Source organism: Esox lucius, chromosome 21, assembly GCF_011004845.1.
Source record: "Esox lucius isolate fEsoLuc1 chromosome 21, fEsoLuc1.pri, whole genome shotgun sequence".
NCBI lineage: Eukaryota > Metazoa > Chordata > Actinopteri > Esociformes > Esocidae > Esox > Esox lucius.
This window is the reverse complement of record NC_047589.1, coordinates 31,221,902-31,366,080: the sequence shown is the minus strand read 5'-3', so window position 1 is coordinate 31,366,080 and position 144,179 is coordinate 31,221,902. Positions and strand designations below refer to the sequence as shown.

The following is a 144,179-nucleotide window of genomic DNA, read 5'->3' as shown; positions in this document are numbered from 1 at the left end:
TCTTTATAAAGGTGGTACTGTATGAACCTCTAATCCATGGTCCTCTTTATAAAGGTGGTACTGTATGAACCTCTAATCCATGGTCCTCTTTATAAAGGTGGTTCTGTATGAACCTCTAATCCATGGTCCTCCTTACAAAGGTGGTACTGTATGAACCTCTAATCCATGGTCCTCTTTATAAAGGTGGTACTGTATTAACCTGTAATCCATGGTCCTCTTTATAAAGGTGGTACTGTATGAATCTCTAACCCATGACATAGTACCATCGACTTGTGACTTTCATTTTCACCAACCTAAACTCACAACATGACATGACACATTCCAAAAAGACATTGATGTCACAGCTTTACACCCTAGCTGCGACATTGGATGATGTTAGACGACAACAGAAAGCGGAGATTTATCCACTTTAGCCTTAGATTTCATTACTTAAACACTCTGTCCCCTCAGGCCAACGTGGCTTTGTAAATTGATTACATGTTATGCTGTTTCCATGGAAACCCCACATCACCACCAAGGACCCAATTATGGTTTTCAAGACGCCCATTTCGAAAAATAACTATTTCTTTCTCGTCCACTCTATTATATCCATTTTTCTCTGTCCGCTGCTGGAGAGAACGTTTATTATAGATCAAATGTGAGGACTGATGTTATCAGGTTCTTCTTAGAACCCCCACTCACATACTCTCTCACTCTTGTTTTCTTTTGTTCTTTCTCGCCATCTCTTACTCTCTTTCCCACTCTCGCTGTTTTTCAATTTTCACTCACTGGCATCAGTGCTCCATTCTCCCAACAAGTATTAGATGTATTTAATAAGATGTTCTCTATAAAGGCTGTGATATATAATTGCATGTTCTCTAAACAGGCCATGAAACATAATGACATGTTCTCTGTAAAGACCATGTTATATAATTATATGTTGTCCATACAGCCCATAATGTGATTACATGTTCTCCGAGAAAGCCTTGATATGTAACTAAATGTTCCCTGTGAAGGCCATTATATGTAATTACATGTTCTCAGTGAAGGCCTTGATATGTAATTACATGTTCTCAGTGAAGGCCTTGATATGTAACTGCATGTTCTCTGTAAAGGCCATGGTATGTAGTTACATGTTCTCAATGAAGGCCTTGATATGTAACTGCATGTTCTCTATTGAGGCCATGTTATGTATTTATATGTTCCCTGTAAATGATATGTAATTTCATGTTCTCTGTGAAGGCCTTCATATGTGATTACAGGTTCTTTAAAAAGGCTATGATATGCTGTGTTGTTTCCTTTGTCCACTGAAGACTGGTGAGGCTGAGACCCAGACGTGATGTACATTATGTATTCAGAAAGCGCAGTAATTATGGACAACGCTGGTTACGTCCAGGGACACACAGTCGTTGTGGATGCAGCAACCAATTCATATTGTGGTGTCATGACATAATGAAGGCCATGGTGTTTCAACAAATTATTATATTTGTTGAGGATGGTATCAGAGATATCCCTTATGTCTGGATATGTCTATGAAACCAATGCAGATCTGGTTTTTTTAGGAAATATTTTGAGAAATGTTGAATGGTTCAGTAGCTGCTGTATATCCCACGTGTTATAAAATATTGCTATGATCAAGTGAATGTCAGGATAACCAAATATCACTGGGTGGTGTGTGGGATTACAACAACCCTAAAGGATAACCAAATATCACTGGGTGGTGTGTGGGATTACAACAACCCTAAAGGACAACCAAATATCACTGGGTGGTGTGTGGGATTACAACAACCCTAAAGACCCGCTGGTAAACAGGGATTAATGTTAAACACTGTGTGTTTGTGTGCGTTTGTGTTTTAGTGTGTTTGTGTGTATCACTGCACTGGGTACCTGCCCAAATACAGTAGCATGTAAACCTGTGATGGATCAGGTCTGTCTGAGGAAAATAGGAAAGCAGTTTATTCAGTTATATTTCTTAGACAGAGGAAGAGGAGGAGATAACGAGAACAGAGGGAGAGAGGAAGACAAAAATAGAGGGAGGAACATAGATTGAACAAGAGAGACAAAAAGATCGCTTCCATTAAGAATCAAAATGTTTGTCTTGGCCTCTGTGTGGCGGAAAAACAGCCTCTTTATCTTCTGGGTGTTAAAACAACAACCAAGCATTACGGCTGAGGAGGAGCAGATGGGAGCCATGCACAACATCAAACGCATTAAAATGCCCCCTAAATCCCTGCTGCAAGATTACAGCAGCTAAAGACCTTAAAACGCTCTCTGCAATGATCATGGAAAGGACAAGGAAATGAAGGGGAACAGAATTATCTTTGTTTTGGGTGAGTTTAGGTGCTGATTGGATGGAGGCTTTCAAGGAGGCTGAACGGAGTGTGGAGAGGAGGGGAGGAGGGGAGAAGGAGGGGAGAAGAGGGGAGGAGAAGAGGAGACAGGAGGGCAGGGGAGGAAAGGAAAGAAGAGGGATTAAGCAATGATGTGAGAGGGGAAAGAGAGATGTCCCACTTAATCCTCTACCAACCTGAGCATCAGAGAATATATTAGAAGTGAATATAAGCTGTGTACCCCCACACAACTAAGACATTAAACCCTGAACTCTAATGGGGGAAGTGACACGCAGCCAGTGGGGAATGTCATTTTGTATTTATTGGTACAGTACTGCTGATGCAATATCAGTTCGGTATCAAAACGAGAACTTTGCAAATGAAATGGACCAAGTTAATTGTAAAAATGTACATTCATTCATTCATTCATTCATTGATTTTGCAGTGGTATTTTGTATGGGAAGGCTTTTCTTTTAACAGTATTTTATTGTAGCTAGATGGAACATTTCCAAGCAAGTTGACTGCAAAATAATGTTTAGACCTGGTAAAGATTTTTGGTGTTTAACATTATTAAGATTTGTAAATAAACAGCTTCAACTTCACAATAATGTAAAGGTAAAACAAGCTGCTTTTTTGTGGCCTCATGTGTCATTAGAAAAATAGAGCTTCAATTACTGAATGCTGAAGAGGGGGAGTTTTAAATGTGGTCATCGTAATATTGTTTCATCTCCAGTACACATACAGGTGTTTGTATCCACATCATTATTATTAATGGTTTACTTTCACACAACAACAATCACTGATGTGATTTAGTGAGATCGCGTTAGAGCCTCTTACAAACCAATGACGCTGCAGAAACAGAGCTGCACTGCCGCCTGAAAACTGATTTTACATTTTAAAAAACTGTACAGTAAAAATACAGTTTTCAACAAGAAGAGAGTAAAGCAGAACATTCATCCACACTTATAAAACCAAGCTTACGAGTTCACCAGGCTTTATCACTGTAAGGGAATAGAAAACGCAGGTAGGAAAACACCAAATTCGTTTTGATCTGCTGTGTGTCTCGTTGTTGACATTTCCAGCTGTCTGTTCTGATGTTGTCTGTGTCAGATTAACACTTGCTAACTCACTAAAACTGGGTCAGTGGACAATAAACACAACTGTCTTTGTAAAACCCAATTGTCAACATTTTGTCACACAGAAAATTCTGCAATTCAATATAACCAAACTCAAATCTATCAATTCAAGTACTTGACACCCTAACAAGCTGTTAGTCAACAAGCAATGAAAATGGTGGCATGACTAGAAAGAGCCACAGTAAGATCACCTGTGTAGAGGAACAATGGAGGACATCATCAGAAAGGCAGGTGGAGGAAGGATGAGAGGAGGTGGATGAGGGAGAGGATGAGGAACGCGAACAATGATCTCCAACAGGATTTGTGACATTGTTTCAGTACTGCATCAAATATCCAGATCTTCACAAATCAAAATAGGTAACTCAGTGAAAACTTATCTGACCACTGTGCTGACAGCCTGTTTTCTGTACATACACATGCAAGCCATTGATTAAAACCAAGATTTCTCACACAAAATAAAAATATTGAAATGCATATCAACTGTCATTTAACTTAAACTTTGACCTTAGAAGCCACATATACATGAAGTATATTTAGATACATTTCAAAGAATAGTAATAAATAGTAATACATGTTTCAAGTCATATTTTTGGGAATTTTGAGAAAAGTGTGAAAAACTGTAAAAGATAGTAAGGTAGAGAGGGATGAATCAATATAGAGAAAGAGAGAATGTGTAGAGCAGATGGAGAGGAGGGTTATATCCACATCACATGAGTCAGTAGCCATGGTCAGGAGAGGAGAGTCAGAGGAGGAGGACAGGGGAGGAGAGTCAGAGGAGGAGGGCAGGGGAGGAGGGCAGGGGAGGAAGACAGGGGAGGGGGAAAAAGGACAGAGAGCAAGAGAGCAGAAACGACAGGAGGGAGAGGAAGAGGGAAACAGAGAGTTCAGGCACATCATTACAGAACACTACACACTGTGTGTCTGTGTGTGTCTGTGTGTGTCTGTGTGTGTCTGTGTGCCTGTGTGTGTGTCTGTGTGTGTCTGTGTGTGTGTGTGAAATTGTGTGTGACTGTGTGTGACTGTGTCAGTGTGCGTGTGTATGTGACTGTGTGTGTTCATCTGTGTATGTGACTGTGTATGTGTGTGTGTGTGTGTGTGTGTGTTTGTGTGTGTGTGTGTTTGTGTGTGTGTGTGTGTGTGTCTATCTGTGTGTGTGCGTGTCTGTGTGACTGTGTGTATGTGTGTGTGTGTCTGTGTCTATCTGTGTGTGTTTGTCTGTGTCTATCTGTGTGTGTGTGTGTGTGTGTGCGTGTGTGTGCGTGTCTATCTGTATGTGTGTGTGTGTGTGTGTGTGTGTCTATCTGTGTGTATGTGTGTTTGTGTGTGACTGTGTGTGTGTCTGTCTGTCTGTGTGACTGTGTGTGTGTGTGTGTGTGCGTGTGTGTCTGTCTGTCTGTGTGACTGTGTGTGTGTGTGTGTGTGCGTGTGTGTGCGAGTGTGTGCGTGTCTATCTGTGTGTGTGTGTGTCTATCTGTGTGTGTGTGTGTGCGTGTGTGTGCGTGTCTATCTGTATGTGTGTGTGTGTGTGTGTGTGTGTCTATCTGTGTGTATGTGTGTTTGTGTGTGACTGTGTGTGTGTCTGTCTGTCTGTGTGACTGTGTGTGTGTGTGTGTGTGCGTGTGTGTGCGAGTGTGTGCGTGTCTATCTGTGTGTGTGTGTGTCTATCTGTGTGTGTGTGTGTGTGTGTGTGCGTGTGTGTGTGTGTGTCTATCTGTGTGTGTGTGTGTGTGTGTGACTGTGTGTGTGTGTCTATCTGTGTGTGTGTGTGTGTGTGTGTCTGGGCTATTCTCTGGGTGGATTGTCTCCTAACTGTACAGTGTTACCGAGTCATTCTTCTGTTCACCTGAGAAACCTTCCCTCCCAAGGTCTGAAAAGGCCAAAGACTGTTAAAATGTGCCCTGAGACCTGAGGCTGTTCTAGAAACCATTACCAGCTCTGCTGCCATGCCTGTTAGGAGGTGTTTTTATGTTTGGGTAGGCTAGAAGAGGAGGGAAAACATTTACTAAATTAGGATACAAGCATGTTTCTAATGTCCTCATTAGGAAGATTTGTAATACAGTAACCACAGTCTCCATTCACACACACACACACACACACACACACGTAAACCTACACAAACACTCACAAGCATGCACGCATGCACGTGCACACACACACTGATCCCTGGTGCATCCCCATGGCAGGACAGGGGTTGGGAGAAGGGGCAAGAGGAGGTGGAGGGGGAGTGGTAGGACGGGCAAGAGGAGGCGGTGGGGAGTGGTAGGACGGGCAAGAGGAGGTGGAGGGGGTGTGGGAGGATGGGCAAGAGGAGGTGGAGGGGGAGTGGGAGGACGGGCAAGAGGGAGTGGAGGAGGAGTGGGAGGAGGGGCAAGAGGAGGTGGAGGAGGAGTGGGAAGAGTGGCAAGAGGATGTGGAGGGGGAGGGGGAGTGGGAGGAGGGGCAAGAGGAGGGGGAGTGGGAGGAGGGGCAAGAGGAGGTTGAGGAGGAGTGGGAGGAGGGGCAAGAGGAGGTTAAGGAAGAGTGGGAGGAGGGGCAAGAGAAGGTGGAGGGGGAGTGAGAGGAGGGGCAAGAGGAGGTTGAGGAGGAGTGAGAGGAGGGGCAAGAGGAGATAGGAGGTAGAAAGGGGGAGGAAGAGAAGAAGATGAATAAGAAAGAGAGAAGAAATTAAGCCTGTGGGAGGGGTGGAGCAGGTAATAGAGGAGAGGAGAGGAGGTTTGAGCCAAGTGAGCCAACTATGTCACACTGGCTGCCAGAGGAAATGGTTTTCCTGAGACCAAAGGCTGCCAGAGGTTTGTCATCCATACACACGTATTCTGTAAAACAACAGCCAACAACCTAATTAAGACCTTCAGTTTGTCAGTCTACACCTGCTCCTTTCTGAGCTTCTCTCAAACATCTGGTCAAACTGTCACTCCAAACCTCTGGTCAAACTGTCACTCCAAACCTCTGGTCAAACTGTCACTCCAAACATCTGGTCAAACTGTCACTCCAAATCTCTGGTCAAACTGTCACTCCAAACCTCTGGTCAAACTGTCACTCCAAACCTCTGGTCAAACTGTCACTCCAAACATCTGGTCAAACTGTCACCCCAAACCTCTGGTCAAACTGTCACTCCAAACCTCTGGTCAAACTGTCACTCCAAACATCAGGTCAAACTGTCACTCCAAACCTCTGGTCAAACTGTCACTCCAAACATCTGGTCAAACTGTCACCCCAAACCTCTGGTCAAACTGTCAATCCAAACCTCTAGACGCTTATCTTAAACAAGGTCTCTACCAACAGTGAGATGAACATGGCATTGTATAAATAGTATTCATAGCTTGATAAGTTTAGCTCCTTAATCGAGGCTCATGACTAGATGGAAATTGACTATCACATAAGAATGTGCTGTTTACCAGAGTCCTGAGGCAGTGAGGAGATGACTCGTCAGTTTCATTAGGCACTTCCTCTCTGCTATACTGTTTCTCCATGATTTGGATTTTGCTCACATAGAAAGGGCTTATCTTGGCGTAAATGAAAAGCCACGACTCTTCATGGTGTGACTTGCATATTTTCAAGGTCTAGAAAACATCCTGAGAAATACCCATAAATTAGTAGGTGTGTCCAAACGTCTGACTGGTTCTGTATATTAAATGCTTGGGGCACCTTTCCCTTTGCTGATATTTGGCAGAATTGCAGCACACCTACTTCTCCATGCACCATAATACCACAGAATGGACAGGGAAGGGAACAGCCTGACCCTGCTCATCCGTGAAGATCCTCACATGTTATAATGTTCTGAGTACTAATGTTCTGTGTTGTCCCTTATGACATAATATCACGTGAGTACTGCCCATTCAGTATCTGCCCAGTGGATCAGTACCTTTTGCGACAACATTATGATGAGTCGTTGATCTAATATGTTACATTACAAAGGGTTATGAATATGGTGCTGGGCGGAGTTAGGATGGGGAAGGCCTTCCTCTGTGTCACAAACCGAATCACTATTTAATTAGTCTCCAGTGATTCTATGTGATTTCTATGACAGGAAGACCTCTTAGCTGGGGGACCAGTTAAAACCATCCACAATGATGCCATCACCTATTTATAATTCTATAAAAATTAAAACAGCCTAACAGAGCTTTGCTTCCCTTGAGTTTTATATAATGTGTACTGAAAATGTCTTCACGCACAGATTGAGCAGAATATGTTGTGTGTATAGGGAAGCTGTCTATACTAATGGAAATCTTTTATCACAGAAAGCCAAAGTACATCACTAATTTCTATAAATCTCTCTAGAGTGTTATCAAAACAAGATCCCGTAGGATTTTTTTTATAACTCAGTAAATGAAAGATTATAATGTTTAATAAGCTTCTAGCTTATTGCTTTCACCGCCCTGAACTAAAGAGTCTGTATCTATTTTTAGCTCTGTTGATTTCAACATCCCTATTTACATTTGTAAATATCATCTCTCCCACTTCAATATCTCTCCTTCCTCCCTCAACTCCAATTTTATTCTTCATCTCTCCTTCCTCCCCCTCTCCTCTCTCATTCCATTCTTCATCTCTCCTCCCTCCCCCTCTCCTCTCTCATTCCATTCTTCATCTCTCCTTCCTCCCCCTCTCCTCTCTCATTCCATTCTTCATCTCTCCTTCCTCCCCCTCTCCTCTCTCATTCCATTCTTCATCTCTCCTCCCTCACCCTCTCTGTTCTTTTCCACTCCTTTCCTCGATCACTCACCTTCCATCCATCTCTTCTCTGAACACTTCTCCCTCTCTCTCCCCTCTTTCTCCTCTTTCTCCTCTGTTCTTCTCTCTTCCTCTGTCTGCCCTCCCCCTCTCGTTCATAGCTGTTTGTGAGCTCATTAAAATGGTCTTTTATCTCAGTATTCGACACATTCCCCATTGACACACTTTCCATGGTGTTTGATACATATCATTGGCCTTGTTTTTTCCTGCCTCTGTCATTTCCTGCCTCTGTCTTTGATCTCCAGTGACACTCAGACAGAACCAGTCAACTAGAGAAATAGTGGGTCAAGTCCCCTGAGACTTCCACCAGCCGTCACTGTAAATAGGACACGGGAGGAACTATGTCTGAACAGGTTTCCAGAGAAGTAAAATGGTCCATCCTTTATTTAAAAACTGATGTCAAGAGTCTTTTGGTTTTAGGGAATGCAGATTCTAAATATAATTTAACCTACACCCATGAGCCATAACATTATGACCACTGACAGGTGAAGTGAATAACACTGATACACCCATCAGCCATAACATTATGACCACTGACAGGTGAAGTGAATAACACTGATACACCCATCAGCCATAACATTATGACCACTGACAGGTGAAGTGAATAACACTGATACACCCATCTGCCATAACATTATGACCACTGACAGGTGAAGTGAATAACACTGATACACCCATCAGCCATAACATTATGACCACTGACAGGTGAAGTGAATAACACTGATACACCCATCAGCCATAACATTATGACCACTGACAGGTGAAGTGAATAACACTGATACACCCATCAGCCATAACATTATGACCACTGACAGGTGAAGTGAATAACACTGATACACCCATCAGCCATAACATTATGACCACTGACAGGTGAAGTGAATAACACTGATACACCCATCAGCCATAACATTATGACCACTGACAGGTGAAGTGAATAACACTGATACACCCATCAGCCATAACATTATGACCACTGACAGGTGAAGTGAATAACACTGATACACCCATCAGCCATAACATTATGACCACTGACAGGTGAAGTGAATAACACTGATACACCCATCAGCCATAACATTATGACCACTGACAGGTGAAGTGAATAACACTGATACACCCATCAGCCATAACATTATGACCACTGACAGGTGAAGTGAATAACACTGATACACCCATCAGCCATAACATTATGACCACTGACAGGTGAAGTGAATAACACTGATACACCCATCAGCCATAACATTATGACCACTGACAGGTGAAGTGAATAACACTGATACACCCATCAGCCATAACATTATGACCACTGACAGGTGAAGTGAATAACACTGATACACCCATCAGCCATAACATTATGACCACTGACAGGTGAAGTGAATAACACTGATACACCCATCAGCCATAACATTATGACCACTGACAGGTGAAGTGAATAACACTGATTATCTCATTCTCATGGCACCTGTCAGTGGCTGGGATATATTAGGCAGCAAGTGAACATTCTGTCCTCAAACTTGATGTTAGAAGCTGGAGAAATGGGCCAGCGTAAGGATCTAAGCGACTTTAACAATGGACACATAGTGATGGCTAGACGACTGGGTCAGAGCATCTCCAAAACAACTGCCCTTGTGGGGTGTTCCCAGTCTGCAGTGGTCAATCAAAAGTGGTCCAAGGAAGGAAAAGCGGTGAACCGGTGACATGATGAATCATGTTTTCTTCTACATCACGTGGATGGACGGGTGCTTGCGTGTTGCTTACCTGGAGAACACATGGCACCAGGATGCATAATGGGAAGGAGGCAAGCTGGTGGAGGCAGTGTGATGCTTTGGGCAATGTTCTGCTGGGAAACCTTGGGTCCTGCCATTCATGTGGTTGTTACTTTAACATGTACCACCTACCTAAGCATTGTTGCAGACCATGTGCACCCTTTCATGGCAACGGTATTCCCTGATGGCATTGGCCTCTTTTAGCAGGATAATACACCCTACCACAAAACAAAAATGGTTCAGGAATGGTTTGAAGCACACAACCACAAGTTCAAGGTGTTGACTTGGCCTCCAAATTGTCCTGATCTCAATCCAATCGAGCATCTGTGTGATGTGCTGGACAAACAGGTCTGATCCATGGAGGCCCCACCTCGCAACTTACAGGGCTTTAATGATCTGCTGCAAACGTCTTGGTGCCAAATACCACAGCACATCTTCAGAGGTCTAGTGGAGTCCATGCCTTGACGGGTCAGGGCTGTTTTGGCAGCAAAAGGGGGACCTACACAACATTAGGCAGGTGATCATAATGTTATGGCTGATTGGTGTATCAGTGGGTCTAAAAACTGATGGTTCTGAGGAATGCAGATGTAGGAAATTCCAAATATTTATGAATCTATTCGTAGGTCTTCAGGATGTCAAGTTGCATGACTAACTGTCCCACTTCCTGAATGGGTCTCCTACTGACAACGCTCCCTTAGGGGCTATATCCTACTGTGTCCGAATATTCCCAAAAACAGATAATCAGAGACTGCTATTGAATCCCTCTGACTGCTAGTTGCCAGACAATCAGGTAATTTACAGGGATTAGATGTGATGAATCTTTCCAGTACCTGTTTGTCTGGTTACGGTCCATCGGTTTGCCCTCCTCTGTCCAAGGAAATCTGATTTACATTCAGCTGGAGGAGGCAGACATTGATTTACCCCATCAGTCCTGCCTTCTCTCCCTGGAACTGCATGCTCAGTCGATACCCTGGTGGGTGGTCAAAATACTTGTCGGGGGAGGGAAATGATTATCCTGGGTTAAGAAAACACTTCTGGCCACAAATGTCTGAAACAAGATAAAAAGGATAGAGAGATTATACTGTATTAATGTATACATGTTCAAATATCTGTGCAGCCCTGTCCTCTTTCTCTGGGGAATCCTTTTGCTACATCCAGAATTTAGAAATCCGGATGTAGCAAAATCATTCACCATCTCTGCAGCAGACTAAATCTGTATTTGAGATACTGAGTTCTGAGGTTCTGTACCTCAGATCAGGAGTATAGATTTAGGTTTAGGTTGGAGGTTAAGTATCGGACGTGATAGATGGTTCTGTATCTTATTTGGTCAGAGGTTTTATGTCTGAGGTATCGTAAGATATTACGTTATATGTGAGGTGGTCAGAGATTATGTACCTGAGATGGTCAGAGGTTATTTACCTGAGGTGGTCTGAGGTTCTGTATCTGAGGTGGTCTGAGGTTCTATATCTGAGGTGATCTGAGGTTCTATATCTGAGATGGTCTGAGGTTCTGTATCTAAGGTGGTCTGAGGTTCTATATCTGAGATGGTCTGAGGTTCTGTATCTAAGGTGGTCTGAGGTTCTATATCTGAGATGGTCTGAGGTTCTGTATCTAAGGTGGTCTGAGGTTCTATATCTGAGATGGTCTGAGGTTCGGTATCTAAGGTGGTCTGAGGTTCTATATCTGAGGTGGTCTGAGGTTCTATATCTAAGGTGGTCCGAGGTTCTGTATCTGAGGTGGTCTGAGGTTCTGTATCTGAGGTGGTCTGAGGTTCTGTATCTAAGGTGGTCTGAGGTTCTGTATCTGAGGTGGTCTGAGGTTCTGTATCTGAGGTGGTCTGAGGTTCTGTATCTGAGGTGGTCTGAGGTTCTGTATCTGAGGTGATCTGAGGTTCTGTATCTAAGGTGGTCTGAGGTTCTGTATCTAAGGTATAGTGAGGTTACTTCACCAGGGTCACAAGGTCAAACTACTACATGAGGAATAGGGTACACCTCCTAAATCTTTTTATTAATCGATTATGAGGGTGCGTGAGAGCGAGGACACCAAATTTAACTCACCTGCTCCCCATTCACACCTGAGACCTTGTAACACTAACGAGTCACATGACACTGGGGAGGGAAAATGGTTATTTGGACCCAATTTGGACATTTTCACTTAGTGTACTCCCTTTTGTTAGCAGTGGTTTAGACATTAATGGCTGTGTGTTGTGTTATTTTGTGGGGACAGCAAATTGACACTGTTATACAAGCTGTACACTCACTACTTTACATTGTAGCAAAGTGTCATTTCTTCAGGGTTGTCACATGAAAAGATATTCTCAAATATTTCCCAGAATTTGAGGGGTGTACTCACTTTTGTGAGCTACTGTATACACTTGTAAATTAAACATAGACCTGAGGGCGTAATCGGCATAGTCAGTTAACTAAATATTATCAAGTGTAAAAGCCAACAGAGTTAGAGTTTTATTTACAGCGCTGGACAGCAGCAGCATGTTGTTCCTCTGCATCATTTATGAGCACCTCTGAGGCTGCTGATAAAAGGACTGATGGAATGTTGAGCAGGTTGACGCTAAGCGATACGAGCTCCTAACCCCTCCTTATAAAGCACCAGAAAGAGGTGTTCCTCTGGCTCGATTAGGCCTGCTGTTGGAACGGTATCAGCTGGCACAATCAAACCCTTTCTTCCTCCAGCTCTCCCTCACTCCTGCTCCATCCATCCCTCCCTCCATCTCTCCCTATGTCATTCTCTTCCCCCTCTCTCCCTTTTCTCTGTCCAATTCTCACTCACTCCTCTCTGTCCCCGTCTGAGTCGTTCAACTTTGATGATGTCAACAGGCAGCAGTAACTGTCACTGGAACTGGACCAGGACCCTGACAGCATGGGAACAGTGCCGGTCCGTGGGGTTATGGGGCCCTAGGCAAGATCATGAAAATTGGCCCCACTCGAGTAAAAAACTGTCATTACAATTTTATGACGGAAGAGAAAGCATATGAGACGACAATTTCAATATTTAAGTTTATAAATGTGTATTAAGTGTAGCACTAGCCAACATATGAAAGAATATTTACACAATGAAACTCAAATAAATAAAATAAAATGTATGAATTGTACATAATAGCCTACATATGAAAAAATATTTACATGAAACTCAAATAAATAAAATAAAATCCATAAATTATACATAAAAAAAATTATATAAATTATATACACCACTGTTCAATAGTTTTAGATCAGTTAGGATTTTTTATGTTTTTAAAATAACTATTTTCTGCTCACCAAGGCTGCATTAAAAAACAAACAAAAAAAACTTATTATGATAATTTAAAATGACTTTTCTATTTTAATATATTTTAAAATGTAATTTATTCCTCGGATGAATTTTCTGCATCATTACTCCAGTCTTCAGTTTCACATTATTCTTCAGAAATCATTCTAATATGCTGATGAAATTTTTTTTCACAATAAATTACATTTTAAAATAGATTAAAATAGAAAAGTCATTTTAAATTATCATAATATTGTCACAATATTACAGTTTTTTTTTATTGTTTTTTAATCAAATGCAGCCTTGGTGAGCAGAAGAGACTTCTTTTAAAAACATAAAAAATCTTACAGATCTAAAACTTTTGACCAGTAGCGAATTAGGCTATAAATTGTTCAATATTTAAGTGTATTTACATGAATTTAAACAAACAAGAGTGCAAGTGAGCTTGAAAAATTAAACAAAACATATTTACATGAAAAACAAATAAAATAAATAAATTGTACATAAAAAATTAATCAAATAAAAAATCTATAAATTCTATAATAAAATATAAGGATACAGATTTATATTTTTACTCTGCGTGACTTCTTTGCTGCAAAGTCGTCAATCACCTCATCATATGACACAGTCTCACATGTTTCGTGGTTAAAATTCAAAATAGCAAGTCCTGATAAGCGCTCCTGGGCCATTGTGGATCTCAGGTATGTTTTGATTAGTTTGAGCTTTGAAAAGCTTCTTTCTGCACTGGCTACAGTAACAGGTAAGATCAATGCAATCCGAAGAGCTGTCCAGAGATTGGGGTAGATTTCGGTCAAATGCTGAGTGTGAATAAATGACAGGAGGCTAAGCAGGGTCATTTTGCTTGACGGCAGTTGTGGAAAGTTTGTCAACTCAAGAGCAAGTTCCCTTCCACTGATGTCTGCATCTTTGTTTGTCAAAAGAGTTTTACTAAGTGTCTCACATTGTGCTCCCAATTCACTTAGTGTCAGACTCTTGAAGTTAAGGAGCACGCTGAACTTGTCTCTCACTTCACTGAAACTGACAAACCTCTCTTCAACAGAAGATTTGACAGCGTTTGGATGCTGTCAGCTCCAGACAGATGGCGTTTGGATGCCATTTCTATAAAATTCTGATTTCAATACAATTAACTAAAAAGCATAGCTGAGTTGCTGACATGACTTCGACTCTGACGAGACTTTGTGACATTATGACAGACAAGAGGCAATCCAAATGTGTGAAGTTGATTTTACCACAGAGATTATAATATTTGGTATTTTATTTTTGACAGCACATTTTTGTCATGCAAAATGCCTAATATATAGGCCTAAGCAACTAAGCATTACTAAAGTTTAGAGCACCACAAATACAAATTTAATTGTCTCGTTTCTAAAAAGTGAGCATTTTGGAGAGAAGTGTGATGGAGTCTATGTGTGCAACTACTGTGATAATTACGGTACTCGAGGTCTCCCACTATATCACGGGCGGCATTATGCAAATTAGTGTGTGACGCGCTACTGTGTATATTTCTTATGTTTTCGTATTTTATTCATTCTATTCTTATGTATTTATCATCTTTTTCTGAAATTTGCATTGTATGAACTATAGCCTACAGAGCTATCCTTTTAATGTATGTAGTGGGTCTGGGTATTTTGTAGCTACCGTCTTTGTGAACTGTATCATGTTTAGTAAGGTCCACGCAATGATTCGTCAAAAAGTGCTCACCCGAGCTTTTAGTAACATTATTAATAAAATATTTATTATGAACGTCATAAGATTGGGGCCCCCCTTGAAAGGTGGGGCCCTAGGCGACCGCCTATATTGCCTAATGGACAGGCCGGCTCTGCATGGGAAACAAGAAGGGACAGAGACATACAGGTGGTGTGCTGTCCCTGTCAAATGGAATATCACAGAACATTTCAAATCACCTGTGTCCGTCTTTGTCACAAAGAACCTGTCATCTTCTGTGTTTTGGGCCAGACGTCATAATTGGCACCTTTAGAGGCAGGTTTCATGTAGAACTACGTTGAGTACAGCTATGACTCAACCATCTAATTAAAATGCATTTGTTACAGGCATCATAAACACTGTTAGGAGGAGATAGGAGAGATCTGTGGGCAGGCGAAGGGATCAACAGGAAGGTATGAGTGAGGAGGCGGCGGTCTAGCCTGAAGGTTTTCATGCATTATAGAACCGACCACTAACGTGGGGATATTTTATGCTCTGGGGACCTTTGGGCAGTGAACAGTTAAACGGAGGGGGCTGAGGCTAATCCACACCAGGACTGACCATGTCTCACTTAATCACCCGAGAAGAAGTCATCACACAGACAGCATGATACTATTCCTGAGCCAGATGCTTTCATTGACATTGTTTTTACGTCACACGGATTAAGAGACCCAGGACTGATGCTCTGTGTTTGGAAAGCATTGCTGGAAACAATTGCTACCATGTAATTATGGACTGAATGTCCGTTTCAGTCATCAAATTAAATTCAGAAATGGATGTTGGGGTGTGTGATGAAATAGTGCAGCACCCAAATCAGTTTTTATGATTCAGCAGTCAACAACCAGATAACAACCAGATACTTTCAAAGACCTACCCAGTAAGCCTCTTGGGGCTGGTGTTACAAACCTGTGTCTATACTGATCAAACAGAGATTGCTCCTATGCTCTCCTCCGCCTCTCCTTGTTAATCTAGTGAGGTTTGGTCATACATATTAATACATATCAACACATATCAATACATATTAATACATATCAATACATATCAATACATATCAATACATATTAATACATATCAATACATATCAATACATATCAACACATATCAACACATATTAATACATATCAACACATATCAATACATATCAACACATATCAATACATATCAATACATATTAATACATATCAACACATATCAACACATATCAATACATATCAATACATATCAACACATATCAATACATATTAATACATATCAATACATATCAACACATATCAATACATATCAATACATATTAATACATATCAACACATATCAATACATATTAATACATATCAACAAATATCAATACATATCAATACATATCAACAAATATCAATACATATCAATACATATCAACACATATCAATATATATCAATACATATCAACACACATCAACATATATCAATACATATCAATACATATCAACACATATCAATACATATCAACACATATCATTACATATCAACACATATTAATACATATCAACAAATATCAATACATAACAATACATATCAACACCTATCAACACATATCAATACATATCAAGACATATCAATACATATTAATACATATCAACACATATCAATACATATCAACACATATCAATACATATCAACACATATCAATACATATCAATACATATCAATAAATATCAATACATATCAACACATATCAATACATATTAATACATATCAACACATATCAATACGTATCAACACATATCAATATATATCAATACATATCAACACATATCAATACATATCAACACATATCAATACATATTAATACATATTAATACATATCAACACATATCAATACATATCAACACATATCAATAAATATCAATACATATCAACACATATCAATACATATTAATACATATCAACACATATCAATACGTATCAACACATATCAATATATATCAATACATATCAACACATATCAATACATATCAACACATATCAACACATATCAATATATATATCAATACATATCAACACATATCAATACATATCAACACATATCAATAAATATCATACTGGCAACACATTTGCTTGTCAAAGGTCAACATTGTTGACCTACTCTCTGGAAGAGAGCACTTTAATTCACAGCTTTGATAAAGCATATTCTCCCAGACTCAACTCAAAGGCTCTGCTGAAGAAACTAGAACGAAGAAAACATCTCTAATTGTGATCCCTCGCATCTTAGCAATACATTCAGTCAATGTGTGTGTGTGTGTGTGTGTGAGATGTCAGTGTGATTTCTATGATGTAATGGGGTGGTCACCATGGTGACCCAGGGAGGCTCGGTGGTCAGTACAGCCCATAGGATTGCATTGTCATGATACCATCTGTCAGGTGAACTGTCACACACACATAAACCCACACACACACACACACTAACCCACACACACCCAATAAGCACACATAAATAGGAGTATGGACAGGCACTGCACAAATTATAGGCAATTAAGACCATGACACACACATGTACACACACACACACACAGGTCACAGTTTGAGATGTATTGATATTATGCTGAACCTTATTAGCTTTCTTTATATTAGCTATAATTCATTCCTAGGCCACCGCCTGAACTCATCTCTCTGGAGGCAGGCATGGAAACTGCTGGGCCTCTCTACTACATTAAACATTGATTTAGCTTGTTGGTTCTATCAGACAGACAAGCCCCTGAGCTAGCTAGCTAGTTCTATCAGACAAACAAATTACTGAGTTAGCTAGCTAGACAGAAATCCCAACTCTCCCGAAGTTCCGGGAGGCTTGCAAATTATATATAATTTTTTTTTCAGAGTGAGCACGAGAGAGTTGACGGCTGAATGTCAAATCGCATACTGCATACTACAGATGATGGTGATGTACATACAGTTTAGAATATGTAGTAGGCTGTTATGGCAGTATTTAGGACCAATTGGGACATTGTACCACATCATGAAATTATATGTTGGGGCGGGGAGAGGGGTCTGTGTCGGTATGGGGGTTGTAGTAGCCAGTGAAGCTACCTCCCTGAAATGGGTTTTTGCAGGTTGGGATGTCTGGCTAGATGTATCAGATGGACAGGGTACTGAGTTAGCTAGCTAGTTCTATCAGACAGACAAAGCACTGAGTTAGCTAGCTAGTTCTATCAGACAGACAAAGCACTGAGTTAGCTAGCTAGTTCTATCAGACAGACAAAGCACTGAGTTAGCTAGCTAGTTCTATCAGACAGACAGGGTACTGAGTTAGCTAGTTGTATCAGACTGACAGGGTACTGAGCAGTCACTGATATTTAGTAAGCTAGCTAGCCTCATTATCCAAAAGACTGGTCCTTGAGTAAACTAGATAGAATAATCAGAAAGACAGGTACCGTAATTAGTTAGCTAGCTTAATCAGACAGACAAGTCCCTGAGGTATTTAGCTAATTAGCAGTATCAGACAAACACGCTCCTGATTTACCTCGCTAGCTATATCAGAAAGGCTTGGTGAGTTAGCTTAATGACATAATCCATTAGGGTCCAGAGTAACTACCTTAATAAATCAGGCAGACCCTTTATTAAACTAGCTACCGATATCAGACAGACAGGCCACTTAGTTGGCCAGCAACCTACAAGGCAGACAGGTGTAATTCTCACTCTGACACTAATAAAGCAGAGGTTTCTGATGATTTCTGACACTGTACCCAATTATCAGGTCTACAGCAAGGGGGATCATATTTGAAAGAGAGAGGAGGTGAGGAAGAGAGTGGAGAGAAGGGTAGTGGAAATAAGACATTAGAAGACACATTGAGGAAGAAAGTGGGAGTGGCAGAGGTAATTAGGAAGAAAAAGAGGGGGAGGCCAAGAAAATGAAGAGAAAGAGGACAGAGGCAGAGAAAGGCTTTGGGTTGTTAGTTCTGTCTGGAGAGAACTGCAGGATTCATCTTTGGTGCTGTTCTACTCACCTATTGCAGCCTGCAGCAGGAACATTTCCACATATAGCTTATCCTGTCGAAGGTTGCCCTGCTTTCCTGCTTCCAGCTGTGATTAAAACTGAAGGACGGTGATTAAAACTGAAGGACGTGATTCCAGCTGTACGACAGTGATTCCAGCTGGACGACTATGATTACAGCTGTAGGATGGTCATTCCAGCTGTGTGACTGTGAGTGTGATTCCAGCTGTACGACGGTGGGTCCAACTGTAGGACTGTAATTAAAGCTGTAGGATGGTGATTCCAGCTGTACGACTGTGATTCCAGCTGTAGGACTGTGAGTTTAGAGAGTTCATATGTTGGGTGGGATCACATACTGTAAATGTGCCCAGGAGCAGTGAGCAGAGAACTGAGGACACCCACTGGAGGGCGCCAGTGTTAGGAGTCAGGTAGTAAAGCAAGTGACTGAGGACACATCCCTGGGGGCCCCAGTGTTAAGAGTCAGGTAGTAAAGCAGAGGACTGAGGACACACCCCTGGGGGGCCCAGTGTTGAGAGTCAATGAGGATAAGGTGTTATTGCTAATCCTCACAGCCTTTGTTCTGCCTGTCAGTCCAATATCCCATTACACAGTATGGTGTCTAGACCCAGCGCTTTGAGCTTGGTAATGAGATTTGAGGGAACAACAGTATTGAATGCTGAATTGTAGTCAACAGAGTTCTCACACAGGTTTTCTTTTTCACTCCATTTGTTGTGGCCGTGTGAATATCAAGGGAAATGGCATCCTCTGTGTATATGTTGTGTCAGTAGCCAAATTGTTAAAGGTCCAGAGATATAAGCAGAGAGCTTTTGACATGCTATACTGGGTACCTGGTCAATGGTGGTCTCCTAGAACCGAGTGGGAACTACACTGTGGTACAGGGATAGAACCAACGGTGTTCTCCTAGAACCGAGTGGAAACTACACTGTGGGACAGGGATAGAACCAACGGTGTTCTCCAATAACCGAGTGGGAACTACAGTGTGGGACAGGGACAGAACCAACGCTGTTCTCCTAGAACCGAGTGAGAACTACAGTGTGGGACAGGGAGAGAACCAACGCTGTTCTCCTAGAACCGAGTGGGAACTACACTGTGGGACAGGGACAGAACCAACGCTGTTCTCCTAGAACCGAGTGGGAACTACACTGTGGGACAGAGACAGCTTCAGGATGTCGGTAAAGACACCTCAGGGTGGTTCTCTCACACATTGAAGACAAGCAGGGATGCCATCTGGACTGGCAGCTTGGTGTTTAGTCTAGAGTTTCCCACACCTCCGCCTCATAAGGAGACCTTGTTTTGTCGTCTGGAGCAAGAGTTTTATTGGATGACTCAGTGTTGCCAACCTTGAAGCAAGTATAAAATGTTTTTAGCTCTTCTGGGAGAGAGATATCTGTAGGCCCCGAGGGGCTAGTTTTGACTTTGTGGTCCGTGATGGTGTGTAGTCCTTGGCTCTCGCATTCAAACTTGAGTCTGCATTTCCTGTTTGTCTGTTTAATGGTTTTAATTACCTAGTATTTACTTGATGGTCATGCCACCAGTTTTTTTAGGTTGCATAACGATGACATCACATGCTGAAGCCGGGTCTCTATTTCTATATTTTTCCAGTGTGTTTGGTTAGGATGCTGTGAGTATTGTATATAATGCTAACCCTGAACATAACAATAACCCCTAACCCTAAAAATAACAATAACCCTTAACCCAGACCTAAACCCTGAACATAACAATAACCCCTAACCCAGATCTAAACACCTGAACATAACAATTACCCCAAACCCAGACCTAAACCCTGAAGATAACCATGACCCCTAACCCAGACCTAAACCCTGAACAAAACAATGACCCCTAACCTCAATCATAAGTGTTTCCTAAGCTGGAAGCCTGTGAAAGGTTAGTGAAACAGAAACACACACACAATCCAATAGGAACTGATTTGGTAGAGCATCTACCAGATGAAGACTGACCATATGGAAACTGTGGTAAATGCCAGCCGGACAGGTTCTTCTTTTGCCCAGTGGTCCAGTCTAAATGAAAGTTTTCATGTTGACACTTAATCACATAATAAGGACCTTCAAAGAAACACATTTTCCAGAGGTTTTTGGAAAGTTTGTCCCAGTCCACACCTGCTCTGAAAGGTGAACTACACTCACCTAAAGGATTATTAGGAACACCATACTAATACTGTGTTTGACCCTCTTTCGCCTTCAGAACTGACTTAATTCTACGTGGCATTGATTCAACAAGGTGCTGAAAGCATTCTTTAGAAATGTTGGCCCATATTGATAGGATAGCATCTTGCAGTTGTTGGAGATTTGTGGGATGCACATCCAGGGCACGAAGCTCCCGTTCCACCACATCCCAAAGATGCTCAATTGGGTTGAGATCTGGTGACTGTGGGGGCCATTTCAGTACAGTGAACTCATTGTCATGTTCAAGAAACTAATTTGAAATGATTCGAGCTTTGTGACATGGTGCATTATCCTACTGGATGTAGCCATCAGAGGTAGGGTACATGGTGGTCATAAAGGGATGCTCAGGTAGGCTGTGGCATTTAAACGATGCCCAATTGGCACTGAGGGGCCTAAAGTGTGCCAAGAAAACATCTCCCACACCATTACACCACCACCACCAGCCTGCACAGTGGTAACAAGGCATGATGGATCCATGTTCTCATTCTGTTTACGCCAAATTCTGACTCTACCATCTGAATGTCTCAACAGAAATCAAGACTCATCAGACCAGGCAACATTCTTCCAGTCTTCAACTGTCCAATTTTGGTGAGCTCGTGCAAATTGTAGCCTCTTTTTCCTATTTGTAGTGGAGATGGGTGGTACCCAGTGGGGTCTTCAGCTGTACTCCACCTCAAGGTTGTACGTGTTGTGGCTTCACAAATGCTTTGCTGCATACCTCGGTTGTAACGAGTGGTTATTTCAGTCAAAGTTGCTCTATCAGCTTGAATCAGTCGGCCCATTCTCCACTGACCTCTAGCATCAACAAGGCATTTTCGCCCACAGGACTGCCGCATACTGGATGTTTTTCCATTTTCACACCATTCTTTGTAAACCTTAGAAATGGTTGTGCGTGAAAATCCCAGTAACTGAGCAGATTGTGAAATACTCAGACCGGCCCGCCTGGCACCAACAACAATGCCACGCTCAAAATGGCTTAAATCACCTTTCTTTCCCATTCTGACATTCAGTTTGGTGTTCAGGAGATTGTCTTGACCAGGACCACACCCCTAAATGCATTGAAGCAACTGCCATGTGATTGGTTGATTAGATAATTGCATTAATAAGATATTGAACAGGTGTTCCTAATAATCCTTTAGGTGAGTGTATATTATAGGCTATAATAAGTGGGCCGATACCTCTAACACTGTACATTCACAAAGAGACAAGCCAGTGAAGCAAACCAGGGCATGACTAATTATGCAAATCCATTTTCCTGCTCATTGTGTTACAATAACACACACATAGACATGGACATGCTCACCCCTACCAATGCTGCCAAAGAGCAGTGGAGGGTTTTCCATGCTTGAGAGCATTCATTTGTCTGCTTGACTTGCTTGATGCTCTACACAAGTCAACACATGCAACCAGGCCAAGAAATCACGTCCGCAAACACAAGCCTATCCACAGGCAGAAATAATCAGTTATAAAGCTTTAGTGGACAGTTTGTTTTTAAAGAGGTTGAAGTGGATGAAGCACGTGTTTAAAGGGGAGGTGGTAGAGGTTTAAAGGAGAGGTAGTAAGAGTTTTTACAGACAATGTAAATAGCAATGTAAATGTGGTGAATGATTCAGCAATTGTGGTTTTCATCTAGTTAAATACACTGCTGAAGCATAAAATACTCAAAACTATCTAAAAATGTATCGCCTAAATTCTGTGTATCTTGTTGCAGAATTACTGCAATATATCTATTGAGAGTGGGATTGGAGCAGGCTCAATTGGGTTGGAACGTGGAGTGGTATCAACAGAAGCCATTGAAGTCTCCAGTCCCATTCAATGAGCTACAGAAAAAATATCCAAACTGTCCAACCAAAAGAGGTCTATTGTGTTCTAAGCATAAGTTACATATGTGTTTCCATAGGGCCCCCGAACACTAGGAGAAAGGGGGTCCCAAATCAAATTTTGCTTGGGGCCCCTAAAAGGCTAGTGCCAGCATTGGTGTTGATGGTAGACTAAATGAAATAATAAAAAGTACAGCCCATAAATACAAATTAGCCATTCTGTAAGTCTTCAACATTATCTTTAGCTTTGACATGTTCCCCAATATTTATGCACTAAAGCGAAGACAAATTTAACTCCAATTTTCATAACCTAGTATTCTCATGCTATTTGGATTTCAAAAAAGCTTTTGACTCAATTTGGCATGAGGGTCTTGTAACATTTGTCGTGGTGTAGCGTTGGAGGAACCAGGCGCAGGCAGAGATCACGTTCGTTGGTTTATTAAAACAACAAACAACAAATCGAACACGAACGGAAAACAATAACTACTCTACTGAATGAAAATAAAGTGCGCAACAATGCGACTTAACAACTAACATACAAACAGTAGCACAAACAACACTCACCAGCATAATAACAGCAACAATGATCCACAATGTGGGGAGCAGAGGGGAAACATATATACACATACAAATGATACAAATTGGGACCTGGTGTGGAAGATTGGAAACATGTGACAGTCCGGGATGTGTTTGTGAGGTATGGGAACTGAGGAACTATGGCACGGTGGCGCTGCTGCTCACCGCACCATGACAGGTCTGGTCTTCAAAATTAATGGAGAGCATTGATTGGGGAAAACATACCACAACCATGTTATATACAATAAAGGTGCAGTTTAAAGTGAAAACAATCAAATAGAAAGAAGGGAAAGTAGAGAGAGAAAGAGACAGAGAGACCACAACAACACGTTTTTATTTTTTTAAATCAGTTCAATACTCCTCTATCCTGGACCATACTCCTCCATCCTGGAATATACTCCTCCATCCTGGAACATACTCCTCCATCCTGGACCGTTCTCCTCCATCCTGGAACATACTCCTCCATCCTGGACCATTCTCCTCCATTCTGGACCATTCTCCTCCATCCTGGAACATGCTGCTCCATTCTGGACCATTCTCATCCATTCTGGACCATTCTCCTCAATCCTTGAACATGCTGCTCTATAAATTGTCATTTATTTACCTACTGTATATTCTAAAATATACACAGTATAATAAGAATAATATCTATTATTATATCAATCAATATAATATGAAAGAATAGTATATATATAAAGCTAATATATACAGTCAAATAGCATTATATATTTGCAAGATTCCTTCCAGTTCTGTAGAGTAGGCCTATTTTAAGATTAAACAGAATTAATTATGTAAATGTCTCTCTTCTGCTGAAACACACAGAGAGGTTTTATTATTTTATCTACAAATCTGTTTATGTATCATTATCTTATATAGAGTGGACTAACAGCCGAACTACAGGCTGGTATAGAGGACTGACAGCAGAACTACAGGCTGGTATAGAGGACTGACAGCAGAACTACAGACTGGTATAGAGGACTGACAGCAGAACTACAGGCTGGTATAGAGGACTGACAGCAGAACTACAGGCTGGTATAGAGGACTGACAGCAGAACTACAGGCTGGTATAGAGGACTGACAGCAGAACTACAGGCTGGTATAGAGGACTGACAGCAGAACTACAGGCTGGTATAGATGACTGACAGCAGAACTACAGGCTGGTATAGAGGACTGACAGCAGAACTACAGGCTGGTATAGAGGACTGACAGCAGAACTACAGGCTGGTATAGAGGACTGACAGCAGAACTACAGGCTGGTATGGAGGACCTGGCGATCTGGAGGTCCAAATAGAACAATGGAACTTACTAACACACTGGTTACTCAAACTAGCAAAAAAACAAAAAAATAACAGACATTGTTATTCATTGTTTTATATTATTCATTGAAAAGGTGTGTATTTAATTATTACATATTATGTATTTCATTATTTATATATTTTTCATTATGGGGTTTATGTCAGCATTTCTGTTTGGACCACAGGAAGACCAGCTGCTGCATGGCCAAATACAGATCCTGAATAAACAGTAAATACTAAAACCTGTGTGCAGAACTGCAGGAACAGGGCTGTTGTCTGTTTACTGTCACCCAGATGACTTGACAACACGGTTGATTCCACTCAATAAACTCCATGTTTTCTCTGAACTGACCTAGCTTTATTGATTGCATGTTAAAGCTTTATACCCTCAACAGCACTGAAAACTCAACCAGGCTGTACAAACACACGCATATAAAGGCCAAGGGAGGGAGGCTGGGAAGGAAGGACGTTGGGAGGGAAAATAGAAGAGAATTAGAAGTAGCACATCTTGGATCCAAAAGGACACAGGTTAAGACAGGATAAATGACAGAGGACAAGCCAGACTGACCCAAATCCCTTGCCACATAGATACTGGGGATTGAGACAGAGGTGGGTCACTGGTTCTGTCCAAAGATACCTCTAGACAGGGCAGACCAGGCAGGAAATAGCCTCAGCTGCGTTGGCTAACAAAGCCCCAGACCGCCTAAGGCACCAACTAACTAGATATTGAATGTTATAGAGACCCATCTGGTGTGTAGAACAATACTTAAATGATTTACTGTGGTTTAGATGTAATCATCATGAAACTCCTTACACAATGAATGAGTTTAAGACTAACCTAACCTGCTTACCAGTCCATATGATTTCTTTATAACAGACTACATTAAAGTACTGTTTCTTCCAAAACAGTTTCCTAATTTTCCTGAAACTTTCATATTATACATTTGGTATTCCGTGAGCTTCTGGAAGGTGAGCATGTTTCTGTGCCGGTCCCCTATGTAATACTGCCTCTGCACTGACAGGGACGACTGACTGGGATGAGTGAAAGGAATGACTGGCTGGGATGACTGACGGGGATGACTGACAGGGATGACTAAAGAGGATGACTGGCTGGGATGACTGGCTGGGATGACTGACGGGGATGACTGGCTGGGATGACTGAAGGGGATGACTGAAGGGGATGACTGACGAGGATGATTGAAAGGGATTACTGATGGGGATGAGTGGCTGGGATGGCTGACGGCGATGGCTGACGAGGATGACTGGCTGGGATGACTGACGAGGATGATTGAAAGGGATTACTGATGGGGATGAGTGGATGGGATGGCTGACGGCGATGGCTGACGAGGATGACTGGCTGGGATGACTAAGCCAAGATGTAGTTAAGGACAGGGCTCAGTGACGTCAGGAACATCACAGGGGTGTGTGTCTATCTGACATCTGCTGGGTGAGAACAGAACAGGTTTGGCAACACACACATGCACACACACACACACACACACTGGTGTGCAGATATTATCAATTTACTGTGGCTACCTTTTTTGTTGATCCAGTCATCTTGTCTTTCCAGTCCCTCATAAATCATGGACAGAGGACAGTGCCTGATACAAACAAATTACAAATGGCCAATGTGTTTCTGATGATAGTAGAAATCGTCCAATGAGCCTTGTCTTCCCAACGTGGGTGGCGCCGTGTCTTCCCACCGTGGAACATGCACATTGTGTGAACTTCATTAGGGTGGAGGTTTGGCTGCTGTCTGTCTTTATGTGGAGAGATTTCACCCCCTGCCTTCACTCTTGTGTCGAGAGCTACGCTGTCTTTTAGTTGTGGTTTAGTTCAGCTCTGAGGGGAGAGTGTCAGTTTCACAAAGCTTTTAATTTACAGACTTGACAAACTATTCCAGCACATGCAGAAGAATCCCAGGGAATTACACCCTATTATCACACCATTCCCCTCCACCCATCCACACCCTATTATTACACCATTCCCCTCCACCCATTTACACCCTATTATCACACCATTCCCATCCACCCATCCACACCCTATTATCACATTATTCCCCTCCACCCATTTACACCCTATTATCACACCATTCCCCTCCACCCATTTACACCCTATTATCACACCATTCCCCTCCACCCATTTACACCCTATTATCACACCATTCCCCTCCACACATCCACACCCTATTATCACACCATTCCCCTCCACCCATTTACACCCTATTATCACACCATTCCCCTCCACACATCCACACCCTATTATCACACCATTCCCCTCCACACATCCACACCCTATTATCACACCATTCCCCTCCACCCATTTACACCCTATTATCACACCATTCCCCTCCACACATCCACACCCTATTATCACACCATTCCCCTCCACCCATCCACACCCTATTATCACACCATTCCCCTCCACCCATTTACACCCTATTATCACACCATTCCCCTCCACCCATCCACACCCTATTATCACACCATTCCCCTCCACACATCCACACCCTATTATCACACCATTCCCCTCCACCCATCCACACCCTATTATCACATTACTATAGCAATACAACTAAACTTCCCCTGTGGAGTTCAGACATAAATGTTTTTGGCATGGAAACCTTATGTTTACATGGTCAAGCCAAGTGCAAAATAACAAAATGTCAAATCAACAATTGGAAATTCAAACATTATGCACACAGATGTTTGAAAGGGAAGCAGACATTTCAGATTACATTTTATTCTCTGTTAACTACTTAGATGTACACTCAAATAGGGTCTCCTATTTCAGTTCCCTTTTTTCTACCAGCTAGATGTGTATAGGACTGACACCTTCCCATCTCATATTTGTTTACACCTGGTCATACTAGTTTATACCTGGTCATACTAGTATATACCTGGTCATACTGGTTCACACCTGGTCATACTGGTTCACACCTGGTCATACTGGTTCACACCTGGTCATGCTGGTTTATACCTGGTCATACTGATTTAAAACTAGTCATACCAGTACAGTTTATAACTGGCCATACTGTTTTACACCTAATCATACTGTTTTATATCTGGTCATACTAGTTTATATCTGGTCATAATGGTTTAAACCTGTTCCTACTGGTTTATACATACATACATACGGGAGCAACGGGCTGAGGGCGAGCTAGAGAGGCTCCTTGGGAGTCACAGTGTTGGGAGGGAATCTGAGGGGTTTAAGTTCTGGCCCGGATTTGTCATGGAGTGCAGCAGAGGGCAGTGCAGTTGGACAGCACCATCCAGGTTTGGGAGATTAGAAATCAGATATAGTTTGCCTTGTTGTGCTCTGGTAACTCTTTTTGGCATCTTGGGCGCCTGTGAGTTCAATCAAGGCCCAACGTGCATTCCCTTCAACCCAAAGAAATGCTGGAATAGACTTCCTGGTTGAGCAAATAGGTTGATAAGAACCAGAATGGCACTGGATGGATCACCAGACTGGGCCAGCACCAGAGAGGATTCTGGGAAATCACCAGACTGGGCCAGCACCAGAGAGGATTCTGGGGCAACACCAGAGAGGATTCTTGGATGTTACCCGGCTGGGCTGGCATCATATAGAATTCTGGGACATCATCCGGATGGGCTTGCATCCCAGAGGATTCTGGGACATCACCAGGCTGGGCTGACATCTAGCTGACGTGGTCCCTGTCAACATAATCTGGGGCACAGAGAGCAAGAGGAGATGAAGAGACGGAGGGAAAGAGGAAGAGGGGTAGTGCAGGAGAGGAGGAGGGGAACAGTGAAAGAATCATGAAACAGAAGGGACATGACAGGTTCACTGCTCTTCTCTGGTGCTCCTGATCCAAATCTAAATTAAACATTGGTGGTTATGTTACCTCTGTGATTATGTTACCTCTGTGGTTATGTTACCTCGGTGGTTATGTTATCTAAGTGGTTATGTTACCTCGGTGGTTGTTACCTCTGTGGTTGTTACATTGGTAGTTATGTTACGTTTGTAGTTATGTTACAGTGATGGTTATCTTACAGTGGTGGTTATCTTACAGTGGTGGTTATGTTACAGTGGTGGTTATGTTACAGTTGTGCTTATGTTACAGTTGTGGTTATGTTACAGTGGTGGTTATGTTACAGTGGTGGTAACATAACCACCCCCCGCTCCTACACCCATTCACCCATATGAGAACAACCCTTAGCTATGGTACAGACCCCTGGGGAAGCTAATGCCAGCAGGTGGTCATGTTTCACTACCCCTTATTTCTTCATTATACCAAAGTATTTAATCACGCAGGTCCTAACTTTATTCACATTCTATTGTAATAATCGTTAATTATTATTTTTATCGATGATGATAATAATGGTGGTGGTGATGATGAATGACGAACATTATGGTAATGATGAACACAGAAACACAGCCCATCCCTCAACCTAACATGCTTTGGATTTGGGGCATTGGTGGGCTGAGGGGGGACAGAGTTGGACGAAACCATCCGTCTCCTTTTCCCACGGTTCATTCCCTCGCGACCATCTACGTTCGTTGTGGAGAACATCTCGTGCCACGCACGCACACCTTGTCTGCTGGAGACGCGATTCGTCCCTTCGACGGGAAGATGGAGAAATGGCAAGCACAGTTCTCCAAATTTAGAGAGACAGAAATCAAGAAACGCTGTCATTTATGGTGCAAATAGAGCTTTTCCGTCGATAGGAACTTATTTTAGCTAAAAGGTAAGTGATATTGCAGATTTTATTACAGAATTCCATCTTTTTTAATTATTAATAATATATCATGGTTGTGCGCTGAATTGTGTTCAGTCGTGCATACGGCAAATGAGCTACTGTAGCGTTTTATTTTGCACAAACATTATGAAATGACATTGAAATTACTGAATATTTAACCAAAGGTACACATTTTGGTTTAATATTTATTAACGGGGGAACATGAGCGATTGAAACTGGCTTTAAATAACACCTATTGCCGTAAAAATTTTAATGAATTGCGCACTATGTGTGTATTTGTAAATACGTACATTACTGATACGCGTTGTCATTTGAAGTTTTACTCGTAGTTGAGTATGGGAAGCATTTTTCTTCCTACGAGAAAAAACGAGGCTGTAAGATTATAAGATTAGCAGCTGGAAGAAGGTCTCCATGTCTTATCCAAAACATTAAGGTTTTAGGTTTTAGCCCCCTTCATACCAAATTCGTTGTGTTATCTTCCCTCTCACAAAATTCCACTTTTTTCTTGGTGAATTTTCCTTTGAGGGTTTTTTGTCACAAATTAGCCTTTATTAATTAATATAAGCGTTTGGCATTTTCAAGCACAGTAATTTAATCAGCATCAGGCGACTTAATGTATGTGAAAACCAGATACTTATGACGAATAATAGATTATTTTATCTTTTTTCCAGAAGGGAAATTATCAGAGAGGGAGAGATAGAGCGATATAGTTAGTGCGAGAGAGGGGGTGGGGGAGAGACGGTGGTGTCGTTGGGGGAAGTGTTGAAGAACATGTCTCTGCCCCCTAGTGGTTTGAAATAACATTACATCTAAGTGCCGAAAAAAGTGCAGGAGTTACATCCCATCATACTTTGTGTCATGTTGGCTACCATAACTAGAACATGGACTCTCAATGACTTAGAAAGAGTTTTGATGGTTGGGGTATGCCTGAGAGGAGCTGTGGAGACAAATACTGCCCAACCTGATGTTTCAAGATGTTTACCCATAATAAATTCTGGAGTAACATTTTCAACAGCATTTTCCGGCGCCATGAACAAAAGAGCAAATTATGGAATATTTAGCTGAAGAATGGTATCAAAGCCCTCTAGTAGAGTTCTAGATCTTGTAGGTTCTATGCCGCAAAGATGTTCCGGTGGTTCTCTAAGTTGGGTTAGGGCTGAGATATCCTCCTCTGAGAGAAAATGTAGTTGACCGCCCAATTCTATACAGTTAGAGTTGACTATTCTAATTGTTTACAATATTACTATACAGTTTGAATTATCTGTTCTAATTGTTTACAATATTACTATACAGTTTGAATTATCTGTTCTAATTGTTTACAATATTACTATACAGTTTGAATTATCTGTTCTAATTGTTTACAATATTACTATACAGTTTGAATTATCTGTTCTAATTGTTTACAATATTACTATACAGTTAGAATTGACTGGTGGCAATAAGATCACTGATTAATATGTGAAACATCTATATTGGAGAAATTCATAAAAATTGGAAGTGAGTATAGGAGAGAAATATGAAGTGCAGTTCCATTATCTGACACAATGACAACATCAATATATAAAATGGCCCATCAGAACGGCCTTATTATATATAATTTACTGTATAGTATAATAGAAAAGCATAATATGTAATAATAGTAGGCCAACCATGTGTAAGACAGAGACTCAGGATAATGTACTGGTAATATGTGACGTTTCCCATTACAAGATGGTTAATATAATTTCTGCCATCCAGCCTTCTCTCTGTGCTCTCAGCATAGCTGTAATTAGAAGGCTAGTGCACGCCAGGTGGAGATTCCCCTCCCTGGTGGCAGCATCTGGTACATTTAGCGTCAGTACAGCATTGGGTCTGGTACATTTAGTGTCAGTACGGTATTGGGTTTGGTACATTTAGTGTCAGTACGGTACTGGGTCTGGTACATTTATGTCAGTACGGTATTGGGTCTGGTACATTTAGTATCAGTACAGTAGTATAACTACAGACCCATCACTATGTGGTGTCCCGTGACATAACTACAGACCCATCACTATGTGGTGTCCTGTGACATAACTACAGACCCATCACTATGTGATGTCCTGTGACATAACTACAGACCCATCACTATGTGGTTTCCTGTGACATAACTACAGACCCATCACTATGTGGTTTCCTGTGACATAACTACAGACCCATCACTATGTGGTTTCCTGTGACATAACTACAGACCCATCACTATGTGGTTTCCTGTGACATAACTACAGACCCATCACTATGTGGTTTCCTGTGACATAACTACAGACCCATCACTATGTGGTGTCCCGTGACATAACTACAGACCCATCACTATGTGGTGTCCTGTGACATAACTACAGACCCATCACTATGTGGTTTCCTGTGACATAACTACAGACCCATCACTATGTGGTGTCCCGTGACATAACTACAGACCCATCACTATGTGGTTTCCTGTGACATAACTACAGACCCATCACTATGTGGTGTCCTGTGACATAACTACAGACCCATCACTATGTGGTTTCCTGTGACATAACTACAGACCCATCACTATGTGGTGTCCCGTGACATAACTACAGACCCATCACTATGTGGTTTCCTGTGACATAACTACAGACCCATCACTATGTGGTTTCCTGTGACATAACTACAGACCCATCACTATGTGGTTTCCTGTGACATAACTACAGACCCATCACTATGTGGTTTCCTGTGACATAACTTAAGACCCATCCCTATGTGGTTTCCTGTGACATAACTACAGACCCATCACTATGTGGTGTCCTGTGACATAACTACAGACCCTTCACTTTGAATCAACAGTAGTTACTCTCAGGCTGCCTCCCAATTACCTCTCTTCTCTGTATAGTTCACAATGTCTGGCCAGAAACCTATGGACAATATAGGGAAGTGGAAGCTATTTGAGCCGCAGACTCTCTGTGTGGCGCACCACTGTGGGGTTATATATAGACATGGTAACACACCACGGGGAGGGGGGGGGTTGTGAGGAAAAGAGGAGAAGGGAGAGAGGAGGATGAAGAAAGGAGGAGGTGCGGGGTGAGAGGAGGATTAAGGGAGGAGGATATTGGACAGTGAGAGAAGGGAAAATGTAGAGATGAAGATTAACAGAGGAGGAGGAAGAAGTGAAGATAGGGGAGGATAGGGGAGGGTAGGGGAGGATAGGGGAGGGTAGGGGAGGATAGGGGAGGGTAGGGGAGGATAGGGGAGGGTAGGGGAGGATAGGGGAGGATAGGGGAAGGTAGGGGAGGAGGGAGATGAAATGGTAGAAGAAGAGAGGATAATGTCAAATTCACCTGGTTGCTTCTAAACAAAAGATTCAATCAACATTTTTAGTTTTTTAGTTCCGCTTTTCTATTTGAGGGCGCAGGGGGCTTAGAACTTATAAAATAGGGTTAGGTTTCTGGAACTATAGAGGAATTATGGGATAGGAATTATGGGTTAGGATTGAGGAACTATAGAGGAATTATGGGATAGGAATTATGGGTTAGGATTGAGGAACTATAGAGGAATTATGGGATAGGAATTATGGGTTAGGATTGTGGAACTATAGAGGAATTATGGGATAGGAATTTGAATTATGGGTTAGGATTCATGGGTTCGACATTAAGTATATTTATTTATGAGTTAGTAGTTATTATAACATTTGTCTGTGTTGTTAAATCTATTTTTTGAGAATGTAGATAATCCATCGCCACCCTGTTTCTGTCTTTTTATTGTCTTGCTCTTTGTGCTGTAGGTCTCTATGTCTGCACAACATATGCACCTTTAATATAACATTTTCAGCTTTTCTACTGGATTGTACAATCTAATATATACTGGATGTGTTGTTTCTTAAACATAGCAGATAAATTATATAATTAACTTTTATTTGGAAGTTGATGGATCACCTGAAATATGTCAGCAGAAATCAGCCTGTAATAGAACTCTGTCTGAATTTCTCTTCAGTCTGCTCTGATTGGCTGAAGCAACATGGATGTATCTGGGGGCCTGCAGCAACATGGAGGCTCTAAGAAGAGGGTTAAGATCCACCCCAGTGCCGTCACCGTGAAGTACGCCACCCACTTCCCCCAGCCTGGAGACGAGGGCTATGATGACGCTCCCTCCTTTGAGGACTTTGGGTCCTTCGCCGAGGCCAGCCCGGCCAAGAGAGTCATTCCGGACGGCACCAGGAGGACTTTCTTTGGTACCATAGAGACTCCCAGACCGCCGGGAGGGAAGGGAATCACAGGGGGGGAGGTGCCAAACAGGGACAAGGGGGTGGGCGGGCAGCTCGCGAGCTTCGGCGAAGCCAATGTCCTGGCATCCCGTGTCACCTGGCTGGCGCTGTTTGGAGCGGCGGTGGCCCACGGCTGCGTGGCTCTGGTGACACGGCTGGCGGCCGACCGCTCCAAAGTGCCGTCTCTGGAGCTGATCTTCATCCGGTCCGTCATCCAGGTCCTGTCCATCGTGGTGGTGTTCTACAACCAGGAGGCGCCCTTCGGCCCCAAGGGCTACCGCCTGCGCCTCTTCGTCTACGGCGTCTGCAACGTCATCTCCATCACCTGCGCCTACACCGCCTTCGCCATCGTGCCACCCAGCAACGGCACCATCATGTGGCGCGCAACCACCACGGTGTTCAGCGGCGTCATGGCCTTCCTGCTGCTGGACGAGCGGCTGGCGTACGCCGATGTGGTCACCGTGGTGGGCTCTGTCTTCGGCCTCTGCCTGGTCATGATCCCCAACGTGGCAGACGAGGAGAAGTCCCGGCTGACCTTCTGGAAGGAGGCGTTCGGTTACACCATGACGGTGATGGCCGGCCTCACCGCGGCCTTGTCCATGATCGTGTACCGGGCCATCAAGGAGCGTGTCAGCATGTGGACGGCCCTGTTCACCTTCGGTTGGACCGGCACGGTGTGGGGGGCCTCCACTATGTTCGTCATGCAGGAGCCCATCATCCCCCTGGACGGGGAGACGTGGGGCTACCTGGCGGCCATCTGTGTCTGCTCCACCGTGGCCTTCCTGGGAGTCTACTACGCCCTGAACAGGTTCCACCCGGCGCTGGTGAGCACCGTGCAGCACCTGGAGATAGTGGTGGCCATGTTCCTCCAGCTGATTGTGCTGCACATGGTGCCGTCGGTCTACGATGTGGTCGGAGGGCTCGTCATCATGGCCAGCGTGTTCACCCTGACCGGACTGAAGCTCTACCGGGTCAGCCGGGCCATACGGCAGGACTACCAGGAGATTCTGGACTCGCCCATCAAATAGAGCCTTGGCTTGTATTCAGAGAGTCGATCCAGGATTCGGTTTTTCCTTGTTGAAAGTCACTAATGGTCAGGGGGGAACTGGTCCGAGGTCAGCACTCCTACCAGAGGTCACTAAGAACACGGGCTCAGTGGTGGCTCGGGTCGGTTCTCTCTCTAACACTCTATGTGATTACAGATGTTGCCTGGTTACACGTGCAATTTGAGGAATGTCTGTTGGAATCTACACCTATTTATTTTGTATTGTGGTTGTTGTTGACTTGGGGGACTGCCAGTAATGTGATGTCTTTGCTAAAGTTATATTTGTCTGTGAAATAAAGAAAAAAAAGATGCTCCATGATTAAATGACTTGTTGTGATAGCTTTGATTTCGTGTCAGCTGTGATGAGAGTGTGAAAGGAACCCTGCTATTTGTTAGATCAGATGATCATAGGGTGTTGGTCTGTTCAGCACTGAGCACTTTAAAGTATTGCTATTTGTTTCACTGCTACAGTATGTCCGTGTGTTCCGTACGACTTCTGTTTTCGGCTCTGTTAAATTATGTGCATCTGAATAAGAAACTGTGTTGGATGCAGTGTGTTTGTGTGTGTGTGTATGTATTTCTGGACAGATTCTGCTGCTGACAGTCTGTTTTTAGCAGAGCCGTGTTGACAAGATGTTGTTGCTTTGTTTCTTGCAGCAGTGATGATCTTCAGTCTCACACTATCACAGAGCTTCCCACAATGCCCTGGCAAGAAATGACTCATCCATATTTATTAAGAGTTAAAAATAAAAATACACTTTCTTCATTTCACCATTTAAATTAACTTGATTGATTTCTTGGCCTTCGTGTTCTCTCTCTCTCTGTGCCAAGACAGTCAGTCCTGCCCACCCAGACCAGCAGTAGAATGGGAGTATCACCAGGAGAACACCAAGGATAAAGCAGCCATAATGGGACAGAAGAATATGGTTGAAATGATCTGGTGAAATCCTGGGGGTTCATTCATCCTTACAATTATGTGTTATGTAGCATAGTTAAATGTACATTTCTGGAGTTCTGAATGGAGAAAATGAAAAACTTAATTTAAATAAAATACCACGGATTTCAAGGCAATCTTGTCTAGATGACAGAAAACCCTGCTGATGTGCACTTTGTCTGGTTATTTCCTGGGTTCATCACATGTGCTGTACATGTTATCTTCTACCAACCTCTTAGCAATACCAACCAACCAGGAAGCATGTGGAACTGATTACATAATGCAGCTATAGTGATTCGTCTGTATATATTCTCCTTCAGTGTGATGTCATCATGTCACCCTGCTATCATCTTAATGTCTTGTGCCCCATTAAATGAATGATACTTCCTTAAATACATAGCCCTCCTCACTTTCCCTCACCCCTCCCCTCCTTGCCTTCCCCCTCCCCTCCTTGCCTTCCCTCACCCCTCCCCTCCTCGCCTTCCTTAACCCCTCCTCGCCTTCCCCCTCCCCTCCTCGCCTTCCCTCACCCCTCCTCGCCTTCCCTCACCCCTCCTCACCTTCCCTCACCCCTCCTCACCTACATTACCCTTCCTCACCTTCCCTCACCCCTCCTTCCCTCACCCCTCCTCGCCTTCCCTCACCCCTCCTTACCTTCCCTTACCCCTCCTCACCTTCCCTCACCCATTCTCATCTACCCTCTCACCTTCCCTCACCCTCCTTCCAGTATATCTGTAAATCCATATATAATTATCATTCAAGACATTTCAAAAACAAGATCATTATAATTTTTTTATGTCAATTGTTAATTCATTGTTCAGAATGTGTCCACCAGGTGGCGAATGAAACATTTTATTTGGCTCTGTTTCATGAAGCTATTACAGTTTTTCACAGTTGCTAAGACTAATTTCTTGAAACCTGCACCCATTTGCTCAAAACTTTAAATACAGATCCAAATCTTCAAACTACATTCACAAAACCTCTGACTCTTCCTTCAAAATCAAACAGTCACCTCACAATCATTTCATCTGTTCCCAAAATTAAATAATGCTTTCAGATCATACACACAGCCAGTCAATATATAAACACTACAGAGCATTCATTAGACACGACATAAATAAAACTGAGAACACAGCACCCAGGGCATGTAGTTACAGATTTTGAAAAAATTATAAAGAGTAAATGCATTTGACAATAAAGTACTCCAAGTAATACAATATTGGATGTCTGTATATTCAGCAGAAGCATACAAATACGTCGTCCACTGCAAAAGCCCAAGGATCAAAGAAAACTCTAAATGAAAAGCATATTTCATTAAACTCACAAATGTTGTGCAACTGCAAAATCAGTCAGTGAGAGATTCATTTTGCCTCAGCATCATGTCTTTGTGTTGAGTGCTCATCCACCACTTTTGTCACCTACTCTTCCTCCTCATCCACCACCTCTGACACGTACTCTTCCTCCTCATCCACCACCTCTGACACATACTCTTCCTCCTCATCCACCACCTCATTCTCCACTTTTGTCACCTACTCTTTCTCCTCATCCACCACCTCTGACACACACTCTTCCTCCTCATCCACCACCTCATCCACCACCTCTGACACATACTCTTCCTCCTCATCCACCACCTCTGACACACACTCGTCCTCCTCATCCACCACCTCATCCACCACCTCTGACACCTATTCTTCCTCCTCATCTACCACCTCTGACACATACTCGTCCTCCTCATCCACCACCTCATCCACCACCTCTGACACATACTCTTCTCCTCTGCCTCAGACCTGTGTCCACTGAACTGAGTTATATTCTGAACAGTTGGTTTGATCACATCATTAGAAACAAGTGAGAACTATTTTGAGTCTCTGTGTGTAAAAGATGACAAATGTGTTGTAGTAGTGTTTAACTTTTGCCGCCCGTGTTAACCATTCAGCAACACAAGTGCATCACAGTGCGAAATGTGATTTAGTGAGTGAGAATGTGTTTCAAGTTTGGCAATTTGCTAATGTTTTCTAAATACCTGAATTTGTTTCAGGTTTTGCCAAAAGAGTGACTGACTCAAGAAATGGGTTTAGGCCACTGAGCATTTGGTTCAGAAAATGGGGTTCAGTGTTTAAGCAATTCAGAAAAACTGTAATCCTCTCTTCCCAACATTCCAGATCAGTGCATTGCCTTGTTTTCTTAGTTTTATTGCAGATTAACTGTCAGAGTGAATTTGAATGTCTAGACAAACCTACAAAATTACTCCAGCTATTTTGGAGCAGCTAACTGAAATGCAGCCCATCAAATACACACCAAGTTATATTGGCTGTGTTTATACAGGAAGCCCAGGTCAGACCTGGTTCCCACTAATTGGTCTTTTGACTACTCACATCACATCTTTTGAAAATCAGATATTTCTTCGGAGCTAATAGTATAGGTTGAAAGAACAATTTGTGGAAAAACACTATTTGGCAGACTGTATATATGGGGCTGAGGATTATTTTGAATTTAGCAGCCACCTGTATCCACAGTGGGTTGGTGGTGGATGCTCACAGTTTAGGTGGTTGGAAAGGAAACAGTTATCCCCATGTCTCTAAACACTGAGCTCCAGTAGCTTGTATCCACCCCAGGACAGAGTTTTTAGTGTCATACTCTGTGATTGTTTTACACACTGTGATGCATCTTTAACCAACACACCTATTCTGATCTGTTTTCACCTAATTGGTCGGTCAACCACTTCCGACCTTGAACATCAGGTCTTCTTTGTAGAGCTGATCAGATTGGTCGAAAACAAATTACTGAAACAACTGTCAGAAGGACCCCCTTGAAAATGAGATGGTACATCTCAAGGGGCTATCCAAAATAAAAGAAAGAAAGAAAGTGGGCTGCCTCTTTAAATGCCTGTTAAGTCTATTTGAAATAAGTCCTGTAGTTATTAAAGAGGAAATAAATGTAAAGTAAGTCAATTTATTTAACCAGTTATTAAAGAGGTCTGATGGCTCATGTAAATTAATTCCATCTATTTAACTAGTTATTAAAGAGGTCTGATGGTTCATGTAAATTAAGTCCATCTATTTAACTAGTTATTAAAGAGGTCTGATGGTTCATGTAAATTAAGTCCATCTATTTAACTAGTTATTTAAGAGGTCTGATGGTTCATGTAAAGTAAGTCCATCTATTCAACTAGTTATTAAAGAGGTCTGATGGCTCATGTAAAGTAAGTCCATCTATTCAACTAGTTATTAAAGAGGTCTGATGGCTCATGTAAAGTAAGTTCATCTATACAGCTAGTTATTAAAGAGGTCTGATGGCTCATGTAAAGTAAGTTCATCTATTTAACAAGTTATTAAACTGATCTGGTGGCTCATGTAAAGTAAGTCCATCTATTCAACTAGTTATTAAAGAGGTCTGATGGCTCATGTAAAGTAAGTCCATCTATTCAACTAGTTATTAAAGAGGTCTGACAGCTGGTTTAAAGTAAGTCCATCTATTTAACTAGTTATTAAAGAGGTTTGATGGCTCATGCAAGGTAAGTCAATTTATTCAACTAGTTATTAAAGAGGTCTGGTGGCTGGTGTAAAGTAAGTCCATCTATTTAACTAGTTATTAAAGAGGTCTGACAGCTGGTTTAAAGTAAGTCCATCTATTTAACTAGTTATTAAAGAGGTCTGACAGCTGGTGTAAAGTAAGTCCATCTATTTAACTAGTTATTAAAGAGGTCTGACAGCTGGTTTAAAGTAAGTCCATCTATTTAACTAGTTATTAAAGAGGTCTGACAGCTGGTGTAAAATATGTCCATCTGTTAAACAGGAAACATACTGTATCCTGCAGTGAGATTGGCACATGCGCACAGACATTCGCGTACATGCACAGTGGTGTTTGTATGTCCTTGTGGGCATTAGAAAAAAAAACTAACCCTAACCACAATAACTTAAAATCTAAAGTCTAAACATAATACAGCCCTAATGGCTAACCCTAAATCTAATCCATGATAGCTAAACCATAAAATAATCTACATTCCAACATTCCTAGCCACATAGTCTTTGTTAGAAATTAGATTGTTTTTTTTTACCTAACCATAAACCTTACCTTAACCTTTACCCTAACCAACCATAACCTCAATGACTTACATGTTATTTCTAAAAGTAATCTTATTCCAACTCCTAAACCTTTCCCCTACTGCCTACATCTTATCCTAACCTAATTCTAACCCTAAACTTAACACCAAGTCAGACAGGAAAGCTTTTTGTGTGTTTAAATTACTTAAGTGTGTGTGTGTGTGTGTGTGTCTGTGTGTAAGGGAGCCCCTAGAACTTCTGGGGTAAGTTGTAATTGGCTGGACCATTACGTGCAAAACGTAGGTTTTCGAGAGCATCCCAATTGTGATGTATCATGGGTAAATTGTGACTAGCTGATCTACAAATAATATTAGTAGATGTTTTGCACAGTGATCAATCAGTCTAAGCTGCAATTTCAAACACGCCCATTCCCCCTGGCGGGGAACATAGAAACTCCTCTGCCAAATAGAAACATGATTTCCTATTTCAGCACGGCCTATTGCTCCAGGGGCCGACTTATTGAGTAATGGTAAATATGTAATGAGTGTATAATGTTGCCACCCAACACCATAATTCAGACTTGACAATGCTCACCCATGTACACTCCTTTTACTGCAACCAAATAGCTGCAACCAAACCACTAAAACCAACATACATTATTGCAGTAATTGTAACACAAAATAAATGTAACATCTGTAATTCTCAAAAATAAATAAGTACAGAAACCAACATAGTTTCTTAACAAAGCTCTTCACGACAGCCAACATTCATGGAAGGGAAGCTCACATGTTCACACTAGCGCTCACTGGCACCAGACGACCAAACGTTTGTAGTAAAGGTTCGCTTTGTACATTCTACAGTTTTACCACTAATTATGGTCCCTTATATGAAACACTGACCACGACATTGGTTCCCGCAATTTGTCATAATAGCCCACTGCAAGAGAATTTCATGGTGGTCAAATAATGTTCTGTTTCACAGCAGCTATCCACTTCTAGATATGCAGTTGGACTATAACACCAACAACAGTGATCGATTTATTTAATCACTGACTATTTTCTTTCAAAGAGATCATTAATGTTTATACAAAAATAATAGGACTCATAGGTGCAGATAAGCGCGTGATCTTACCGATTGTATATACTAAACATATAAACATTATATGTAGTATATAAAACATAATATGTAAATACATTTATGAGAGCACACATGACAGTATATTTTGTGTCCGTATGTTATGTACATATCTTCATTTGTCTCGGAAAGACATTTCATATCAGTAGGATGCGGTAAAAATTTGATAACCAGCCATCCACAGTTGATTGACGCTACCATCACCCAATGAAAATATAACGTTTTCTCCAGACAACCAATAGGAGCGTTGTATCGTGAAGACTGGGAGCACTCAGAGAGCTTCTGTGACTCGAGCGATGTCATGCTGGAAACTGGAAACCTAGCCAGCTATTTCCAACAAGGCATATGATTATTAGAGCCAGCTAACCAAGTTGAGTGAGGTTATCTTAGCTAGCTAGGTTTTGGTCCTAGCCACAATACATCTGCACAGGCCTTTAATATTATATTTGGTGTAGATGGTGATTTCATCAAACGAATAGGGACAGGAACGACCGATCATCTAAACCAGGTAAGAACAAGAGGGATCTGATGTTCATGCCAACCATTTGATTTGCTCCGCTAGCTAGCCTGTGGTCGGCTAACGGTACTGTACAGCTAGCTGGGTAACCGTAGTTAGCTAGGTAAACCTCTGTCCTCGAGTCTGTCTTTGAAATAGAGGCAACGCCTGGTAATAAAATGTAGCTCATCCCTTGTAACATTATGCATGCTGAAAATAGCACATTGATTAGCTACATATCAAGTCTTAGAGTTCATTATCTAGCTTTAGCTAGCTTGTCTTGCCAGGATGGCAAAAACGCCAACTCTGGTAGGTTTGTTAGTAGCATACATTAACAAGCGACGTTGTTAACTTGACTGTTTGCGTTTGTTGGCTCAATTGTATGCAATGTATTAGAACATAGTCATTAACCAGGACACACACTAATCGGAAAGGCCTTCTTAAATGTATAATATGGAGGCATTTTAGGGATAGATAACTACATTTTCCTCATGGCCATTTGCCACTTTGCCACGGTTGACTATCAAAAGCTTGTTAACTAATATTGCACTCAAGAGTCTGAGAAACCACTGATTGCCATCCTTGCGGTCTTTTATCCCACCCAAGTTCAGTTAGCTTTACTCGTCGTGGCTGGCATGTTACCTATGTTTACCTGTCTTTAAACCCAGACTAGCAAACCGAACTGTTATTACAGTGATTATATGGGAACAGATTGCTGTCTCAATACAGACGTCATCATGCAAATGAATGAAATCTGTGTCAGGTGAGTGGGTACAACTGGCGTAATGAGGTGTCTGTACTGTATCAGTAACGGGATCATCCGGACTGCCATCAGTCATAAATAGGCTGTTAGTCTGGCACATCCGATGGAACATCTGCACTAAAACACGATGCAGATGCAGCAGTATACAGAAACCTGTTGTATTTACTCTCAAAAAGATAGTACTGCCAATAGCCTTCTAATGGACATCCGATATCATGCAGGTAAAACCCTTAACGGTCCTAACCCCGAACATCTTGTCTTTACTTTATGGCCGCATTCTTATCACTAACTGAAGCTATAACGACTAATCAGTCAAATGTTTACCTGTGAATACGTTCCCCTCTTTCCTGTGCACCTGGCACCTGGATGGGCTGGTTTGTCTGTGGTTAGCCGGTTCTGTCTGTTCATCTCTACGTTAGACAGACACAGCAAACCACGCTTCAGGATTACCCCTGCTATTTCACTTTACTTGATCTGAAAGTAGACTAATATAATCGGTCTTTCCTTTATGAGAGTTGTTTTATTTTCCCTCCTTTGACCAAGTCCTCACTGAAAAGCTATCTGCCTTGTGTGTAATGTGAGTATCCCAGTCTGATGGAGGTTGTTATCCTGTTGCAGACAGTTTCCTATGTTCATTATTTTCATGGTGGGATGGCAGCTCTCCATTGGTAAGCTCCAGTCTGGCATCTGCTCAACATTATCTTCTCTGGATTTCACCATTTTCCCTTTTCAGTCCTCCCTGGAAAACGTATGTGACTCAGTGGCTGTGTGTGAGTGGGATATGGCGTGTGTGCATGCATGCATGCATGCATGCATGCGCGTGTGTGTGTGCGCGTGTGTGGCAGATCAGGAGCCTGGTGCAGCTGGTGAATGGTGTAGTTTCTGTAATTATTGTCACACTGACAGGCCTCTCCGCAGTCTCTCATTAAGTCCACAGGCAGCGGAAGACGTAGACAGACATTTTGTCTGCAGCAGCACTCTGTCAGTGCACAGGGAGTCCAGGGGTGGGAAGAAGAAGGGGAGGGGGTGTTTGGTTGGAGGGGGTGTTGGAAAGTGTGGGGAAGAGCAGTGCTGTTGCTCGCTGGGGGAAAAGGGCCAGCTATGCTATTTCCTTTAAGGATAAAAGTCACCCTAGTCCATTGAGAGGAATTTTCTGGACTGTTGATAACTGGAGACTGGGAGCCTCTCTAACCTCTGTCCCTGTGGAGAAGACCCCATTCTATTCCTATCACTGACCCCCACTGAGACCCCAGACCTTTTTCCAAGCCATAGACTCCTCCATGAGAAACGGCACCGATCACGTCTTTATTATTATTTAACCAGGTATGCCAGTTTAGAACCAATTCAGATTTACATTGACAACTTGGCCAAAGAAAGAACAATTGATAGGGAACACTCGGTTACACATTAATTGATAATAAAAAGACAGTCCAAAACAACATGTATTCAAAACAGATCAAACAATTTTCAAACACTGACAAACATGAAGCATGTCTTGCCGTGTTACTCCATCTTGGAATTCACTTTGTCTCTCCGAGTGTTCTGGCTGAGTGCTGCAGATGTTGACATTGCAGTGGCTTTATTTACTTAATGTGTGCCTCATTCACAAGCCTACAGGGCCACCTGCAGAAAGCTTACGAGCTACACTAGCTAGCATTAGCCGCTGAAGACTTGTTTTGAACGTAAATACTACAGAAGCAATCTCTATGACATTGAGACGACCAAGCGTTTACTGATTTAAATCCTGGGGCCGAGGAGGTCGAGAGTCTGTTGCTATGCCATTGAGAAAGCATGTGACCCCAGTGGGATGGTGGGAACACTGGTGACTGACTGGGGCACCCTGAGGGATGACTCAAGAAACACATTTTCTTTACGTGTGTGTGTGTGTGTGTACGTGAGAACCTTTAAACGTGCGTGAAGAGGCGATATCCCAAATAAGTTGTAGTTTTATTCCAATTCATTCCACTCCTTGCCAGTGAGTTAGTCAAGAACTTGGCTCTTGTTAGCGTCAAGGCTCAAATTTCCATGTCTAATAACTCGGGGTGTCACGGTACAAGCATTTGTACCAGGGATGGAAATTAGCACCCGCCACCAGCCAAATGTGGGTGATTTTGTGTTGTGGCGGGTAAACTCGCTTCACCTACCGGCCACCGTGGCGGGTAAATAAAAATAGCATACTGTTTCACCCGGACACTTTTACGGAAGAGGATTAGTGCCAAGCAATAAAAAGACATTAAAGTTATTATAATGCGAGATTAAACTCGTTACATTTTGAGAAAAAAGTCGAAATACAATCTTGAGAATAAACTCATTAAATATCAAGAATAAAGTTTAATAATCAGTTTTGTGGTATCCTGGGAAACCACGAAACCTCGATGAATCGCGTGTAGGTGAAGCCAGCGATAACCTTGCATTTGTCCACTGGTTGTCAATTCATGTTGGACAAAAGCGAGTACATCGCGCAAACTGGACAGATTTTTTCTTCTAAAAAGACCTAGACGCTTGCAAATTCTCTTTTAAATTCGTATGCTAATTATAATTCTGTCATAATTAGCTAAAAGTTGATAGTATTTCTTTGTTACTGAAAGAAAGTCTATAATATAGCTTGACTAATTGATCCAACTCTGCCATGTCCTCTATCAGTAGGCTATGCAATGCACACTGATCGAATGCGTTATTCTCTACATTTAATTTCAACTTTTATTCTCGATATTAGCTAATTATGACAGAATTATAATTAGCATACAAATTTAAAAGCGAATTTGCAACTGCTAGGTCTTTTTAGAAGAAAAAATCTGTCCAATGTCCAACATGAATTGACAACCAGTGGACAAATGCAAGGTTATCGCTGGCTTCACCTACGCGCGATTCATCGAGGTTTCGTGGTTTCCCAGGATACCATAAGACGGATTATTAAACTTTATTCTTGATATTTAATGAGTTTATTCTCAAGATTGTATTTTTTTCTCAATGTAACAAGTTTTATCTCGCATTATAATGACTTTAATGTTGAGAGGGTTTTATTATTTTTATTATTGCTTGGCACTAATCCTCTTCCGTACACTTTAGAAGCGGCGCACATAAAAAATTATGTGGCGTTACATCGCAGCCGTTAAGAGGTCAGCTGAGAAAACATCTCAGGAGGAGCGAGTGGACAAAGAGGCAAGTCAAAAAACTTTTTTTAAAGAACGATTGAGAAAAGCAGACAATGGGGAGTCCCGCGATTGGTTAGTTTAAGACGAGACAAATCTGATGTACTGCTCTGTATGTCGTCAACACGCTTCACATTGTTGGTTAAAAACAAGAAAGTGGCTGGTAAAAACATTGAGTGGCTGGTAGATTTTGAAATCCACCAGCCACAGTGGCCGGTGGACAAAATTTTTTATTTCCATCCCTGATTTGTACCGATCCATTTGGTTTGGGGACTCAGGTTCACACTGTAAAGATAAATGTTTTCTTTTCTCCAGTGTGAATGGTTTTGTTCACACCCTTACTAATGACCTCAGAAAACGCTTATTCAATCCACTGCACACCCTTACTAATAACCTCAGAAAACGCTTATTCAATCCACTGCACACCCTTACTAATGACCTCAGAAAACGCTTATTCAGTCCACTGCACAGCCTTACTAATGACCTCAGAAAACGCTTATTCAGTCCACTGCACACCCTTACTAATGACCTCACAAAACGCTTATTCAGTCCACTGCACACCCTTACTAATGACCTCAGAAAACGCTTATTCAGTCCACTGCACACCTTTACTAATGACCTCAGAAAACGCTTATTCAGTCCACTGCACACCCTTACTAATGACCTCAGAAAACGCTTATTCAATCCACTGCACACCCTTACTAATGACCTCAGAAAACGCTTATTCAGTCCACTGCACACCCTTACTAATGACCTCAGAAAACGCTTATTCAATCCACTGCACACCCTTACTAATGACCTCAGAAAACGCTTATTCAGTCTACTGCACACCCTTACTAATGACCTCAGAAAACGCTTATTCAGTCCACTGCACACCCTTACTAATGACCTCAGAAAACGCTTATTCAGTCCACTGCACACCCTTACTAATGACCTCAGAAAACGCTTATTCAGTCCACTGCACACCCTTACTAATGACCTCAGAAAACGCTTATTCAGTCCACTGCACACCCTTACTAATGACCTCAGAAAACGCTTATTCAATCCACTGCACACCCTTACTAATGACCTCAGAAAACGCTTATTCAGTCCACTGCACACCCTTACTAATGACCTCAGAAAACGCTTATTCAGTCCACTGCACACCCTTACTAATGACCTCAGAAAACGCTTATTCAATCCACTGCACACCCTTACTAATGACCTCAGAAAACGCTTATTCAATCCACTGCACACTCTTACTAATGACCTCAGAAAACGCTTATTCAATCCACTGCACACCCTTACTAATGACCTCAGAAAACGCTTATTCAAACCACTGCACACCTTTACTAATGACCTCAGAAAACGCTTATTCAATCCACTGCACACCCTTACTAATGACCTCAGAAAACGCTTATTCAATCCACTGTACATCCTTACTAATGACCTCAGAAAACGCTTATTCAATCCACTGCACACCCTTACTAATGACCTCAGAAAACGCTTATTCAATCCACTGTACACCCTTACTTAAACGCGATCCGTTCTCTTCTGTCTGGTAATCTGTGGCAGAAACCACCTCTGGTCAAATGACTGCGGTCCATTAGACAGCCTGGTTTACATTCAGTAAATTGAGCAACGGCGGAATTAACTTCGCTCACCACTGGCTAATCTCACTTCTTCTGTGCGACCTCAATATTGCATAAGAATATTGCTAAGCTCTTTTTTACTTCCTCTTTTCTAGTCCATGATGCACCATTGCCTGAGTAGTTTTACTGTGGTGGACATGGTCTGATGACTCATTAACAAAAGAGGGTCTGTAGTGAAGTGTTGTTGTTGACATTAGTTGAGGTTACTGGTCTGGCTTGCTAATATGTTCAGTGGGACAGATCACCTTGTTCTGTGATTCTTTAGACATTTCAGGGACAAAGAACAGTGCTGAGAAAATAGAGCTTTTTGAGGTTGGGTTTGGTTCTGTTTTTGTGTTTTTATTGTGGTTCTGAGTATTTATTTTTTATTTTACTTGAAATGTGTTGTGAAATGAGGAAAGTGAATTTTCTGGTTGGCTGTGCCTGTTATTGCAATGTTAATCACTTAGCCATAATTGTTATTTAACTCACTTTTGTTTTAAGATTAGCCATACATAAAAACAGCTTTGTCATGTTACTACACAGTGCTGTATATTCTGGGAACTTCACTAAGTGTAATGTGGTTTGTTTTTGAGTTGGTTGTTATAGGAGAGAATATTATTGTGAAGATGCATTTTCACAATAAGAGGTGGCATTGCAATGTGGGTTTTGTAGTCGACTATTAACTTGTAAATATATAACCTAGACATAAAGTAAAAACATACAGACTGCAAATTCCTCAGACTGTCAAAGAAATATAGCTATTTTACTTTAACACAACTCTAACACAAAGAATCATTGGGCCTAATACATGAAACAAAAACATTTTTAAAGCAGGTCTTGTGTGGCCTCTGTTTCGGTGCTTAACTGAAGAAATTCACTAGTAGTGTCATGTAATTCTTTCACAGTCCTGTGGTAGGGTCTTTTGGGAAGTGCCATGATTTTCACAGCTTTTTGTTTTTATCCCTGTACAAGTGATTCCAAACAGTTTAAATTCTGTTGAGGTGGATAATGTGAGTGTGCAGACTTCCATTTCAAGTCGGTGTTAATCATCTTTGCAGGGTGTTTGAGGTCATTGTTGTGCTTAAAGGTAAATTTTTTGTCAGTCTGCCAAAAATAGCAATTTGTTGTAGGACTTCTAACAGTTGAAGTGTTTACTTCAACAGATCACTGCCAGATGTTGAACAAGCCCCTTTCTGGATTTCCTTTTGTCCCTCACTGGAAGCAACCTTTATATACTGTTTAACCTACTTTACATACTGTTTAACATACTTTACATACTGTAACAGATGCAGGCTGCTTTTTGGGTCTTCCAATATGTTTTTTCTTGTCTTCGTCTTGCAGTGTTTTTGCAAATGTCATTTTGTCTTCTCTCAAATTATTGCTATATTGTTTATTTGTACTTTCGTGTTTAACAGGTTAACAAGCAAATAAACAGTTACTGCCCAGATAAATAGCCTTAAAAAATATCCAAATGCCCAAAGAAATTAGCTGAATACTGCATATAGTCATATATTTGCATTATTTAACTAAAGGGGTCGATAAAATGTACCAATATTTTAATCAATCAATCAAATTTATTTATAAGCCCTTTTTACAACAGCAGTTGTCACAAAGTGCTTTACAGAGACACCCGGCCTTAAACCCCAAGGAGCAAACAACAGTAGTGTTGAATTTCAGTGGCTAGGAAAAAATCCCTAAGAAGGTTAATATCAGGGATCTATTGAGTAGGACTTCCCTTTGCCTTCAAAGCTCCAATCATCCTTAAAATGCTTTCATACAACTGTGTGTAGTGGGATATTGCGCCATTCTTCCAGAAGAAAATCTTCCATTTCGTGTTTGGGATTAGGGAGGTCGAAATCTACTTTGCACTTCAGAACTTTCCATAAAGGTTAATTGATGTTCAGATGAGGGATATTGGGGAAGCCATGATGTCATCTCTTCAATTTGTTCAGATTGTTCGGGGGCGTTATCATTCTAGAATTTTGGACGGTCAGGGGACAGTTTTTGCACCTGGTCCTGTAAAATGACCTCGTATTCCTTGATATGACCATGCAGAGGAATCCTCAGACCCAAGGACTCAAGTTTAGGTCTCGTTCTGATTAATTCCATAGTCATTTTTGAGGCATTTGGGACATCGAGAAACTTTCCCGTTAATTGTCCATTAGTCCCTGTCGGTCAGCTTCGACTTGTGACCGTATGTGCGGTCATGATTTCTGAAACACAGAATAATTCTTCAATCTGTAGTGACTGAGCTGTGATGGTTGGCTCCAGCCCCAGACAGACACCCATGTAGACCTGTCTGATCTGCTGTGACTGAGCTGCTCAGCTACCTTATCATTACACATCTAGTGAGACTGCAGTCATTCTCACACCGCTACACCGGCTGGGACACTTGGTTGGATGAGAGCGGAGTGCAGGATGAGAGTAGGGTGGGAGTTGAATCAGTGCAGCATTTTGACGCATCATACCAGAGATGGAACTCTCCGGTGTCTTATGTTGTTTTTATGCATACTGTGCTGTTGAGTATGTAATAGTAATAACATGCTCACTGTTGATAACTTCCTGGTCTTTCTCTTAAGATGAGCTGTTTCTCATTGCTGCTATCTGTGTATCTCGGGTGGACATGCTACCTTAATACATCACTCCTTCGTTAGCCTCGTTTGCGCATCTTAAATGCCATTTTGAAATTGACATTTGTAACCGAACAGCTATTATCATTTCTGCCTTCCTCTATTTTCCTTATTGCACATTTAGTATTGGTCACCTACAAATTACAATGGTAATATACTTAATACCTGCCCTCCTCTATTTGCACTCCTGCTTAGATGCTAACTGCTAATGACTAATCAAAGATCGATTAATTATAGATAAGAATTTGATCTAAGACAATTTGAGTTTAGTGTTGTTTGAGATTGCAATGTAACTAGTTGGGTGCTGTCACCGGGAGCATAGACACCTACTGATATAAAAGAAACTCGGATATTCTGCTACCAATGGATGGAAATCCACTGTATTGGTGGGAGGTCGGCAAAATGAAGGAGGATTCCCCCGGCAATACATGTGCATTCCTGCCACCCCAGGGCCACCCCACCCCTGCCACCCCAGGGCCACCCCACCCTTGCCACCCCAGGGCCACCCCACCCCAGGGCCACCCCATGGCCACCCCACCCCTGGCCACCTCAGGGCCATCCAATCTGGTGTTTTCAACTGCTGCACTAATTGTACTCCCCAACTGGGCTCCCGACTCACCCCTGAGCTTTTTTGAAAATAAGAATCAATAGACATGATTGGAAATCAGATCAGCTTCCCATTGTTTAGTAATCAGAGTCCAAAGACACTTCATAAAAAAAAAAATTAAAATTTAATGACTGAAAAGTTTTTTTGTTTTTGCGGATCGTTTGTTTCTATTTGTTATGGTTGTATTAACTATTCATGGTATGTCCACAGTGCCCCTTGTGGGCCTCATTTAAACGTAGTAGGCATACCCATCCTAAAATGATGAGTCTGATAGATATTTTTGTTCTTTTTAAATACAGGCCTAGGTTTAAACTTGTTTTTTATCATATTTTTCATTGATCCTTTGTTTTAAATTATATTAATATTTTAATCCATCAAGCAGGTATAAGTGCTTTGCACAGAATTGCGAAGATTGAAAAGCCTGAAAATAGGCAACCCTAGTTAGAGGGAGATGACTCTGCAAGAACCCGGATGGAGAATTACATACTGATGATACAACATGGATGTGTGTTCTATGGAAGACGCAGGGAGATGGATTATAAATTAACAGAATTACATACTGCCGAGCAGCCGAGTGTGAAGCGGTGGGGATGAGAATCAGTACCTCCAAATCCGAGGCCATGGTCCTCAGTCGGAAAAGGGTGGCTTGCCCACTTCAGGTTGGTGTAGAGTGCCTGCCTCAAGTGGAGGAGTTTAAGTATCTAGGGGTCTTGTTCACGAGTGAGGGAAGGATGGAACGGGAGATTGACAGACGGATCGGTGCAGCTTCTGCAGTAATGCAGTCGATGTATCGGTCTGTCGTGGTGAAGAAAGAGCTGAGCCGCAAGGCGAAGCTCTCGATTTACCAGTCAATCTACGTTCCTACTCTCACCTATGGTCATGAGCTTTGGGTACAGGCGGCCGAAATGAGATCCCGGATACAGGCGGCCGAAATGAGCTTTCTCCACAGGGTGGCCGGGCGATCCCTTAGAGATAGGGTGAGAAGCTCGGTCACCCGGGAGGAGCTCAGAGTAGAGCCGCTGCTCCTCCACATCGAGAGGGGTCAGCTGAGGTGGCTTGGGCATCTGTTTCGGATGCCTCCGGAACGCCTTCCTGGGAAGGCGTTCCGGTCCCGTCCCACCGGGAGGAGACCCCGGGGAAGACCTAGGACACACTGGAGGGACTATGTCTCCCGGCTGGCCTGGGAACGCCTCGGTGTCCCCCCGGAAGAGCTAGAGGAAGTGTCTGGGGAGAGGGAAGTCTGGGCATCCCTGCTTAGACTGCTGCCCCCGCGACCTGGCCCCGGATAAGCAGAAGATAATGGATGGATGGATGGATGATACAAAATGGATGTGTGGTCTATGGAAGACGCAGGGAGATGGATTTTAAAGGAACAGAAATGGAATGGTGACAGTGACAGTAGCAGGATGATGGCTAACAGGAGTAGCAGTTCAATAATAGGTTGTACATCGTCTGTAACTGGAACTAACAGCAGTGATGCTATTAGGCTAATATGCTGCAATTGTTGCAGAAACTGAGAGAGGGATGCTAAACCAAAGTAAGAATAGTCTAATAGAAATCATACACTGAGATATTAATAACTATAAAAATGTATTACGAGTGCCACGGTATGCCAAATCCAGAGTACGGTTTGGTATTGTGGTTTGAGGGTCACAGTTGGGTATGTTTTCGGTACAGGGTAGTATTGTCATCAGTTTCTGAAGATCGGCTTTTAGTTTATTTAGCAAAAAATGCAGCAAGAATCTAGGAGGAATATATAATGCTGATGCCCCCACGATCTAATATAAAATACAGTGGATATAAAAGGTCTACACGCCCCTGTGAAAATGCCCGGTTTTTGTGATGTAAAAGAACGAGACAAAGATAAATAATGTCAGAACTTTTTCACTTTTAAAGTTCCCTATAATGTGAACAATTCAATTGAAAAACAAACTGAAATCTTCGAGGGGGAAAAATGAAAAAGAAAAACCTTACAATAACCTGGTTGCATAAGTGTCCACACCCTCTTATAACTGGGGATGTGGCTGTGTTCAGAATTAACCAATCACATTGAAACTCATGTTAAATAGATGTCATTACACACCTGCCATCTTTTAAAGCGACTCTGATTAATCACAAATAAAGTTCAGCTGTAGGATTTTCATGACATTTTCTTTGTTGCATCTCTGATCAAAAGCCGTGGTCTGCAGAGAGCTTCCAAAGCATCAGAGGGATCTCATTGTTGAAAGATATCAGTCAGGAGAAGGGTACAAAATAATTTCCAAATCATTAGATATACCATGGAACACAGTGAAGACAGTCATCAGCAAGTGGAGAAAATATGGCACAACAGAGACATTACCAAGAATAGGGGGGTTGCGGTTGGTGGGTGTCCCTTTGGTTGATGCCTGGCAATGTGGTTGGATTGATTTCCTGCCTGTTGGGCCCTGCCTGGGGCCTCCCCCGCGTAGGGCCACAGTGTCACCGGACCCCCCCGTCTCAGTTTCCAAGGTGTTACGCTGCTATATTATTGTGCTGGGGGACATGAGGGATGTACTACTAACTTTTCTCAGTTTCCTCCAATTTTAAATTTTAGAAGGAGATGAGGTCCTGGTCCACACCTGCGGATTACCTGGTTTGGGGGGACCGTTGCTGTCCCTGTCCTTGTCCACCTGGTCATACTTCTGACCTAGTCTAAAATCAAATATACTCTGGATTTAGCCAAGAGAAATTTATTTATTATTCCAATTGGACTCTTAATATCTCACCCGGCACAGCCAGAAGAGGACTGGTCACCCCTCTGAGCCTGGGTCCTCTCTAGGTTTCTTCCTAAAATTCGACCTTCTTAGGGAGTTTTTCCTAGCCACTGAAATTCAACACTACTGTTGTTTGCTCCTTGGGGTTTAAGGCCGGGTGTCTCTGTAAAGCACTTTGTGACAACTGCTGTTGTAAAAAGCGCTTTTTTAAATAAATTTTGATTGATTTTTTGAAGAACTGGACATCCCTGCAAAATTGATGAAAATACGAGAAGAAAACTGGTCTACAGCAACATTAAAGGAACTGCACGAATTTCTGGCAAGTACTGGCTGTGTGCTACATGTGACAACAATCTCCCATATTATTTATATGAATGGGCTATGGGGTAGGATGGCAAGACAGGAGCATTTTCTTACAAAGAAAAACATCTAAGCCTGGCTGAAGTTTGCAAAAACAAAGATCAAGTCCCCCAAAAGCATATGGGAAAATGTGTGGCCATAAATCCAAAAGTTAGGTTTGGTGCAAAAACAACACCCAAAAGAACAACAGTGAAGCATGCTGGTGGCAGCATCATGCTTTGGGGCTGTTTTTTCTCCAGCTGGAACTGGGGCCTTAGGGAATTATGAACAGTTCCAAATATCAGGCACTTTTGGCACAAAACCTTCAGGCATCTGTTAGAAAGCTGAAGAGGAAGTTCACCTTTCAGCACGACAACAACCCAAAGCACACATCCAAATCCACAAAAGCATGGCTTCACCACATGAAGATTAACGTTTTGGAATGGCCCAACCAGAGCCCAGACCTGAATCCAATGGAACATCTGTGGGGTGATCTGAAGAGGACTGTGCACAGGAGATGTCCTCGCAATCTGACAGATTTGGAGCGCTTTTGCGAAGAAGAGTGGGCAAATATTGCCACGTCAAGATGTGCCATGCTAATAGACTCCTACCCAAAAAGACTGAGTGCTGTAATAAAATCAAAAGGTGCTTCAACAAAGTATTAGTTTAAGGGTGGGCAAACTTATGCAACCAGGTTAATGTGAATTTTTTATTTTTCCCCATCAAAGATTTCAGTTTGTTTTTCAATTGAATTGTTCACGTTATAGGTTCACGTTAAAGTGGAAAACGTTCTGACATTATTTATCTTTGTCTAATTTTTACATCACAAAAACCTGGCATTTTAACAGGGGTGTGTAGAGTTTTTATATCCACTGTACATAACAATTTGTAAACATGGCAGAAACATTATTTTTAAGTCACATTGTCTGGGTACTACCTGTTTGCTGAAATGGGTAGAAGAAAGTTAGTTACATGCCTACATACGCCTACACACACAGAATGCTCTTATCATTTTTCTTTGCCTGATTACACTGAAATACCTCTTCTTGAAAGCCAAATGAATGCCAAACTGCCGATTTAAATGAATCAGGAGGTTTCTGCAATGTTGGTTTGTCAACCCCCCCCCCACAATGTAGAAACAGCTGTTCTGCTCACAAAACAACAGTTGGAAAACTGCCAACAATTATGATTTTGATTACAACATCTGCAAAGGCTTTCAGAATAGCCTGAAATGTGCTTTTTAATGCAATCAAATTAATTGAAGAGGCATTCAACAAAGTGTAGCTAGCTATTGATGTAAAATAATAAACGGGTGAATTATAGAGTCCCCAGAACTATAAGGTTATGTAAATGTGTACTGGTACAACCATACAGTGTATTTAGTCTTTCAGTCACTGCTTAGGCTATTTTAAATAAATTAGCATTTTTGGTAAACAACTACTGATTTTGAGTGTAAATAACGTGGTCTCAGCGCTAGCTGCCATTTCTAGCCAGGCATGTAGCAATTCAGTGATGCTAACAGGTGAAGGGTGTGTACATGGGCTGCAGTGCAGGGCAAGATCTGGTTTTACACGTGTAGACTAAACTGTTCCATTATTACTTTACTCGCTGCCGGCGTGTTGCAGAGGAAGCGTATACTCAAACAAAAACCCATTGGCCCACGGTTGGTGTGTGTTTGCACACTTCCCTCCAGGAAGGAACCCTGCTAACAGCAGAACAGGTGTGTTCTGTGTAAGAAACTGTGTCTAACCCTTTCAAACATTTCCCATGTTGTTATTTACTTCAGCCTAGCTAACCTAGTATCTGTTCAGTACATCTGTATGACATGGCATCATGGGTAAACTGATGATAACCTCAGCCTAGCTATCCTAGCATACACCTGTATGACATGGCATCATGGGTAAACTGATAATATCCTCAGCCTAGCTAACCTAGCATACATCTGTATGATATGGGTTCCTGAATGTCTCCCTGTACTTCCAAAGAGGGTCTTGCATGTCCTGACACGTGGGCCAGAGTTTCCATCCCGAGTGTCTTGTTCAATACTGATGGTCTGACAGTCGCCCAGGGCCTGTTCCTGTCTGCCTGTGTGGCCTATTAAGTCCCTGGATCCATTTTCCTCTGGTTTCCTGTCTGTCCAGGTCATTCCATCTCTGCGGTACAGGAATGATCTGAGATGTTTTCTTAGCCATAGTGTATCAACTCTTGTTGCTTTCTCTCTGGGGTTTCAATCTGGGTATCTGTATAGGCACTTTGTGACAAAGGCTTTATAAAATAAATTTGACTTAAATACAGAAACATCATTACATATACATACATTATCTATCCATCAAATATATGTATAAAGCCCTTTTTACATCAGCAGTTGTCACTAAGACTTCTAGGGATGATGGGACCTCCATGGGTTGACTAGGGGAGAAATTAGACCTCTAGGGATGATGGGACCTCCATGGGTTGACTAAGGGAGAAATTAGACTTCTAGGGATGATGGGACCTCCATGGGTTGACCAGGGGAGAAATTAGACCTCTAGGGATGATGGGACCTCCATGGGTTGACTAGGGGAGAAATTAGACTTCTAGGGATGATGGGACCTCCATGGGTTGACTAGGGGAGAAATTAGACCTCTAGGGATGATGGGACCTCAATCACACCTGCAGTACATTTGAAAGTAATTTAAATTTGATAATAACTCCATTGCACTTTTGATACATTGCAACCCTCAGGGTGTGTGGTAGTTAAGTAAACGACTACATAAACGGTCTGGATTAATACATTATGGATGCGTCCGGCCTCAGGTTTCAACAGACATTCACCAGAGATGCTAAAGACATCACTGTAATATGCTAATTAGTTAGATTGGTTAGCTAGCTAACTCTAGCTCTTCTGACATCACTTGCTTAGTCTGATCATTTCATTTGGTAATAGTTTCTCAGAATATGAGGGGGTGTTATCTGAAATCTATCTGTGCAGAGCAGCAGCTGACAGTAGTTATGGAAGGAGCCAGATGCTTCATGATAACTCATGTTAGCTGACTTTGAATCAGTGTATTTTCAGTCGACCCTCAGGCTTTAATGCACTCGAGCGAGCAGAGGAGTCTTATTGTCTCTGGAAAATTTAATTGGAAGAGAGTACAAATAACCATGGTTAAGTCATGAGGGGATAGAATAGATAGGAGGTCAGAGGTCAGGGTCGATGATCGGGGTTAGTTGGTGGATTTCTCTATTCTCTGTGGGTCTGATCCAGATGTTGGGTCTATTTCAGGCTTTCCCAAACTCAGTAAACTGTGATCCCAGGAGCTGCTGGTGGGCTAACTAACTGCTTTCACATACTCATGTTAGCCCTTCTCACATTTTGTCACTGAGCACCTAATGTGTGTGTTATACCCTACTAGGGCCATAGTGGTGGGGGTGGGGTATTTATTGCCAAAACTAAATGGTAAGGAGAAGCTGTGAGCGAACTAAAATACATTAACAACTATATGAATAGGCAACATGCACTCCACACTAGATCATTTCTGAAGTTAAGATAATGTGATCCTGACTGTAGTGGTGTTGATATAATTCTGATGGTAGATATGATAATGTGACCCAGATTAGAGAAGATAGTGTGATCCTGACCATAGAGGCAATAATGTGATTCAGATTAGAAAAGATAATGTGATCCTGACTGTAGAGATGCTGATATAATCCTGACTGTAGATACGATAATGTGATTCAGATTAGAGAAGATAATGTGATCCTGACGGTCTGAACTCAATGGCTGTCGGGCTCCATGCCAGATCAAAGGGTGTTGCGTCATTCTTTCCTCACCCCCGTTCTCTCCTGTGTCCCCACTTCCTGTCTCACAGCTGGCCCAGGCTCCCAATCTCCCATGACCTCTTGTTAGTCCGCTGCTGTTTTGTTGTGAGAGGATTTTGGCCTGTTGATGAGAGGCAGAGTGGGACTCTGTAAGTGCTGAACAGTGCCACCATCTATGGCCTAAAATTGTTGCTGTGTGACCTAGTCTTAATTTCGGAGCAGCGGGACTCCTAGCAACATTTTGATTATTTCACCCCCGTCCCAGATCGCGACCCCGTAACCCCCGGACCCAGATCGCGACCCCGTACCCCCGGTCCCAGATCGCGACCCCGTACCCCCGGTCCCAGATCGCGACCCCGTACCCCCGGTCCCAGATCGCGACCCCGTACCCCCGGTCCCAGATCGCGACCCCGTACCCCCGGTCCCAGATCGCGACCCCGTACCCCCCGTCCCAGATCGCGACCCCGTACCCCCCGTCCCTGATCACGACCCAATACTTTCCATCCTCCTCGTACGCCACATCCCAGGTTTTGACTCGTGCGTGCGTGTGTTGGACAAAAAGAACTACAGCAGAGTTTGCGGAGGGGGAGGTGGGCAGCACATTCCAACAGCTTAGAAACCTGTGATTTCACCAGGCGGTCTGAGGGATTAGTTACCATAATCGCCCACCCTCCCTCAGTCGCTCTCCGCCTCAGTCGCTCTCCGCCTCAGTCGTTCTCCGCCTCAATCGCTCTCCGCCTCAGTCGCTCCCCGCCTCAGTCGCTCTCTGCGTTTTACATAGAGGGCACATAACAATTATATACAAAGAAATCTATATATTATGCTAATAAAAAAGCAGTGCAAATCTCAGTTTTAATGTATATCATCATACATTCAATTTTATTTAAATTAAGAAAGTGTGTAAATCACTGAGTGCTGTTTTTTTTATGTTATCCCTTTTTAACACTAGAACCACCAATTGGCATTTGAGTTTGTAATTAAAATAAAACTGGCTTTTCCTCCTCCTTCCATGGCTTTTCCTCCTCCTTCCGTGGCTTTTCCTCCTCCTTCCGTGGCTTTTCCTCCTCCTTCCGTGGCTTTTCCTCCTCCTTCCGTGGCTTTTCCTCCTCCTTCCGTGGCTTTTCCTCCTCCTTCCGTGGCTTTTCCTCCTCCCTTCCGTGGCTTTTCCTCCTCCCTTCCGTGGCTTTTCCTCCTCCTTTCCGTGGCTTTTCCTCCTCCTTTCCGTGGCTTTTCCTCCTCCTTTCCGTGGCTTTTCCTCCTCCTTTCCGTGGCTTTTCCTCCTCCTTTCCGTGGCTTTACCTCCTCCTTCCGTGGCTTTACCTCCTCCTTCCGTGGCTTTTCCTCCTCCTTCCGTGGCTTTTCCTCCTCCTTCCGTGGCTTTTCCTCCTCCTTCCGTGGCATATGGAAATCTTGGTTGAATTTGGATGAACTTACAAATGAAACACAAACAATTTCCTTGACCATTCAACAAATTAATTAGGCTATTATTGAAACATAATACAAACGATATAGGCTTATCGACAATTTGACATCAACTCAATAGCCCCAGTAGAGAGTCCTGGAAACATGCCCTGGTTTTGTAGCCTATTCATTTAAAGAAATGGACCTCATGTTTTTCGATAACTTGTCATTACATGTCACCTATAGACAAACCTTTATATGTCAATAATCTAGGAAACCAGAGGCTGTGCCTTGGTGCGTTGACGCCGTTCACATAGCCCTTTCATTTGGAGAAATGGAGAAATGGACTCCTCAGTTTGTCGATAACTTCATGTCACCCATATAGACAACTCATGCCCCCTATAGATGGGCTGTGTAATTTACATTTTGTACATTTGTAGGGACTAATAAACAAATGAAAATACTATAGCCTGTGTTCTTAGAAATAATTGTTCTTTGTATTATTTTCTTAAACTTTTTTGTATGAAAAGACCTTCAATACGAACACATTCTTGTATTCTTCAAATTCATTAACCATTTTAAACAGATTCTGTAAAAGAATATTTTTGTTTCACACAAACAAGCAGCTCTGTCTCACAGATGCGTAACACTGTACCGCACGGGTGCTACTGTGGTTAATTCATTAATTGCACAGACTTATTTAGTCGTAGCATGTGTGACATATCACAATGCACAGTCCTGGTGTCTGCATCCCTCCCTCTGAGCTAGTGTTATTGCCTGTACTAGTACTATCAGACAGCCCCAAGACTATCTGTGGAGTCAGAGGATGTGGTGAACTCCTATCACTTGTTCAATCTTTTTATTGACTTCAGTGTGTAACCTGTTGCATCGTGCATCAGAGGGAAGCTGTGCAGAGTCCTTGTGTCTGTAGAGACGAATCATGTGCAGCGTTGTTGCGGTGTAGTAGTTCCAACGCAGTGAGATTTTAAGATATGTTGCCCCCCAATCTGGTCGTGCCAGTAGCTCTGAACCCCACGTCCAGTCAGCTGATTCTGTTGGCCAAGACTCCTGAATACCAACTCTGGTAGCCAGGGACGTTCAGAAACGGCATGAAGGTGTTGATGTGGCTGAAACTGGTCAGCTGAAGCCTGGTCCGTGTAGCAGTCAAAGGAATTAAGTTGCTCATTTCTAACTGTCAAGTCTATCAGGTCTACTGGATCAAACCAACTTTTATTAGGTCCACTAGATCAAACCAACTTCTATCAGGTCTATTAGGTCCACTGGATCAAACCAACTTCTATCAGGTCTCTTAGGTCCACTGGATCAGTTAGCTTGTGTTGATTGAGCAAGCCACTGAGGTCTGGCCAGACTGATCACAATTTGGAAAGGTTTTGTTGTTTCTATTCTTCTCTCTCTCCCTCTATCTCTCTCTTGCTCTCTCTACCCTGTGTCTCTGTCATGCATTTTCTTTTAACACAATCCTGACCCTGATCATAACCTATGAACTCTAACCTGTATCTTTCCTGTACTGAATGAGAGCCCATTTATCTGATACATATTGAATCATACTTAACCGTACTATTTTACAGTATCTGTCAGTTCTTAAGTGTTTGTTCTAAATACCAGGATGTTGAGGCCTACGAATTACAGCTAGTACAGCTTCTTAACTGCCCAGTAGCTAAGAGCATGTTCCACTGTGAAGGAACCTCGGTCATGACCTGGTTTCTGCTGACCGGAGGAGGCCACTCCGCTCTGGGATGAACAGAACCACACCTCTACATGGGTCTGGGACATTGGCTTCATCCATTCCAGCCTGGCGCAGACCTCAGGGTGTCTGGGCCTGGAGGTGACATGGTGTGATCCCTGCTGAATGTGTCTGGGATGACAGATCCACAGAGGTCACAGGAAGAGATGGGTCTTGACCCCCATTTTGCCACCCTTAATCTAGTTTTTGTGGGCTTGTTCCAGCTGTTAGGTTACATCTCCAAATGACCCCCTATTTACTTATGCACTCCCTTTGATGAGGGTCCACATGGCTGCTGGTGAGTGTAGTGGGATACATACTCAATGTGACACCCTTGTACTGTAGTGTGCCAGGCCTTGTGGAGGAGCTTGAGTCCTGAAGACGCTTGGTTACCAGGCCAACCTGATGAAGTGTTCCTCTGTGGGGCAGTTGGATGCTCATAAATCACTGTCTGGGATGGGGCCGACAACATGCTGTCACTGGACAATGAGGACGGAGGAGGAGAGAAGGATGGACATCAAGGCTAGATAGAATAACAAAAGAATACACTCCTGTCTGGAATAGGAGGGGAGGACGGTATGAGGACTGGTGCTTATTGCTTTTCTTGTAGAAGGCTTTCAGCGCTGTCTGTCTTAAGGCCGGAATTCTAATCAGCCACATGTTGATCCTGTATAGAGGAGGAGATTCCAGTCCCCCCTACTGTACGGGGGAGGAGAGACCAGTCCCCCCTACTGTACGGGGGAGGAGAGACCAGTCCCCCCTACTGTATGGGAGAGGAGATTCCAGTCCCCCCTACTGAATGGGAGAGGAGAGACCAGTCCCCCCTACTGTACGGGGGAGGAGAGACCAGTCCCCCCTACTGAATGGGGGAGGAGAGACCAGTCCCCCCTACTGAATGGGGGAGGAGAGACCAGTCCCCCCTACTGTATGGGGGAGGAGAGACCAGTCCCCCCTACTGTATGGGGGAGGAGATTCCAGTCCCCCCTACTGTACGGGGGAGGAGAGACCAGTCCCCCCTACTGAATGGGGGAGGAGAGACCAGTCCCCCCTACTGTATGGGGGAGGAGATTCCAGTCCCCCCTACTGTATGGGGGAGGAGATTCCAGTCCCCCCTACTGAATGGGGGAGGAGATTCCAGTCCCCCCTACTGAATGGGGGAGGAGATTCCAGTCCCCCCTACTGTATGGGGGAGGAGAGACCAGTCCCCCCTACTGTACGGGGGAGGAGAGACCAGTCCCCCCTACTGTACGGGGGAGGAGAGACCAGTCCCCCCTACTGTACGGGGGAGGAGAGACCAGTCCCCCCTACTGTACGGGGGAGGAGAGACCAGTCCCCCCTACTGTACGGGGGAGGAGAGACCAGTCCCCCCTACTGTACGGGGGAGGAGAGACCAGTCCCCCCTACTGTACGGGGGAGGAGAGACCAGTCCCCCCTACTGTACGGGGGAGGAGAGACCAGTCCCCCCTACTGTACGGGGGAGGAGAGACCAGTCCCCCCTACTGTACGGGGGAGGAGAGACCAGTCCCCCCTACTGTACGGGGGAGGAGAGACCAGTCCCCCCTACTGTACGGGGGAGGAGAGACCAGTCCCCCCTACTGTATCAGACAGATATAAAACTATATATTGTAGACTGATATATGTTTACTTTACTAAATCACACGCTCTGAGATGTGACTATTGCGGATGCGTACATCTCAATGTCGATGCTGAAACTATATTGTGCAGCCCTAACACACACACGTACACATTAGACACACACACGTGTACACACCACAGCATACACACTCACGTGCACACACCTCACAGCATACACACATTAGACACACACACACACACACACTCACGTGCACACACCTCACAGCATACACACATTAGACACACACACATACGTGTGCACACCTCACAGCCTACACACATTAGACACACACACACGTGCGCACACCTCACAGCATACACCCATTAGACACACATCACAGCTACTCCATTTCCTGTTTCCTGAGAATGATACATTTTACAATATGACATTAAACTGAATATCTTTAAGGCTTAGGACCAATTCATTATTTCATGGTTTTGTTTAGTTGTTTTCTAACTGGAGATGGTCATTCCATGCTTGTTTATAGCCTAACACACCAGGCAACTCTAATGCAAGCAGGAACATTATGAAATAAAAATGTTTCTGTTTTCTTTTTTCCTCCAGTTCACCAGAGGGTTATTACAACTTTGAAGTTGACAGCTTTGATGCAGTGCAGGTAAAGGGGCTCATTTTACCACAGTGGCATTGGAACTGAAACAGGTGGTTCTGTTTGCTTCTCTTAAATGATATTGAAACACAGTAGGATGTCAAGACAACTAACCCTGTAGTTCCATAGTGTCTGTCGCTCTGGGCTCATTAATTGTTATCCTGTATCCATTAACTGTGTGTTACTCATAGTTTAGCCCATTGGCCACCATGTTAAAGCTTGTCATGTTCAGGGTTTGTTCTGAGAGGAGTTTTGTGACTCAGATGTGACTCATTCAATAGTTGCTATAATTGCATGTTAATGGAGCTTCTTTTTTGGTAGTTCTGTAATATTGTTGTTCTCAATTTTCTCAATCAATAGTTACTGTAATAATTTTTGTGTGTAAAGTGCTAATTCATTTGTTACTATAATATCATAGTTCTGAAGCATCTGCCTTCTGACCTCCTTCCCCAAGATCCCGAGGTCCAAGATGACGGAAGAGGTGATTGTCATCGCCAAGTTTGACTACTTGGCCCAGCAGGACCAGGAGCTGGACATCAAGAAGAACGAGCGCCTTTGGTTGCTGGACGACTCCAAGTCCTGGTGGAGGGTCCGGAATGCCACCAACAAGACTGGCTTTGTGCCCTCCAACTACGTGGAGAGAAAGAACAGTGCCAGGAAAGCATCCATTGTCAAGAACCTCAAAGACACACTGGGTAAGGAGAGAACTCCTAGCAGGCCCATTCATGTTCATAGAACCTGAAATACACAAGCTTAACAACTCTCAGCCAACTATGTAGGAAACAAACTGCACAGCATTTCTCATTCTTTAGTTACTTTTAGACAGAACCCGGTAGCCTCTTGTGGCTGTTTGAGCATGTCTGTCAGTGCTCTGCCAACATCATTAATGGGTGAAGTCTCATTTTCAAATTGAAATTGCTTATGATTTCTATTATTATTTATTTATTATTATGGGTGCATACATTTTATATTCTATATACTTACGTACTGGAACCCTGTGGAATCAAACCCACAACCTGCTCTACCATCTGAGCTCCATCAACCCTAGCGTTGTCCTGCTTTACCATCTGAGCTCCATCAACCCTAGCGTTGTCCTGCTCTACCATCTGAGCTCCATCAACCCTAGCGTTGTCCTGCTCTACCATCTGAGCTCCATCAACCCTAGCGTTGTCCTGCTCTACCATCTGAGCTCCATCAACCCTAGCGTTGTCCTGCTCTACCATCTGAGCTCCATCAACCCTAGCGTTGTCCTGCTCTACCATCTGAGCTCCATCAACCCTAGCGTTGTCCTGCTCTACCATCTGAGCTCCATCAACCCTAGCGTTGTCCTGCTCTACCATCTGAGCTCCATCAACCCTAGCGTTGTCCTGCTCTACCATCTGAGCTCCATCAACCCTAGCGTTGTCCTGCTCTACCATCTGAGCTCCATCAACCCTAGCGTTGTCCTGCTCTACCATCTGAGCTCCATCAACCCTAGCGTTGTCCTGCTCTACCATCTGAGCTCCATCAACCCTAGCGTTGTCCTGCTCTACCATCTGAGCTCCATCAACCCTAGCGTTGTCCTGCTCTACCATCTGAGCTCCATCAACCCTAGCGTTGTCCTGCTCTACCATCTGAGCTCCATCAACCCTAGCGTTGTCCTGCTCTACCATCTGAGCTCCATCAACCCTAGCGTTGTCCTGCTCTACCATCTGAGCTCCATCAACCCTAGCGTTGTCCTGCTCTACCATCTGAGCTCCACTAGACCCAGTGTAGCCTACGTTATCTGTACATTCAGGCTAACTAACAGAGATCATCAACGAATGTTTTGAGGGCATGGATTTGAGCAATGCAAAGCACTTCCCCTTGTGGATTGGAAGAACCGCTTGTGGGTTACTGTGTTACTGTCAGTCGACGTCTGCTCCCATGCATGCTGGCTCTGCCTGAACTAAATCCAAGACTCAGTCATGCACAGTTGGATTTGGTTTGTTTTGTTGAAAATGGCCTATTATGTTAATTCACCTCTAGAGAAAAAACATCTAAATTACAAATTAATTTTCACTTATATCCAATTCCTTTTTGAGATCATTTTTATTTCCTGTTTCAGTTTTTGCTTGATGGCAAGAAGCAGAAATGTTTTATTGTTGTCACTTTAGTAAAAGTATTACATATTTATCCCTTCACATAATCCTGTTTTTCAGAACCCCAGACATACCAGATAAGAACTTGTTCTCTTTTCAAAACCTCACATTAAGCATTAAAAACTCAAACATTTGGTTTAGGATCTTTTCAGTTTCAGGAGCATCTCTCTGTGAACACTTGCTGAGAGTCTCCGTAGAGCTCTGTGGTGATATTGCACTGCATTTCTGCTTCCTGCCCTGTATCTGGGCCAGCTGTTTGATGTCTCCCTTTCGCTTCTGACTCATTGTTGCTATGACAGCCACCACTGGAGAGGGTGGTCCTCTCTTCTGAATCTTGTCAGTAGGGCTGTCAGGGCTCTCACTTGAATCTTGTCAGTAGGGCTGTCAGGGCTCTCACTTGAATCTTGTCAGTAGGGCTGTCAGGGCTCTCACTTGAATCTTGTCAGTAGGGCTGTCAGGGCTACAGATAACTGTTGCTGTTGTGAATGCTGTTTTAGTATCCAGCTGAGGGAGGCAGACGGTCACCGGTAAGGGCTTTAATGTCTGTTTGATATCGTCCGTACTAGTCAGAATGGTTTAGGATAACGCTGAGATGCTGACAGGAATGGTGATAATGCTTGTGTGTCTCTCAGACCCTTTTACTAAATCCCAGCAGTGATCCAGACAGACTGTCTAGTGTCCTTGTCTAGTTTTGGTTCTGCTGATGTCCCTGGCAGAAGGCTTATATTTCCAGCTGGTCCAGGCCCTGTTTTAGGCTTTATGGGACTGATTTGGTCCTAAACTTGAGCCAAACATACTATTTACGTAATGTAGGTTAATGAAGGACAGCCTTGTTAAATGGGGCGGACAATGCAGCCCATGAAACGGCTGACATTGGGTGATCTAAGATTACGCCGGTGCAGTTTTCTGGTGCATTGTCTCTGTAGCGTAGCAACTTTTAATGCATCAGGTCCGGGCTGTGTCAAGGTTTTTATACGCTGTGGTATTAAATATTGTGTGTGCCGTGCTGTGTGTTTTGGACTGCGTACTGTCATGGGAATCTTAATTGTTTCTCTTTCTCCCCTTGGCCCTCGGAACAGAGGACGTGGGCCTTCCTGTCTTTCCTGTACTTGAGGAAGGCGCTGCCACTCTCACCACCTTTAAAGGTTACCACTGCCTTAGGCTTCTTAGTGTGGGTTCAGCCATGTTATGCCTAACGCCCCTGCTTGCTCTGCTACATAGTAGCTTGTGTCCCCGTGGTCAATATGCAGGGTCAGGCATTGTGGCTGTTTTAAATCATAGCCTGGCCCTTTCCATATTGTTTTCATCACTTCTCCTGGTGGTTTGGTAGCCTGGTCCCAGATTTGTGCATTTAGCAATTCCTCTGCTGTCATTGTCCAAACAAACAAATGCAGGATAATTAAATAAGGAACTCCTCCGGCAGAACTCTGAGGGAAAACTAGCTCTGTCTCAGGGTAGGGGCTTAATGTGTCCAGGAGATCGAGGGAAAAGAGCCCTCAGGCTAGGGGCTTAACAATGGTGAGAAGGCATAAAGATTGATTGAAATATGTTCAAGGTTAATGTTTCCAGGGCATACAACACTAGCCCTCAGTCTCAGAGGGTTAATGTGTCCAGGACACTGACAGGATACAAGCACTTTCTGCCCTGCCCACAGAGATTGTTAGGTCACAGTTGAACCCAGGAAACCCTACACGGACTTGTGCACACACACGAGTTGATTGCCCTTAAAAAGATCTGTTTCTACTACTACTTTAACCCTAAAACCATAAATCCTAAGTCCTAACCTTAATAAACTAACACTAATGCCTAAACTTTACCTAGCCGTGATGCTAACTCTTAAAACGAACTGCTAATGTCAATTTTAAACTTAACCCCAGTTTTAACTTTTGCCCTAAACATAAGACACAAGCCAGAAAATCTTTTCTACAAAATGAGAAAAAGAAATGACCGGCAAGGGTGTTGGTCAGAGCTCATTGTCAGTCTGACCTCGGTTTGAATGCCAGTATAGTTTGGGATCTTGAAAGTGATCATTTGGCCTAAATTCCTGTTTTCTCTGAAGTAGAACTAAATAAGTGGTCAAGAAGATTTAGGATGAATGTAGCCCAGAAGTTTAGAATTTGTTGAAAGAAAACAATTGGCTCATACTGCAATCCGTCTCATTTTTCATTCAGTGTAAATTATCCTCGGAAAGATTTTACATTTTTTTGAATCTGAACACTGTGAGGTCACAGTCTGAGGAGAAGGCTGAACACTGTGAGGTCACAGTCTGAGGAGAAGGCTGAACACTGTGAGGTCACAGTCTGAGGAGAAGGCTGAACACTGTGAGGTCACAGTCTGAGGAGAAGGCTGAACACTGTGAGGTCACAGTCTGAGGAGAAGGCTGAACACTGTGAGGTCACAGTCTGAGGAGAAGGCTGAACACTGTGAGGTCACAGTCTGAGGAGAAGGCTGAACACTGAGGTCACAGTCTGAGGAGAAGGCTGAACACTGTGAGGTCACAGTCTGAGGAGAAGGCTGAACACTGTGAGGTCACAGTCTGAGGAGAAGGCTGAACACTGTGAGGTCACAGTCTGAGGAGAAGGCTGAACACTGTGAGGTCACAGTCTGAGGAGAAGGCTGAACACTGTGAGGTCACAGTCTGAGGAGAAGGCTGAACACTGTGAGGTCACAGTCTGAGGAGAAGGCTGAACACTGTGAGGTCACAGTCTGAGGAGAAGGCTGAACACTGTGAGGTCACAGTCTAAGGAGAAGGCTGAACACTGTGAGGTCACAGTCTAAGGAGAAGGCTGAACACTGTGAGGTCACAGTCTAAGGAGAAGGCTGAACACCGTGAGGTCACAGCCTGAGGAGAAGGATGAACACGTGAGGTCACAGCCTGAGGAGAAGGCTGAACACCGTGAGGTCACAGCCTGAGGAGAAGGCTGAACACCGTGAGGTCACAGCCTGAGGAGAAGGCTGAACACCGTGAGGTCACAGCCTGAGGAGAAGGCTGAACACTGTGAGGTCACAGCCTGAGGAGAAGGCTGAACACTGAGCGGTCCCAGTCTGAGGAGAAGGTTGAACACTGTGAGGTCACAGTCTGAGGTCACAATCATACTAATACATGTTACTGTGACTGTATGTAGGAAGAGCCTTACTCTAGTTCATGCCTGATTTCCAAATCAATCCCTATTCCCTTCATGGTTCCCTGTGTGACCAGAGCCCACAGTGACCCTGCATGCCCAACTAGTGCTCTAAATAGGGACTAGGATGACATTTGGGATGTGACACACTCTATTGTATCAAATGCAGCTGGGATTTGGTTATGCTCGGTGGATGATGTCTTTAACGGTCATCCACTGAGGTGTTTGTGTGTGTGTGTATGGTTTCCTGGGTTTGTTATGAGGCGTATCTACATGCAACTGGAGCCAGAGCACCCATGTGACATGGAGAGTCCTCCCTCCCAGTGTAACACACATTCCTAAAGGCCCCTCTCTTTCACTTCTTGTTTCTGCCCTGAACGCTGATGACGACATGGTTGCTGTCCTCCCCCTCTCTGTCTCTCCCTCTGAAAGGTCTTGACTGGCTCAGACAGTTAGCGGAGGCCTCTCTCCCTGCCTGTTTTTGCCTGAGGCAGGTCACATGTCCAGGGAGTGGGCTGTCCATTGGCTGTGTCAGGTCACATGTCCAGGGAGTGGGCTGTCCATTGGCTGTGTCAGGTCACATGTCTGAGGAGTGGGCTGCCTGCGCTGCTCTCTCTCTTTCATATGGAATAGCTCTGCTGTGGTGGGAAGACAGGAGCGTGGCTGGGAGAGGGAGCGCCCCAAAATGAACATGGCTAACCTCTTCAAGCATTTCTGCCGTGAGTTTTCTGACATAGTAAAGATTTTCTTGAGTTCTGGGAAGTGTTTTTGGTTTGAGTTTTGGAAAGTTTTGGAGTTTCTCGAAGAAGGGGAAGTGCCTTTGGTTTTCCCCACCCTGAGTTTGGAAGCAGATGTTCAGTTTTTTCTGTTTTTGGAGTTGTTCAGGGAGTGTTGCAGAGTGTGTTGTAGGATGTGTTCTGTACAGCCTACATTGTGACAAACATTGTGTTGTCTGTTTCTCAGGGACTTTGGGCTGCTTGTGTGTTTTAGCCAAACTGGTAGAGCTGGGCGGATATGAGACTGAAAGCCTGCTGCTGAAGCCTGTAATTGCTGTCTAACACACAGTCACACACGAACCTCTGTAATCTTTCTGCATTTTTCTCCTGTTGTAGACTAGTGTAGAAGTTGTAGGTTTTTTTCACTGAACTAGATACGTAGTTTTCTACAATGACCTGGGCTTTGTTCATGCCGGATCTTTATCCTTCCTCTGTTCCTAACCATGTTTGGGAACTGTCCAATAATATTTGGAAAGAATACTAAAGCGTAGACTAGGCTTGGTGGTTTCAAAATGTGGATCATCTTATTTTGGGGGTGGGTGTGTGTGTGTGTGTGTGTGTGTATGTATTGGGGGGGGGGGAGAGACTCATGCATCTTGAACACTGTACTCATTGTAATAAGAGGGGGTGTTTATGTCTGCCTGTCTCTATTTGTCTGTCTCTCTCTCTGGTTGAATCCAGGGGTTCTGGTCAGTCTGTGATCTACTGTTTGATGGTTGAATCCAGTGGTTCTGGTCAGTCTGTGATCTACTGTTTGATGGTTGAATCCAGGGGTTCTGGTCAGTCAGTGATCTACTGTTTGATGGTTGAATCCAGGGGTTCTGGTCAGTCTGTGATCTACTGTTTGATGGTTGAATCCAGGGGTTCTGGTCAGTCTGTGATCTACTGTTTGATGGTTGAATCCAGGGGTTCTGGTCAGTCAGTGATGTACTGTGTGTGATGACTGATTAAGCTTACTGGGCCCAGTTGTCCTTGGCTAACTAATGATAAAACTAGGCTACTCTTAACTGGTCACATCACACCCATTAGTCTGTATTTCGGGAGGGAGGGAGAGAGAGGGGAAACTAATTTAAGACACATTTCTCCTGAATAGCAGCAACAGGAAGTAAAGTGAGGAGCTGAAAGGAAGTTGAATCATTGTGAGCAGCGTCTGTCTGTACAGCAGCCTTGCACACGTGCACGAGCGCGCACACACACACACAGGCATGTTTAAAGGATGAAGAAGGGTGAGGTGGGGAAGGGTGAGGTGGGGAAGGGTGAGGATGAAGCAGGGTGAGGTGGGGAAGGGTGTGGATGAAGAAGGGTGAGGTGGGGAAGGGTGTGGATGAAGAAGGGTGAGGTGGGGAAGGGTGTGGATGAAGGAGGGTGAGGTGGGGAAGGGTGTGGATGAAGCAGGGTGAGGTGGGGAAGGGTGTGGATGAAGCAGGGTGAGGTGGGGAAGGGTTAACAAAACGAAAATATGAATGAGATGAGTAGATCAGGCAATAAATGTTTGGTCAAGTATTTGAATATCTTCCACCATTATAAGCCATTATAAAGAAAAGCCACATTTGTAGGAAGAAGAAACCGCTGTGTTTAAATCCAGCATATCTCAGGACCAGCAGAAGAGGCTGGGACACATTTAGACAGGAGGAAGATCCACTACAAACTGTGAACTGAACTACTGGCATGACTGTGAAACAGCTCTGCTGTGGCATTAGATATTACATAGCTAGCCAGCAGCTAATCACTACTAGCCTAGCTAAACAGTACGGTACATGGTTGTCTGGCCAGCGGGATGAGATGAGATTTTATAGCGGGATGAAATGAGACTTTTATTGAAATCGGATTTCAATATATCCAACTTTCCAATATCGTATTGAATCATGTGGAATATGTTTTTGTGGTAATGGGAAGCATACTCTTTTACAGCCACAGTCCAGATCGCAAGCCGATGGGGTATGATTTATCAGCATTCAAAAAGTACAAATGAATACAATATTTGTATGGATTATTTCCATTCCTAATGACAAAGTGAACTAATTGAATTGTATTTAAACAGTGAAGCAAGGCATGATCAGTCCTCCTCCCTGACTGATTGGGTCTTTCGAAGTGTCATGTGTCTGTAGTGGAAAGAGAAGGAGCACTCCGTTTCCTGTAAACAGATCAAATAAAAAATGTAATTTTTTATTTAAAGTGTCAGCATGAAATAAAGGATGATGGTGATAATAGCACTAGTGAATGCTTTAAAACCATAAACAGGACAATACAACTGGACATGAATGAGTTAAGACCATAAACAGGACAATACATCTGGACATGAATGAGTTAAGACCATAAACAGAACAATACACCTGGACATGAATGAGTTAAGACCATAAACAGGACAATACACATTGACATTAATGAGTTAAGACCATAAACAGGACAATACACATGGACATGAATGAGTTAAGACCATAAACAGAACAATACACCTGGACATGAATGAGTTAAGACCATAAACAGGACAATACACATTGACATTAATGAGTTAAGACCATAAACAGGACAATACACCTGGACATGAATGAGTTAAGACCATAAACAGGAGAATACACCTGGACATGAATGAGTTAAGACCATAAACAGGACAATACACCTGGACATGAATGAGAACATTAATAATAATAATAATTATAGTAATTAAACAGTGAGGAAGAGACCGAGTCTGTACCTATTTTCCTCTCTGCCTCATTCCTAAGTGTATACACAGGTCACTGCTCTGGAGAAACTGGCTGGTTGTAATCGATTTGTCCTGGTGCAGCAGGCCTTATCCAGACTGCTCAGTCAGAACCTCAGAAACACTGTAGTCTGATCCAAGGACAGACGTTTCTGCACATTTAAAGCAGGAGGACAAGTAAACCAGTACCCTAATCCACTATCATAGTTATCTATCATATTTATCATGTCGATCATTATGGATTGTGTTCACTTCCTTAGCAGCTCAGCTGGTGGATCACAACCTCTATCAGCCACTGGTCTACAGCTTTGGACCTTGGAACAAGAGCAGTATTCTGGACCTCATATGGTACCAGGTAGATCAGAACAGGATCAATAGTCTGGACCTCATATGGTACCAGGTAGACCAGAGCAGGATCAGTAGTCTGGACCTCGAATTGTACCTGGGAGACCAGAACAGGATCAGTAGTCCGGACCTCATATGGTACCAGTACCAGGTAAAACAGAACAGGGTCATTAGTCTGGAGTTTGTATGGTACCTGGTAGAACAGGACAGGATCAGTAGTCTTGACCACGTATGGTACCTGGCAGAACAAGAGCAGAAGTCTGGACCTTGTATGGTACTAGGTAGAACAGATATTTTGTCTGGTTGTTTGGGCAGGTGGATGTTCGAATGGTCTGTTTGTTTTCTGTCTAGTGCCTGATTAGTTGGCAGGTCAGTTGGCTTTATGTTGGCTGGCTAGTTGGTTTGTTGGCTGGCTAGTTGGTTTGTTGGCTGGCTCGTTGGTTGATTGGCTGGTTAGTTGGTTGATTGGCTGGCTAGTTTTTGGCTGGCTGAATGTTTGTTTTTTGACTGGGTTAGTTGGTTGCCTGGCTAGTTGTTTGGCTGGCTGGGTGTTGTTGTAGCAAGAGGAAGAACACTGAAACCTAAGGAAGTGGAGGGGTCACGAGGAAGTGGAGGGGTCAGGAGGAAGTGGAGGGGTCAGGAAGGCCTGCAGAGACAAAGGAGGGAGGAGGGGGTGTGTTATTGAACTATAGAGTTCCTGTCTGATGTACTTCACTTTCTTCTCCTCCTACCTTTGTCTTTTTGTCTTCGTCCTCATGCTGTGTCAGATCATCAGGACAGTTTATCAAGGCTAGTTTACTAAGGAAGCAGGAGTGTTCAGTGAAGACTAGCTTACGGAGGATGAGCCAGGAGTGTTCAGTGAAGGCTAGTTTATGGAGGATGAGCCAGGAGTGTTCAGTGAAGGCCAATTTAGGTATGGGAGGACAAAGCTGTAGAGGATGAGGCGAAAGCGTGGATATTTTTCATGTCCTCCAAACCCAGTGATTTACAGTGTTCTAATGCATCGCTGCTTCCTTCCTCAACTTCCTCCCTTTGGGAAACACCTTCTGACGTAGAAACGTTGAGTGTGTGATAGGGGGGAATGTGCGAAGGAAGATCATAAGAGAACCATAGAAAAGGAAATAATAGAGAGACTGCGGTAGAAGAGCTAAAAACCACAAACATAATGAAGTAATCTCATTCTGGGAGTTTTAGATTAAAAATAAATCCTAGATCCTCCCAAAGAAATGTGCCATGTGCTTTGATCTAGGAATCAAAGATTCAAGTTGCTTGGTGTACACATCACTGGGAAGTGAACCTGCTCCTACCTAACACACACAGTTAAAAGGCTACGTCAGAGACGCTCCCCCTCTTAGTAGGCTAAAAAGATTTGTCACAGTCCCTCAGATACTAAAACGTTCTACAGCTGCCCCACTGAAGCAACTCTGACTCTCAATCCCACTTGATCTGGCAGATGACCTCTACATGAAGTGGCAAGACCCAATCATCCAGGACCTCTATACCAGTTCGGATTAGAGGATAACTCTAAAAACAGTCAAATACAAACAGCCATAGACTATCAAAGGTCCCCAAATGTCCACATGCCTAATTTTCACATTTTAAAGGAGATATCATGAGAAGTATATTAAGCTGTAGACTGTAAACTATAAATTTGACAGGCCAAGCTATGCCTGAAAATATCCTTCTCTGCTAATAGGGCAATAATTACATTACATCATGGGGTCACAAGTCTCCAGAACTATGATTAGACACCACCTCCATGACACCACCTCCTATTTAGAAGGGTTACCGGAATAAAGCCTCAACTGTCACAAACCACAAACGTAAATGTTGTTAAATGGCTTTTGAACTTTTCTTATGCGATTGGTCTGTTCTGATGACATTTAAACTGAGCTTGTTGGCAACACACACCAGAGATGAGTTTGGTGTAAAAAAAGAAATAAAATAAAAAGTCATGCAGAAACGAAACTAATCACCACTGAAAAGTATGGTGGTGGATGTCATATTGTGGGGCTGTTTTGCTCTCAGATACCCTGGGAACCTTGTTAGAATACATGTCATCATGGACTCTGTCAAGCACCAGCACATTTTAGACCAAAACCTGTCTTCCAGCAGGACAACCCGTGCCTCCATATAAAACAGGAAAAATAATTCACTGAATCAAGCATCTACAATAGCAATATGTTCCATGACCTAAATCCTATTGAAAATCGGTTGTCGAGGAGAGTTCACAAGCGAGGACCGAGGACTCTGAAGAGTTCCTGTTTAGAGAAATGGTCTCAAAGCCCTTCCTTTGTTTTCTCCTATCTCATCAGGCATTGTAATGGACAACTCAGAGCTGTTATCTTGGCAAAGGGATGCATTAATATCTAAATAGAGGCTAAATAAACATGACGTCTGTGAGGCCGATACGTTAGCTAAATAAACATGACGTCTGTGAGGCCGATACGTTAGCTAAATAAACATGACGTCTGTGAGGCCGATACGTTTAGCTAAATAAACATGACATCTGTGAGGCCGATACGTTAGCTTAATAGACATGACGTCTGTGAGGTGGTAATACGTTAGCTAAATAAACATAACATCTGTGAGGCCGATACGTTAGCTATATAAACATGACGTCTGTGAGGCCGATACGTTAGCTAAATAAACATGACGTCTGTGAGGCCGATACGTTAGCTTAGTAGACATGACGTCTGTGAGGCCGATATTTTAGCTAAATAAACATGACGTCTGTGAGGTGGTAATACGTTAGCTAAATAAACATGACGTCTGTGAGGTGGTAATACGTAAGCTAAATAAACATGACGTCTGTGAGGCCGATACGTTAGCTAAATAAACATGACATCTGTGAGGCCGATATTTTAGCTAAATAAACATGACGTCTGTGAGGCCGATACGTTAGCTAAATAAACATGACATCTGTGAGGCCGATACGTTAGCTAAATAAACATGACGTCTGTGAGGCCGATACGTTAGCTAAATAAACATGACGTCTGTGAGGCCGATACGTTAGCTATATAAATATGACGTCTGTGAGGCCGATACGTTAGCTATATAAACATGACGTCTGTGAGGCCGATACGTTAGCTAAATAAACATGACGTCTGTGAGGCCGATACGTTAGCTATATAAACATGACGTCTGTGAGGCCGATACGTTAGCTAAATAAACATGACGTCTGTGAGGCCGATACGTTAGCTATATAAACATGACGTCTGTGAGGCCGATACGTTAGCTAAATAAACATGATGTCTGTGAGGCGGTAATATGTTAGCTAAATAAACATGACATCTGTGAGGCCGATACGTTAGCTATATAAACATGACGTCTGTGAGGCCGATACGTTAGCTAAATAAACATGACGTCTGTGAGGCCGATACGTTAGCTTAGTAGACATGACGTCTGTGAGGCCGATATTTTAGCTAAATAAACATGACGTCTGTGAGGTGGTAATACGTAAGCTAAATAAACATGACGTCTGTGAGGCCGATACGTTAGCTAAATAAACATGACATCTGTGAGGCCGATATTTTAGCTAAATAAACATGACGTCTGTGAGGCCGATACGTTAGCTAAATAAACATGACGTCTGTGAGGCCGATACGTTAGCTATATAAACATGACGTCTGTGAGGCCGATACGTTAGCTAAATAAACATGATGTCTGTGAGGCGGTAATATGTTAGCTAAATAAACATGACATCTGTGAGGCCGATACGTTAGCTATATAAACATGACGTCTGTGAGGCCGATACGTTAGCTAAATAAACATGACGTCTGTGAGGCGATAATACGTTAGCTGAATAAACATGACGTCTGTGAGGCGGTAATACGTTAGATGAATAAACATGTCTCTGAGACCTATGTGTTTGTTAAATAAACATTTTGCCTTTGAGACACACGGGCCTGGAATAGATCTGTGTATCGGTATTATTTGTTGCGAAGATGGATTTGTTACTTTGATAAATGAATGTGCAGCAGGCGGGTCCTAAAATTAGACCTGTCAGACTGTTGGAACTAGTGAATCTACCACAGCATTATACCTGACAACAAGCTGTGACACGTTTACCCCCTCACACACACAGTCTCACACACACACAAACCATGTCCTAGATTGAGGCCTCTTCGTCTGGTGTATTCTTCCTATCACTCCAGAGGGTCCAAAGCAAGATTTCATCTATATAACTGGTAGAGCTATTACTGGCCTTCTGTCTCTGCCCCTGTGTGTGTTTCTGTCTGTGTCCTGACCAAGAAATCAAAACATGAAAGATCGTGACTGAAAAATGCCATTCCTGGCTCCAGAGTTAGTGTTTGGGGTAAAGTTTAGGGTCATGTTCATGGTGTTTGTTGCGGGGGGTGGGGTGTTGAGCTTGTAGAGGTTGGTCTGCTTCTATGCTGGTTTTATGTCTAGTGCTTGTTTTTGAATTGTTGAGGGCAAGTTGAGTAAATTCCCCCGAAGTCCTGGGTGATAGTACTGACACCCAGGTATAACACTAAGCGGTTTTGTTGACCTTTTGCGGATTTATCTGGGTCATTTCCAAATGGGTCCAAACAGTCATCGACCTGATCAGGAACCATTGAAACCCTGAACTTTTGGGACATGTCTTCATGCTGATGTATCATTCGAAACGTCTGATATTTTGGTTGATGTATTCAACTCAGAAAATGTCATGAGATTGAGATCAGTAGCGTGTTTCCCAGCAACACATTTAATACACGTCTTTAAAACGTTACACCGTATAGTCATCTGTAATGTTGGCCAAACATTGTGGCTGGTTGACATCTGGTTGGTTGCTCGTTGAATCTGCCAACCAGGCTGGTGCTGTTGTGGTCATGATGGGTTGACATGGACTCATCAAACGATTGTCATTGCAGATCAAATCACACCCTATTCCCTACACCCTATTCCCTGCACTACCACTGACTAGGTCTCAAATCACACCCTATTCCCTACACCCTATTCCCTGCACTACCACTGACTAGGTCTCAAATCACACCCTATTCCCTACACCCTATTCCCTACACTACCACTGACTAGGTCTCAGTAACAGTTTGTACCCAGTCTGGGGTTGGCTCCAGGCTGTACACCTGCTTCCTTTGTTGGCCAACCTGGTACAACACTGATGCTACTTCAGTTAGTTTGTGGAGACATTGTAGCCATTTTTAGGCACATTACAATGATTAATATTAAATGGACAGATCCTGGATATACAATAAGCTTTGCAGATACAGGCTATGGACAGATCCTAGATCTATACCGAGGCTTTGCAGAGCCTAGATCTATACCGAGGCTTTGCAGAGCCTAGATCTACCCCGAGGCTTTGCAGATCCTAGATCTGCTCCGAGGCTTTGCAGATCCTAGATCTGCTCCGAGGCTTTGCAGATCCTAGATCTGCTCCGAGGCTTTGCAGATCCTAGATCTGCTCCGAGGCTTTGCAGATCCTAGATCTGCTCCGAGGCTTTGCAGATCCACGGCTCTGGACAGATTATTCAGCAGCTGATGTTGTAGAGGCAGACTTTTGTCTCCTTTAGACCTGAAATTTCTGTTATATTAGTTGAATGTGCTAGTTCTGGAGAGATTCAAATACACTGCTCTAGGTAGTCAGTATATCCTTCTAATCATACCAGTTTCACAAAGGTCCACTTCCTCTCTCTCTCTCTGTCTTCTCTCTCTCTCTATCTTCCCTCTCTGTCTGAATTCCCTCTCAGTATCCATGACAACCCCCTCTGCTGTTTCCTTTAGTAGTCTGCTCAGGGTGTATCAATGGGTAGCCATGGAAACCTCCTGGTTGTTCCCCTAGTAACCATCACTACGTCTTCTGGTTTCTCCAAACAGGCATCGGTAAGGTGAAGAGGAAAACTGGGATGCGAGACACGGCCTCCAACGCCGACGCTGACATGTACTCTGACAACGGCGAGCGCCTGTACGACCTTAACCTGCCAGCCCTCGTCAAATTCAGCTACACCGCCGAACGGGAGGATGAGCTCTCATTGGTCAAGGGCACCCGCGTCATCGTCATGGAGAAGTGTAGCGACGGCTGGTGGCGTGGGGGTTACCAGGGGCGTTCCGGCTGGTTCCCGTCTAACTACGTGACGGAAGACGCGGACGGGAGCGCAGGGGGAGGTTTGGGGGACCCTGCGGCGTCGTTAACGGAGAAGCTGGCGGCTGTGGTGCGTAGTGCCTCCAATGGGGTGCTCCACACGGTACAGGCCCTGTACCCCTTCAGCTCGGGGAACGACGAGGAGCTGAACTTTGAGAAGGGCGAGGTGATGGAGGTCGTGGAGAAACCTGAGAATGACCCTGAGTGGTGGAAGTGTCGCAAAGCGGACGGACAGCTGGGGCTGGTGCCGAAGAACTACGTCACTGTGTTGCCGCAGCAGGACTCCACTACCCAGAATGCCACGCCAGGCCCTGTGGGCCCGCCCACACCCGACTGTGACTACATTTCCCCGGCCACGGTGGGCCGGTTTGCCGGGAAGCAGTGGTACTACGGTCGGGTGACGCGTCATCAGGCCGAAGTTGCCCTCAACCAGAGAGGAACAGAGGGAGACTTCCTGATCAGAGACTCTGAGTCATCGGTGAGTTCCTCCACTACTAGAACACCTGAGGCGCTGTAGCCTAGAACACCTGAGGCGCTGTCTCCTAGAACACCTGAGGCGCTATAGCCTAGAACACGTGAGGCGCTGTAGCCTAGAACACGTGAGGCGCTGTAGCCTAGAACACGTGAGGCGCTGTAGCCTAGAACACGTGAGGCGCTGTAGCCTAGAACACCTGAGGCGCTGTAGCCTAGAACACGTGAGGCGCTGTAGCCTAGAACACGTGAGGCGCTGTAGCCTAGAACACGTGAGGCGCTGTAGCCTAGAACACGTGAGGCGCTGTAGCCTAGAACACGTGAGGCGCTGTAGCCTAGAACACGTGAGGCGCTGTAGCCTAGAACACGTGAGGCGCTGTAGCCTAGAACACGTGAGGCGCTGTAGCCTAGAACACGTGAGGCGCTGTAGCCTAGAACACCTGAGGCGCTGTAGCCTAGAACACCTGAGGCGCTGTAGCCTAGAACACCTGAGGCGCTGTAGCCTAGAACACCTGAGGCGCTGTAGCCTAGAACACGTGAGGCGCTGTAGCCTAGAACACGTGAGGCGCTGTAGCCTAGAACACGTGAGGCGCTGTAGCCTAGAACACCTGAGGCGCTGTAGCCTAGAACACCTGAGGCGCTGTAGCCTAGAACACCTGAGGCGCTGTAGCCTAGAACACCTGAGGCGCTGTAGCCTAGAACACCTGAGGCGCTGTAGCCTAGAACACCTGAGGCGCTGTAGCCTAGAACACCTGAGGCGCTGTAGCCTAGAACACCTGAGGCGCTGTAGCCTAGACGTTTAGAAACCATTAGTCACGAGGGCTCAACTACTGTCTTGAGGTAGTTGTTCAGGAAAGCTTGTTTGCTGCACATTTTCTGACCGCATCATCTATAGGACTAAATCTATAGGACGTAGCTGTGATTAAAGATAATCTATTTCAAATGTTTTAGAGAAAATCCTTGAGCCGGCAAGGTGACAGATGAGTTGTAACATGCAGACGTGTCTCTTGATCTGTTTCAGAATGATGGTCAGGGACATTAAAATGTAATTAGTTCTTATTTCTGTAATAATAAACGTACTTAATGGTAAGTGTAATATTGTCTTATCGAGGTACAGACAACCTACCTGAGAGGTTGGGTGCCTGGTCTTAGTATGACCACATGTGGACTGTTCACTTGTGTATCTCACCCTCCTTTTCTTTTCTTTCTCTGTCTCTCCTTTTCTCTCTCTCTTCTTTTCTGCCCCCAGCCCAATGACTTTTCCATCTCACTCAAGGCTCAGGGCAAGAACAAGCATTTCAAGGTCCAGTTAAAGGATGGTCTATACTGCATTGGCCAGAGGAAGTTCAGCTCTCTAGAGGAGTTGGTGGAACACTACAAGAAGGCCCCCATCTTCACCAGCGAGCATGGAGACAAACTCTATCTGGTCAAGGCCCTCAACGCCTCCTGATCTCACACACACACACACACACATGAACAACACACACACACACACACGTGAACAACACACACACACACACACGTGAACAACACACACACTTGAACACACACGGACACATGCTCTTCAGGACAACACAGTACATGCCAACTTACATACTTACTCAAACTGAAACCCTGGAGACTTTTCCACATCACCAGGTCTTATGTGCCTGGAGCCGTGAGCATTCCAAGAAACGAGAGAGAGGAGAGTTGGGAGGAGAGGGGGAAATGGACAATGGACTCTCCTGTGTGCGAACTCTGACCTGTGGGTGGATAGTTCTAACCCGCCCTGGTCATGTGTTTAGGTCTTAGAGGTCAAAGGTCATGCCATGTATTTCAAACTCCACGAAACATCTATTAGTTCTACATTCTTTTTTTTTGTTAATAATATATATATTCTTTTTAACAGTTTCTTTTTAAAAATGTGATATTTTTAACTCCACCCAAACATACCCACCAATGTCAACAGTGACCAGTCACAATAAGAGGCGTTTTGGATAATGGCCGTTGGTTTGAGATCCGCGGTCTAGCCCAACTACATATTTCAGAGGACTTAGTTGTCCTACTGTTGCTGTCGTCTGTCTTAACTCTTTTCAGTGTCGTACAACAACTGCTATGTTGTAGACCAATCACAGTCCTGCTAACTTACTGTTCAAACTAAATAAAAATGATCAACTGACCCAAGTGTATTTATTGCAAGGGTTTCATAGTGTCGCTACAGATGTGCTGAGTGCCAGCCTGCTAAATATCGATACTTGCGTAACTAGTTCTTTGAAGGAAGTGTTCATTCAGTCATACAGGCCTTTTTCGTGAGGGATATGACACGGACTGGCAGACCGAGGTTTGGCAAACACTGCTCCAGATGATCTGTAGCTCTGCTTTCTTCATCAAATCTATGTACTCTGCTCAAATAAATGAAGGGAACACGTAGTCATCACCCTATTACACCAAGTCCGTTCAACCTCAGGGATGTCAATCTGTCCAGTTAGGAAGCATACGTGGTTGTGAATCAGTGTCACCTGTTTTGGTGCAAATGAAAGTGACAACAGGTGCACTGGAGAGGCAACAGCTAGACAACCCCCAGAAAGGGAATGGTTTTGCAGGTGGTGGCCACAGACAACTGCTCTCTCCTTATCCTTCCAGACTGATTCTTCAGTCTGGAAGGATAAGCTGCAGGCGGTACCTGCAGCTCATTCAGGTTGCACAGGTAGTCCAGCTCCTCCAGGATGGCACATCCATACGTTCCGTCGCCAGAAGGTTTCCTGCGTCTCCCAGTACAGTCTCTAGAGCATGGAGGAGACACCAGGAGATGGACCTTTACATGAGGAGAGCTGGACAGGGCCGTAGAAGGGCATCAACCCAGCAGCAAGACCGGTATCTGCTCCTTTGGGAGCATGAGGAGCACTGCCAGAGCCCTACAAAATGACATCCAGTGGGCTGTTGGTGTGCATGTTTCTGACCAAACCGTTAGAAACAGACTCCATGAGGGTGGCATGAGGTCTTCTAGTGGGACCTGTGCTCACAGCCCAGCACCGTGCAGTTTGATTGGTATTCGCCACAGAACACCAGAATTGGCAGGTCTGCCGTTGGCACCCCGTTCTCTTCACAGATGAGAGCAGGTTCATAGTAAGCACATGTGGCAGACATGAAAGAGTCTGGAGACGCCATGGTGAATTTATTCTGCCTGTAACATCATCCAGCATGACCAGTTAAGCTGTAGGTCAGTGATGGTCTGGGGAAGTATATCCTTGGAGGGTTGCTCAGACCTCCACATGCTAGCCAATGGTACCGGGATGAAATCCTCAGTCCCATTGTCTGACTTTACGCTGGTGCAGTGGGCCTGGGTTCCTCCTGGTGCAGGACAATGCCCGGGCCTCATGTGGCCATTGTTTGTAGGCAGTTTCTGAATGATGAAGGCATTGATGCCATTGACTGGCCCTCATGTTCCCCAGACCTGAATCCAATTGAGAACCTCTGGGACGTTTTGTATCGGTGCATCCGTCACCGCCAAGTAGTGCCACAGACTTTCCAGGAGCTCATTGATGCCCTGATCCAGGTCTGGGAGGAGATCCCCCAGGACACCATCTACATCTCATCAGGAGCATGCCCAGACATTAGTGGGAGAGCTTACAGGCACGTGGGGGCCATACACACTACTGAGTCACATTAGCAGTTGCCGTGATGAAATTCACGCAAGTTGGAACAGCCTGTTGTTTGCTTTGGGACATTCCTTAAGGTGACTGGGAATTTTTTTGAGCAGAGTATTTTAAGTTAGCTGTCACTAGTTAGGTCATGTTTTGTTCTGAAGAGCTTGTTTGTATTTATCTTGTTAGACAGGCTATAGTACATTTTGCGTGCCTCAATATATTAATCTAATGCCTGTTGGGAGAATTAATGAGTGGTTTGATGCAACATTTGAGCAGAGGAACAGTAATTCTCTTCATGGTTAAAGGGTCACTCATCGCGATTGCCCCATTGAATGTAACAACTACGGTCAAAAACACTTCTAAAAAGGTGATGTCACCCTGTCTCAGACGGATCACCAACCAATCAGACTGAGTTTCAGGTGGCAGCAGGTTGTTTGGGGAGGGGATGGACTGCGCTCTCTGTTTTAATAGGCTAGAGGTGGTTGTCATTCTTGTTATTTTTTTAAACCAATGATTGGTTTGCAAGGTGGTAATCAGATGGGCGATCACGTGACAGGACACCATAGACCAGTAACTTGTTTTACATTTTCACTCAAGTCTTTCAGAAGACTTTGCTACCCAGAATGACATACTGAAGTTAATTTGGTTATGTGCCTTGCTCAAAGCCAAAAATATTTTTTTGGATTTGAACCTGACATTGATTGGTGCCCCTCGATACAGTTTAAGGAGAAAATAATAAAATAAACCATTAACATATAAATAAAGGATAACAAAACAAGTGTACAACTGAACTAAGCTAAAAAGCTGTGTGCTAAGATCTCAGTGTATTCCCGTCTCCCACTGCTACAGCCGGACTAAAATACAGTCTTTCTCAGGGGTTACTTAACACTATTCGCGAAATTTCGCATAGCCAACGCTAACATTGCCCTGAGTGTTTCGCCTGTAGCATACTTGTGGGTGTGTCTTTGGGCGAACTATCATAACAGCAGGTAAGCTATGTATTAAGGTTTGAGAATAGCACATTTGTATGAAGGAACGTCAAATTATTACAATGGTTAAAATTGGAATAGAAACGTATTTTAATACATTTTATATACCTCCTCAATTCATATGCCTAATTGATGTAAATCTTACAACCTGCAACCAGCTTGCTAGAATAAGGTATATCCACCAGTTAGCTAAGGTATCTAATATTGACACCAGAAGCACCAACTATCTCGGCCACCGGTCTCCACACTGCATTTTCTTTTGTTTGCGTAAATTTTTTCATCCATCTTTTAAAAGGACCGCAAAATCTGTTCTGTTTATTCTATTAATTGCACGGAGAGCATTTCACAAACACACGCAAAATGCCGTGATTGGTCAGTCCCCAGCGATAGACGAGGGTGATTTGCATAAAGTTGGAAAATCTTAACTTTTTCTTCGCCTTTCAAGGATCCCACGCATCGCCCCACCAGCCACTCGCTCGCCTCGCTTTCTTTCATTGAAATGAATAGTGTGAATGCACCGTTAGCAGCGCCTGTTGCAGCCTCCCACTACTACAGCCAGACTGGAAAAAAGCTTGTCTCTGGGGTTAGCAATGCGTGTCAGGCAAAGTCAAACTGAAGTGTTGACAGATATCTTGCCTCAGAAAGTTATCTCCCTCCTCCTTTGCCGGGTGGACTCTGTTCTCCACGGCCTGGTCTCCTTTTCTTCTGCAGGTACTGTTCTTCTCTGTTCTACAGGTACAGTACTCTTCTCTGGACAGTGTTTCTGTGGATAACTCGTTGCTAGGCAACTATGATCAGGGTCTGGTTTCAATGAAAGACTCTTAGCGTAAAGAGCTACATCACTGCTTGTCATTAACTTTTCCAGTTGAAAAACATGAAATAGTGGCTAGCGCAGAGATTCGGTGCATTTTATTGGCCAGCTTGCGTTAAGTTCTTTCACTAAACCTGCAGCGACCATCTGGTTTGAAATTGGAGGATTGTACAACATTGTGGATAGAAACACCCTTATTTCAGAGAGGCATGTTTGTTCTACATAATATATTTCTGTGTAAGGATAAACATTTGCGTCCTGCTGATCATGCCTAGCCAGACTCTTCTGGGCTGAGTGCAGGGGTTTCAATGAGCTATGGTTACAACAAGCTAGCCAGACAGCAGACGTGTACATTCAGAGTCTGGCTCCAGACTCAGGCTGTGACGGAGTTATGATGACTTCTCCAGCTGGGGAGAGAGAGGTGAGGAGAGAGAAGACGAAGGGGGAATTCAGAGAGGAGAAGGACAAAAAAAGATTCAGGGAGGAGAGCGCTGGTGATGACCGTGTGTACAGTCTACATATCTGGAAAGATAGGGGATAGAGAGTGTCCATAATCCTACATCTGTCCCCCTGAGCTGTCCTCCAGCCTCTCATAGCCTTTGTCATGTGGGAGAGAGAGGGGATGGAGAGTGTCCATAATCCTACATCTGTTCCTCTGAGCTGTCCTCCAGCCTGTCATAGCCTTTGTCATGTGGGTGAAATGGGGGATGGAGAGTGTCCATAATCCTACATCTGTCCTTCTGAGCTGTCCTCCAGCCTGTCATAGCCTTGGTCATGTGGGAGAGAGAGGGGATGGAGAGTGTCCATAATCCTACATCTGTTCCTCTGAGCTGTCCTCCAGCCTGTCATAGCCTTTGTCATGTGGGTGAGATGGGGGATGGAGAGTGTCCATAATCCTACATCTGTCCCTCTGAGCTGTCCTCCAGCCTGTCATAGCCTTGGTCATGTGGGTGAGATGGGGGATGGTTGGTGCCCAGTGGACGATTCTGCACCGAAGCACTTCCCCAAACTCGCCCTAATCTAGACATGTCCACCATTGGATTTTCCATTTTTGAGTGGCTGGGGCAATTACTTTAGTTGAAAGGTGAGTGTGGGATATTTTGTATCGTTCCCAAAAAGTCACTTGGAACAGAGAGCTCCCTGGAACGTTCCTTAAGGTCACTGGGAGGATGTCTACTACTTTATAAAAACAGTTAAAAACAGACGTTTTTATAACCTTCCCCGGATCAATTCTTTGACACAATTCTATCTCCGAGATCTAAGTCCCATGGCTTGGCTCTTGCTGTCATGCACTGTGAAGTGTGGACCTTCTATAGACAGATGTGTGCCTAAGTCATGTACAGTGGACTCTAGTGGTCTAATTCTAGTGATGGTCAAAGGACACAGGATTGATCTGAGCGAAATCTAAAATGTTGTGACAAAGGGTTTGAATAGGTATGTAATCAGATATTTACGTTTTTCATTTTCAACATATTTTTTTATTGTTTTTAGATTAGTGGCAAATAAAATATACTTAATCAATGATAAAGTATTTTATGCAACAGATTGTGGATAAAGTGGCCTGAGTACTTTCCCAAGGCTCTGTATGAAGAAGTGTTACAGTGTATATACTGCTGTGCAGTTTCCCAAAATTCTTAACATTTCCTGCTTATTCCTTAGTGAAGGGAAAACATACCAGGTGGGGGGGTAGTTTTAGGTTTCTATTCCGTAAGACAAATCTGGTAGTAGTTGGTTTCTTATGTAGTAGCAAGACCCGAAGACGGCTTTCCAGGAAACTTGATGTGTCTTACCTCCATCAAACCAGAACTTGAGCAAACTCTGGATTTTTGGCTCCAACAAGAATGCGGTAAGTGTAGCCTGATGAGAAACCATAGCAACCCATGCTCTGAACCAAACCTGCTAGCTCCAGAGTTAAGTGGACTTTATCCTGTGAACCACCACGGAGCTCAACACCAATCAGATTCTATTCCGTCATCATGGCCTGTCCCCTAGCAGAAAACCGACGTTGGAGTCTGCGATAACGAACAAATCTTTGGACCATTCTTAAGATTCTTATTTTTTTAACGTCACAGTTTTTCCACAAAAAAAAAACTGGCCTACTTACGCATTTCCAATGAAATCCAACGCGGTTTTCCTTTGACTTTACATACTCGGCGTATTGCTTGTGATTTCTCTCAAGTAATAATTGAGCACCGCAGCCGAAAAAGCCATTTTGGAAGCCTGGCAGAAAATAAATTACTAAGTAAATTCCTAAGTGGCACGATTATATTATGAAATAGACTTACATATGGGGGATTATTAATAGTTGTATTTTTTATTAATAGAGCAGGTTATTGCATCGCTAATGGTATTGTCAAGCCTGTAACCTTAATAGGCCCAATGCATATCCAATAATACTGGAATGGTGGTTATTTCCATTTACAGCGCTTTTGATGACAACTCGTACTCAAAAGTTGTTATCCCACCGAAGCAAATATGAGCCTGACTGAAAATAAAAATGAAATATAAGTATATCATACAAATTATTTTGGAAGCGGTAACAATTTATTGTTCCGAACGACTAAAAATATTGTGCCGTATCTTTCTACTCGTGAGACACAATGTCCATCATGTTTTCCATCGTCGTAAAGCTGATCTTTTAAATGTTGTGTGCACGCGCGCGTTGTTGGATCAACCAATCAGCGTCTCACTTTAACGATTTATACGAGAATATGCCACTCCAGAACCAAAAACTGAGCCACTCCATCATCCGGTTAAAAGAAACCCTGACTATGTCGAGGGAACTCTGAATATTCTGGAATACCCCTCGGACGAATAGACATTATTATTATTATTTGTATAATCTTCATTTATATTATTATTTGTATAATCGTTATCCAAAAGTATGCAATCATTAGAAGATATAATTGGGATAATGGACACGTCAAATTTTTGGAGTCTGCCTTTACTTGCCTGCTGCTAGAACCTAAGTTTTATAGGATCAAATTATATTTGAAGTGGATCTCGGCTTCATAATACTGAGAGACTGTGTATTGAGAGACTGTGTCAACATTGTGATATAGAGATAATACAACTATTGATGCAGAGATTCTGTTTCAAAAGCTGTATTGTGCAGTGGCTCCATCTGGTGGTGATGGACAACAGTGCATGTTTCTTAAATGGGGAACATTAAGGACAACATAGAAATTCTCTGACAAATCTAACAATCCTTTATCACAGTTGTACTTATTCCAAATCAACCTTTCAAATAAACTCAGTGATATTATTTTACTGTTATCTTTTTCACAATTATTCCAATATACAAAATCACATCTTACCAAGTACAAAATCTTTCATACAAAAATGTCATGAATACATTCAACAGCTTGAATAAACATATCTGAATGACCAAAGTCCTCCTATTATTAAAACCAAATGTGTGGATGAATACAAGCGGTTAGAACAGCAACACAAAGCCAGTCTGTAGTCATTACATAACTTCTGACGGATCCAGCCAAGTCTCACCAGCAGCCAGCCCTGTCCTGTTCCGGACCAAGCCCAAAAAGAACACCAGGACCACTCTTTGTGCTCCAGCTCAGGGCCCGTATCCAGAAAACACCCGAGTGGTGAATTGCTGGTCCAGGAACAGCTAAGCCTGTCAGATCACAAACAGTCTGACTGCTACTGACAGGTGGGACCAGATAACCACCACACTGAAATGCTCTATGGATTACAGGCCCAGATCCCTGCAGAGGGAGGGGCCCCAGCAGAGGGAGGGGCCCCAGACATTCAGAACTGAAGGTGTGGAGGCCTCCAGCGAACATACAGTTGCAACACATCAGACAGTAACGGTGCAGGTCATACAGCTGCACGTACACACAAACAAGGAAACACCCAACGTGCAAATATATCTTTTTTAATTAACCAGCGTTTAGTGTGAATATAAGCTTCATACCCTAGTGATCAAGTATAAAAGACTACTGAGTTAGCTATGGCACCTCGACCATGTTACCAGGGTAACAGGAACTCATAGACAACTTTAGTATAAGCAGGATTAATTTAAATTCACTAATTTAGACTGAAGTTTACAGGGTCAATGACTGATGCAATGTGACACTGTTACACTCAGAAGTAGAGGAAGTCAGATATGAGCGCCGGCAGGTATGTCATCACCTGCATTCTGATCCACAGGTGGGGTTCCATGGGGTTGTAGCGTGTGAACGGGCGGCGTGAGGTGATGGCGTCAGTGATGTCATCCAGGACAGGCTGTATATCCTTCAATCCGCCTGTGCAGTATGACCTCATTAAGGCTATGTTTTTGTCGAAGTGCCCCTTCCCATACTCCTCCTGTACACCAGAGGGCGCCTCTCTCCACAGCTTCTCAGCAGTGGTGGACACAATGTCCCGAGTCAGAATGCCTGTAGCCACTACAAAGTTCCCTGGCTCGATGATGGAGACCTTTACGCCCCATGCCTTCATCTCGTAGCGCAGGCAGTCGGAGAAGGCCTCCACGCCGTATTTGGACACACAGTATGAAGAACGCATGGCATTGCCCATCCGTCCATACATACTGGCCATGTTGACCACACGACCTGCAAAAATATAGTGGCAAACCCCCCAGGTGTCACACCACAGTTATCAACCCCCCCCCCAGGTGTCACACCACAGTTATCAACCCCCTCGGGTGTCACACCACAGTTATCAACCCCCCCCCCCCCCCCCCCCCCCCGGTGTCACACCACGGTTATCAACCAACCCCCCCCCCCAGGTGTCACACCACGGTTATCAACCAACCCCCCCCCCCCCAGGTGTCACACCACGGTTATCAACCAACCCCCCCCCCCCCCCCCCCCGGTGTCACACCACGGTTATCAACCAACCCCCCCCCCCCAGGTGTTACCCTACCATGTGTTACTCTACAACACAATCAGCATGGCAACATGTCTGACCTTTGGCCTTGCGAATGAGGGGAAGAAAGGCCTTGGTTATCCTGATGACCCCCCACAGGTTGACCTCTGACACGTGGCGGTACGTGTCCATGGTTGTAAACTCCACCTCTCCAAATGTAGACACACCGGCGTTGTTCAACACTGCCCACAGACCTGTCAGGAGAGGGTGAAGACAAATGTAGACAACAGCGTTGTTCAACACTGCCCACAGGCCTGTCAGGAGGGGGTTAGATTTAGGTAGACCAGGTCGCCAGGTCAAGTTAGGGCTGGGCAGAAGAGGAAAGCGGCGGTATTCTTGAGGTCATAGGGTCACAATTGAATAGTCCTACTCTAACCCCTCAGTGTGACAGATTCCTATTATGTACCTCTCTCTGGGTCTTCCAGGTGTGTCTTTACATACTCCACAGCTTTTTCCACCTGCTCCTCACTGCAGACATCCAACTGGAGCACCTTCATACGGTCTGAATTCATCTCCTCCAGCTCCTTTGCCCCATCTCCAACCTGATCCTGGATCATCCAATCAGAATGACCTCAATCACTGTCTGAATGAGTATTTCTGAGAGGAATACTAGTAAGCACAGACCCAGAATCATATACAGAAATGTCCAGAGTGATTGACCATATTGGTCACGATGAATACAAAAGGCTATGAAAACATGTAACTCTTGTTCATCAGCTTGATGTTACGCTCAAGACATGACAGAAATCCACCCTTAATTCATGTAAAATTGTTAAATGAATAATGTATTAATCATCAAGAAATAAAGAAAACGATGTAAAAAGGCAAAAAATATAAAAACTGGGATTTTACAATTTGCTTGTGTTTCATGATGATGGGTCAGCTTCTCTCAAATAAATAAAACTAAAACATAAAAAAAATAAAGGTTTGGGATAATTGGTTCCTTTTCTAGTCCTTGGTTGGATCATCCATGCTGTGCCAAATAACATTTTACATTTTAGACATTAAGCTGACACTCTTGTCCAGAGCGTTTTACAGGACATAAATTATACATTGTTTGATATTTTTAGGGTTTCTGATTATGGGGTCCTCATGAATTTTGTCATTGGTGAATTTGCCATCAGAGTTTGAGAACCACTGGTCTACATCACCAACATTAAATACATTTAATCTTGATATAGGACGCAAACTGTTACCTTGAAAAGACATCCAGCAAAGACAGTGAAGCCCATCTTGTGTAGATGCTTGGCTGCCACATGACCAAAACCGCAATCACAGCCTGTGATGAGCACTGCCTTTCCGTTCACCTGTGCCATGATGATGTGCCGGGACAAGATGAAATAACAGAAACACCACATGGAAAAGGACAGTTACTTTGTAGTGACTAAATCACAATTACAAACGGAGCTGCAGTGGGGTACATTAGGTTAATAGACAATTAGCAGTCCAGGTGTATCCGCTATAATGGTCTGACAATCAGCACTTTGATAGTTGAGTTTTCAAAGCAACATGAGGCAAAATTCCAAAGAGGCTAAATAGTTGATGCCCAAATTTCAGGTGCATTGGTCACCAAAACCGCAAAATTAGTTGAAGGGGTCAAGGGGAAAAGTCTCAAATTTTTAAATCAGCAAACAGGATCAGTGGTTTCAAGTCAAAGCTGACTGACTGGGAATGAGGGACTAATTTCCAGTCTAATTCCCAGTCCCAGAATGAGGGAATGTAGGCTAACAGGATGGTTGAGTCTGTGCCCCAAAATTACCGCTTCAAATATTACTACAGAATTGAATCAGCACCTCTGTGACCCAATCTAAACAAAAACTGTCTGTTGGGAGTTTCACAAAGCTGGTATTTCTGGCAGGGCCGCCATTCAGAAAGCATTTGTATCCAAGGCCAACGCACAGAAAGACATAACTTGGCTTGAGGAGCACAAAACTTGATGTAAAAAGGGCTTTATAAAATAAATGTGACTGATTGATTGATTTGACCACTGAGTAATGGGAAAAAGTAATACGGTCTGATGAGTCAACTTTCACCCGATTTTCTACGTCCAGACGGGTTTTTGGAGAAAGCAAAATGATGCCTTTTGCCATCATTGTCTGCAGCTGGTAAGGGGACTGTAATGGTACAGGCAGCAATCTGGTGGGAGTCTTTGGGTCTGAGGATTCCTCTGCATGGCCAAGAAATGAGGCCATTTTACAGGCCTGGGGTGCAAACACTGTGCCTTGAGAAATGAATTCAGCCCCCCAATAGCCAGCCTCCCCAGTCACCAGGTCATTGATGTTGTTGCTTGCACTTCAGAGTTTCGGGCTGGGTATCTGTAAAAGCACTATATGACAACTGCTGATATAAAAAAGAAAATGTATTGAAGTGTCAAGAGTTCTGGAGTGCAGTGCAAGTATACACTCATCTAAAGGATTATTAGGAACACCTGTTCAATTTCTCATGAATGCAATTATCTAATCAACCAATCACATGGCAGTTGCTTCAATGCATTTAGGGGGGGGTCCTGGTCAAGACAATCTCCTGAACTCCAAACTGAATGTCAGAATGGGAAAGAAATGTGATTTAAGCAATTTTGAGCGTGGCATGGTTGTTGGTGCCAGGCGGGCCGGTCTGAGTATTTCACAATCTGCTCAGTTAATGGGATTTTCACGCACAACCATTTCTAGGGTTTACAAAGAATGGTGTGAAAAGGGAAAAACATCCAGTACGCGGCAGTCCTGTGAGCAATAATGCCTTGTTGATGCTAGAGGTCAGAGGAGAATGGGGCGACTGATTCAAGCTGATAGAAGAGCTACTTTGACTGAAATAACCACTTGTTACAACCGAGGTATGCAGCAAAGCATTTGTGAAGCCACAACACGCACAACCTTGAGTTGGATGGGCTACAACAGCAGAAGGCCCCACCAGGTACCACTCATCTCCACTACAAACAGGAAAAAGAGGCTACAATTTGCACAAGCTCACCAAAATTGGACAGTTGAAGACTGGAAGAATGTTGCCTGGTCTGATGAGTCTCAATTTCTGTTGGAATTTGGCGTAAACAGAATGAGAACATGGATCCATCATGCCTTGTTTCCACTGTGCAGGCTGGTGGTGGTGGTGTAATGGTGTGGGGGATGTTTTCTTGGCACACTTTAGGCCCCTTCGTGCCAATTGGGCATCGTTTATATGCTACGGCCTACCTGAGCATTGTTTCTGACCATGTCCATCCCTTTATGACCACCATGTACCCATCCTCTGATGGCTACTTCCAGCAGGATAATGCTACATGTCACAAAGCTCTAATCATTTCAAATTGTTTTCTTGAACATGACAATGAGTTCACTGTACTGAAATGGTCCCCACCATCTGTACTGAAATGGTCACCAGATCTCAACCCAATAGAGCATCTTTGGGATGTGTTGGAACGGGAGCTTCGTGCCCTGGATGTGCATCCCACAAATCTCCATCCAAATCAAATCTCAATCTGGGCCAACATTTCTAAAGAATGCTTTCAGCACCTTGTTGAATCAATGCCACATAGAATTAAGGCAGTTCTGAAGGCGAAAGGGGGTCAAACACAGTATTAGTATGGTGTTCCTAATAATCCTTTAAGTGAGTGTATATGCAAGTATATATGCAAGTATAATGCAAGTATATATTTTGTATTCCACCATCCCTCAAACACCTGGAGGCTTTTCTTCTTGAAGAATGATGCACAATCCCTAAACAGTTTATGACTTGAATGACAACATTGCAAGATAGACTGGAGCTGTTCTGAAGACCATACAACTTATTAGGTCCTTGATATGAACATAACGTACGGTGTTTCCTTTATTTTGTCCCCCCCATTTTGTACTGTATAAAACCATACATGTGTCCATTATTACCGATTAGTTAAATACAATCTCAGCTCAAGACAAAGTGAAACAACGTGCATAAAACAAAAATTACAATTGCTGTGGCGCACATGCGAGATACGTAGCTATATTGTACCTTGACCGACCCTCTGGATATCCGTGGTGTCGCGATGTAAAGCACAAAAATTAAATACACCCCGACAATGCACTCCGCTGTACTGGTCTCCGGAAAACCGCAGTATTTAGCTATGGCATTTACGAATACCGGGAGTCCAAATCCAAGCACTACAGTAAAAATAATAGAAAACGATACAAGTAAAGCCCCACGTATCACGTGAAGCAAACTCATTTTCTTAACCTGTTTGCTATCCTAAACTGCGACACTAGCCAGTGGTGTCTTCATTCCGCAAATCAACACGTCCACTTGCAAATCAAGTTTCACCAATCGGAAGCAAACAAACTGAAAGAGGGCCGGACGTTTTCTTCAAACAGATATTCTGTTGGACAAAATTCTGTTATTTCCATCGCGTTTTCGTTTGCCTGGGTTGGCTTATATTTTGGTACAATGAATCACTAGTAACATTTTAAGAAAATACAATTTGTCATGTGTTAACAATAGGTAGAGATTAACAGAGAAATTATCCAATTTAGTTTGCGTGACAATGGGAACATCGTTGTCTTTCATCATCCATGAAACTTGAAGTGGTCATCTGAAGGGAAAGTAACATGGATATGTATTCTATTGTCCACAGGGTGGCAATGTGAATCCTCTTCCAACTTTTAAAATTGACTACCACATCCGCCCTTGAAACCAGCATCCGATGCACATTTGGAGATCTGAGGGTAAGACAGCTCTACCTGATTGTGAATCTTACACCTTGAAGGTGTACAAGGTGACCCAGTACCTTGAGTCATTGCCCAATGATCCGTCCTTCCTGTGAAAAGGACAAACTACTGTCCACCTACAAAGCAGTGAATATGTGGGAACTTCCAGAGATGAGCTATTGGGCCACATTGGGTTACCAGGCATGCCAAGGCAGGTCCCTCTGACAGGGCAGATGAACATTTACCCCAAAACACACCCATAAAGACATTTTACATGAAGTCATACTGCGTGACATGTCAATAGCTCTATTAACCAGCCTGTGGGAGTACAGTTGATTCCCATTCCAAACCTCGAATTGGTCAGAACATTACTTTGTATTGCAGAGATTAGGAGCACTGATACTGGCAGTCCTGTTCTGGGTTGCCAATGGATCCTTTCAACTGTATTACAACACACTTAATGTCAAGAGAATGGACCCGCAGTCCTGTTCTACCAGACTGGACTCTTCATAAGAACCCAACCACTGTGCAGCAGAAACTGTGTTGCAATGTCATTCTGCCCAATATTGCGTGATACTATGCCCAATGCTACAAGTGTCTGCTTGCTTTATTTCCCGTTGAACAGTCATCCCCTTGCCAAATGCCCCTGTGGAAATTACACAGGAGCCAGGATACGAGTACACAACACCGGTATGACTGTTTAACAGGCATAATGTCATAAAAAATTGCCAGTACAGTAGAGGACATTAACACTGGATTTACAGGAACCCCTTCCTGAACTATAACCTCCATTGATGATGCATCCAATAAAGAGACAGCACAACTCATTCTACCAGTACTTTTATTCTGCAGGTGACAGAAGCTGTGGTACAGGAAGTAAATCAGTGAGCTCCAAAATCTAAACACTCAGAGCACATCGTACCTAGACTAGTGCAACTGATCAAATGCAACAGGAAAAGGGTGAAGGCTGGAGTGTAACAGGCACTGATCCAGCTGTGAAGGTTAAGGCCAACAGAAGCCCCATCCTGGGTGAAACCTGAAAGACTACATCCCTCACAGCAGCAGAAGGGTAAACTGCAAGTACTGAAACAGCAGTATAGCACTGCATCAAGAGAAAGACCAGAACATTAAGCTCCGAGTCAAAAAGGTGCTACTTCATGTCCAGCTGACTGCATGGTAAAAAGGTAAAGCACACCATGTCACTGGCTGTCATCTGTAGAGCACAGACATCAGGACAGTGGGTTAAACGCTATAGTTGTACAGTGAGTGCTGAGAAATGTGAATTAAGTGCAAAAAAAACAGTGGTGCAAAAAATGGCTCCCTTTGATGGCTATGTCTGGCAACACCATAATTTTATTGCAGAGTTACCTAGAGTTGCGAAAATACAGTAATTGCAGAAAAGATTGGTCAATTTGCATCATGTGGATTAATTCACAGTAATCTTTACAGCATGTAAAGAGAAATCTATACAATGCACAGCAGATCTGCTCTGCCAACGACATCAGCATTTCCTTGTGTAACAGCATTTGGTTTGAGGCCTGGAGTTTAGCTGGGTCGTGGCTCACAGAACTTTTCAAAAGCTGAAGAGTTGGGGGGTGGGGAACTAAACCGTACACATTTCAAACACCAGTGGACTCAATCTGGCAAACTGTAAGATCTCTTGTAGACATTCCCTCAGTTTTCCTCTATTTAAGAAAAGCGTCCAGCTTTTTCTCTATATTTTCAAAAGAGTCCATTCCCATGTAATCAGCCTGGCCTTGTTCCCATTTCTGTTTGCGTTCCTCTGATGACATGCTGGGCTCAGCGGGATGGTACTGATGCTGGCTGGAACCCTGAAGGAAAAAATCAAATGAATATCTAGCACAGAAACATTGGATTAATTCTAAAAGCCACAAGATTAGAAGCTTGAGTAAGGCTTGTCCCTTCAAAGTCAAAGCAGTTGCAGCATGATGCAGTGATTTTAACAAGGCATTAACAATCAGACTCATGTTCTTCAAACCATCCAATTCAAACCTGTGCTTGTAAGCCATTTCCTCTGCCTCCAATCCATTCTTAGCACTAACCAAGGACTGATTAAACCCTCATCCTGACAGAATATCAACACAAACCAAACATTACCTAAATGGATCAAGTGAATGTTTAAGTATGGGTCAATACCACCACAGCAAGCAAAGTATTTCAATTAAGCGGGCAATTTCTAGGGGGCTAACTGACAGGTGGGCCTAATCTAATTAGGTGTCAACTGAAGATCTGACTCATGGCTCTAACCCTGAGAAACCTTCTCTGGAAGCTTCCACAGGGGGTTGGATGTACAGCATGTTACAAGCAGCGAAGGTTAGCAACCACTGATGGAACCTGGCCTGTTCAGCCATCAACAGCACAACCAACTCCTCATACCTTCCATTCAGCTTCCTTCTGACTAGATACCTGTAACAACAGGTCACTGCTGGGACCAGGGTCCCCAAGTTCGGTGACAGACTGCAACATTCAGATGGACCAATGAGAGGCCAGTTAGCCAGAGGTAGAATTGACCAGATTTTTACAAATTAAAATAAAATCAGTCAACATTAGGTATCATCCATTTGCATAAGAAATTCAGGTAGTACCACCATTTTCCCTAAAAGGAATTAAAAAACAGTTTGCAAATGTTTTGTAGAGCAGCATGTCCCCAGCAATACAAACCTGAACATGTTGTAGCCAAAGTCAGGCACAGCTGATCACCATGCTGCAGAGACCACCAGCACTGTCCATCTGGTAGTGATGGCCATTCGAGGCTTCATTACAGTTCTTCTAGCAGCAGGATATTATGCTAGCAGCGCCAATTGATTTCAGAAAATCTGAGTGCTGCCAGCATAATATCCTGCTGCTAAAATTACATTAATGAAGCCTCGAATGGCCATCACTACCATCTGGGCCGGGCCCCTGGTTGGCATCGGTCACATAGGAACTTAACAGAAACAATGACCAAGGGAGGCCCGGACCCCAGAATGAATCAGAGCGTCTGTTTTTACATTGATTTCAAAGGGAGGAAATAGGATATCTAAACAGTGCTGTAGTAAATGTAGCACTGTACTGATAAGATGTGAAGTCAAGTAGCTGCAGTTACAAGACATTGTGTTTAGGCATGTCTAAGCGTTTGGAGCCTGTTGGAACAGGGCGCCCATCCAAAGACGCAGGTCTGAACTGGAGAACTGGTGTAATGAGACATTGCAGACGACAGACAAGTGTTCCGGCGGTAAACTTACTGCCACACAGCCGGAGTCAAAGGCCTGGTCACCGTACTCCTCTGCCAGCAACGGCACCACCGAGGCAGAGTACAGAGTCCACCAGTCCAGTAGGAAGCTGTGCTGTGTGGGGGCCTCCTTCACATCCCCACTGACCATCTGGGTCGTGGGGTCGAATGTGTAGCTCCATGGCTTTGTCTCACCCAGGAAGTGAACCACCTTGGCATTGCCACCGTACCTGGAAAAGTCCACACGTCAGGCCATCAGGTACAACATAAACCCGCCTCCCTCATGTAACTACTGGGACAGGAAGATGTTTCCCTAGACACAAGTGGGGAATTTTAATCTTCGGGCAGGTATCAAAATCATACTGCAGCAGGATGTTCTGGAGGCACAGGATCAGACCATATGCTTTTAACATTCAGTAGCTTAGGGCTGCTTTGTCAATGCGGTTGGCAGCAGGAAACATCTAGTTCGACCGGTCATGATCAGCGCCTCAGCCGCTACTGGCAGGATAATTAACCAATTATGCATGAGGATGGGTTGTGGTATATGGCTAACAAACAGCTAAGCGCTGCTCTTAGGCACACCAGCGCACACAGTAGCCAGCCGAGGTATTTTGGCATATGGTAAACCATCAATACGGGAGGAGATGAGCCAATAGGCATTCAGGATTCAACGTAAAGTTTGAAATGACTATCAAACATTCCAAAGGCCAATTTTAATCCCTAGCCTAGCCAACCGAGAGCCAGTCAGTTGGAATTGTCCCAACCAGGAGTTTGTTTTAGTCTGGTTGACATGTCCCCTGGCATCAGAGACTTTAAATAAACTGAGCCATTTTGGGCTTTGGTTTACACACTGGTCCAAGCGTTATATCAAACCCAGGGAGGTCGGTGGCAGAGCAGGGCTGGTTAGAGCGGTGGGGGCTTTTAGACCAAGTACCGCCCCTCCCCTAAACCCCCAAGTAACCCGACGACCATGGTATGAGCACAGCCATGTGACCATGTATCCCATTTCCCCTCCCAGGCTCTTACAACTCACACTTAACCTCATGCAGTGCATTCAGAGGACACCCCAGCCCAGACGGCGTCTTGAACACACTTGTACCGTGGTGCTCTATAGCTTAATATTGTTATTCAGGGAATTATATCCAGCACTCCATTAATACCTTCTTGAAGATAGAGCCATGTTTGACTGAATCGATTGGTTTCTCAGCGTAACTTACTGTTTGAATGCTGGAAGGTAGGTGTAGATCGCTATACTGCTCAGGTTGTAGATGAAGGGCAAGTGTTTGGATATGTCTGCTGTTGCCCAGTTACTGAAGTAGCCATTCAGGACACCCTGGTCCCCACCTAGTGACAGGGAAACAATCAGCGACCACCATCACAACATGAAGAACATCTGACAACCTGGGGCGCCCCAAGGGATTTCCAAACTAAGCCTGGAAGCAAAGGCTAGTTCAAGACCCATGCCGTTTTCAAGCACTTCATTTACAGTGAGCTTCGTCCACGACCACACCAGAAGATATATAAACAGCTTGACCTTTACCCCAGCTACAACATGTAGTATAATCACGTCACAGTTACAAAAATAACATTTAGATGAGCACCCTGTGTAGACAAAGCAACCAAGTTAATCGACACCAACAGAGCTTCTGTGAAACAACCACACTCAGTAAGTGGAGGACTGACATGACTAGGATGTCAGGTGGGTGGACAGACTGTAGCCTAAAGACAGAGTCAGTACAAGACCTAATTACTGTTGATTTTACTAGTGGATCGATTTGGATCATTTGCCTCTACAAGTGGGCTGAATTGATGATATCGTTCCAGAGGACAGTTGACTGAGTGCAATTGCTGGCAGTGGCCCAGATGAGCTGTGGGTCTGATTCAGCAGTCTAGTTAGTCAATCCATTTATACACCAAAAACCCCACAAGCCTTTAGGCTTCCAGCCGACACCACCACAGCATCTTAGATCATGGCCCTAAAGCCCAGACATGCTGAAACAGGATGTTTACTAATGTCACATGTTCTAATTCCAGAACCAACAAAGATGAGAATTGTCCCTGAGCAAAACCGTTAGACTTAATTGCTGCCAGGCTGTTGGTGTAAATTAACTGCTCTTATTTGACAAAATATCCACATCATTAGTTTGATACACATTAGTTCATTCAGCCACAGAACACTAGACTACCACACATGACATTTATGGAGAAATAAGGGTCTGACTAAAAACACCAAGTCCTCAAAATGCCAAGACAGCATCTTGCCAATCAGACAAGGTGCTGCTAGGGACAGGGGTATGAGTACAGTAACAATACATGGAAAGATCAGGGGAGCCAGAAAAGAACATTCCCCAAACATAGCCTGAACAATCCTTATGCGCTGCCAGTATTGATGGAACACCTGAACCCATCGCATAACGGTCACCTGAAAACTGGGACCTATGACTTGTCAGGGGAGGATATTGCAGGGGCTCCATCAGCCAAGAACCAACCTACAGATTGATAGTCACTCTGCATTCTCGGTTATTGCAGAAGGTCAAGTCTGTCAGGGGACTTACAGGGTTAGCTGGGCGCACTAGTCACTGGCTGTTGAGCCAGGCACACATGTATTTATAGAGGTTGGAGTTTGCTGAATGGCCATCAATAGATGCAGAATGACGTGTGAAAAAGACAATGTACAGAAGATCAAAAGCACAGCTGCCCAGCAAGGAGGCCGGAGCGTTCCTCTGGCAGCTTGATGGCATGTGGTGAGGGTGTGTTGAGGCATATCCCGGGTGAAGATTAAGACAAGCCATATATTAGGAGATCAAACTTTCACACTGCACTCCATCCATGGATTATAACAGGGGGGGGGGGGGAAAGCAGGAACTATCCATCCCTTTAAGTTACTAATAAATATTGCCCACAGAGTTGACACTGCCTACATGCATCAGAAAACAGGAACTCAGAGGTATGGCTCTGGGTTGAGGGGTTCAAACAGCACTTACTGGAGGCCAATTTCTTCAATCCCTCTGTCCTACCCCCTGTGGGGGGGGAGACAAGGGTTAACTCCAAATTCCCTCATAGGAATGTGCGCTGCCAGGTCATCTAGGAAATGTGCTACATAACATTGATTTGACATGGAACTGTATATGCATTGTGTTCTAAAGCTTAGCGGTTCCACACCCAAACTTCCAGATGCCCTTTAAAACACCAGAGATTAACAACTTCAAGAGGCTCAACTGGTAGAGGTCTCCTGTCACACATACAGGTCATCTTACACAATCCATGAGAGTACACTGAGAGCGAGTGATATGTCCACATGCCAATCCCAGTCAAATCATAACACCAGCAGTGAATGTGTTCATTGCTACCTTTAAGCAAGGGGATTTGGTCTGCATGTCAGCTACAGGTTCCACAGCACAGGGACTGTTCAGGCTGCAGGTGAAAATAAATGTAAAACAAACACCAGCAGTACCGAGTTCATTCTACTTGCCCAGATACTCTGGCACTGGTCCTCCAACAGGATTTGGGAAGGCAATATGGGCCCATGTCACTTCATTTAGAAAGGATGAGTGGAGGCAAAAGGAATGCTGCTCTTCCCCTGCGGGCTTGACCAGAACCCAGCCAGCCTGGTTTGGTAGCAGATGCTGATCCACTGGTCTACAGATTCACCTCAGGGCAGAAAGCTGCATGTGACTAAGGGGAAATTGAAGAGCCTTCCTGTGCCAATATTCAATCTGTGCAGGGGACCAGAGGAGGGTTTTGTTCTTGGCCTAGCACCAATAATTCAAGCATTCCAAGCAGGAGGAGTTGATTTGGAAAAAAATTACAGAACACCCCTTGTGTATCTAAGACAATTTGGAAATACCGGTTAGTCTCTAAAAGCAAAGTGCACAATTTTCTGTAGTTTTGGTTAGCCAGTGCAATGCATCTTAGCATAAGCACATCATGAGGTCCTGCGCAGGACATACAAATGCTAAAGGTCATAAGGGCTCTGCAAGTCACAGCTACAGTGCAACAGGAATATACCATCAGCTAAAAATACAGCAGTGCTAGCCAATTAGCATACCTTGCTAGCTGCTAGCAAACTAGTAGGAAATCAGTGTCCAACAGAAGGATCTGCAGTGGGTGGAAAATACTGGCAGAGCATAAAACATCTGATTGGAAATATTAAGGTTCTAGTAACCTAAAATGACTATATAAGCAAAAAATACTGATGTGACACAAAAGCTAGTGTAGCTATGGGGACTGTATTTGGTAGACAAACATGCAGTTTACTTTTCCGAGGTCCAGATTGATGCCAGCCAGCAAATTCCTGCCAACAATCACTTCAATCCAAGCCGACAGAATGAGCAGCACCATTAAACAAACTAATTGGTATCGCACTGAACTCTGGAATCTTGTCATCAAACCACGTAGCACTGCCTCAATGATTCACTGTTCAGAGGACAGGATGGAATCTAGGGCTGCTAGCTTTACAGAGCAAGCAGCAAGGCTCACTGCAACAAGATGGCTTAATGTATACTTAATATCGCATACAGGAGCGAGCATTGTCAGTAAGAAAAAAAAAACACTGTAGCAACATGCTAGGTAACAAGTACTGCTTGTTGAAGCAGCCAGTGTAATAAGAGGACCAGGTCACATTTAAATGTAATCTCCATTTCAGACAAGATCGTTTTAATTCAAATTGACCAATGCATGTTGTGCTTAGCACACACGCCACTCCTCACATCTCCACAGGCCCTAGAGGTAAATGTACACAGCCCCTAAAAGAGGCCTCTGAACACCTTCAAATTCTAACCTCAGTTCCATGCAGCAAAACTAAATGGGTCTTTGTTTAAAGGCTATAATGAGTTCACAGTGAAAAAGCCTGCTGTTTACAGCCCAAACCTGCCAAATACACCATGTTCTTCTCAGTGTTGGAGCACAAGACCACTTTCACATATTTACTTTGAAAAACTAACCCAACTTGCTGTGTCAATTAAGTTTATTGAAGCTAAAACGGCCAGAGACAGCCACTTATGTAGCGCCCAAAAGGCCTGTTGTATATTTGGGAGGGGGGTGGAAACAAAACTAACAAAGCTAATGTTCCCAAATGCGTTGTAGACACAGCAACATCTACTAGAACTACAGGCTCGGTCCCCAAATCACACCCTATATAAAATGTAGCCATTTTAATAAAAAAAGTTTAACCACAAACACTTGAAGGACAGAAAATTGCTGGCATCTAAACTTAGACAAGCAGACCAGAAACATCTTTGGAATGCTGCACATTTCAGCCTCATTTCTCAAGTACTAGTAAAACTTGAGTTAAAACATTGAAATGCAACAGTGACTCGGTCCAAGAGCAAAACTAACGCAAACCCAAGGAACCATTCAGAAATGCCCCCATCAAAGAAAGCAAAACACCTATTCAAACCAACAGCAGTGAGAGCTGAGACAAACCGTCGAAGCTGCCATGTTCTGCGCAGTACTCCAGCAGTCTGCCGTACGTCTCGTTGGATGGCTTGAACACAAACACCCCGGAGTTGAAGCAGTCAGGCCAGCCAGGGTCAGGCGCTGCAGACAACTCCTCCCTGTCAAACAGCTCATCTATGTTCTGCAGCACCTGTAATAAACAGGACAATGGCTCAGTTCAAACAAGCAGTTGCTAAGTAGATACCCAACTTTAAATTCTAAAGATCAAGCAAGTCCAGTATTATAAAAGGTAATCCAAAATATAATTGACTACTGAATACACCAACAGGCAAAGGGGGTGAAGATTGCCCATACCACCAAGGGCATTTGTTTTAGTATAATAAGGTAAAGCAACTCATGCATGCAACCCGGATGTCAAAGGTCATTCAGGGGCAACCATGATCCCAGACCAACAAGTTAAAACCTCAACCACACCGCCACAGCGTGAAGGGGAGGTGTTGATCAACAAGACCCCAACCTCACAACAGCAGCTGAACTTAGCTGAGCGTACCAGTGTGTCTGCATCCATGAAGACACATTTGGAGTAGTGTGTGAGAGCCCAGCAGTGCAGCTTGGTGAAGGTGATGCCCAGATCCGGCCTCTTCATCAGGGCTAGGTGAGCAGTGTCCCCACTGTCCAATACATCCACTAGCCGCACCTCATCAAAGATCTTCTCCAGCACTTCCCTAACATGGTAGAAGAGGTGAAAAGAGGAAGATGGTCAGATAATGTTCAGCAAACATGTGCACTTTGACATCAAACTACACATTTATGGCCAGAATGCCAACATGAGAATTCTGGGGCCTTTTGTCAATTTCATACCAAGTTGTCGCATCTCCTAAAACACATTAAGAAATCCTGTAGTCCCACCCCTTTGATCAATGTGCATTGAGGCGACACAAGTACGCAATGAGTCCTGGACATGATTCGCCACAGGCATGTCTGATCCACACCCCAGATACCAATTAAACTAATTACACAAATGTCAGAAAACAGCTCTTCCAACCCTATTACGAACATTAAACATAGCTGATCAAGCTGGGAACAATAGGTTACAGAGGTAAGGGACTGAGGACGCACTATATCCTTAGCATTAGGGTTCATCACAGGGTCATAGGTCGAGGGTCTAAAGTTCACCAGGCATTAAGCAAAGCAACATTATTAGCAGGCTTAGACCAGGAAAGTGAATGTATTTGGGATGACGTGTGCAGGCTTTGACAGGTTCTTACTTGCTGGGTTGGGATACTTGGGTTCCGATCATCACCACAAGCTGTCTGGTGGTGTTGTGGTTCCTCAACGACCGTCCCAGGACCATGGCTCCTCTGGCATAGTTGTCATTGGTCGCCAACGTCACAAAAGCCTGGTCTGAATGGGGAGGCGACATGCATGGGTTATGTTGAGACACCGAATCCACCAGAGCTAAATTCACTTCATTGCTGTGATCTACTTGTGAAACGTTTTGCAGAAACACAGAAGGCCCGTCGTCGGTTGAGCTGATAACCATGACATCAATACAAAGGCCCCAGGTGGAGGTAGACAGGAGCAGACAGAAGAATGCAGTAACAGATCAATGAGCGGGTGACAGTCTGTGGTAGGAGTTGAAACAACATCCACCAATGTCAGCATGACAAGCAAGGGCTGGATGTCAACACTGGCATCTGATGTCCCATGGGGGGAAAGTCATGAACAGCCCATAAAACTGAAAACACAATGGACAGATTGTAAGATGGCAACAAATGAAAACTGAGGTCTTCATTAACCATAGCCTGGGTACAGTAAACAACTTATCCTGTGGCCAACGGGATAACTGCCCAGTAAAACCAATTCCCTGAAGGCAAAACCTCCATGTCCAGATGCCAAACCAGGCACTAAGGTGAACCAATTGGGTTCTTGTACCCTCCCCCATTCGGGCCCAACATTATTTTCCACTGGCCCCATTTAGAGCTGTTAAATTACAAACTACAAACACCAGTAAACATAGCCTATATATAACAGGAGGCCGTTCGTACATGTCTAGCCGAATTCACACTTCACTGAAGAAACACTTAACTGGAAGAAAAAACATGCTGACCTAGACGATTCAACAAGCGGGAAGAAGCTAGATTGAATATCACTCTTAGAAAGCCGGATAACCAAGGCATGACTTGCAACAGGGGAAATTACGGGGACAGGATGTCAGGTTTCACTGTTGTAATCTTTCTAGATACATCCGTCATGTGTAGTAAAATCTATGTAATCGAAGTAGGTCGTGGGCCAACCCTACCACCGAATAAAATGACAGGAACTTTCCGCGTTACTAAGGTTTGTTGACAGTAAATTAACACGTAGTTACACCAAAAGCAAGTTCCGATATCGCGGTCTACAGTACGTGCATGTCAATAACTGCGCAGTCTGAGTGAACGTGATGCTGCTATAGTATGCGGTCCCACACCTCAGTAAAAAAAAAAAAAAAAAAAAAAAGATTTTCAACTCTGTCCAAACACATGGTAGCTAATTGGGGTTTAAACGGGGGGGGGGGGGGAAATGCCAAGGTCATATCGACATTTGCTCCATGAGCAATATTCATGAGAGCAGACGTGTATTTGAATATTTTATTAACAAATACCAATGTTGCAAGACTTGCAGATGGGGAGTAAAATATACACATGCGCTGTCTAAGAGATGTTCAGTTATCCTACAACTCGACTCATAGTGCCAACAGGAGACAAGATCCTCACATGACAGTTGACGTATTGGGCTTATTCTGGAGTTAATTCACTGCGAGCCATAGGCTCTACATGACAGAGGTGCCTATTGCCACATGTAGGGAGTTGATCGTTAGTTTCCTTATAACGCAACCAACTAAATGTTACCAAACCAAGTTGCACATTTAACGAGTCCGTTATCTCCCTAACTAAATAAGATTCCGAAAACTACTGCAACGCCGCACTCGGGTAAGACAGCCCGGTTAAGGTTAGTTGTCAGCGACGCGCTGACAGTCTTAAACATGACCAGTTACCTTGTTTCCCGCTAACTGACACATGCCAAACTTCCTCTACATCATCCAGGAATAAGATAAAAACGTTAAGTACCTTTCGCCATGATTCTAGAAGCTTTAGCCTGGACCCTTCGACACTGGTGCTTACTTAGAGAGAGGACACGTAATAAACTGAGGTGAATTTATAGACGCATTAATGAGAACCCTGGCTGGACAGCAGGTCACATGACAAGAGCCTAGGCACACGCCCACTGCTGTTGTGATGCAATTGACCAATGAGCATCGTGAAGAGCTTCCTGTTGCGCCTGCGGGCGCTTCATGTTTTTTATTCAACCGACCAGGAAGAACAGATGTGTTGAATTCATGCAGCGTGGTGTCTTATAAGCGTCAACTCTTGCCCAATCCCAATCCCAAATCGAGCTCGAAGCCCTACAGATATTGAACCCTGTTGAGATCTTAGAGAGTTTGACTGGTGTAAGTATAGAAGAATTATGTTGTTTCATTAAATCATGTGTAGGGACTTAGTTTGGAAGAGTTGGTGCAGAGGACGTCTATTTTTCTAAGAGCAAGGAAGACTGAATTTACTGGTCAGTTTAAGTGGTGATTTATTTCTTTGTATTTAATTTCATTGTATTCTGCAGGAAAATGTTATTCACTGCTGGATGTTGTTTTGCTGTGGAATATTTAGTGTAAAATAATTTAATAGCTTTACCTGATGTTTATGTGTGTAAAACTATGCTTGCTGGTTTGGTTCAGCTGGACTATACCTATAGTTTTTTCCAGTGATCGCTCTCTTTTAATTGTGCTTCTGAGGAGAAGGTAGGTGGGCAGCCGTCTTAAATGCCAGACTAGAAGTGGTTTAACTGTCCATGCTGAAGCCTATAATCTTCACCTCTCCCTTTATAGAGATGCCCTCCATGTTGCCAGGACCTCTTTCATGTCCAACATCATCACAACCGACAACATAAACTCCCAGACTCTGTTTTCCACTGTCAACCCTCAACACTATCACAACCCCCAACACAAACTCCCAGACTCTGTTTCCCACAGTCAACCCTCAACACTATCACAACCCCCAACACAAACTCCCAGACTCTGTTTCCCACAGTCAACCCTCAACACTATTACAACCCCCAACACAAACTCCCAGACTCTATTTCCCACAGTCAACCCTCAACACTATCACAACCCCCAACACAAACTCCCAGACTCTGTTTCCCACAGTCAAACTTCTCCAACCCACAGAGAGACCTCCACATCCTCTTCTCTGCTTGAAAACTCTTTCTTCAGTCTTTCAAGGACAAGATCACATACATATAATCCTCCCTCAGCCCCCTCTTCCACAGTTAACTAGCTCCCCTCTCCCCCCTCTGTTCTACAAACCCACCTACATACTTTCACCCTAGTTGACTCAGCATATATCTCCAAACTTATTGTATCATCAAAAACAACTACCTGCTCCCTGGATCCCCTTCCTGAAACTCTCATCAAGGCCTTCCTGCCCTCTGTCCATCCATCAAACAAATAGGAAATCTGTCTCTCTCCTACGTCCCCTCTAACTACAAAACTGCTGCAGTCACACCCATCTTAAAGAAGCCTTGTCTGGACCCCACCAATTTTCATAACTTCCGCCCCATCTCCAACCTCCCCGTCCTTGCGAAAACCCTCCAAAGGACAGTTGCCTCCCAACTGCAATGTCACCGTTTATTTGAGCCTCTTCAGTCTGCCGCTCCAAATATCTGGTCCCTCCGACATCCAGCCATTGAGCTCATGACCTCTGTTGGATCAGTAAAATAACTGGTACCTCCGGCATCCAGCCATAGAGGTCATGACCTCTGTTGGATCCGTAAAACGTCCAGTATCACAGACTATTACTCTCTTGGCAATACATCAGTCTAGTAATGTGGAGATGAAAGGGTCTCTGTTTGTATTGAATTGTTATCAGTTGTCGCCCCCTAGTGGCCCAGACAACATCTACGTTGTCACCTGAACCCAGATCTGCTTAATGCCGACAGAACGACCAAAACGCTTGGCATTGTTCACTCGTCCCCTGGGGGACAGGGGGTCCCAGGGGGTCAGCGTCTGTGCCGACACTTCAGATGACAATCAAAAGCGCATTTTGATGGGAATTCCCCTGAGGGAAAGTGGCAAGTGCTCAGGAGTCTGTCTACGCCAGTGTTTCTCCACCCTGCTCCTGGACGCCCCCTGCCCTGCATGATTCAGATCCCCCCCAGCCCTGCGTGTTTCAGATCCCCCCCCAGCCTTGCATGTTTCAGATCCCCCCCTGCCCTGCATGTTTCAGATCCCCCCCTGCATGTTTCAGATCTCTCCCTGCCCTCACATACCTGATGTAGCTCATGAAGGACTTGATAAATAACTGATCATTTGAATCAGGTGTGACAGAGCAGGTGGAGATCTAAAACATGCAGAGCAGGGGGGGCGCCCAGGGGCAGGGGTTGAGAAACACTGGTCTGCAGTGAGTCCATCCCGGGTTTTCATCCTCTGTCTATTCCGAGTCCTGCCCTGGTTTTCATCCTCTCCTAACCAGGAACATAATGAGACCTGGTTGTCCAGGTGAGTTATCTTTACCAGCAGACAGACACAAAAAATGATTGGGTTATGTATGCAACCCTCAATTCTTCATGTTAATTGAAGTTACATATTTGTGAATTACCTGTGTTGTAATTTCCATATTTGGGTTCACAGCGTAATCTCAACACACATCTCGGTTGTATGGTGATAGTTGTGTTGTGACATCCTGTTGTTGATGCAGCTGAATAGAGTCCTTCTAGAACCCTGCCCTTGATGTTAGTTCCCAAGCAACCAAGACACTTATGAACTCTATGGTCCGTTTAGACATGCTTGGCAGAGTCGGAGTGTTCCCATGGAGCTTGTACTGTATGGCTGTCTCTTCCTGTGTAACTGTTACTGCAGGATCAGAACCCTCAGGAGGGAGAGAGATTCCCACCTCTCAATGGCTGAGAGCTCTGGTCTCTATGGGGGGAACTGTTCAGATTAGAACTGCAGAACTGTCCAAATTAGATTCTAATTGATTTAAGGGGTATTGATAAATTAGGCATAGATTAAGTTAATTATTAGGGGTCACCTGCTTCCATTACATGGTGTGGCTGTTCATTTTGTGTGAAGGCAGTAGATTAACTAATACGTTGTTTCGTCATACAAAGTTACTCAGAATCAGAGAGAGAAACAAACTCACTCAAAATGTAATTAGATACATTTTTTATTGTTTGTTCTCATCCTACTACCCAGAAAAAAAAACCACGGCGCTGGCTGCTGTGTCCGTGGACACGGGGTGTTGATGGACCGTGGCGGTAGAGGACAGGTGGATGTAATGTTGAGGGTTCTGTTTGGTTCCGTCCCTCTAGTAGAGGTTCTTCTGCACGTGGCTGGCGATGTACTTCACGGCCAGCATGGTCTCCTCGCAGGTGGGCTTGATCTGAGACTCAGGCAGCAGGAAGCCGTAGCGGCCAGTGTCACGCAGCTCGAAGGTGAAGGAGTACTTGACCCCCAGGTCGTAGGCCCAGTCGTCAGAGCCTCCGGCAGCAGGATCTGGGGAGGGAGACACGAGGTTCCAACATCCTGAAGGATCAGGACTGATATAACTACATACAAGTCAACGTTCATCCTGTCTGTCTGAGTTGATAGACAACAAACAAATCAAACCAGGTATTGGCAGGATAGATATATGGGTTAGCTAAATCAAAACCATCTCTGGAAGATTGGAGTCATGACTGTTGTTCCTAAGCTCAGGACTCTGGGTCTTAACACCTCCCTTTGAACTGGAACCTGGACCTACTGACGGGCAGACCCCAGGTGGTGAGAATGGGAAACATCACCTCCTCTACACGGACCCTGAGTCCCGGGAGCCCCTACTTACAGAGAGGAGCTAGGGGACCAGGCTACATGGTGCCAGGACAACATCCTCTCTCTCAACGTCTGCAAGACTTAGGAGATGATGGTGGACTTCAGGAAGCGGCGGGGGGGGGGGGGGGGTTATGCCCCCATACTCATCGATTGGAGCTGAAGTGGAGAGCATCTACCATCCACGATGACTTTGGAAAGCATGGAACATGATAAAAGGCTACAACCACCCAGGCTATGGTGTGTTCACACTGCTGCCGTCTGGTAGAGGCTACTGGAGCATCAGTTTTGCCCCAGGCTATAAGGCTTCTCAACAGCAACATTGATCAATGATCATATTGATCACATAAACATTCCAAATTAATATTGTCCATATTCCCCATTTTTACACTTAAGAATTGCGGCTAGTTTTAATTATGTATATTTTTTCTATATTTTTGCTTTGTCTTTCTTCATGCTTACTGCATAGATCTGTTTGGACTTCGTATTTGATAATGAAGAAATGATGTAAACTGATCCTAGAGGTGCTGTAGAGACTGCTGACTATCGTTCCGGCACAGGGGACTCACAGATGGTAGCAGCTCCTGGGCCACTGGTGTATTCAGTTCCATACAGGCTACGCAGCACATTGGAGGCTCCCTTAGCAACGGCCATCTACAGCATATAGAGATCATAGAAGATGGGTGCCAGAGAGAGACAGAGAGAGGGAGGGGTTTAGGGAGGAGGGACAGAGAGAGGGAGGGGTTTAGGGAGGAGGGACAGAGAGAGGGAGGGGTTTAGGGAGGAGGGACAGAGAGAGGGAGGGGTTTAGGGAGGAGGGACAGAGAGAGGGAGGGGTTTAGGGAGGAGGGACAGAGAGAGGGAGGGGTTTAGGGAGGAGGGACAGAGAGAGGGAGGGGTTTAGGGAGGAGGGACAGAGAGAGGGAGGGGTTTAGGGAGGAGGGACAGAGAGAGGGAGGGGTTTAGGGAGGAGGAACAGAGAGGGAGGGGTTTAGGGAGGAGGAACAGAGAGAGGGAGGGGTTTAGGGAGGAGGGACAGAGAGAGGGAGGGGTTTAGGGAGGAGGGACAGAGAGAGGGAGGGGTTTAGGGAGGAGGGACAGAGAGAGGGAGGGGTTTAGGGAGGAGGGACAGAGAGAGGGAGGGGTTTAGGGAGGAGGGACAGAGAGAGGGAGGGGTTTAGGGAGGAGGAACAGAGAGAGGGAGGGGTTTAGGGAGGAGGGACAGAGAGGGAGGGGTTTAGGGAGGAGGGACCGAGAGAGGGAGGAGAGACAGAGAGAGGAGGAGGTTAGGGAGGAGAGACAGAGAGAGGAGGAGGTTAGGGAGGAGAGACAGAGAGAGGAGGAGGTTAGGGAGGAAGAGGTGGGAGAGAACTTAAACATTTGATGCATAAGAAAGCTTGTTGTTTTCAGATCCTGACCAGCTCATTGTGGTGTTCAGCCAGAGCAAAGGTGTAGGAGTAGGGGAACAGGAGCAGCTGGGAGTAGGAGTGGATGGTGAGGTAAGCCTTGATGGACGACTTGTTCCTACGGATGAAGTCGGCCACGTTTTTCACCTCGATCTCGGATTCGGGCGCAGAGCCGCAGAAGGTGTCGCTGCAGGGGTTGGGGGATGCACCCGTGGCTAAGAAGAGACAGCAGAGAGGTCAGGGGTGACAGAGGGGTCAGGGGTTGTGGTCACTGTGATGCATTATCAACGAGCGGTTCCCAAGAATAATGATGTGTTATCTTGGGACATGGAGATAGTGAAGGGCCTGTACACTTATTACCCACAGCTGATGCTACATGCATGGACTCAACCCTCACTAATATGATTAACACTTTGTTGTCACTCGCTTACGGAAGCCATGGGCAGTGCGAAACGCGGTGCAACGTTTAGTAGCCTTTTACCCAGATCCACAGCTGTGCTAGCAAACACTGACGTTACCAGTTAGTCAGCCATTCAAAACGAGAAATCATTTTACTGAACTAGTTTATTAAGATTAGCACAAACCACTACCATGTAGAATTAAGCTTTGCTGACCGTCGTGTTGCGTTTCCAAAATGGAAACAACTGCTGTAACAACTTGGTCAGTTCGGCTGGAAATGTTCGGCTGAAACTGTTGGGAAAGAAACACTTGCTGCACACTGACTCGATGTACTATCTTTTCCAATACATTCCAGCCTGACACCTTTTTTGGGGAACTGATTAAACATATATTGCTATAGAATCTATGTCACATGGGATGATGTCGGTGTTGGTAAAAGGGAAGTCAACTTCATTAGCGGCGTCCTACACGAGATCTAAAACTCAACGAGCAAAACGTTGTGATTGGTGAGCAACAGCTGCATGTATAGAGGCACATCGTTTTCAATCATGCCTATAAAAATCACAGAATACAATGTTCTGTGTTGGTTGGAGTGGAAAATGTACTGGACCTTCCTATGATCAGCTTCCTATGATCTAGCTTGTTTTTACTATCAAGCAACATAACGTTTTTACTACCATGCAACATAACATTTTTACTACCAAGCAACATAACGTTTTTACTACCAAGCAACATAACGTTTTTACTACCAAGCAACATAACGTTTTTACTACCAAGCAACATAACGTTTTTACTACCAAGCAACATAACGTTTTTACTACCATGCAACATAACGTTTTTACTACCAAGCAACATAACGTTTTTACTACCATGCAACATAACGTTTTTACTACCATGCAACATAACGTTTTTACTACCATGCAACATAACGTTTTTACTACCAAGCAACATAACGTTTTTACTACCAAGCAACATAACGTTTTTACTACCAATCAACATAACGTTTTTACTACCATGCAACATAACGTTTTTACTACCATGCAACATAACGTTTTTACTACCATGCAACATAACGTTTTTAGCTGACAGAAAATGTTTGGACTGTAATTTATACACATTGAACTGATGATCAATAAGATGTTCAAATACAAAAAGTATGTATGTATTTATGGCGTAGTTCGGCTGGATACATCTCCAGCTAAACTACACCATAAATGGTTCTGATCCATAATACTCACTGCACCATCCGGCGTTCCAGTTCCGGTTGGGATCAGCACCGATGCAGCTGCTCCCTGACTGAGCAGAACGGGTCTTTCTCCACATTCTGTTCTGTAGGGCCACAACAACACATAGATATCTGATCAATCAATAGGTTCCTCTTATAGGTCAAAAACAACATACTTAGTGCTAAAGGCTAACAGCTTATGGCTAGTTGCCAACTGCTAACAACAGCTCAAAGTGAGTGGTTAAAATACAGTCTTGTGGGTGTAGTCATATCCATCGATGTTGAAGATGGGCAGAACATAGACATCCATCTGGTTCAGGAGGCTGGTCATCTCAGAGTCAGTACCATAGGTGGACAGAGCCTGGAGGACCGGAGGAAGAAGAGGAGGTGGAGGTAAACATAGGAGAAGGAGAAGAGGAGGTGGAAAAAAACATAGGAGAAGGAGAAGAGGAGGTGGAGGTAAACATAGGAAAAGGAGAAGAGGAGGTAATAGAATTTGATATGTGATTTTGAGTGCATAGATAGGCCTTGCTCATAGAGACATTATTAAAATAATTCTACCTTAACAACTACAGTATATAATTCCATAGGCCTCACCTCCTTGACAAACCACTGGCAGAAAGCTGTGGAGATCCACTCTCTGGCATGGATGCCACAGTCCATAAATATTGAGGGCTTGGTGGAGCTGGACTTCCTACCGATCTGAAAAGACACGTTGTATTATTTTAGTATTTCATTTATTTTGCTTGTCTGTGGGCTGGGTTTTGAAGTTCGTAGCGTCCAGTGCCTTGAGAACGTCATATAAGGTTTGTAGTGTCTGATACATTGAGAATGTTAAATAAAGTTAGTGGAGTCTGATACCTTGAGAACGTTCATGGGCCGCCCCTCGTAGGTGTTTCCGATTACCTGACGACTGATCAACTCTGGGTTGGAAGAGGAGATGGAGGCAATCCAGGCCTGGATCTGAAAACACAAGTGTTGGAAATGGGCAGGAGTGATGGAGAGATGTATAAGTATTATGTATTAGAAGAGGAACAGATATGTATCAGAAGAGAGAGAGGAATGAGTGATAGAGGATGAAGAGAGAGAGGAATGAGTGATAGAGGATGAAGAGAGAGAGGAATGAGTGATAGAGGACGAAGAGAGAGAGGAATGAGTGATAAAGGACGAAGAGAGAGAGGAATGAGTGATTGAGGACGAAGAGAGAGAGAGGAATGAGTGATAGAGGACGAAGAGAGAGAGGAATGAGTGACAGAGGACGAAGAGAGAGAGGAATGAGTGATAGAGGACGATGAGAGAGAGGAATGAGTGATAGAGGACGAAGAGAGAGAGGAATGAGTGATGGAGGACGAAGAGAGAGAGAGGAATGAGTGATGGAGGATGAAGAGAGAGAGAGGAATGAGTGATAGAGGACGAAGAGAGAAGGAATGAGTGATAGAGGACGAAGAGAGAGAGGAATGAGTGATAGAGGACGAAGAGAGAGAGGAATGAGTGATAGAGGACGATGAGAGAGAGGAATGAGTGATAGAGGACGATGAGAGAGAGGAATGAGTGATAGAGCACGAAGAGAGAGAGGAATGAGTGATAGAGCACGAAGAGAGAGAGGAATGAGTGATAGAGGACGAAGAGAGAGAGGAATGAGTGATAGAGCACGAAGAGAGAGAGGAATGAGTGATAGAGGACGAAGAGAGAGAGGAATGAGTGATAGAGGACGAAGAGAGAGAGGAATGAGTGATGGAGGACGAAGAGAGAGAGAGGAATAAGTGATTGAGGACGAAGAGAGAGAGGAATGAGTGATAGAGGACGAAGAGAGAGAGGAATGAGTGATAGAGGACGATGAGAGAGAGGAATGAGTGATAGAGGTGGATGAGTCTTACGGTGTCCCAGGTGTTGTACTTGGTATAGCTGTGGGCTCTGGGGTTGATGTCTCTGCTGTCTAGGTGCTCCTCCATCTCAGCCTGGAGATCCTCGATCAACACCCTGAGAGGAGAGAGACAAATTAGAATATTAATTACGTTTTACATTAATTGGATGGATCGTCATCCCTGATATGTTTTCTGATCTCTATACTATTTGAGTATCCAGCGGTGTCTCCTTGTAATTTAATGGTTGAATCCAGGCCGTGACCTCATCCCTAATGTTGTCTCACATGTTCTAATACATCTCTCTGTAGTAGATGGAGATGTGTCGTATGTGTGGTAGAATCTCTGCAGTGGATTGAGATGTGTTGTGTGTGTAATAGTGTCTCTGCAGTGGATTGAGATGTGTTGTGTGTGTAATAGTGTCTCTGCAGTGGATTGAGAAAACTCCATGATCAATCTGTACTGGTTATATTATGAGTTTTGATGATTCTAATATCGTTGGAGATTCTCAGTTTTCCATTGATATGGGTGGAAATACTATTTGTAATGTTTTTGACCCCGGTGACCTAAAACCATTTAATGATATATATAATTATTCACTGTTACATTTAAATATCAGAAGCCTAAACAAACATCATTCTGATTTAGTTTCCCTACTATCTGACTCAAGTTGTCATTTTGATGTTATTGCGTGTAGTGAAACCTGGCTCAATGAATTTTCAAATGCTGATTTACTTAATCTGGATGGATACAATCTACATATTAAGAACAGACCAAATAGAATAGGTGGAGGGGTTTGCCTTTATATTAAGAGTACTCTCAAGGTAAAAAAAATGGATTTTTTCTTAGAGGATGATTATTGTGAGTCTTTATTCATTGAGATTAACAATCATGATAAAACATTTATCGTCGGTGTACTTTATCGTCCACCTGACTCTGCTCTTAACACATTTTTCTCTAAACTGGAAGATCTACTACATAAACTGATTAATCAAAAAAAAGATTGTATACTTCTTGGGGATTATTTTTTCCTCTTTTTTCCCCACTATAAATCGATTTACTAGAGTTACATCTACATCGAAGACTATTATTGACAATATTATTACTAATATTCAAAATATTAAGCTGATAACTGGGATAGTGCAGTCTGACATCACAGATCATTTTCCCATTGTAATTTTTTTTGGTTCTGGTAGACTAGTCTCTCCTCCACTTACTAAAATTAAAACTAAAATCATTAATGAGAGATCCTTACAGCATTTAACTGCTAACCTACAGGTCAAGTCGTGGGCCTCTGTCTATGACAGCAGGACTCCTGATGCTGCATATGACAGTCTGATAAAGATCATTCAAGATTCCATTAAGGATACAATCCCTGAGAAAACTGTCAAATGTAGCACTACTCTCCAGAACCCTTGGATTACAAATGGAATTTTGAAATCTATTAAATGTAAAAGTAGGCTTTATAAATTGTACATGAAAAATCCTTCTAGTTTAAATAAAGATAAATATATTTCCTATAAAAATAAATTAACACAGATCATAAGAAAGACTAAAAGAAATCATTACACAGAACTCTTAAAAGCTTCACAAGGGGACAGTAGGAGGTCATGGAATGTGTTAAATGAAGTTCTCAATAGGAGATATAAAAAGACTATTTTACCTGATCTGGTTGATGCTAAAGATGATCTGGCACTGAGTTTTAATAATCATTTTGCCTCAATGGGTGTAAATTTGTCTAAAAATATAAGTCAACCGAAGAGTGTCAACTTTAAGCATTTCCTCTCTGGAAATTACATTCAGTCATTTTTCATGAGACCAACAGACAGTACTGAACTCCTTAAGATCATTTTTGACCTAAGGAGCTCAAACACTACTGGTGTAGATGGAATATCTAGTAAGATTATGAAGGCCGTTGCGAACATCATTGTAGAGCCACTGGCTTATTGTATTAACCTCTCTTTATCTACTGGTAATGTACCTAAAATGACAAAAATCGCTAAGATAATTCCAATCTATAAATCGGGCGACCAAAACGATATGAACAATTACCGGCCAATATCAATTCTACCCACTTTCTCTAAAGTACTTGAGAAGGTAGTATACAGTAGACTAAGTGGCTATCTTGACAAATTTGATATTCTTGTTCCATCTCAATACGGCTTCAGAAAAAAGAGCACAACCTGTATGGCGATACTTGACCTAATCGAACAAATTAATGACTGTATTGAAGAGGGGAAATGTGGTGTTGGCATTTTCTTGGACCTATCAAAAGCATTTGATACCATTGATTTTGATATCTTATTGCACAAATTGCATCATTATGGTATCAGAGGTTTAGCACTAGAATGGTTCAGAAGTTATCTATATGAGAGAAAACAGTATGTCTATGTCAATGATTGTAACTCTTCTTGTAAGCTTATAACTGTTGGGGTCCCCCAGGGCTCTATCTTGGGGCCACTCTTATTTATCTTATATATAAATGATTTTGTAAATTCATCTAAAATATTTCATAAAATCATCTTTGCGGACGATACTAATTTGTTTACATCACATAGTAACCCTATTATTCTTCAAAATATAGTTAACTTAGAATTAATCAAAATTGACACTTGGTTTAAATGCAATAAACTGTCATTAAATACTAGCAAAACAAACTACATATTATTTCAATCGACCAAGAAAAAACTATTTAAAAACACTGATCTTTGCTTGATTAAAATAAATGATCAATTGATAAAAAGAGTGTTTTCTACTAAGTTCCTGGGGGTCCTCATTGATGATTCTCTTACTTTTAAATGTCATATTGATCATCTTGTTAACAAACTCTCAAAGTATGTCGGCTTGTTTTATAAGATCAGACATTTTCTCCCTCTGTCTGCTCTTCTTGTGTTGTACAAAGCTCTGTTTGAACCACATCTTAACTATTGTAATGTGATATGGTGTAACACCTTTATAAGTTATCTTAAAAAACTTATATCATTACAAAAGAAAGCCATACGGGCTCTTTCCTGGTCAGAGATAAATTCCTCTTCATACCCTATATTTTTTCGATTTGAGTTATTAAGAGTAGTTGAGCTAAATAAATATCATAATGCTTGCCTTATCTTCCATATTGTAAATAATCTGAACTCTAGATTAAATAGTCTCATTCCTATCTATAGCCCCCAGCACACATACCAAACGAGAACTAAATCACTAATATTTGGTAAATATCGCAGATATTTGCGCACTAGTATGAGTGTTGTATGTAGGGGGCCTCAGATTTGGAACGGGATTGATGATGACCTTAAGGTGCTGCCCTCTATCTCCAATTTTAAAAAACAACTAAAAAAATATTATTTATCAACTTATATTTAATATATAACTGCTTTCTCATGGACTACTGGGATGTAATGAGCATGAATGTATGTGTATGTACTGTATGTTTTGTGCATTTTTTCTTGTGAGTTTTGTCATCATCGCCTGGTAACTGATGGTGACCATGTATCTTTATTGTACCACATTTCTTTTGTAAAATTACGGGCCCCCACACATAAGCTTCTCTAGCTTCTTTGGGGGACCCATTCATTATACCGATGTGATTTTGTTGCAACGATTGTATTATTATATTGCTTTTGGTATTTGTGAATAAACTTCGAATTGAAATTGAAAATTGAAATTGAAGATGTGTTGTGTGTATAATAGTGTCTCTGCAGTGGATTGAGATGTGTTGTGTGTGTAATAGTGTCTCTGCAGTGGATTGAGATGTGTTGTGTGTGTAATAGTGTCTCTGTAGTGGATTGTGATGTGTTGTGTGTGTAATAGTGTCTCTGTAGTGGATTGAGATGTGTTGTGTGTATAATAGTGTCTCTGCAGTGGATTGAGATGTGTTGTGTGTGTAATAGTGTCTCTGTAGTGGATTGAGATGTGTTGTGTGTGTAGTAGAATCTCTTTAGTGGATGGAGATGTGTTGTGTGTGTAATAGAATCTCTTTAGTGGATGGAGATGTGTTGTGTGTGTAATAGTGTCTCTGTAGTGGATTGAGATGTGTTGTGTGTGTAATAGTGTCTCTGCAGTAGATGGAGATGTGTCGTATTTGTGGTAGAATCTCTGCAGTAGATGGAGATGTCATATGTGAGTTCATATAGTACCCCATCTTCATCCCGCTTTGTTGCAGCATTGTGTACACAATGTCAGTGTGGGCCAGGGGGACATGGAAGTCCACAGCCATATCAATGGTCACCAAGTCAACACTGTCAGGTCTCCAAAAGTCCAACTGCAAAGGGACACAATCACACACAGACATCATTCCATAGAAACAGCAGAGGGCGCTCCCCACAAACCCACATGTTCCAACAACCATAGTTCACTACTGGTCTTCTCAACCAGTAAGATAAGGAGCAGTTCACCGTTAATAGACAGTAGAACCCAGTCCATTTAAAAATTCCCCATCAGTGACATCATCAGTGATATGCTAGGTGACATCATGAATTACAAACCACTGGAACTCCTGTTGATACTAGCAGGATAACAAAATTCCTTAAATGTTCCCAAAATTCCCATGTTTTTAGAAATAATGTAAAATCAGTTGTGTCCTTGAACTCTGAATCACCTTAACGTTGTTAGCCAGTTCCTTGATTAGGAGAACATGATCATCAGTTGTTGGCATCAGACGGAAAACCTTTTCCCTGGGGAGAGAAATGCACCGTTATTTTAGAACCTATGAGATCTAACGACATACTCACTCAGAGGTTGAGCTAGGTTTTATATAGTGATGACTTTGCTTGGGAAATAGCTTTTTTAAATAGCATTTTTATTGATCTAATCTCTTTCAGTAAAAGAAAACGTCTGTAATAAATTACGGTTTCCTATGCAAATAAAAGTAAAACATATTGGGTAGCGCAATAATATCTACCCCCCTGTACGCCAAATTGCTCTACCTACCTATAGCTCTACCTGCCTGTAGCTCTACCTGCCTGTAGCTCTACCTGCCTGTAGCTCTACCTGCCTGTAGCTCTTCCTCTCTGTAGGCAAAATTGTTGTAGCTCTACCTTGCTGTCAAGGAGTTTTGAACCCAGACACATTTTAGATATTGGCCATGTTTCTCCTTTAAGACAGTTTCCATTGAGCTGACATATAAGGCATTACCTTTAAGACAGTTTCCATTGAGCTGACATATAAGTCATTACCTTGAAGACAGTTTCCATTGAGCTGACATATAAGGCATTACCTTGAAGACAGTTTCCATTGAGCTGACATATAAGGAATTACCTTGAAGACAGTTTCCATTGAGCTGACATATCAGGCATTACCTTGAAGACAGTTTCCATTGAGCTGACATATCAGGCATTACCTTGAAGACAGTTTCCATTGAGCTGACATATAAGGCATTACCTTTAAGACAGTTTCCATTGAGCTGACATATAAGGCATTACCTTTAAGACAGTTTCCATTGAGCTGACATATAAGTCATTACCTTGAAGACAGTTTCCATTGAGCTGACATATAAGGCATTACCTTTAAGACAGTTTCCATTGAGCTGTCATATAAGGCATTACCTTGAAGACAGTTTCCATTGAGCTGACATATCAGGCATTACCTTTAAGATAGTTTCCATTGAGCTGACATATCAGGCATTACCTTTAAGACAGTTTCCATTGAGCTGACATATAAGGCATTACCTTTAAGACAGTTTCCATTGAGCTGACATATAAGGCATTACCTTTAAGACAGTTTCCATTGAGCTGACATATAAGTCATTACCTTGAAGACAGTTTCCATTGAGCTGACATATAAGTCATTACCTTGAAGACAGTTTCCATTGAGCTGACATATAAGGCATTACCTTTAAGACAGTTTCCATTGAGCTGACATATAAGGCATTACCTTTAAGACAGTTTCCATTGAGCTGACATATAAGGCATTACCTTTAAGACAGTTTCCATTGAGCTGACATATAAGGCATTACCTTTAAGACAGTTTCCATTGAGCTGACATATAAGTCATTACCTTGAAGACAGTTTCCATTGAGCTGACATATAAGTCATTACCTTGAAGACAGTTTCCATTGAGCTGACATATAAGGCATTACCTTTAAGACAGTTTCCATTGAGCTGACATATAAGGCATTACCTTTAAGACAGTTTCCATTGAGCTGACATATAAGGCATTACCTTTAAGACAGTCTCCGCTAGCAGAAAAACTAAACATGGAACTTCAACTTAAGTACTACAGATTGGATCAAACCTCAAGAATACAGAAGACCACTTAGGCCTTCATCATCTGTCCATTCATTACCAATGAACTACAGGCTAGATTCCCGATCATATTCAATATTTAAGCTTTACCATTATTCAGAAACTCAGTACCATTATTGAAACACCAAAATAATTTTATATTATTAATTGTATATTTTACCCATCAAAATTCTTCACCTCAGCCAGGACGGCTGCCACCAATCCAAAGAGCAAAATGATCTTCATGTTGCCGGTGTGGCTGACCTCACCAATTGCCATGCTTTTATAAACCCGACCCACTCCCTATTCGCCAATTGCAACCCTCATAGTCCACGTCCATCCACAGTCCACCAATCCCCATTCTCGGCCCTGTGAGCCAGTGGATATCATGTTCCCCTGGTCTATCTCTTTTAAGAAGCCTGGCCACCTGTTGCCATCCAGGGTTGATTGGGGTAACAGGAGATTTTGGCCACTTCAATGATTAACAGGTTATAATGGAATCCTTGAATAGTGTTCTAGAATAGTGTGATGGAATCCTCCCATAGTGTTCTAGAAGGGTGGGAGGCCTTCTGACCAAAAATACCCTCATGTTACAATTTATTGGATGAGCTGATCATTGCTTCGGCTATGGTTTAGTTGTCAGTTTAAAGAACGAGCAGGATTGAGTCTTTCTCCATTTTATTCACATACTATATACTTAATACGCACTGGTAACATATTGTAAACTTACAGAAATGGAAAAAAAAACAATATTAAACAATTTCAACTTTTAAATACTGCAAGAAGAAATACCACATTTACATTACATATGATGTTTTAGTTATTTAGCGGAGTGACTTTCAGTAAGGACATAGACAAGCTAGGGGGAACAACCACACAGCTTAGTAGTGAGTGAGTTCTAGTCAATGAATAAAAAAAGAAAAACAGTGCTTGAAAAACATACCATTAATAAACATAAAGCACTTGCTCCACAGCTTCACAGGGCTACTGGTAGCAAATGCAAACTACTGTACATGATTGGTTCTAACAAGTGTGACAATGCCAATGAAACATCAACAAAAGAATATACTTAACATCTAAGCACACTACATCAACCAAGCTCCACTGCTGCACTGATCTGCCAAAGCCATGCAACTTATTCAATAACAACATACGCAGATTAATCGCCATCTTCACTATTTCTCCCTAGGGTTGAAAAGTCAGATAACATTTCACAAATACTGGTTGCAAAATTCCAGGAAGCAGGACTGAACGAGCTGGGGAACGTTAGATGTTTTTTTGCAACCCTGTTTGTCCACAACAGCAGGTGTCATACTGGACTATTACTTCAGGGGCAGGTTTCAAAGACAGAGATTAAGCCTAGTCCAGAACTAAAACCACAAGCTCAATGGAATATAGAGCTGGTTTCACAGACAGAGATTAAGCCTAGTCCAGAACTAAAACCACAAGCTCAATGGAATATAGAGCTGGTTTCACAGACAGAGATTAAGCCTAGTCCAGAACTAAAACCACAAGCTCAATGGAATATAAAGCTGGTTTCACAGACACAGATTTAGCATAGTTCAGGACTAAAACAACAAGCAGTTATCTACTGAAGTTGAGTTTTCTTGTCCTCTCTTTTCTGTCCTCTCAAAAATGTCTTCAGTACTGTGGTTTATTGGCTGTGCAAAATGTTTTTCTGTTGGAAGTATGAGACACACTGAGGTGACACACAGGCCAGTCAGGCCTTCTAAGGCCTAAAGAAGAGCTCAAAGTCACCCAACTAACACACATTCAGCGTAACACAGCACAGTCTCTGATTTAACACACACTGACAGCTGTTGGCTAACCAACGCACCGTTGCTGCATGCTGTTCTAGCCAATGATATGTCATTTCATGCATAATGTTCTTATTATTTAGACACGAAGGAACCCTCCCTGGATCTTTGTAGCCAGGACCTGTCCACAGAATTAAAACACATCTTCTCTGTTCCACCCATAGTTTAACAAGACATTGAAAATGCACATTTTCAACGCCTTCCCCGTCGTCTTTTGCCCGTGGTGTGAGTCCTTCCTGTTAGCAGCGCAGCCTGAAAGGGGGTGAAGTTTGGTCTGTGGTGCCTCTCACTTCACGTCAACGATGACGGACCTGTTGGCCATGACGGCCTTGTTCTTGTTGGAGAGGCGCAGGACCTCGGAGGCTCGGTAGGACAGAGTGGACATCTTGGAGCTGATGGAGGGGTGTGGCCGCGCCGGGCCGGCGGGGGCACAGCGGAGCAGTTGGAACAGATTCTTCCGGAAGTTCTGTCCCACAAAGCCGTAGAGGATTGGATTGACGCAGCTGTTGAAAGAACACAAAATTCTATAATCATCAATTCTGGCACAAACTACAGCGTACATTTCTGTGGCTGGTTGAGTGTGTTTGATGGCCTAAATGTTGGAATACGACATTCTGGAAAAGCTCCTATTTTATTTGATATGTGCATTGTGGTTTATGTTTGTGGGGACTGAATTGAGGACCAATGGATGTGGTTCAGAGCAGATACATTACATTATACAGCGGGTGACAAATTAAAGGAAAAATCTGAATACATGAGTGGAGGAACATAACAAATGCAGATTCTTCCATGCAGGTGTACTGCATGATACAATTAAGCAATTTGCATCTTATCATGGCCTGCGGTGTGAAATTTGGTTGGCTAATGTTGGCCCAACACCTTACTTTAGTTTTTCTTGTTTTTTCCTTAAATTTCCCACCCGTCTGTATATAGTTGGAAGTTTACATACACTTAGGTTGAAGTCATTAATGAACTATAGTTTTGACAAGTCGGTTAGGACATCTACTTTGTGCATGACACAAGACATTTTTCCAATAATTGTTTACAGACTGATTTTTTCAGTTATAATTCACTATATCAAAATTCCAGTAGGTCCAAAATGTACATACACTAAGTTGATTGTGCCTTTGAACAGCTTGGAAAATGATGTCATGGCTTTAGAAGCTTCGGATAGGCTAATTGACATACTTTAGTGCAAAAAAATGCAAATTATGATCGCAGAACAACAGCAAATTACTTTGTGAAGATGCTGGAGGAAACAGGTACAAAAGTATCTATATCCACGGTAAAACAAGTCCTATATTGACATAACCTAAAATGCTATTCAGCAAAGTAGAAGCCTCTTCACTAAAACTATAATACAAGCCAGACAACGGTTTGCAATTGCACATGGGGACAAAGATTACTTTATGGAGAAATGTAATCTGGTCTTATGAAACAAATATTTAACTTTTTGGACATAATGACCATCATTATGTCTTGGAGGATAAAGAGGGAGGCTTGCAAGCCGAAGAACACCATCCCAATTGTGGACCATGGGGGTGGCATCATGGTGCTTTGCTACAGGAGGGACTGGTGCCCTTCACAAAATAGATGGCATTATGAGGAAATGGAAATTATGTGGAAATATTGAAGCAACATCTCAAGACATCAGTCAGGAAGTTAAAGCAATGACTTCAAGCATACTTCCAAAGTTGTGGCAAAATGGCTTAAATCAAGGTATTGTAGTGGCCATCATGACACACTGAACCCAATCCCATAGAAAATCTGTGGTCAGAACTGAAAAAGCATGTGTGAGCAAGGAGACCTACAAACCTGATTCAGATACACCAGTTCTGTCAGGAGGAAAGTTAAACGATTTAAAGGCAATGTTACCAAATACTAATTGAGTAAACATCTGACACACTGAGAATGTCATGAAAGAAATAAAAGCTGAAACACATCATTCTCTACTATTATTAGTTTGACATTTCACTTTCTTAAAATGAAGAGGTGATCCTTGCTGACCTAAGACAGGGCATGTTTACTAGGATTAAATGTGAAAATATTTGGTTAAATGTATTTGGTTAAAGTGTATGTAAACTTCTGACTTCAACTATATATATAAATATATAGGAGTTTTTGCCAAAACCCCTCCTGCTCTCTCTGCCTGCTTGGCTCAGAAAACGCAGCCCTGTCTATGGGGGTTGGCTGCTCCAATGACATACCAAGGATTTCATCACATGACTACTACAGAACAGGGGGCCTCATGCACCCATAACTTCCTATGTTTCTTTTTTATATTTGTTTTTGAGAAAGGTGCTCTTAAACTTATAATGATGAATTCCATTATCCTCGTAAATTGAAAGCACATGCCAGTTGTTCCTAATTAGCATAGCTAAACGCCCCGCCAATCCCCATAAAAGGGCATGATACTGCAGGGCTGTGCACACAGAAATCACACACAGAGAACAGGAGCGACAGAGATCAAGAATGCCCAAACCAAAATCTAAAGACAGTAGTTCTGAAGTGGAAATATGCTGCAGCAAGTGACCAGCAAACGAGCTGTTATATTCAGTAGTTCTGAAGTGGAGGTACTGTTGCAGCAAGTGACCAGCAAACGGGCTGTTATATTCAGTAGTTCTGAAGTGGAGGTACTGCTGCAGGAATTGACCAGCAAACAAGCTGTTATATTAAGTAGTTCTGAAGTGGAGGTACTGCTGCAGGAATTGACCAGCAAATGAGCTGTTATATTCAGTAACATCAGTAGTGGATATAAAACAACAACAAAAACGATGCGTGCTAGCTATTGCTTGTTCAGTGAACGCTATATCTGGAGAAGGGCGCATATCTGAGGAAGTAAAATAAATGGTTCCATCTCAAATCTGAGACCCCAAACACAGAAGAATGTAAATAATTATTGAAAAATATTATAAATGATGAAATATTATTGCAATTTCAATCCTAAACATTATAAAACTGTTCAACTAAAAACACTTTAACTAATTATTTGCCATACATAAATCAGCACTTAAATGTGCGTAAGCGTGCTCTTGAGTGTGTGTAGATTCTGTTCCTACCTAAGAACAAATCCCAAGTAAGAAAACATTGGTCAATGTCAGAATCTTTGTGGAAACTGTGTAAAAACAGTGCTTTAAGAGGGAATTTCTAAAGAATTGTTGGTGAATCAGGCGCAGTGTTATGCTACAGCTCAAAGAACATTGTTTTCTTTTGAACTCAAGATATTTAATATCTCAGACCTATATTGAGAAGAATGAAAACTCATGGTATCTCAATGAGGATCAGTTAATGTAACGTCTGACACAGTTAAGCAATATTTAGGTTCTGGTGTCTGAGATTACCCCCCAGACTACCTGTTTCTGAAATTAACTCCCAGTCAACTGGTTTCTGAGATTAACCTCCTGTCTACCTGTTTCTGAAATGTTCCCCCAGTCTACCTGTTTGTCAGATTAATCTCCTGTCTACCTGTTTCTGAGATTTACCCCCAGTCTGTCAGATTAACCTCTTGTGTACCTGTTTCTGAGATTTACCCCCAGTCTGTCAGATTAACCTCTTGTGTACCTGTTTCTGAGATTTACCCCCAGTCTACCTGTCTGTCAGATTAACCTCTTGTGTACCTGTTTCTGAGATTTACCCCCAGTCTGTCAGATTAACCTCTTGTGTACCTGTTTCTGAGATTTACCCCCAGTCTACCTGTCTGTCAGATTAACCTCTTGTGTACCTGTTAAGGAAGGCGATGCAGATGGTGAAAGGCATGGCGGTGTCAATGACGTCCACAATGTCACAGTTCTTTACAATCTTCAACATTCCCAGCAGCTCTATGAAGTGAAACACCTAAGAAGCAGATAATATTAGCAAAAAGGCTAAAATGTCTTTGCTGAAAGAACACAGGGAATTCATTTACAAAACTCCTCAGAGCGTTGAAGTGAGGCTCAACTTGATGGGTTTTCTATCCTGTGACAGCACAAAGCAAACCAGTACACATGTGGATACTATTTGATACTGTGTGAGAAAAGTCTTGGTTCGCTGATCTGAAATTACAGATCTAGGCAGAAAAACAGAGAACATTCAGGGAGTAACAGAATCCTGTCAGTAGGATCAGTTAAAGAATCCACTCATTTGTTTTAAACAAACTTGAGGCTGTGCAGTCTGCATCACATGAGGCCTGGTTGACCTTACAAGGCTTTGAACTGCCATTTCCTGTTGTCAGAGCTGGCTCATACTGGATATAACCACCCTTCACTATATATATCCCATGACATTTATTTGACTAAGCGTGTGACAGGGACGTGTCTTTAGAAATGAGTGTGTGTGTGCAAAAAGTTGCATAAATTGTGGTTAAATAAGCAAGAACATTTTCTGTATATAGTATTGAATATGGAAGAGGGGTCATCAAACCCTTTTGACCTCTTACCCTACTTTAATGTGTGTGTGTGTGTGTGTGTGTGTGTGGGGATGGGGTGGGTCCTACCTGGTGAGTGTGTGTGTGGGGGCGGGGGGTGAGGGAACAGTCATACTTCAATCAATCAAATATATTTATAAAGCCCTTTTTAAAACAGCAGTTGTCACAAAGTGCTTTACAGAGACACCCGGCCTTAAACCCCAAGGAGCAAACAACAGTAGTGTTGGATTTCAGTGGCTAGGAAAAACTCCCTAAGAAGGCCAAATGTTAGGAAGAAACCTAGAGAGGATCCAGGCTCAGAGGGGTGACCAGTCCTCTTCTGGCTGTGCCGGGTGAGATATTAAGAGTCCAATTAGAATAATAAATACATTTCTCTGGGCTAAATCCAGAGTCTATTTGATTCTAGACTAGGTCAAAAGTATGACCAGGTGGACAAGGACAGGGACAGCAACGGGCCCCCCAAACCAGGTACTCTGCAGGTGTGGACCAGGACGTCATCTCCTCCTAAAATAAAATGTTTAAATACTTGGTGTGTGTATGTGTATGTGTGTGTGTGGGGGGGTCCTATCTGGTGTGTGTGTGAGAGCAGGGGGTCCTACTTGGTGTGTGTGTGTGTTTAGGTCCTACCTGGTGAGGCATCCAACACAGGAAGAAAGCCAGGACGGCCGCCGCCAACATCCTCAGCACTTCATCGTCACGTGACCGAGAACTCTCGTTCTTCTGGAAGCTCTGAGCCCCAACCAGCGCTCGACCAATCAGGAAGTAGCAAGTGATGATGATGAGGAAGGGAACCAGAAAGCCCAGGATGGTCTTCATCAGGCTGATGGTGAGGAGGAGGGGCCTGGAGTCCTGATTAAATTCATTCATTAGATAATTAAAAGCAGTAGGCCGCTGGAGGCAGCCTGGCGTGAGATATGACATAGGTGTCAGTAATATTTGGACTGTGCTCAATTCCATTTCAGTTCCAGTCACTTCAGGCCCAACTCCAATTATTTTCAATCCTTTTCAACAATTAATTTCTGGATTTGGGGCATACCTTCTGAACAGACCGGAAGTTAAATGGAATCAAACCCAAACCTGAAAACAGTGTCCCCAGTCAAGTCAAACCTCGGGGTGCAGAATGCCACACGTTGTGATGTTATGGTTGGTGATGAGCATCGTGTCCCTGGTCAGAGCTGTGGGGACGGACAACAGGAGAGCCGCCAGCCAGACCAGGACGCAGGTGATACGGGCGTAGAGCACCGTCCGGCATTGCCGCGACCTCATGGGATGGACGATTGCCAGGTATCGGTCAATGCTGAGCGCGGTCAGGAAGAAGATGGAGCTGTAGAGATTGAACATAACCAGGCCGGCGGCGGCCTTGCACAAGAAGCCACCAAACGGCCACTGGTAACCACTGGCCGTGAAGGTGGCCCACATGGGGAGTGTGGCCAGGAAGGTTAGGTCTGAGACGGCCAGGTTGAGGACAAACACGTTGGCCACCGTCTTCAGCTTCATGTAGCGGTAGATGACGGCCACCACCATGCTGTTTCCGATGACACCCACGACGAAGTTACAGCCATACACCGCGGGAATGAGGATGAAGATGAAGCTGTGCCGCCCGGCTTTGCTGCAATTCAGGAAGATTCCCTCGGGCCCTGAAACTGCCACTTCTCTCACTGTGGAGTTCTCCATTTTACTGCCGCTACCAAATCCGTGTTTTTTTTGCGGTGGTTCCGGTTGACAGGGGGCATCTGGGATTGCCGATACCACACAGCACCTCAGGCCTCGGTCAGCCTACAAAAGATATAGCTAAAATGTCAGCGACAGTCTGGGAGAGGAGCATTGGAGGAGCCTTCATTAGCACGGCCTGTTAACACCCAAACACACAACAGCATTTACCCTGAAACCTACAGGCTCTGCTCACCAAACACTGTCTCATTAAAAACCCACGCAGAGTTACAGGGGAGGTTCAATTTATACACGTGGCCTTATTTTCATGCTGTGCTGGTAGGTGATCCCAAGGCACAAAACATTTTGTTTGGTGTTTTAATTACAGAGACAATTGGGTCTCACTTTAGCATTGCTACTGCGATGGATCACTGCTGTTTGCACTGCATATGTGACTAAATGTAATAAGAACCCCCGAAACATTACCTCAAGAGTCTCATGCTGGATGATGTCTCTGCACCCGAACATTGTCATGGATTTTTACCCTGAGCCATACATACATGTTCTTGCTGTTTGCCACCTGCTGTTTACTGCAACCACCAAATTAGGAACAATTGTATTAATGAGTAGTGGAATCTATTTACTCTAAAATGTATTCATGGACAGTGATATATTTTCATTTTGTGATGAGTGATGTCTGAGTGAAATGTGTAAAAATATTCTCTAACAAAACAACAAAAACTGTAAAAACAAACAAAACATCAATAATAAGGTCTCTACAAACATGTTAGAAAGGATCGACTTCTCTTTGAAATCATTCTGTCTGGTTTACATTATTTCTGTAAAAGTGGAGGGCATCAAAACCAGATGTTGGATATTTTTTTCAGCCTTCCAAATAATATCCCAATAATGTCCTTTGAAACGACATTATACAGACTGTCTGGCCTTCAGCCACCTCTCTTTAAGAGTCTTTTTAGCTCATGAAAAGCAACAGTAAAACTGCAGTGTCTTCATCAGATATTCTGTCCATATGGTCCGTGTGGGGTGGAAGCAGAGGGACAGCATTTATACTGTTACGACCCTCAGCTAATGAAGACTGGATGGAGCCCAACTACAGGGCTCAAAAGATACACCATAAAAACTCACAGAAATTCAGGGGAGAGAATTGGAGGGAGGTGTGGAGATGGAGTATCAAGAGCAAGGGCTGAAAGCGAGAGAGAACAGAGAAAGACGAGTGTGGGAAAGACAGTCCCTCCACCCTGTCCCCCAGACCCATGAAGACCAGACACGTTTCAGGTGATGTGTTCGCTAAAGGACCCAGCATGGGAACTCCTAATCAGTACACAGCTAAACAAACAGGCCGGCAGGGGTCCGTTCAGCTTGCCGGAGAACTTTCCTCTCGCTGTGAACAGCAAATATGTGTGCTCTGGAAAATTAGCCTCAGGCTTTGCTTCAGTAAAAAATACGATAATGTGGAACCCTGAGGGATGAATACAAATCTTCCCTTTTCTGTGCCTGCATTCCTATTGGTGGGTTTTTAAGATATGCATCATAAACTGACCACATGTAGTTGTATAAGATGTGCTGTTAGTGGACCTGATGTAGTAACATAAGCCAGAGCCAAAGTCAACTCTTACTATCCTGTATATATTTCTTAAAGACAAGGTGATGTGTTTGACTGACCATGTGACATTTAAAGACAAGGTGGTGTCTTCAACTGATCACATTACATTTAAAGACTAGGTGGTGTCTTCAACTGATCACATTACATTTAAAGACAAGGTGGTGTCTTCAACTGATCACATTACATTTAAAGACTAGGTGGTGTCTTCAACTGATCACATTACATTTAAATACAAGGTGGTGTCTTCAACTGATCACATTACATTTAAAGACAAGGTGACGTCTTTGACAGACCACGTGACATTTAAAGACAAGGTGAAGTCTTTGACAGACCACGTGACATTTAAAGACAAGGTGACGTCTTTGACAGACCACGTGACATTTAAAGACAAGGTGGCGTCTTTGACAGACCACGTGACATTTAAAGACAAGGTGACGTCTTTGACAGACCACGTGACATTTAAAGACAAGGTGACGTCTTTGACAGACCACGTGACATTTGAGCATTACAGTGGATTGTAATTAGGTGGATTCTGGGAAGAGTTACTGCTGCATATGGAGGTTCATGGGGATCCATTAAAATAGATCAAACAGGCCTCAGGCTGGGACTTCATTACATTCCAGGTTGGGATCAGATTTAGGGGTTAGTTAGTAAAACCACCAAAAGAAAACCAAGACTTTATTCCATTATCCAGAAGTATGTCACATGTGGTATTACCTGTAGTTTTGCACTGCACTAAGCTACAGTTCATTGTTCAAGTTGGATTTCTGATGCAATCTTTCTACCAGTGTTACTGAAGGGACAGGTGTTGAAAAGCCACAAGGTGGCAGCCCAACATAAGGATGTGTTATGAAACTGGAATACTTTATGTTGTGTCTACTAGATGTTGTCTACTGGATAGGGTATCTACTGGGTGGTGTGTCTACTGGATGGTGTGTCTACTGGATAGTGTATCTACTGGATAGGGTATCTACTGGATGGTGTGTTTACTGGATGGGGTATCTACTGGGTGGTGTATCTACTGGATGGGGTATCTACTGGATGGTGTGTCTACTGGATAGGGTATCTACTGGATGGTGTGTCTACTGGATGGTGTGTCTACTGGATGGTGTATTTACTGGATAGGGTATCTACTGGATACGGTATCTACTGGATGGTGTGTCTACTGGATGGTGTGTCTACTGGATATGGTATCTACTGGATGGTGTGTCTACTGGATGGTGTGTCTACTGGATAGGGTATCTACTGGATGGTGTGTCTACTGAATGGTGTGTCTACTGGATGGTGTGTCTACTGGATGGTGTGTCTACTGGATAGGGTGTCTACTGGATATGGTATCTACTGGATGGTGTTTACTGGATGGTGTGTCTACTGGATAGGGTATCTACTGGATGGTGTGTCTACTGGATGATGTGTCTACTGGATAGGGTATCTACTGGATGGTGTGTCTACGGGATGGTGTGTCTACTGGATGGTTTGTCTACTGGATGGTGTGTCTACTGGATAGGGTGTCTACTGGATTGGGTATCTACTGGATGTTGTGCACTACAGAACTTAATACTCTTATAACCTGGGTCTGTATCCACAATCACCTTTAAATTGGATTTAACTCTTCCTTATACCTAAGCTTGTCCAATTGGCTTTAACCAATTCATATATAATATATAATTCAGATAGTATATAATTCAAATATATTGTCCATTCTCATTTTGCCTCTTTATGCGTTGAAAATTGTCCTTCCTCATTTTGCATGTTTATTGTGTTCATTTTTATAAATGTTATTAATTTATCCTCTATTTATATAGGGAAATCTAGCTGAGACCAACATACAACAGTATAAAAACACTTTATAAAGCTTCCTTCAAAAACAATGCTGCATTAAAGGTGGAATTCAAACAAGTATTTCCACCACCTTTTAGTTATTCTTTACAGCTGGGGGATGGGACTAAAGAAATGTAATAATTAAAATATTCATATATAGAGCTTTTGGATGCTGACCATCTGCTATATCAAAATTATATTTGATGTAATTATCTCAGATTGCCCCTTCAGAGCTACCTAGAAGTTCAGCCCTGTCAGGTACAGCTAAGGTGGGTTACTCTGTGACAGCAGGATGTTATGGTGCCAAGGGCAACAGAATACCACAATACCTCTGAGAGAGTTGCCTCAGACGGCACAGATTTAAAAGTGTTTTTCTTTGTTAATTATTCTAACAGCAGAGGGGGCTGGGGATGTACGTATCCCTTTTGTATTTTGATTTATGGAAGAAAGAAATGTCCTTTGTTTTTGTTTTTAAGGAGCCAAGAAGTTATGTAATTCTCAGTCATCTCACAACTCAGTACATTACATTTTTAATTATTTTAACAGAAAGCAAAATTCCCAACAGAATGTATTGAACGTCTTTATTTTCACGTCTAATCACATGATCTGAAACTATGGCAATTATGTCTCATACTGGTGTATCTCTGCTTACTGGTAACTATGGTAACTAGACAGTAGCATAGTTACCAGGCAGTTAGGGTTAACACAGCTCGTAGTGGACAGACAGGAAGTGAATGTACGGCTGGTGATTTACTGGTGCTATGCCCAACGCTTTGGTCAGGATGGGGAGGGAGAAGGAGAGAAGGGAGAGAGGGAGAAGGAGGTGGGAGGGAGAAGGAGAGGAGAAAGGGAGTGAAACGAAGAGGGAGGAATGAGTAAAGGAGGTGGAGGGTGGTGCGAAAGCAAATTACAAAGGTCTGGTAATAAAACCTAGGAGACCACAGACAAGACGATAAAAAAAAATGCTTGAAAGATGCTGAATAGACTCCAACAAGACCATGAACACTACAAATAAACTGGAACAGGACCATGAACACTACAAATAAACTGGAACAGGACCATGAACACTACAGATGAACTGGAACAGGACCACAAACACTACAGATGAACTGGAACAGGACCACGAACACTACAGATGAACTGGAACAGGACCATGAACACTACAGATGAACTGGAACAGGACCATGAACACTACAGATGAACTAGAACAGGACCATGAACACTTCAGATGAACTGGAACAGGACCATGAAAACTACAGATGAACTGGAACAGGACCATGAACACTACAGATGAACTGGAACAAGACCATGAACACTACAAATAAACTGGAACAGGACCATGAACACTACAGATGAACTGGAACAGGACCATGGACAATAAAGATGAACTGGAACAGGAACATGGACAATAAAGATGAACTGGAACAGGACCATGAACACTACAGATGAACAGGGCCATGAACAATACAGATGAACTGGAACAGGACCATGAGCACTACAGATTAACAGGACCATGAGCACTACAGATTAACAGGACCATGAGCACTACAGATGAACAGGGCCATGAACACTACAGATGAACTGGAACAGGACCATGAACACTACAGATGAACTGGAACAGGACCATGAGCACTACAGATGAACAGGACCATGAGCACTACAGATGAACAGGACCATGAACACTACAGATGAACTGGAACAGGACCATGAGAACTACAGATGAACAGGACCATGAACACTACAGATGAACAGGACCATGAACACTACAGATAAACTGGAATAGGACCATGAGCACTACAGATGAACAGGACCATGAACACTACAGATGAACAGGATAATGAGCACTACAGATGAACAGGACCATGAGCACTACAGATGAACAGGACCATGAACACTACAGATGAACAGGACCATGAACACTACAGATGAACTGGAACAGGACCATGAGCACTACAGATGAACAGGACCATGAACACTACAGATGAACAGGACCATTAGCACTACAGATGACCTGGAACAGGATCATGAACACTACAGATGAACAGGACCATGAACACTACAGATGAACAGGACCATGAACACTACAGATGAACAGGACCATGAACACTACAGATGAACAGGACCATGAACACTACAGATGAACAGGACCATGAACACTACAGAAAGCAGTAAAGAGATTGATGAAATGAAGAATGTGGGATAGAAAAAGGAAACAGTCAATGGCAGGAAGTGGGGGTCTGAGAAGTCTCCGTTCCTTTGACCCATTTACCGCGTCTTTACGGCTGACTGGATCAGAACATACAGAGCCCCTACCACTACCAACTTGCAGGGAGGAGAAAAGGTCTCTAAATCCTGTCAATGATTGACACCAGACCATTCTGCTAATCTTTATCAAGCTACTGAGAACTCTGGAAAATAACTGAACACTATTGCTGTTGGAAATATAAAAACATGGTCATCTCGCTGCTTATTAGTTGCTTGTATGTGTCCACTTTAAAAAGAGTGTTACAGAGGGAGGGTATATTGATCAGTTTATTTATCACTGGTTGATCAGAAATTTATAAAAGGAACATTCATGTGTTGTTCAATTAATTTGGGTACAAGCCAGGAGAAGCTGTGCTACTCCGTTCCTGGTCATTTGATGACTTTTGCTCGATTTGCTAATTAAATAAAACCGGATTCAAACTACAATTTCTAAGTCTTACATTGATTTATTAGAGTACAGGACATTGGGTAGAACATAATAATGTTTTCCAAGTCGGGAGAAAAGTGGCGAAGACACCCCTAAAGTATCGCATGCATCAATTCAGCCTCCTGGGAGTGAAAAGGAGTAGAAACAAGTCCAGGTAAGCTAACTGGAAGTTCCCAGGCAGTGAGTGGAGGATTGAGAATCAGGTGAATACAGTAATGGTAGAAGTGATGATGCATACGCCCACAGAGATCACAGGCTAAGAGCTGTTCTTGCCTGGGTCCATCATTAGTCATGGTATACAGGCATTATGTCACAGACTCCTGAGGTGAATTATCACTGTTATAAACCGGTGACCAATGGAATTAGAACAATAAAAGTAATTATAGCAAGAAGCACACCGCAACCTTCAGCCAGTCATCATCCAAACCACTTATCATCACACAGATCCCTAAAACTAACCCTTGAAAGTGTTGAACATCATCACATGTACATTCTCTCTGTGAGGTATTCTGTAACAACTTTGTATCCTGTCCCGTGTTATGATTATAAACTCGTTTGGTGGGTAGGTTACTGTCTGAGAAAACACTGGCAGTAAACAGATTACGTGAAGATTAGGTTTGCTTTTGATTACCTAACAATCAAATCTGAGTACATTGAATAACTTCCCATTCAACACACTTTTTTTTTTATATATAAATTGTTCTATATTGCAAATGTGCAAAAACATCCTAAACCGTTTAAATTTAAAAGATATTTGTCTATTATGTATTGTCTATTAGTAAAGAAAGGAAAACGTTTTAGTAAAAAAAGCCCTGAGGATTACTTTGAGTGCTCTCCTCTGTCTCTCTCACATAACATACAACAAATTCAGTCATACCTCTTCAGCAATACCCAACACTTTTCAGCCTTACCCCAATTAATTCATCCGTACCCAAATTAATTCATCCGTACCCATATTAATTCAGCCGTACCCAAATTAATTCAGCCGTACCCAAACCTCTTCAGCATTACCCAAACCTCTTCAGCCTTACCCAAATTAATTCAGTCACACCCAAATTAATTCATCCGTACCCAAATTAATTAAGCTGTACCCAAATTAATTCAACCGTACCCAACCCTCTTCAGCAAAACCCAACCCTCTTCAGCCTTACCCAAATGAATTCAGCCGTACCCAACCCTCTTCAGCAATACCCAACCTTCTTCAGCCGTACCCAAATTAATTCAGCCGTACCCAAATTAATTCAGCCATACCCAAATTAATTCAGCCGTACCCAACCCTCTTCAGCAATACCCAACCTTCTTCAGCCGTACCCAAATTAATTCAGCCGTACCCAACCCTCTTCAGCAATACCCAACCTTCTTCAGCCGCACCCAAATTAATTCAGCAATACCCAACCCTCTTCAGCCGTACCCAAATTAATTCAGCCGTACCCAAATTAATTAAGTCGTAACCAAATTAATTCAGCTGTACCCAAATTAATTAAGTCATACCCAAATTAATTCAGCCGTACCCAAATTAATTCAACCGTACCCAAATTAATTAAGTCATACCCAAATTAATTCAGCTGTACCCAACCCTCTTCAGTCGTGCCCAACTTCAGCTGTACTTACCTAACTTCAGATGTATCAGCTGTACATAACATCAAAAAATTACTCTCTACAGTTATTTCCATAAAGAGTCTAAATCCAGAGACCAAATGCGTGTTCCTGGGTTTCCACACAGCGTGAAGCTCTCTACAGAGTCCCAAAGGTCAAGGTTGAATAAGAACCATCAGGTACAGTACATCAGTCACCCACTATAGTAAGTCAGTCTCAGCTGAGTGGCTCTGGGGCCACAACACATAGTACAGCCCCCACAGGGAAAGGTCAGGGGTCAAATGTATGTTTAAAGACTCATGTTTAAAATCCTGACCGTACAACAGTTAACTAACTGTCCAGCAGGTGGCAGAGAAAACACTTGCATAAAAATGGTGCGTCTATGATATTATATTGTGAAACTCATTTCTCTTCACCGGAGTCAACAAATACAAAATAAAACAATCACTGGAAATCCAATGAAGATATTTAAAATAAATAGATTTTTAAGCCCACCATCTACATAAAATAGCTGTAATCTAAACAGCATAAAGTACGTAACCTCATGAAGCAGGTGTCAAATAAACAGTTGAAAGTAAGTTATCTAAAGAAGGCAGTTGTAAAATAATCTGATTAAAGTACATAACCTAAAGAAAAATATAAAAAACTAGAGACCGAGAAAAGAAAAGCTCTTACCTGTGGTTCGCTACTGTGGGTTGCTGGTGTTTTGCAGAACAAGGGACAGAGAGATGTGAAGGGAGACCCAGAACGAAGGAGAGCGTTAGTGACGATGGCTGCTGCTCTTGATTCAACTCTACTGGACCGAGGAAATTAGCAGCGATACTAATGCACACTCAGACCTGCACACTTTCACACACGCGCACACACCCTTACACACTCCTCTCTCACTCTCTATTTTCTCACTCCACTTCTCGTCCTCCTCCTCCTCCAGACATGTGTGGTAACTCCCTGTCCTTTTGTACCTTCTCTGCAGCGTGAGAAGATGGGACATCCTCAGGAATTATGTGATGCCCTTCCGTAACGGGACTATAGTAAGAGCTTCATAATAGCTGCTTTTACCATGACTCTAGGATTTGTCTCGAGGGTTGTGCAATGAAGAGGAAATAATAAGACTGTTTCACCTCTAGCAGCCAACACCAACTCATTCTGACAATGCCTCATTCTGGGCAGTCTGTCTTTTAGAGCCACCCGGACTCAGTGGGTCCCTGGCTGTTAGGGATTTGGAAGGTACATGGGCCAGATCTGTCCAGGACACCATCACCAAGGGAAGGTACATGGGCCAGATCTGTCCCGGACACCATCACCAAGGGAAGGTACATGGGCCAGATCTGATCTTCGTGTCGTGGTGTTGATTGGTGACTCATGGGGTTAGTGTTAAGGAGGACAGAGTGATAGGGATGAGTTAGCCCCGGCCTTATCCATTTCTCTCTCTCTCTCACACACACACAAACACACACATACTTAATGGCACCAAAATATAATAGAGTTGTCGTAGGTCGACGGGTCGGAAGGACGAGATGTTACCTCTTGGACAGACAGCAAGCGGAAGTAGTAACTGTGTAGTTTACTGTGAAGCATCACGGTCCTGACCGGGTTCTGTCAGTTCTGTGGTATTACCCTATATGGTCACCTAGTAGTCTGGGTACATAGCTCTTCCTGTCTGTCTGCCCACAGAGCTAATGTGAACATGGATCACATCTGGTATTTATCAAAGGTGTCCATCAGGTGGGTCCAGTAATACTATTTGGATTTTATTAACGGCTGGAGCAAATAAACCCCTGAGGGAAGAGAAAATAATCTTTAATAACTCCAACTGACTCTCCCCCTTCTAGAGGAAAAACACCTGCCACTGGTCAGTACTGCTGTCCTGTTCCCTCTCCCCATTTTCATGTCCTCCTATCTTCTGCTCCCCTTCTCTATCTATTATCTTTCCCTCTTTCTCACTGCTTCCTCCTTCCTTTTTTATTTAATTTATTTAACCGTAATTTAACCAAGTCACTCGAGAAGTAACTCTCATCTTTGAGGACAACCTGGCCTTCTTTTCCACTCCTCCCCTTTCCTGTTCTGATATCTACTTTGTATTTATTGCAACTGAACCAACAAAAAAAGTGTAACTGCCTTAATGGAGACAGGATGTTATTAAAATACTTTTAACACCCGGAGGTACTAAATAATATTCTACCATCCAAGACAAATAACAAGGGCCCTTGGGAATCGGGCGTTTAATAAGTTGAAGCCTCCCTGTCCCCTATTTAGGGTACTTGTTTTGGTTTGCATCCTGATGAAAAGCAGTGGACTACAGAAGTAGGGAGACATTTGGGATATGAAATGTTCTCTTCACTTAGATATAATGAATATCTTTCTATTTCTATAGCTCATTTCCTGATTCCATATCTGCCATTAAGATTGGGATCTCTGCTGCCATTTTGACCAATGACATCAAGACCTTCCAGTCTGGAGACCAATCATATGTCACCCAATTTTCTTCCAATTCCAGGAAGTCTGCTTTGTGATGTTGGCCTGGCCTTTTCAAAACCACTCAAAGATCAAGACCTTTGCTTCAGTTTTATATTTACATACATACAACTTCTTCCGCTTCATCCGGGGCCGGGGCCGGGGCCGTCAGTCACAATATATATATATTGTGACTGACGGGGGGGGGTTGGGTCTGCCGTTCACCAACAACCAGGCAGGACAGATGGAAAAAGAGACAGAGTCAGACCAAACGGGGGTTCGGTTGGCAATTATTCCCTGTATTTCTTTATTTGGGTCCGGCCACCAGGTGGTCACTGACCCGGTTGAAACAAAAAGAAAATGATCAACGGAACTTAAATGGACTCCTCTGTCCAACGGCACGGCCCTGGTCACAAACGAAAAGCACACATTCTGGCTCGTCCTCTGGCGTCTTTCTTCTCTCCTCTGTTTTCCAGCCTCAATCCGACGGTTCGTCTCTCAGCCCTTCTTAAGGGCACCTGTTTTATATGGGAGGAGACAGAAAATTACTCCCCCAGGTGGCCCTGGTTGTGTCTGATTGCCCCGCACATGCTTGCTGCTTTGCGCTATGGCTGGGTTGGGAGCTCCAACTCAAACCGACCCTGTCACAATATATACATATTTACATTCCACATCCAGGCATTCTGTATGTGTTATCATGTCGTTAGCAGGCAGCCCTGTCAGACATCACAGGGCCTTGTTTGTATGCTGCGACTGAGTTTTGAACAATGACTTTCTGACACTACACTTGAAGAGACAATTTGAGTAATTTCTCACAACTTTGTGGACGTGAAGATCAGCAGAGAGGTAATATGATTAAAGAAATTATCACTGGCTGACTGACTGACCGCCACTGAGAAAGACAATCCGTACAGCCCCTTATACCAGCTAGCTAGCCAGCTCTGCAGTGTAAAAGGTCACAGCAAAACACCTGATTAAGTAAAGCAATACTGTGTTAGGTTGTGTAAAGGAACATTTTTACAAAGAATTACACAGAGCGTATGGCAAAACTGAAAGACAAAGGTCGAAAACACATTATTAGCAGAGGTATATTTGGTTTTAATGATTAATATGTATTTTTTTCCATCTCAGAAATGTACTTCTTTGTGTTTATATTTGATATGTATAAATTCTCTCTGTCTCTCTCTCTCTATACAATTAGGTCTGGAAATATTTGGACACTGACATAACACTGTTATGGAACATTTAGGAATTACAATTTAGGAATTGTAAACATTTAGGTATTTTCATACAGAGTCCCCTTATGTAATTGTAATTGGACAAACTAACAAAATTATAAATAAAATGACTGCTTGAAGTCTGGATGCATCGAAATCACCAAACACTGGGTTTCTTCCCTTTCTTTGCCTGGCCTTTACTGCAGCTGTCTTCAGTTGTTGTTTGTTTGTGAGTCTTTCTGCCATAGGTTTTGTCTTCAGCAAGTGAAATGCATGCTTGATCGGGTTGAGATTATGTGATTGACTCGGCCATCGCAGAATATTCCACACCTTTCCCCTAACAAACTCCTGGGTTGCATTTGCAGTATGTTTTGGGTCATTGTTCATCTGCAAAGTGAAGTGCCGTCCAATCAACTTTGCTGAATTTGGTTGAATCTGAGCAGACAATATATCACTATACACTTCAGAATTCATCCGGCTGCTTCTGTCACATCATCAATAAACACTAGTAACCCAGTGCCATTGGAAGCCATCCATGCCCATGCCATCATACTGCCTCCACTGTGTTTTACAGATTATGTGGTATTAGGGGTGTAACGATCCATCTACTACATCGATGTATCGATTTATATTCCTATGATCCAACTACATCGGTCTGTTCTCAGCAAGTTGTCCTTCCGGACGACATATATCGATCTAACATCGTTTTAAAATGTAATCAATCGATTGTATCGATACTAGGAAATAACCCATTGGATTTAAGCACGTCAGACTTTATAGGAATGTTTTTTCTTAGCACTTTTATGATAAAGGCAATAAACGTTACTCGATTCAGTCTGCCTATCCGTGACGTCATCGCCCCGGGCCAGCAGCAGCGCAAAGACAACAAAACATAGCATGGCTGATGGCAGAGGAGAAGCCGATGAGCGAGAAATGATCAAGCCACCATTGCGGTCCAGTGTGTGGAAAGTGTTGGTTGCACTTCATTTTTGATATTAATACTGTATTTGTATTATTTCTATGTTGAAAAACAACAGCAAAAGTTGCAGGTAAACCTACTGTTAATTCAACCTGAAGAAATGTTGGTTGCACTTTATTTTTTATATTAGTACTGTATTTGTATTATTTCTATGTTGAAAAACAACAGCAAAAGTAGCAGGTAAACCTACTTTTAATTCAACCTGAAGAGATGTTGGTTGCACTTTATTTTTCATAGTAATATAGTAGTATTTTTATGTTGAAAAACAAAAGCACAAGTAGCAGGTAAACCTACTGTTGAAATGTTGGTTGCACTTGTACTTTTATTGAAAATGTATTGAATATTGAAAATGAGAGCAGAACATTTTAACTTCCTGTTAATTCAACCTAAAGTGTTGGTTGCACTTTATTCAAATGAAATGTGAATGCATTTGCCATTAATTGTTGTTTACTTGTTTGTTTATATCCATAATTAATTGATACCTGATTCCCTTACAAGAAACAACAGGAATCTAGAAAACTTCACCTGCACTGTCCAGTATCCAGGTGTTTATTTCAGTCAAATGGGTTGAATTTTTGGCTGAAAAGATACTGAATCGATTTCAAGTCTCTGAATCGTTTCGGATCGTATTGTTCTAAATGAACCATTATCGGCCTTGAATCGTATTGACAACCACGAATCGTGATACGAATCCAATCGTGGTTAAAATGAATCGTTACACCCCTATGTGGTATACTTCGGCTCTTGAGCCGTTCCAAGTCTTCTCCATACTTTTTCTTCCCATCATTCTGGTACAGGTTGATCTTAGTTTCATCTGTCCAAAGAATGCTCTTCCAGAACTGGGCTAGCTTTTTTAGATACTTTTTGGCAAAGTCTAATCTGGCCTTTCTATTTTTGAGGCTTATGAATGGTTTGCACCTTGTGGTGAACCCTCTGTATTTGTTCTCATTAAGTCTTCTCTTTATGGTAGACTTGGATAATGATATGCCTACCTCCTGGAGACTGTTCTTCACTTGGCTGGATGTTGTGAAGGAGTGTTTCTTTCCCATGGTGGAGGTTAGGCAGGTATGGATGAGCTGAATTAAACCAAGGCTAGACACACCCATAGTCAGTACAGAAATCAGGGGGAGGTAACTTGAAGGTGGTTCATGTTTCATTACAAAAGGATTCCTAAACTGTATTTTGTTGTCATACACTTTTGTCTTGCACTGAGGTTGTGCTCTGATGTCATACACTGCTGAACACTTTATAGTCTATATTGATTAATTACATTTCTGGGAGAACTCATCAACAAACCTAAAGTTGCAGACACTGAGTTTTGAACGCATCACTGAGGATGGCCTGTTTCACCTGCACTGAGAGCTCCTTTGACTGCATGTTGTGGGTTCACAGCAACAGCTTCCAAATGCAAATGCCACACCTGGAATCAACTCCAGACACTTTGCCTGCTTAATTGATGAAGAAATAATGAGGGAATAGCCCACACCTGTCCATGAAACAGCTTTTGAGTCAATTGTTCATTTACTTTTGGTCCCTTGAAAAAGAGGGGGCCACATATTAAAGAGCTGTACTTCCTAAAACCTTCCTCCAATGTGGATCTGAATAGCCTCAAATGAAAGGAGAGAGACTGCACTTTAAGCCCATATTCATTATTTAACTGTAACTTATATTTTGGTAAACAAAAAAACAAAAAATTCCATTGTACAATTATTTCCAGACCTAACTGTATGTACATGTCTACATACATCATATTCTTTCCATTATTTGCCCTTACTCTCTTCTTCCCATCCTCTCTGCTCCCATTCTGAATTGTAACGCATCTCTAGGCCTCTTTGTCAGGATGACATGTGGGAACAGTCAACATTGACAGTCCTTGTATTTACTGTAGGAGGCGTCTGTAATGGTGTCAGGGACAACCCCTCCACATTACTCTGCTCGGCAGTCAAGGCTGAGATTATACGGACTGCTTCGACTAAGCTGGAGGTTAGCTGGTGTTGATTCATTGTGTCCACCATGGACCTTCATGAGGAAGTTTGCTACCAGGCTCATAGTAAGAAAACCCCTGGATCCAGTTGTTCAGGGCACTGACTTCTTTAATCCTGACAGATTGTACACACTGTGTGAATTCTACCTCACCCTACAATGGAGTTTATATTCAGTAGCTCTCTTCTATTTTGTCAAAAAAATCTAAACAAAGTGGATTTAACTAAGTGTTTTTGCTACTGGACAAAGCAAATAGTGGAAAATAAGATCTGCAATTTTACATTTAATTACAAATAGAAAACTCATTGATTGGATAAATACTCGTCACTACACACCTGAATAGAATGTAGTGCAACCAACTTTAAAAGTTGCAAAATGAGTTGAATGGCATTTACCTGTGTGCAATTAGGGTATTTTACATGATTTCATGGTTACATACACATCTCCCACAGGTCCCACAGTTGGCCAGTACAATGCCTAACAAAAGTTACTTCATGAAAACTAAAGAACAAAGCAAATCCGGGAATATGTTTCTTAAATGGGTTGGGATATAATAACTTTTCCAAGGTATTGAATATCGCCTTAAGAGTCGATCATTTATCATGACGCATGGTGGTGGCAGCATCATGCTGTGGGGATGCTTTTCTGCATCCAGGTCTCGAAAGCTTGTGAAGACAGGGGGCAAAATGGATCCAGCAAATTACAGAGAAATCCTGGAAGAAAATCTTCTGAAGTCTGCAGGAGACCTTGGACTTAGGTGAAGATGTATTTTCTAACAGGACAGTGAACCCAAATATTCTGCAAAAGCTACACTGGAGTTGCTTAAAAATGAAAAAAGTGTATGTCCTGGAATGGACAGGTCAAAGTTTGGACCTAAATCTAATTGATGATATGTGGAAGGAGTTGAACATTTAGGTTCACCAAATGTACCCATCTAAATATACTCATTTCTGTGTTTGCTGCCAAAAGGTGCCTCTGACAAATATTGAGCATATACAATCAATTAATTGTTTGTATTTTTTTTATAAATTTACAACAATTTGTACAATTTATTTCTTCCCATTGACAATATGGAATATTTTGCGTTGATCTGTTGCAAAACCCATGCATTCATTCCATTTCCATTTCTTGTTGTAGCACAAAAAAAACAACTGCATGAATTCTACATAAACCTAATAAAAATGACCATAAATAAATTCTACCTAACCTTAATAAAACAGTCTGTGAAATCCCTACCCAACAGGACAGTACAGTAAATATATTTGCATGATCCTAACCCATAAATCATTTACATTACCAATAGCAAAACTGTACATGATGTTGCAAAGCTAGCTTTACTAGACTATACTAATTGGTTGAGCAGTTTTGAGTTGCCTCAGATTTGACAAGGCATGTAGTCTGTTTGCTAAGTCCCACATGAACAGAACCTATGAAACATGATAGTTGTGTAGAACCTGTCAACATGCCCCCTCGTGCATTTCCTGGTTCTGGGATGACCTCGGCTCACTCAAAGTTCATCCTCAACGTCATGGAACCAGTTGACCCCAGGGTTTCAAAACGATGTGACCACAGTGCTACCATTAATCATTCAGAATGGACTGGCACACTGAAAACACTAACAGGATATGGACAAACGAATGGTAAGAACTACAGAGAAAGAGACACACACAGAGGGATGAGAGAGACATGAAAATATAGAAAAAGAGAGAGACAACGGATGAGATACTGAAGTGGTCACATTCTTTTCATATGAGTCCCAGTGATGTTAGAATGAGAGAAGGAAGAATGGAGAATTACATGTAATTTGTATTCCCTAGAGCTAACTGGTCCCAGAGAATAGCCTCTATAATTGTTAAAAAATGAACTAACAATTATTCCCCAAAACCACTTATCAATTTTCCAAGTGAATTATGTCTAAAGGACTGCTACACAAATGTTACCAGAATCATAAAATGTATAAGTAACAATATGAACTGGGTTCACCTCTCTAAAAGAGTCCTGTAAAACATTTTGTCTTACTGGAGAGCTTTACTGGGCTTCAGAGAACAAACAAAGGCAACAGACAAAGGAGACAGATGACACGAATAAGCCAAAGGTAAAAAGTTAATGTCGCCTGCGAGCTATGGAAGTTGTGTCATTACAGTTTGTTCTCTGTTATTATGCTTATTTGTCAACCTTGTGTCAACACTGATGTAAAGTGTGTGTTTGTGTGTTTGTCCTGTGTGTGCACATGCTGTTTTGTGAGTGGGTGTGTGTTTGTCCTGTGTGTGCAC

General features: G+C 43.1%; 6 protein-coding genes across 10 annotated transcripts; 2 read left to right on the top strand and 4 right to left on the bottom strand.

The window, feature by feature from the left end:
* Positions 1–28,977: 28,977 nt before the first annotated feature.
* slc35g2b (solute carrier family 35 member G2b) lies at positions 28,978–35,108 on the top strand. Its single transcript, XM_010898142.4, has 2 exons — positions 28,978–29,493; positions 33,469–35,108. Exon 2 carries the CDS (start codon positions 33,493–33,495, stop codon positions 34,765–34,767), a length of 1,275 nt encoding a protein of 424 aa, XP_010896444.1. The 5' UTR covers positions 28,978–29,493; positions 33,469–33,492; the 3' UTR covers positions 34,768–35,108.
* Positions 35,109–41,167: 6,059 nt separating this feature from the next.
* On the top strand, positions 41,168–80,212 carry nck1b (NCK adaptor protein 1b). 2 transcript variants are annotated; one of them, XM_010898143.4, is made up of 5 exons: positions 41,168–41,403; positions 62,374–62,425; positions 62,871–63,111; positions 77,319–78,061; positions 79,304–80,212. In XM_010898143.4, exons 3-5 carry the CDS (start codon positions 62,886–62,888, stop codon positions 79,502–79,504), a joined length of 1,170 nt encoding a protein of 389 aa, XP_010896445.1. In that variant the 5' UTR covers positions 41,168–41,403; positions 62,374–62,425; positions 62,871–62,885; the 3' UTR covers positions 79,505–80,212. The 2 variants fall into 2 exon arrangements, with proteins under 2 accessions (XP_010896445.1, XP_010896446.1); XM_010898144.5 differs by lacking the exons at positions 41,168–41,403; positions 62,374–62,425; positions 62,871–63,111 and adding an exon at positions 68,206–68,377.
* A 6,457-nt stretch (positions 80,213–86,669) lies between these two features.
* Positions 86,670–92,624, bottom strand: bdh1 (3-hydroxybutyrate dehydrogenase, type 1). The gene is made up of 5 exons (XM_010898145.4): positions 92,346–92,624; positions 89,564–89,674; positions 88,774–88,915; positions 88,409–88,561; positions 86,670–88,051 (listed from the first exon to the last, which is right to left on the bottom strand). Exons 1-5 carry the CDS (start codon positions 92,556–92,558, stop codon positions 87,585–87,587), a joined length of 1,086 nt encoding a protein of 361 aa, XP_010896447.3. The 5' UTR covers positions 92,559–92,624; the 3' UTR covers positions 86,670–87,584.
* Positions 92,625–93,858: 1,234 nt separating this feature from the next.
* Positions 93,859–104,902, bottom strand: gyg1b (glycogenin 1b). 3 transcript variants are annotated; one of them, XM_010898147.5, is made up of 8 exons: positions 104,774–104,902; positions 102,932–103,067; positions 102,214–102,388; positions 101,691–101,853; positions 97,484–97,610; positions 96,280–96,496; positions 95,432–95,512; positions 93,859–94,866 (listed from the first exon to the last, which is right to left on the bottom strand). In XM_010898147.5, exons 1-8 carry the CDS (start codon positions 104,781–104,783, stop codon positions 94,720–94,722), a joined length of 1,056 nt encoding a protein of 351 aa, XP_010896449.2. In that variant the 5' UTR covers positions 104,784–104,902; the 3' UTR covers positions 93,859–94,719. The 3 variants fall into 3 exon arrangements, with proteins under 3 accessions (XP_010896449.2, XP_019897455.3, XP_028972124.1); XM_020041896.3 differs by having other exon boundaries at positions 95,462–95,512; XM_029116291.2 differs by lacking the exon at positions 95,432–95,512 and having other exon boundaries at positions 104,774–104,901.
* Positions 104,903–107,902: 3,000 nt separating this feature from the next.
* Positions 107,903–119,918, bottom strand: cpb1 (carboxypeptidase B1 (tissue)). The gene is made up of 11 exons (XM_010898150.3): positions 119,853–119,918; positions 118,048–118,123; positions 117,587–117,711; positions 113,469–113,571; positions 112,453–112,554; positions 112,189–112,293; positions 111,842–111,952; positions 111,605–111,695; positions 109,980–110,182; positions 109,131–109,215; positions 107,903–108,249 (listed from the first exon to the last, which is right to left on the bottom strand). The coding sequence occupies exons 1-11, from the start codon at positions 119,915–119,917 to the stop codon at positions 108,062–108,064; spliced, it is 1,254 nt and encodes a 417-aa protein (XP_010896452.1). The 5' UTR covers position 119,918; the 3' UTR covers positions 107,903–108,061.
* A 430-nt stretch (positions 119,919–120,348) lies between these two features.
* On the bottom strand, positions 120,349–136,210 carry agtr1b (angiotensin II receptor, type 1b). 2 transcript variants are annotated; one of them, XM_010898151.3, is made up of 5 exons: positions 135,949–136,210; positions 126,998–127,666; positions 126,518–126,739; positions 125,210–125,322; positions 120,349–121,991 (listed from the first exon to the last, which is right to left on the bottom strand). In XM_010898151.3, the coding sequence occupies exons 2-5, from the start codon at positions 127,562–127,564 to the stop codon at positions 121,775–121,777; spliced, it is 1,119 nt and encodes a 372-aa protein (XP_010896453.1). In that variant the 5' UTR covers positions 127,565–127,666; positions 135,949–136,210; the 3' UTR covers positions 120,349–121,774. The 2 variants fall into 2 exon arrangements, with proteins under 2 accessions (XP_010896453.1, XP_012986753.1); XM_013131299.3 differs by lacking the exon at positions 135,949–136,210 and adding an exon at positions 135,289–135,420.
* Between the last annotated feature and the right edge of the window lie 7,969 nt (positions 136,211–144,179).

Bases quoted from the DNA above. Each gene is read 5' to 3' on its own strand.
- slc35g2b (XM_010898142.4), top strand. From the start codon at position 33,493: ATGGATGTATCTGGGGGCCTGCAGCAACATGGAGGCTCTAAGAAGAGG.
- nck1b (XM_010898143.4), top strand. From the start codon at position 62,886: ATGACGGAAGAGGTGATTGTCATCGCCAAGTTTGACTACTTGGCCCAG. The intron at 63,112-77,318 runs GTAAGGAGAGAA...TTCTCCAAACAG, and splicing joins GAACCTCAAAGACACACTGG to GCATCGGTAAGGTGAAGAGG. The intron at 78,062-79,303 runs GTGAGTTCCTCC...TTCTGCCCCCAG, and splicing joins TCAGAGACTCTGAGTCATCG to CCCAATGACTTTTCCATCTC.
- bdh1 (XM_010898145.4), bottom strand. From the start codon at position 92,558: ATGAGTTTGCTTCACGTGATACGTGGGGCTTTACTTGTATCGTTTTCT. The intron at 89,675-92,345 runs GTACAATATAGC...ATCATGGCACAG, and splicing joins TATCCAGAGGGTCGGTCAAG to GTGAACGGAAAGGCAGTGCT. The intron at 88,052-88,408 runs GTCAGACATGTT...ATATTTTTGCAG, and splicing joins CCTCATTCGCAAGGCCAAAG to GTCGTGTGGTCAACATGGCC.
- gyg1b (XM_010898147.5), bottom strand. The intron at 97,611-101,690 runs GTTTGTCTCAGC...CCCTGTCACTAG, and splicing joins AGAACATGGCAGCTTCGACG to GTGGGGACCAGGGTGTCCTG. The intron at 94,867-95,431 runs GTATGAGGAGTT...TTTTTCCTTCAG, and splicing joins AGAAGGAAGCTGAATGGAAG to GGTTCCAGCCAGCATCAGTA.
- cpb1 (XM_010898150.3), bottom strand. From the start codon at position 119,917: ATGAAGATCATTTTGCTCTTTGGATTGGTGGCAGCCGTCCTGGCTGAG. The intron at 117,712-118,047 runs GTGATTCAGAGT...GTCCCTTTGCAG, and splicing joins AACTGGCTAACAACGTTAAG to TTGGACTTTTGGAGACCTGA. The intron at 112,294-112,452 runs GTATCAGACTCC...GTGTCTTTTCAG, and splicing joins GGCCCATGAACGTTCTCAAG to ATCGGTAGGAAGTCCAGCTC.
- agtr1b (XM_010898151.3), bottom strand. From the start codon at position 127,564: ATGGAGAACTCCACAGTGAGAGAAGTGGCAGTTTCAGGGCCCGAGGGA. The intron at 126,740-126,997 runs GTTTGACTTGAC...GAATTTAATCAG, and splicing joins GTGGCATTCTGCACCCCGAG to GACTCCAGGCCCCTCCTCCT. The intron at 121,992-125,209 runs GTACACAAGAGG...TTCTTTCAACAG, and splicing joins TGCATCGCCTTCCTTAACAG to CTGCGTCAATCCAATCCTCT.